We start from the raw sequence: 144,179 nt of genomic DNA on the forward strand, positions 1-144,179 counted from the left end.
TGTATTATATAGGGTGTTCGGGGTGAACTCGTGATAGAGTTGACTGTGAAAGGAGTTGAAGCTTGATGGGCTGAATGGCCTTTCTTAAGATACTTCCACTGTATGCTTATAGGATACGTTTTACTATGCCATGCATTTTTATAGAGAATATGTTTGTCTTTGCCCCTAGATCAGAATTTTCAACTTTTAAAAAAATTCTGTTATACCTCTAATTGTGCTTTAACCGGAGAAAATATGATTAGAATGTAAGACTTGCATTTTGTCGATTTACAGTTTGATAATTGTGATAGTTTCTTGGCATTGTTTCATCATTGATTAAATGTCTTGAGTTGTGTTTGTTAACCTTTAACTTTCAGTGACCATATTCTGCCTTCTCCACTGGAAAGAAAACTCTTTTCATTCAGTTAGCCCTGCTCCTGGCATAGCTTCACAATCCCTGTGAAATTCATGTTGCCTGCTGCTCTTGAGTGGTTGCACAGTCGCGTGCATCTTCTCCAATCATCTGTTTTTCAGGCTATTTGGATAAAGCTGTCTTTGGTCACGGGTTAATGGAATGTTTGCTGTACTTTCCACTCTGCAGTGGGAAAAATTAAGTCATCCCTCACTCTAATGAGCATGGAACACTGCCCCCAACCCACCCGTTTTTCCGAGTTAAAATCATGCCCCCAGTCTCTAGAGAGAGACTTGAACCTACAACCTTCTGAATCAGAGGTGAGAATTCTACCCACTGAGCCACGGCTGACTCAAAAAAAGGTTGAAAATTGTTTGTTCCCTCTTTTTAACAGGCACTGCCTTCACGAAAAAATGGCATGATCATAAATTGAATTAAAAACCATCACACTGTTGCTTACACATAATTTCACCACAACACAACAGGCATATCTCTTTTTCAGCTCTTTTCCTAAACAAACATTCCCCAAACAGGGTCTTCAGTAAGATAATACCCATTATTGTGTCTGTCATCTATTTTACTTGCATTCCGGAATAAAATAGGTGCCATTCAGTCCAGCACAATGACATTATCATTAATGTTGTCACGGAGAGTATCATGCTAAAAGGAATGGCTTACATAAACGCAAGAAAAAGTGGAAAGCTCGCAGACTGGCAGAGCTATAAAAAAACAACGAAAAGATACAAAGAAAGTAATAAGTGGTGCAAAAAGGGAACATGAGAAAAGCTTGCAAGGGATATGAAAGCTAACAACACCAGTTTTTATAAATATATCAAGAGAGAGGGGTAAAAGGAAATGCGCACACATTAAGGACAGATGCAGGTGAGACTATAATGGACAATAAGGAAAATGCAGACTCGTTAAATGAGTACTTTTGTATCTATTTGCACAGTGGAGAAAGAGGACAAAATACCAGTGGTACAAGGGAATATAATAATGCAATGGAACATAAAAATAAGTCAAGGGGACTTAATATAAGCTCTTTAAAATGGTAATGGAGAAAATTATGGGACTTAAGACAGGCAAATCTCTAGGACCTGATGGTTTCCGCCCCAGCTGGAAATAGGTGAGGAAATTACAGAGGAGATGGTCATAATTTTCCAAAGCTCTACATTGAAGAATTGTGCCTTTTAGATTAAAAAGCCACACTTTTTTTAAGAAAGGAGGGTGAGGGATGGGGGAGAAACCAAGTTACTGGAATCTACAATCAGAGACAGAGTGACTGAACACTTGAACGAGTAAGAGCTGATCAAAGAGTTGGCATGGATTTGTGAAGGGTAGGTCATGTCTGAAGAATCTATTTCAATTTTTTTTAGGAGGTTACCAGCATGGTGAATAGGGGTGTGTCTATGGGTGTTATCCATATGGATTTCCAGGGTCCTGCTAAAGAGATTATTGGCAAATATAAAAGCGCAAGGAATTGGAGGTAATCTTGTGTCATGGGTTGTGATATTGATTTTTGATAAAGTTAAGAGTTATTAGGACTGGGCCTAACCGCTGCCTGGCCTCTGTCTTCCATTTGCCAAAGGTGCACTGAGCAGAATATGGAAACGAAAGATTATGAAATACTGGGAGCAGAAATCTCCTTTGCTCAAACACAGCCTGTATAGGCAGTAGCCAGAATATCATTGGGACTCTAACTGTAATGTGCTACTTGGTTAGCTCCCAAGTACCAGGTTCTAGCACTGTACTACTAATTGTTTCGAAGAAAGGGAAGTGTTTAAAGCAGTACTGTGTTTACTTCGAGCTCCAGTAACAGCATTTGCTATGGTCACTATATAGAATTCCTCTTTATTCAGCATGGTAAGTATTAAAAATTATTTTTAATGATGATCTTTTACTGATAGTTTTTGCACTGCTGGAGAAAACAGTTTGAAAAAAAAATGTAAATGATAGTCATTAATTAGTATTTTAATTGGTTTAATAGGGAGACTCGAATGCTGCTCTTGACCATGATTTTCAAAATGCTGCTTTTTCTTCACTCCACGATGACTCTCTCCTTCTCTTTTTCTTCTTCCCCTCCTCCTCCTTCTCCTCCCACCACTCTCTCCTCCCCCAATCTCCTGCGTTCTCTGGTTCAACATTTCAATTGCACTAACCTTGTGTGGGTGTAGATGTTATGCGTGCCTGTAAAGGTAGTGGGTGGGCTGCGTCAGAGTTGGGCAGTTATCACTGAGAGTGTTTTAATTCCAATTAAACATAACGTGGGCTGAGCAATGATGTGCTAAATGGAACTACGATGTTATGCAATCCAAAATGATAAATAATATTTTATTTAGAAAATTAGTTCTACAAAAAAATATACAATCCGCATACTGTTGCATTAAAGGAGCACTCCTCTCTGTTTCTAATTGACTTTAAGGTCAAAGATCATTGGCCACTATAATTAGCTTTGCTTTGTATCCAGCTGGGTAAAACTGCTGATGACAGAAATTACAAGTAATTTGCAAGACCAAAGGATCTTTCATAGAATAATAGAACCATAGAATCATAGGATTTTACAGTACAAAAAGAGGTCATTCAGCCCACTATGGTGATGATCTTAGCATTCTAGTTACTAAGTCATTGACCAGTGGAAATAGTTTCTCCTGATTTACCTTATCCAAACCCCTCATGATTTTGAATATCTTATTTGTCCTTCTCTTTTCCTTCTTGATTCTAAAGAAATAATCCCTTGTTTCATAATCTCTCCTCATAACGAAAGCCTCTCATGCCTGGTATCAGTGAATCTCTTCTGCACCCTGTCCATGGCCTTAACATCTTTCCTAGAGCAAGGCATCCAAAACTGGACACACTGGCTTAGAAATTGGATGGTGCCACCCCCTTTTATCAGACGCAAAACTGGCGCCTAAGCATCTAATATGGCGGGAGGGGTGCGCCTCTTAATACACACTGGAAGTGTGCCCCCTGCCATGTCGGTAAAGGCAGGAAAAGTGGAGTCCAGGGCACGCATCTGAAACAGGCATTAGGCCTTCTGTGTCTTCAAATAAAGGTAGTAATGTCTGTTTGAGGCCCCCTTTGTAAAATCGCGGTTCCCTAAGTGCAGCTGGCACTGACACCTGTGACACTCCATGTGGTCTACGTGCGGCCTAACCTGCATACTTACCTGAATGTGGAGACATGAAGTACAGGAATGCTCCTCCCAGTTCCACTGCAGTGCCGATAACCGTTGCCTTCCCCCGTTTGATCGCCCCCTCCCTCTACCAATCGCTGACGCCTCTCCTTCTACGGATCGCTGTTCACCCCCCCCCCCCCCCCCCAACTCCCTCCGACCTCCTGTTGTGGTCACCCTCCCGATCACTACCCCCCCTCCCCCCACCGCCTCTCGCAGGACCTACCTGAGGGCTGGTGCCAGCAACGCAGCGGCCCAAAATTGAAATCCTCTTCACGGTCGAGCTGCCTGGGGAAGCCCAACAGGTCTCTGCTGCTCACTGGTCTCATGGAAATTAGGCCTAAGGCCAAAATTGGATGGGTCTTTGGCCTACCTCTTCCAGCACAGGGATCGTTCCCTGTGCCCAGATCACGCCAGCACAAACCAATTTCCATGTCAGTATTCTAACTGTGGCCTAGCCAATGATTTTGTAAAGGTTTAGCTTTCACTCTTTGCTTCTATACTCCATCTCCCTATTTATAAAACCTGGAATCCCATGGTTCCATGTGTTTTTTACAACAGCTTTACCAACTTATCCTCCCACTTTTACGTATCTGAACTGTAAAGCCAGGATTTTAACTCTCCCCAGGAGCCTGCACCTCCTGGCCCACAATAATTTTTTAGTTTACTCACCTTTCTGGCCCCGCATCTGTTGCTGGCCTGGAAGCCACAAAGGCTTCCCTGCGCAGGCCTCTGGTTAAAATTGCAGTTGGGTCCTGATTAAGTCATCAGAGTTCGATCTGCATATTTAAAGGAGGACCCTGCTGCTATCTGGTGGATGCCTCGCTTGGCTGCTCAAAAAGGCAGGTTAAAATTCCAACTCGCAGGAAGGCAGCAGGATCGCAGCTAGTAAGTTGCTGCGGCCATTATAACTGCCCGCCGGCCTGGTTTCCGCAGGGCGGGTGGTTAAAATTGGCCCTTGAGTTTTCTCTGCTCCTCTACTCCATGACGTTTTACTACAGCTGGGCTCCCATGGAATGTTAGTATATCATATGCCCACGGAGCGATGCTGTGGCGTCTCACCCCGCAGCGATGCTACAACTGACCCTCGCAATGTTATCTAGCCCAACCACACAAGATCTTCTAGTATCTCAGTTTTGAGTTAAATGATTTCTGTTGATCAGTAAGAAACTTTAACCATCATGGTTGCCATCATAAGTGACCATTTTAGGTCACAGATCAAAGTAACTGAAGAACAGAAAAAGCTTCACAAGGGTCCTGAGCTCTACCCAAATGAAACCAAGTTCCCCTCGTGATTAAACTGAATGCTGACCACCCCACCGATGAAGGTTTTGGGCTCACGTCCGTGATCTTCCAAAGCACAAGTGGGAAGTGGGAAATTAATCCGGTCAGGGTGTAGCAATTTTCCAACAAACCAACAAACCATTAATCAGAAAGTGAATTTGCATTCTGTACAAATTATCCACTGCATCATTATAGAAGTTCAGAAACTATTCTAACGTTAATTAATAATGTAATTGGCAGGGGAGAGAGCTGAGAGGTGCAGTGAGTTGCAACACTGACATTATCATCTTTGATCCTGGAATCTTATGGGAAATGGATGTGGGGAGGCAGGTGTTGCTGTTCTGAGATTGGAGTCGAGGCAGAGAGAGCTTTTCTCAGTTAAGCTCCTTTCAGCTTTTAATGATTTTCCCCTGATAAATTCCTAGATTTCAAACTCTTCCTAATCAGATTTCACTAGAAAATTGATAAGAGTTACTGACCTGTGTGTGATATTCGTGACTCTCGGGAGATTTGGATCTATACGCCTCTTTCAGCTCTGTGTGAGGACAGCATCTGGTGCAGTGTGTTGTGTTTTTCATTTGTTTCCCCTTCAGCGAACCAGCAAACGTGACAATTATGCAACTTTGTTCAAAATAAAACTTTTTAAAGATTTTCTGTGGTTATGCACTTTCCTTTAAAGAAAACATTTTTTTTGCCACATTTTCATTAAATTCCCTTCAACTCCAGATTTTTACCCATAAAAAGTAACTGGGGGTAGATAAAAACGAAAATCAGGAGAGATGTAAAATGACCTGCCAACTCGCTATCGCCCGTTTTACACTATTGCACAAGTCACAATCTGCCCCATTGTGTTCCTGATTTTCACCCACACTTAACTTATTTTTAAATAGAAGCTGGAAATTTTAAAGCAGATAAAAACTCAAAACAAATACTTAATAATACACATGTCTTCAGCTACGCTGGGAGTGGTTAATGCAGATACTGGGTGCAAAACTGTGAAAGTGTCCCGTAGCACTGACAATCTCTATCTTGTTGGATCCAGAATAGGCCACCAAATAATGGGAAGGAGATAGAGGAGCAAATTTGCAGGTAAATTACAGAAAGATTGAAGAACTATAGAGTAGTTAGAAATGGGGGACTTCAATTATCCTAATATAGACTGGAACAGTGTAAAGGGCAAAGAGGGAGAGGAATTCCTGAAATGTGTACAAGAGAACTTTCTTGAACAGTGTGTTTCCAGCCCAGTGAGGAAGAAAGCAATGCTGGATCTATTTCTGGGGAATGAAGTGGGACAGGTGGAGCTTGTTTCAGTGGGGGAACATTTGGGGATCAGTGATCATAATATCATTAGGTTTAGAATGTTTCTTGTTCTTTTCCAGAACTAATCAAATGTGAAAATGCTTAACTGGAGGAGGGCAAATTTCAGTAAGTTAAAAAGGGATCTTGCCCAGGTGGATTGGAATCAAAAATTGGTAGGCAAAACAGTAATTGAACTATGGGAGGCCTTCAAGGAGGAGATGGTTCAGGTACAGAGTAGACACATTCCCATGAGGGGGAAAGGAAGGGCATCCAAAGCTAGAGGTCCCTGAATGACTAAAGATTTAGAGATTAAAATGAAACAGAAAAAGGAGGCTTATGATGAATGTAAGGTTCATAATACAGTAGACAACCAAGCTGAGTACAGAAAGGAGAGAGGAAATCTAAAAAAGAAAGTAAGTGAGAATATGAGAATAGATTAGCGGCTAACATAAAAAGGAACCCAAAAGTCTTTTATAGACATATAAAGAGTAAAGGGGTAGTCAAAGGAAGGGTGGGACCAATTAGAGACAAAAAAGGAGATCTTCTTATGGAAGCAGAGAGCATGGCTGAGGTACTGAATGAATACTTCACATCAGTCTTCACTAGAGAAGATGATGCTGCCATTATAGCAGTAAAAGAGGAGGTAGTAGCGATATTGGATAGGATTAAAAATAGATAAAGAGGAGGTACTTAAAAGATTGGCCGTGCTCAAAATAGAAAAGTCACCTGGTCCAGATGGAATGCATCCGAGGTTACTGAGGGAAGTAAGGGTGGAAATTGCAGAGGCTCTGGCTACAATCTTCCATTCCTCCTTAGATGTGGGGATGGTGCCAGAGGACTGGAGGATTGTAAATGTTATACCCCTGTTCAAAAAAGGGGAGAGGGATAAACCCGGCAATTACAGGCCAGTCAGCCTATCGTCGGTGGTGGGGAAACCTTTAGAGACAATAATCCAGGACAAAATTAATTGGCACTTGGAAAAGTATGGGCTAATAAATGAAAGTCAGCATGGATCTGTTAAAGGAAAATTGTGTTTGACTAACTTGATTGAGTTCATTGATGAAGTAACGGAGAGGGTTGATGAGGGTCATGTGGTTGATGTTGCTTATATGGACTTTCAATAGGTGTTTGATAAAGTACCACATAATAGACTTGTAATTAAAATTAAAGCCCATGGGATTAATGGGGCAGTGGCAGTGTGGATACAAAATTGGCTAAAGCAGAGAGTGTTGGTGAACTGTTGTTTTTCAGACTGGAGGGAAGCATACAGTGGTGTTCCCCGGATGTTGGTATTAGGACCACTGCTCTTTTTGATGTATGTCAATGACCTGGCCTTGGGTAGAGTGGGTATAATTTCAAAGTTTGCACATGACACAAAACTTGGAAATGTAGTAAACAATGTGGAGGATAATAACAGACTTCAGGAGAACATAGACAGACTGGTGAAATGAGCAGACACATGGCAGATGAAATTTAATGCAGAGAAGTGTGAATTGATACATCTTGGTAGGAAGAATGAGGAGAGGCAATATAAACTAAATGTTACAATTTTAAAGGGGGTGCAGGAACAGAGAGACCTGGGGGTGTATACACACAAATCTTTGAAGGTGGCAGGACAAGTTGAGAAGGCTGTTTTTAAAAAAAAAGCTTATGGGATCCTGGGCTTTATTAATAGACGCACAGAGTACGAAAGCAAGGAAGTTATGCTAAACCTTTATACAACACTGGTTAGGCCTCAGCTGGAGTATTGTGTTCAATTCTGGGCACCACACTTTAGGAAGCATGTGAAGGCCTTGGAGAGGGTGCAGAAAAGATTTATTAGAGTGCTATCAGGGATGAGGGACTTCAGTTATGTGGCGAGAAGCTGGGTTGTTCTCCTTAGAACAGAGAAGGTTAAGAGGAGATTTGATAGAGATGTTCAAAATCATGAAGGGTTTTAATTGAGTAAATAAGGAGAAATTGTTTTCAGTGGCAGAAAGATCAGTAACCAGAGGACACAGATTTAAGGAGATCAGCAAAAGAGCCAGAGGCGACATGAGGAAACATTTTTTTACGCAGCGAGTTGTAATGATCTGGAATGCACTGTCTGAAAAGGTGGTGGAAGCAGATTCAATAGTAAGTTTCAAAAGGGAATTGGATAAATACATGAAAGGAAAAAATTTACAGGGCTATGGGGAAAGAGCAGGGCAATGGGACTAATTGGATAGCTTTTTCAAAGAGCCGGCACTGGGGGGTAATTTACATTTTCCCCGTGATGAGTCGCCTATCGATGGTCAACAGAACAAACTTGACAAGTCTATTATCCTTGACAAGGTACCTCTCGGTCATAAGGACCCAGCATTAACAATCTTGTGAGGTGTTTAGAGAATGTGACTATCATGGTAGAATAGCTGATGCACACTATGTCAGATGTGAGGTGTGGAGAAGTGAGGGTTGCAATAGTGGTAAGCGTGTGAGTGAGAGGAGAAGGAAGTGTGGTACAGTGATTGTAGGAGAGTGAAGGGGAGCAGGAGAGGGGAGTATTGTGAGCAGTGAGGCTGGAGGTGGTGGAAGAGTGTGCATTTCTGTGTACAGAACTGGCTCCCTGTTGCCTGCAGGCAGCATGCACATCCCCCATTAAGCGGTGCTGGCTGCCTTTAAGTGGCAACCAAGACACCTGATATCCAGCCCTCCCCAAACGGGCGTGCAGCCAATGTACAGCGCAGATAGCGCTGGTTGAACGCCTAAATCATGATAACGAGCAGGCAGAGCGAATATTACGTGCTGCCTGGGACAACACTAACGGACACATGCATTGCAAGCCCTCCCCCCCCACTTTTTTGGGGCGCAATCGAATGGCTCGGCCACTGTTTCAGAGCTTAATACTTGTTCGCTTGATTGCTCACCTTCTCATAAGGGAAATGGTGCATGGTATGGGAATAGGCAAACTAAAAAATGTGCTTGTACAACCTGACCATACAGTATTAATTTAAATTAAACACCATGTAGGAACCCTGCACCTCGGGCTTCAGTTAATGTTTTTGTTTCAATGACGTGTAAAAAGTCATTTAGTCCGCCTACTGATTCTGCAGGACTCAGAAGACTCCCACAGTGAACGCTTGTCTGTAAACAGCAATAAAGGTTCCAGTTCTTCCACTTGGTACCTTCTGTACAGATCCTACAAAGTAAAACACTCTTTTTCTCGTGACGCATTCTAACCCTAAGTGTTTGACTGCTCTTATATCCAAACATGCAACTCCCAATTGGCCGCTGGGTTTTCTAACTCTTTCCCCTCAAGCTCGATCTCTCTCCTGCTCATCCAAAACTCTGCTGCCCAGAACCTGTTCTGTTCACCTATCACCCTCGCTGATCCTCATACTTGTCCCTCACCCTCGTTCTCACTGACCTACATTGACTCCCATTCCCCAATACCTCAAATTTTAAATTCTCATCCTTGTATTTAAATCCCTTCATGGCCTCACCCCTCTTTATCTCTGTAACCTCCTCCAGCCCTACAACCGTCCCCCTGAACTCTCCTTTCCTCCGACTCTGGCTTCCTGTGCACCTCCCTCCCTTCTCCCTCCCCCCACCCCTCCCCGCTTCGCCCCATCATTGGCAGCCATGCCTTCAACTACATAGGCCCTCCTTACACTCCTCTACCTCTCTCCTCCTTTAAGACCCTCCTTAAAATCTACCTCTTTGCCCAAGCTTTTGGTCACCAATACTAATACTGGCTTTCATTGGCTTGGCATTTATATTCTTCTGATATGCCTCCCTGAAGCACCTTGGGATGTTTTTCTACATTAAAGGCAATATATAAATGCAAGTTGTTGTTGTTTTGCTGCAGTTCATTACAGTGGGGTTGATTGAGAGGCCCCTGGGGAGTGGATTGGTGGAGTCCAAGCACTCTTCATATATAAAAGCCAAGTCAGCTAAGGCCCTGAGTACTGCCAACGTTGAGAGTGTTTGAGGAAAGCAACAAGAGTGGCACAGAAACTATTCACAGCCAGGGTCTGAAAAAAAGGGAAAGCAATTAGACTTGACTGAACGGCTAAGGATGAAAACTTTCAGATGCATTCACCATGCGATGTAAAAGAGAAAATATGCATTCGCTCCTCCAGGGAATCACTACAGTTTTATCACTATCCTCATCAACATTACCCCAGACCCCCACTGTTTTGTTGAATTCAGTTCCTGCTCCAATAAAGTAGTTTTACGAAATGAAGCAACCCATTGTGAAAGCCATTAAATGCACGAAAATAAATCGATCCACTGATTTTTTTTTTATTATCTGCACCATTTCTCCACTGATAAGTTACAAAGTGAAGGACTTGCTAACCTTATCCATGACAGTGAATACTATTAAACATTTGTTGAGCTGCAGGGGATTATTATTTTTATATGTTCTCTTTTTGTACAATGTACTTTAAGTATTTGGTTGAAATTTTCAAGTTTTTTTTAATATCAGGATTCTGGGTGAGAGCTGACTGAGGTCAAAAGGCCCCACAAAGCAGTACCCCCAAAAGTGTCAATCCTGGCTCAGTGGTAGCACACTCACCTCAGAATTAGAAGATTGTGGGTTCAAAGTCCCACTCCAGGGACTTGAGCACGTACTCTTGGTTGACACTCCATTGCAATATTAAGGGAGCACTGCACTGTCGGAGGTGCTGTCTTTCAGATGAGACGTTAAATCGAGGCTCCATCTGTCCTCTCAGATGGATCTAAAAGATCTCATGACACTATTTCGAAGAAGAGTAGGGGAGTTTTCCCCGGTGTCCTGGCCAATATTTATCCCTCAACCAATACCTAAAAACGGGTTATCTGGTCATTATCACATTGCTGTTTGTAGGACCTTGCTGTGCACAAATTGGCTGTTGCATTTCCTACATTACAACAGTGCCTACACTTCAAAAATACTTCATTGGTTGTAAAGTGCTTAGGGATGTCCTGAAGCCATGAAAGGCGCAATATAACTGCAAGTCTTTCTTTCATTATTCTTACTGGGCACAAAAGCTGTGAATAACCTCTCCTTTTTGTTTAACAAACATTTTACTGATTTAAAAAAAAATACACTAAGCAGGAACAAGCCTTCATTTAAAAACAATTAACCAGGTGAAGGTGCTCCATAGTTTCCAAATTTGTTCTCAATTTTCCTCCATGGAAAGTGCTGACAGTAAAACTGCTCATTTCCTGCAACTGAGTTCACTCCATAATGCACCATGTTTCATCCTTTCTATGCATGTGTGATGTTTCAGCAGAAGGGGTGCGACACAGTCCATGAGTGGGGCAACTTCAGCCCAGGGTAAATCCGCTGCTTTCCCAGCTCTTGTGTGAACACGTGAACAGGTGCTAGAAATGTTGTTGGTTCACAAGTATACTGTTGTTTTCTTAATAGAGGGGTTAGTAGCAGAGTCCTACCCATGGATCTAGCTGTATGATCCCAGGTGCATATAATTCGACTGTGTAGCAGTACTCTAATTAACTGGCAGGGGTTCAAATGTAGCATTATACATAACCATCTCTTAAACCTTCTGATGCCAATCTTGAACCAGAATGATGAATAAACTAATTCTCATTACAGTGCTAAGAAATTGCCTATTCAAGTCTCATAAACAGAATTAAATGTGTGATACAGCAGTAACATAAAGAAAGTAAGAAGGAAAGATTTGTATTTTTTTTTCTCCTGCAGTTCTCTCTGCTGTTCACTGGCAGATGCTGACTCATCCTCAGTGAAGGTTCATCGGGCAGAGATTGCCTTCTCATCCAAGTGGGCATTGTTCGTCTGTGCCCCTGCTTTGGCGAGTGTTGATCTGTTTTTCCACAATGGGGGCCATCATACCAGAGTCTGACCATGTCCTCACTTGCAGCATTGCACCTTGGATAGTGATCAGAAGCACCCCCTCCCCCACCCCCCTTGACAATAGCGTCTATTGACTATTGCGAAAACCATAGCAACTGGGATCTTTTTATTTGTTAATGCTTTGCATCCAGGAGCAGAGAAGGGGTCATGTCCAGTTAATCATAACCTAGAGAGTGTATATACACAATCCCTTCTTTCTTCTTTCATAACCCTTTTTTAAAACTCTGATTTTGTGTAAAGGTGAATAATCCAGTTCTTGATGTTCAAGTGGTAATTACATGTCCATGAGCTCTGGCACTATCAAGAGTCTAGATGGTTTGCAGAGGTGTTATTATAGTAGTATTGGCCGTATAGGTACATGTCCAATCCTTGGCAGACTGGAATGGATGTATCCATGCCCTCAGGTAATGAGGACCGACTTGTTTGATTAAAATCTCCAAAGTAAATGATCAAGGATTCAGATATCTGCAGCCAAAGTATGAAGACAAAATAAAGGAAATTCATCCCCAGTATCCAATTACATTAAAAGCACATTTCAGCAAAAACTTGGCTACTTTATAGCATGAGTTTCCAGTACATGTTAACACTTTGTAGTTGCTCAATATTGTTGCTAAGATTCTTTTAATTAGATAGCTAATTGGTTTGGTAATGCTCAGATGAAAGAATAAATTTCTGGCATAAGGCATTTAGCTATTTGTTACTTTTAAAATAACAATAAAGAAAAGGAAGACTTTAATTTATACAGCGCCTTTCATGAGCTCAGGACATCCCAAAGTGCTTTAGAGCCAATGAAGTACTTTTGAAGTGTAGTCACTGTTGTAATGTGGGAATAGGCAGTTCAGTAAAATCTTAAGACAGTGAAGCTGCATTTATACTTTCACTGTTTTGGTTTGGATTCTGGGAGACTGGTATCTATGAGCCAGCTTCTACCTCACCACCTGTTTGCCTCCCCAACGCTTTCTCCTCCTTTAGAGACCTCCTCAAAATCCATCTCTTTTACCAAGCTTGTTGGTCGCCCCTCTTAATAGCTCTTCTCTTCGCTCATGGTCCATTTTCCATGTTTCTTCTGTGAAGTGGCTCAGGGTATTTTATTATGTTAAAGATGCTATATAAATGAAAGTTATACACCACTAAATCTGCCTCCCTCACCTCGAAAAACTGGTCTACAGGTTCTGCCACTAGGATAAGAGAGCTGAATTGAGCAGTGTGATCACTGAGAGCTGGCTCATGGACACCCGGACTCCTGGTTTCCAAAGCAAAACAGCAGCAGTATAAAAGAGGCTTCATTTCAACATCCTCTTTAAAATTGGGGAGTTTATAGCACGGACTGACTTGCAAATTCCTTTCCTCAAATTCTCTTTTTACATCCCTTTTTAACTTTTATCACCATGGTTACAGTAAAAATCCAAAGGCTCTTAAATTCTCTCATAAATAAATATCAGCTAGTTACAGTATCCAAGCTCACCCACTACTGGGCCTCTTTATGACAAGAATGTATATTGAGAATTAAACTATCAAAGACAGTTTATCTCACCTATCCAGGGCAAGCCATTCTTTTTATCTCTAGCTAGAATCATTAAGTCACTAAACCCCTCAGTAGTACTTTACAGATTCCTCTTTTCTTTTATCATTTAGGTTCTGACACTCAAAGAGATCACAGTATTTTAGTAATATAGATATCTCAAGTTTGTCTTTTGATCTCACACATTATAATGACTTATCAAAGATCTACACAAATTGGTATACGGTACAGAAAAAATAAATCTGGAATGTTACTTCAAGCTAAACCATGATAATAGGCCGCAACTGGCAAAAGGCCAATCTATGACTGATATCAAGTTCTTCTTCACACAAAAAGTGACCAACACATGCAGTTAACTTCTGGGTAGGGTGGTGGAGGCAAAAACCCGGGAAGCATGTGGATGCAACGATGGGATCTGGATGGATGAGTTCGGGTGGGCTGAATGGCCTTCATCCATATTTATCCAGTGAAGATTCCTGTCTTTTTTTTTCTGGCTCTTTCACCTGGCAGCTACATTCACAGATAAGGTAATCCCTGCCCCCTCCCTGCCTACTAACATCGAATGTTCCAGCAATACATTTCTGATAGGTTTTACGAACGTGAAGGAAAACGGCTCATTTTTGTTTTGTATTTATTTAGGCCTCCTTGTAACTCAGAAAAGTTGTCTTGAGTAGCAATTCTACAAACTTTGAATCAGACTCCACATAATTCAATTGTGGAATAATTGTAGGACATTTATTTCAATAATTTTGTAATTCAAATCCCTTTAATTGACAGAAAAGAAATAAATTCAGAAATAATTGATAGTTTTTTGGTGAAAAAGTTTGCCATTGAGGATGAAGAGTTAACATAAGACGAACGAGTATTCCACGTTGCAGCTTCCATAAATAGATCAGTTGTGACAGGCAAACAAACCATGATCGGAGCAAAGCAGATAGAAGCCACATTTTGGAGCCAACTACAATCCCTCTTTGGCTCAAAACACTCTTTTTCTTATAGATAGCTAATTCTTTAACACTGTAATTGAAGGAGATCTGTCCACAGATGTGAGGAAAGGTCAGGTTTGGTATCTGCTGGAGAAGTTCCATGGACCTGAAAAGAACTCACTAATGGGTTATGAAGGTTATCAGCTAAGTATTTTTAGCAGAGTCATCCTAATGTTCAATTATTCTATGGGGTTCCATCAGGGAGGTATGACACTAACATAAATAGGTATTTCATTATGCTCTCAGCTGATAAAAATAATTCCCTAAAGGCTGGTAGAGTTGAGAAATCTCTGTTATTCTGTAATCTCTAAATAAAATAAAAAGGTGCAGGCCTATCAAGGACCTAAGAAAACTGGATAAGCTCGTAAGCATTATACACAATCATCCATTATTTAAATCAGTAGAGATTATCATCTTTGAATGTAACAGTCCTCATTCTTTGAATTTTATCTTTCACCTAAAGACATTCTTACCCTCCATTCCTCTGGATCTTGTTTTATCTCGAGCATAAAGTGCATGTTTCTCTTTCATTAGAATGCCATGAGAGAACACGGGAGAGTTGGACATGGGTTATAAAAGAGAACATCACTTCTGCTTTTGTTTTAAATGATTAAGTAAATGTTGTTGCTTTTTTTTAAATCCAAGCTTGTTGTTAAGAAATATTAACCTTCAAAGTAAAGCAAATATGTACCCTGTCAGACAAAGAAAAGGACAGCTGCATGATTTGAGGAGCACAATTTCTTTGAGGGATAGGGAATTGTTAATATTTTCCATGAGATTTCCTGACTTTTAAAATGTGGAAAATGACATATTAGAACAAAGATAATTACACCCAAAAGCAGAAAATGTTTTCATCGACTTAAATTAAAACCTGAAAACAAATACACTGCAGAACTTGGACATCTTGTGTATTCGGGGTGTTTCCTCCCCTCATGGCTCAAATAATCCATCATTGGAGCTGTCAGGAACTGACTTAATAGATTCAGCTGCAGCCAAGTGACTTAGCTGCTGCCCTGAAGCGAAGGAGTAGTGAACCTTTCTTACTCTGAGCAGAGACACAGGCATCCAGAACCAAGCCACTGACTGACCTGTCCAGTCTGCTTCATTAGTTTTCTCAGTTACAAAACTACTACCTGTAACTTTTACTGAGAAACTGAAGCGTGCTTTACATTGTTAGGGATGTCCCACTATTGCGACATGCCTTGCAAAAGTTGGCATCATCACTCAGCAACTATGTGAGTGTGCCAGACATCACTGTCCATCACTGAGGGAAAAAAAATCTAAAAGTAAAACTGCCCACACAATAGCATAGATTGTGTGTGTGTGTGTGTGTACCATTTCAAAATTAAAATTCCATCGTGGGGGTCCGAAAGATAGTTTAAACTGACTGAGCTACGCTGAAGCCATCTGAGCCTGCAATAACATTACTGCCTTGCAATCCATTATTATCTACATGATTATACAATTTTAACACAAGCAAAAAATAATGTTATGAGTAGAGTAATAAACACACAGCTAGAGTGGCTGCCACTCCATTTAGACTATTTCTTTACATCTGTCCTTTACACTGCTGGCTGCACATTGTTTTTGGCAAAATCAACATAGAATCTTACAGCACACAAGGAGGCCATTCAGCCCATCATGCCTGTGCCAGCTCTCTGAAAGAGCTATCCAATTAATCCCACTCCCCCGCTCTTTCCCCATAGCCCTGCAATTTTTTTTTTCCTTTTCAAGTATATATCTAATTATCTTTTAAAGGTTATTGTTGAAACTGCTTCCACCACTGTTTCAGACAGGGCACTCCAGATCATAACAACTCGCTATGTAATTTTTTTTCCTCAATTGCCCTCTTGTTCTTTTGCCAGTTATCTTAAATCTGTGTCCTCAGATCACTGACCATCCTTCCAGTGGAAACAGTTTCTCCTGATTTACTCTATCAAAATTTTGAATACAATTTTCTAACATTCCCTGTAAGAATATCAAAAATGTTGCACTGCTTCCAGGAATTGCCACATGAAATTAATGATCATTAAAGGTGTGGGTAAATAAATTAAGCCTGAGTTCTCTAAACACATCAAAATTGAATCAAACTGAACTGGTACACTATAAGGTTGTTGGGGAAAAAAAGTGTGTGTTTTACACGGATGATCGATAATCCTGGTTTATACTTACTGCACTTTAAGAATACACAAGACTTAACTCAAATTGTAACACACGGTATGAGTGATTACAGGGACGTACAATGTCTGGACGGAAAAACTCTTGCTGTAAATCCCCTAATCAGTCATGGCAGGTTTTAATTTCATGAAAGTGATTAATGTGGGGGTGGACTTGCTATGGTTGGCTCCACAATTTTTCTTGTAGCTAAAACTCATACATAACCCTTACATATTATTAAACACTACCGGGGAAAAAAAAGAGATTTTAGAAAATATAAAGGTATCTGTTTTAACATAATCCCTAAGGCAGGTACAGTTTGCAAGAGAAGCAAACATCGCCTTTGTATCCAAGTGTAGGTTTGACTTTGAAATGTCAGCAATCAGATATGCAGATACTGAATCTTAAAGTATTAATTAAACTATTGATACAACCTTGCTGATTATTTTGATATTACTTTATCCTATTATACGATAAAGTCAGATCAGCTGTATTATGACTGAGATGGAAGAGTTACAGCCTTGCTACATTGGCAGTGGTTTAGGATCCAATGAATGGAATTTACTCCCAGCTGCCAAAAAAATAAAAGCAGCACAAAGGGGCATTTGTTCCTAACGGCTTGCAAGTATTGGAAATTTAAGTGACATCTGGCAGCATTCTGGAAGACCAAGTTAATGCATTCTTCGCTGCTTTGGGGAATTCTCAACAATGCAATGGTAATACAGTTGTTTTCTCTTTGATGTTCAGTAATATAATGTCTCATCCAAAAAAAAAATTGTGTAGAAAATGTAACAATTTATCCACAAAAAAGAAAGCTGGAAGCTGCGAATACAGTGTTAAGTTCTGGTTACAACATAGTGATGTTTGAAGTTCATTTAAAAAATACTGCATTTTTAAAATTATCTACCTTAGAAAATCATATCAAAAACAGCACTTTTTTTCAAATAAACTGTGGCAGTAGGACAAGGAGGTACAGGTTAAAACTAGTGAAAGGACAATTTAGGACTGACATGAGGAAATTCTTCACACAAACAGTGACCACTATGTGGGGTTAGGTAGCGGAGACAAAAATCCTTGAATGATCTAAGAAACTTTTGGATAATGTTGCGCTGGGAAACTGGAGGTCTCTCTGGATGGATCAAATACGATGAACCAAAAGGCCTTCCTTAGTCATATCAACCTTGTAATCTTTTAAATTCCATTTGTCTCAGTTGTATATCATTAGTAAAATCCCACTGTGATGTATAATTTTAGATTAGGTTAACAGAACAACTGGGTTGTTTCGAACTGGTGTAAAAGCTATGTGATTTCACAAGACTCAGACTACAGAAAATTACTGTTTTTAAAAAAAGCAATAGGACTGCGACAAAAATGAAGCCTTTTTGTCTATGATGTATCATGGAAATGTTTTCTTTATTTCTGTCATAAGTATATATTAAGTTTAAAAACCAGGTTCCTTCTCAGAAAATGGTCCGGCTTATTTTAATATTTAACCAGACATTAATGATTGGTTTCTCCATCGGGAACTTGACCCAATCTATTCAATACAAAATCTAGCATCTTGAGGGTTTTGTTTGTTTGATTGGCAGTGCTTTTTGAGTTTGATAGGAACACATTTAAATTTGCTTTGTCCCAGTAATTTAAAAAAAAATATTTCTCAGCCTCTCTTGTATAATTCAGAGGACCGTCTGAAGAAATCAGAGAGGGATGGAGGCTAGACAGGATCCTTTTCACTTTATCAGGTTGTCAGCTCTTAACAATAACAACAACTTGAATTTATATAGCGCCTTTAACGTAGTAAAAACATCTCGTGATGCTTCACAGGAGCATTATCAAACCAAATTTGAAACCAAGCCACATAAGTAGATATTAGGACTGGTGACCAAAAGCTCGGTCAAAGTGGTAGTTTTAAGGAGCGTCTTAACAGAGGAGAATGAGGTAGTGATGCGGAGAAGTCTAGGGAGGGAATTCCAGAGCCTGGGTCTTAGGCAGCTGAAGGTACGGCTGCCAATGGTAGTGATGAAACCCGAAAACTCTTTCCATTCAAATGGTTCTGGGTTTTTTTTTTGATTAGAAAAGTGGCCTGTTCCAGGTTATTAAACCAAAACTTTGCCAAAGTTTTAATCATCTCGCTTGTGTGTCAACCATTTGGCTCACACAAACATAACCTATACTAGGCTCTTAATTCCCTTCTAATGCTGCCTTAGTACTGCAAAATCATATCCTATTGTGTCATCAGCTGCATTGTTTAGCCATTGATATAAGGGTCAACGTGAGTAATTTTCACTGAACTATTTCCATTCCTTATATAAGCCTAAAAATGCATTAATTGTTTAAACTCAGACAATTGTTTGTCATTTAATTCACAAATGAAATACAAACAAACAATCTCTTAGCAACCAATACTCCCCCAATGAACAACAAACCCAAACTTATCAATTAAAAATGGCCCCTGTACTTGTAGCTCTGACAAACACATTAATCTTCTATACTGCTTTTAGATGATGCTACATTTTTTATGACATTACTATTTGCTGCTGCACCTTAATCCACAGTAACTTCTCCTCAGTTTTGTTCCTATTTTCTGACCCATTAGCAGCATAGCAGCAGGTTTTATTAAACAATACAACTAAGAATAAGTAACAAAATGTAAAACATCGGTCCTTTTAGCAATGCAAAAATAACAAAAAATTCACTCCAATTCTTTGCCAAACCCAGCAACAGCAATACACAAGGACCTAATATTTTCTGACCCATTACAATGCATGGTATAAACAGATAACATTATGAGATATATTTTTTCCCCAAATTTCTGCCCTTTTCTCCTGAATGTGATAACGTACTCTGGAGTGTGGTTCTATGAATGGTGTCAATCCTCCACTATCTTACCCAATTGGCCTTCTCCATGTATGGCTCTAGACAATGAGCCAGCAGGTTATTTGGTCATTAGAGCATCTCAACTAAGCCCAATCTTGCTCTCACCAAATGTCTACACATGAACACCTTCCAGATGGGGTCACTGAATAAACTTGAAGAGGAGGACCTATTTCTACTTCTACTTCTCTGGGACCCATAACCCAGAGACATTGATACCAATTCTAGTGCCCTATTGTTGGCCTGGCTGAGATTGGCTAGCTCAACACAAACCAGGGATTAAATCTGGGATATTTCTGGTCTGTGTGGCTTAATATCACACTGTGCATTCTATTTACATTCTGAATCACCAGGGCATCCTCTTAAAGCATAGGTAAGATATTTATTCAATAGACAGATTTGATTTCATAACCATCTAGCACATTTACCATTCATATGTTATTAAGTTGAGTTTTGGACACGTACCCTAGGCTAGGGAGGAGAAAAATCATTCAAGGTTTTTTTTCCCCCATTCCTGGCTACTTTCAGTGATCCCTGCTGACAGATGCACATGTGGATGTCGGGTGAGATCAGGATGCCCTCTGCAGTTCAATAGTTTGCTGACACCTCCTATCCAGGCTTACACATGAAGAATGGCAATTTGAGTGAGGTACTAGAAGGCTGCCAGTACCAATGGTGCCACATCTCACCAGGAGTCAGAAGGCCCCAATTTTGGACATTAGCACATGTCGGATGTGTAGTGGATGGAATGATCGCAACACCCACCCAATGTTGTCGGTCAGGCGCCCGAACCATGGTCGTCAGGCCTCATTATAAATATAAATGACCAGCTCCCCGCAGGATTCAAGGGGTTGTTTTGAGGGGGGCAAGAAATCCAGCAGGCTACCACAGAGCACAGGCCAACAGCACCATATTGGAGGAAGGGGGGGGGGGGAACAGAATTGTTGAAGGGGGGAGCAGGGAGAGCAATTATGCTTATTGTCTAGCCCAGAAAGTGCCAAGCGGTGTTCTTTTTCTTCTGGCCAGAACTGCTTCCAGCGAGCCCTCTAAGAGACGATGGCTCTGGCTGTTTCCTGCTCTGTATAGTGGGGGAGGGTTGGGCACTCGGCAGGCACACGCTGAACTTTACCAAAATGGCATCAGGGTCTTACTGTATCATAGGACCCCAATTTATACGGCAGAAAGAGGCTCCTGCCTGTTTCTGGTGCAAGGCCCGCTCAAAAATCGCAGCGGCCGGGCAGGTTTTGAGCAGGAAGTCAGCAGTGAGTCAATTCTTGCAATTTTGGTCTCACTGCTGTCTCGCTCCTGTTGAAACACACTGCAGCAGAGAGACAAAAATCGGAGCCAGTGCCTTTAGGAGAGGCAGCGAAAGAGTCAGAAAACTGGAATAGAAGCAGCTTGTTGGGGAGAGTATATGTTCGCTCATGAGAGGAAAACTGCTTTAATTGTTCATACCTCATTAATTATTCACATGTCCAACGCTGCTGTGCTTTTCTGATTTGGTGCCTCCAGCGTATAAAGTACTTTGATTTTCTGTTTCATTGCTAGGTTTTTGAGGTTGTGAAAATGATTAACAAACTCGCCACTATTTTGTGCCATTTACACAGTAACAAGGGCTATGACTATCAGCCCAGCACTGGTTCGCTATATTTACCATTACTATCCCTGTGTTGGCAAGAGAACCATCTCAGGTCTGGGCTCATAGTGAAACTATTGCAGCCCAGTGAGCACAGAGGTTAAACTATCAAGAGAAGGAACTTTGTGGCACCTGAGGGGAGAGTCACTCTGGCTGCCCAACACCATTCCAAGGTCTTGTCTGCGCCCGGGCGGCCCCGGGCAGGGACCATGCAGTGCCCACCTGGTAAGCTGGAGTCCTTCCGAGAACGGTGGGCACCGCAGGATGTTAATTGTGCAAGTGATCACAACAATGAATCACTGATTTAGTTCACATTCCATGTCTTTCAGTTTGTTTGAACCTCGGATTCGATTATTTTATTGGTGGTGCCCTCCTGGAGGGGACTGTTGTGGTACTGGTTTCTGTCCCGTGACATTGGGGTTCCCCCATGGAATGGCACTGTCCACAGAGAGATTTACGCATTTGACCCCTCTGCCCTGGGATTAAAGGATAACGTGGGTTTCGGGATTCGACTGGAGCAAGAAAACCAGGAAAAACACATTATTTTTAAAAATGTAAAGTAATGGAATCTGGAAACAGTGGGGGTAATTTTTTCAGGCAAAAGTGTAAAATGGGCAATATCAGTTCTGCCACTCCGTTATACATCTCTCCCGATATTTATTTCCATTGAAGAAAGCCATTTCCGTTGACTCCAATTGAAATGACAATCGAGAGAGATGTATAACGGCCGGCTGATCCGATATCGCCCGTTTTACACTGTTGCCCAAAGTCAAAATTATCCCCAAAGGTTCTCGATCCAACTGCTTTGTTTTTCCATTTTGCAAATGGCATTTGATACCAGAGGCTGTATTTGTAGGTCAAAAAAAATCAGCGCAATACTTCATAGTGGTTTGTCACTACAAGCAATAAAGTTCAGCTTTAAAAAAGTTGTGTAGTTGACATTTCCACGTATTTGTTTTTAAACCAAAAAAAAAATCTACGTCACCGCTAGTTTTCAGAGTTACATTGGGCATGATTTTATCTTTGAAAAACAGTTGGGTTGGGGGCGTTGCGGGGTGTGGGAGCAGTAAAAAAATTTTAAAATCTAAAACCCGCCCACTTTCGGTTTTAACGGAGGCGGGACGAGGGGCAGGAGACCAACCCGCTCTTAGGAGGTGGGTCAGTCAATAAAAGCTTTCGAGGAGGCTGCGGTCTACCATTTTGACAAGTTTTTTGTTTTTAACCCCTGGAGGCCGGGATTCCTGGGCCTTCTCCTTCACGTTATGTGAGAGGAGGCGAGAAGGCCCGAAACTTGCAGGAGGTGCAGAAGCCCTTCCCCTAAGCCCAACAAGCCTACCTGCAGTGTCCACCCCCACAATCTCTGCCCCGCCCACAATCTCCAAACCACCCCAATGATCTCCAGACCCCCCCCACGATCTCTGACCCACACGATGACCCCCGACCCCGACTCCCCTCTGATGACTGCGCTACACACCCCGTGACCACTGGCCGCCCCCCACCGATGACCCCCGATGGGAATATGGGTATATATGGACTGGGCAAATCAAATTGGCAAAGGTAGTTTGGAGGACGAGTTCATGGAATGCATTCGAGATGGTTTGCTAGAGCAATACATCATGGAACCAACCAGGGAACAAGTTATTTTGGATCATGTATTATGTAATGAGACAGGGCTAATTAGTAATTTCATAGTTACGGATTATCTAGGGAAGAGTGATCATAATATGATAGAATTTCACATTGAATGTGATAGTGACATACTTAAGTCAGAAACTAGAGTCTTAAACTTAAATAAAGCCAATTATATAGGAATGAGGGGCGAGTTGGCTACGGTAGATTGGGAAACCAAATTAAAGAGTTTGGAGGTTGTAAAGCAATGGCAAACATGTAAAGAAATATTTCAATATTTAAATACACATTCCATTGAGGAATAAAAACTCCTCAGGAAAAGTGATCCACCCGTGGCTAATTAAACAAGTTAAGGATTAGTATCAGTTTAAAAGAAGAGGTCTATAATGTTGCCAAGAAAAGTAGTAAGCCTGAGGATTTGGAGAGTTTTAGAAACCAGCAAAGGGCAACCAAAAAACTGATAAAAAGAGAGAAAATAGAATATGAAAGTAAACTAGCAAGAAATATAAAAACGGATTGTAAGAGCTTCTACAAGTATGTAAAAAGGAAGAGAGCAGCAAAAGTAAACATTGGTCCCTTCGAGGCTGAGACAGGAGAAATTATAATGGCGAATCAGGAAATGACAGATGCACTAAACAAATATTTTGTATCTGTCTTCACTGTAGAAAACACAAAAAATTACCAGAAATAGTGGTGTACCAAGACTCCAATGAGAGTGAGGAACTTAAAGTAATGAATATCAGTACAGAAAAATTACTTGAGAAACTAATAGGACTAAAAGCTGATAAATCCCCTGGACCTGATGGCCGACATCTGAGGGTTCTAAAAGAGGTGGCTTCAGAGATGGTGGATGCATTGGTTATGATCTTCCAAAATTCCTTTGATTCTAGAACAGTCCCAGCAGATTGGAAGGTAGCAAATGTGACCCCACTATTCAAGAAAGGAGGGAGAGAGAAAACAGGGAACTACAGGCCAGTTAGCCTGACATCAGTCATCTGGGAAAATGCTGGAATCCATTATCAAGGAAGTGGTAACAGGGCACTTAGAACATCATAATATGATTAGGCAGAGTCAACATGGTTTTATGAAAGGGAAATCGTGTTTGACAAATTTATTAGTTCTTTGAGGATGTAGCTAGCAGCATAGATAAAAGGGAACCAGTGGATGTAGTATATTTGGATTTTCAAAAGGCATTCGATAAGGTGCCACATAAAAGGTTGTTATGCAAGATGAGGGCTCATGGAGTTGGGGGTAACATATTAGCATGGATAAAGGATTGGTTAATGGACAGGAAGCCGAGAGTAGGAATAAACAGGTCATTTTCAGGCTATTTGGCTGTAATTAGTGGGGTGCCGCAAGGATCAGTGCTTGGGCCTCAGCTATTTACAATCTATATTAATGACTTAGATGATGGCAGATAGAGTATAGTGTGGGGAAGTGTAAGATTATTCATTTTTAGATGATGGCAGATAGAGTATAGTGTGGGGAAGTGTAAGATTATTCATTTTGGTAGGAAGAATAGAAAAACAGAATATTTTTTAAGTGGTGAGAAACTATTAAATGTTGGTGTTCAGAGAGACTTGGGTGTCCTCGTACAAGAAACACAAAACGTTAGCATGCAGGTACAGCAAGCAATTAGGAAAGCAAATGGAATGTTGGCCTTTATTGCAAGGGGGTTGTAATACAAAGGTAAGGAAGTCTTACTATTGTACAGTGCTTTGGTGAGACCTCACCAGGAGTACCGCGTACAGTTTTGGTCTCCTTATCTAAGGAAGGATATACTCGCCTTAGAGGCGGTACAGCAAAGGTTCACTACATTAATTCCTGGGATGAGAGGGCTGTGGATGCTGAGTCATTGAATATACTCAAGGCTGAGAGAGACAGATTTCTGGACTCTAGGGGAATCAAGGGATGTGGGGATTGGGCAGGAAAGTGGAGTTGAGTTCGAAGATCAGTCATGATCCGATTGAATGGCGGAGCAGGCTCGAGGGGCCATGTTGTCTACTCCTGCTCCTATTTCTTATGTTCTTATGATCACTGACCACCCCCCACCCCCCCGCCACGATCTAACACTTACCTGTTCATGTCCTCTTCTCCCAGCCTGTCAATCAGGCCAACCTGATTGGGCGGGAAACCATCAAAAAAACTTAAAAGACATCCTTATGTCAAAACCGTAATGATGACCAGGAAACCCGTACTTCCAGGTTTCCATCAGGATTTCCACCACCCCCTCGATAAAATCATGCCCCCTGAGTCTACAGGCCAGAAACAAGACAATTGGCCCAACTGGTCTAAGCCGGCATTTACGGTCCACATGAGCACGTCTACCCTATCAAATCCTTTCATTATCTTAAAGACCTCTATCAGGTCAGCCCTCAGTCTTTTTTCTAGAGAAAATTGTGTTTTAGATATCATGGTGCAGAATTAATTGATCAAAGTTCTTAATGTGTTTAACTAATTTCCCTTTTCTTTCTATTTTTTTTCTCTTTCCAAAAGTTCCACCTGATCCCTTCCCTCCTGAAGGCATTGACCTTCGTTTGAGTTACATTACCACAGGTCATGGGGGCTGTCTGGTATCTTAACCAATGGAAGGAAAATCCATTGACACTGATCTCTACATCCAAATTCATAATTTTATTAAATTCATCCTTGGGATGTGTGTGTCACTAGATGCCCTGAGAAGGTGGTGGTGAGCTGCCTTCTTGAACCACTGTAGTGGTTTGATATAACTGAATGGTTTACTAGGCCATTTCAGAGGGCAGTGAAGAGTCGACCACATTGTTGTGGGACTAGAGTCACATACAGGCCAGACCAGGTAAGGACAGTAGGTTTCCTTCCATACAGGGCATTAGTGAACCAGTTAGGATTTTACAACATTCCGACAGCTTGGTGGTCACTTTTTATTCATACCAGCTTTTATTTCCAGATTTCTTTTTAGCTGAATTCAAATTCTTAAGCTGCCACAGTGGGATTTGAACTCCTGTTCTGTCAGGATTATAGACCTAGGCCTTTGGATTACTAGTCCAGTAGCATAACCACGACATAATGTGCACACCTATTACATGATGCTCTATATCAGAAGAGCTAAATTGTAAAATGTACCCACATTTTCTTTCGTACTCCAATTTGCATAGAAATATACGACTTCCCCCTCAGGTTTAGAAAACATTTTTGTTTAATTTCACAGTGGTTTATTCCAGTCACACCTCTATTTAAAATGGATTCCACCAGATGTGAGCACAGTCTCTCTAAGTTACCTTTTAAATCAGGAACATTAAATCGGTGAATAAGTAAAGAACAGAGGTTTATGGAGACCAGCACAAGGAACAGGGTTGTGGTTCACTACAGAAGTCACAGGCTGGAAGAGGATTAAGGGATGAAAATGAAATGTGCTCTGCATCCAGCGCTCTGGAGAAACCGTGGCAACAGGACAAAACGTCCAGCTCAGTGACATTTTCACTGTTTACCAATTTCAGTTGCTCCAACGCAGTGTAAACAGATTGCTGTGCCAATGTAAACATAGGAGTGATGGCTGCTCTGCAATGTCAACAGCTTGAGATGATGTTTTTCTTGTGTTGCGAGATCTGTTTTAAAACTGCACTTTGTAATGGTGGCAGTGGCACTGGCTGCGGAGATGAAACCCAGTCAATAGTACTGTCATTGGTTTTGTGTATCAACCTGGTACGTGTATGTGCTTGTTAAAAACAGTTCAAAAAATGGCACGTGGATTGCAATGTTGAATAAGTCTGTTAAATTGAAAGGATAGCTGGCTGCCCACAATTGCTATTCAATCACAGCTCAACAAATTTTCATATTTCGGTTCTATTTTTTTAAATCTGCAAATGTTTCCGAAAGGATTTCCTCTCGACTGTACCTATTTTCCTTGTTTTTGATGCATTACTTCAACCCATCGTCCTCTGAAATATTATTTCTGCCCCATCAGTCACTCGATTGATTGAAAATATTTGAAGTACACAGACCACTGATTTTCAAGAGCATGCCATGAGGCTTGGAACCTGCTAAAAGCTGCCTCAGTGAATCAAAAAAAAAACCTGATCTATTTCCACACAGCTCAGAAAACAGCTGCATTAAAAGGTAAAGGAGTGTCTCCACAGCTGGTTCTGACTGCTTAGAATCATTTGGCACAGAAGGAGGCCATTCGGCCCATTGTGCCTGTGCCGGCTGTCTAAAAGAGATACCAATTAGTCCCACTCCCTGGCTCCTTCCCCATATTTTTCCTTTTTAAGTATTTATCCAATTCCCCTTTGAAAGTTACTATTGAATCTGCTTCCACCACACTTTCAGGCAGTGCATTCCCGATCATAACAACTCGCTGAGTTTAAAAAAAAATTCTCCTCATCTCCCTCCCTGGCTTTTTTGCCAACTATCTTAAATCTGTGTCCTCTGGTTACCGACCCTCCTGCCAGTGGAAACAGTTTCTCCCTATCCATTCTATCAAAACCCCTCATAATTTTGAACACGTCTATTAAATCTACATAACATTAATTAACTGGTAAAAATAGGATAATCGCTGCGGGAGCAAGCCTACCTATCCATGCATATAATATTAAAAAGGACACACATGTACTGTTGTGCTAATTGTAGTTTCAATCTTTGTTTTATCCAGTTAACTTGTAAAATGATTTTGAAGTGACAAGCACCATTTATTAGAATGTTTGATTATTCTGTACTAGCAAGGTGGGGTCACAGTCAGTGACATTATTCACAACCTTTTGGTTTTTTGCAAACAATCTTTGACCCTACAGTTAAGTATTTGTTACAGTAGTATTTTTGTTGAGTGAGGGTATTAAGGGATATAGAGCAGCTGTGGCTCAGTGGTAGTGCTCTCGCCTCTGTGTCCAAAGGTTGTGAGTTCAATTTCCAGTCCAGGGACTTGAGTGCAAGGTCAGTACTGAGAGAGTGCTGCAGTGCAGTATTGTATGAGATGCCATTGTTCGGATGAGACACTAAACCCCTCAGGTGGACGTAAAAGACCCCATGGTGCTATTTTGAAGAAGAGCAGGGGAGTTCTCCAAGGTGTCCTGGCCAATATTCATCCCTCAACCAACATCACTAAAATAAATGAATTGGTCATTATCACGTTGCTGTTTGTGGGAACTTGTAGATTGGCTGCCACGTTTCCTATATTCCAACAGTGACTACACTTCAAAGACATACTTCATTGGCTGTAAAGCGCTTTGTGGCATCCTGAGGTCGTGAAAGGTGCGATATAATTGCAAGTCTTTCTTTTTCTTTTTAAAGCAGGTAAGGGGAGTTGAGGTATAGATCAGCCAAGATCAAATTGAATGCCCGAGCAAGCTCGAGGGGTTGAATGGCTTACTTCTGTTTCTATCTTCCTATGTATCTCCAGTTTCAAGTCTAACTAGAATATACAGCTGTGGACCACAGTGAGCCCCAATCCAGTCTACAATTATAATTATACAGTAAGAAGATAAAATTGAGCATAAATATTCTACAATGGCAGTAAGGACATGGCAGTATTTTGGGATGTTTTTGTTTTCCCAGTGCATTGGAAGAGATAGCATTCCAGTTACACGGTATACATACAGTATGTAAAATACAACTAAATCTGACTCAAAATTGCTTCAAAATCTGCATGCCACAATGTGAAGATGGATGTCGTAATTATTGATTATCAGGATATGTACACAAAAAGACAAGCACGACACTGGGATGCTGACAGAATGGTTTGAAATTCAACAATGGTACTCTTCAAGATACAATGTATTGCCCTGACCCTGTTCAATATCTATAATTGACTCTGTTTCTAAGAAGGCTGTTGCTTAAATTGATGTCAGCATTAACATCAAACACAAGATCGACACAGGTGAGGAAAAGCATAGAAACTGAAAAGGTCTTGATCAGCTTCTTGATGTACGCTGACAACATGTCACTGATAACTGATGACCCAGAAGGGCTAAACAGACTAATCTATGCTCTTGATGAATAGCAAATCTCGAGATTTATGGTAAATGTCCTAAAAACAAAGTTGTGCTTTGTGATGGATCGTGAGCTCTTCAATAGCTAATAGAGGCAGCACGCAGTAGAAATGAAGAGCTGAAACAAGTGGATGGTTGTACTTGAGCTCTATCAGAGATGATGGCCTTCTGGATGATGAGATCACCCACACACTGAATCTTCCAACATGTTCTTTGTAAGATTGAAGAGTGTTGTCGTTTCCAAGGCTAGCAAGAACTAAAATAGATTTACCAGAATTTTGTGAAAGTACTATGCTTACACTCCTTATGCACATGTGCTAAAGTTCCCTGATTGCTCAGTGGGTAAATGTGCTCTGTGGTGTGTTATTGAGTCCCAGATTCAGTTATTTCTCTGTACTGAGTTGGCTGATCTCAACGGACATGGATCAGGGTGGGGTCAGCAAGTAGGGGTTCAGATGTTACAATCAACCTCAATAAACCTGGGCTCGAGATGGAGAAAATCGGCCAGTCGTCCTGCTCCTGACCATACCCAGTGCCTTCTGCTGGGAAGTGCACATGTGTGGACGTCAGATGGAGGTCGAATTGGGTTTCGCTGTGAGGTCAGAAATATTGACCTGTCAACACATCATAGTCCAGATTCGCATATAAAAAATGGCCTCTTGGGTGAGGTGCAGGAGGGCTACAGGCACCAATGGGGGTAATATTAAATTCAATGGAAAAGACAATGAGGCGGGGTGTAAAATGGGTGGCCGATTCACCAACACCCTTTTTTCGCTTAGTGATAAAAGTTACAATTACCCCAAGGAACTGTATCAGCAATAGCCTGCACCTTCGGTAAAAGAGAAGAGAAAATTATGCGGAAAACATGTTAAATCTTCGTCTGTGTGTATGGACCCTGTTACTGTTGTGTCACGTTGCTGCATTCAGTAAAGATACGTCCCTGTGCTACAGGATAAGCTGACGTTGTACCAGAGCTTTGATTACTATATGGTTTTCGAAACAATGAGCTCCATGTTTGCATGTGTCCCGAAATTACACCCTAGGGGCTCGATTTTCAAATCGAAGTCCAGGTGCGTTGGGAGCGGGGGAGCTAGGAAAATCAAGAAAATCCCCAGCGGGTAAGGAACCCGGCTCCAACCCGTCGACTTCCGCATCTCACACAGACGCATCTGTGTGCCCGCGTGGTTCTGGAATCCGGAAGTCCCGCCGGCAATTAAAGCCGGCAAGACGATATTTAAAGAAGCGAATAAGGTATTTTATTTGTTACATAGTAGGTAGTTAAAACGATTTTCAACTTACCTGGGCGGCTTTCCCACGGCTTCCGATTCACAACCAAGCACGAAGGGCCGGATGCAGTAAAAATAAACAAAATAAATTAAATGAGATAACATTTCACAAAGTTAAAAAATAAATAAACCTACCTTTCAAACAATCTCTCACTGCACCTCACTGCTCCAATGTCCGATGTCTCACCCATTGATGTCTCTTCTGATGTCTCGCTCCCCGATATCTCCCTCTCCGATGTCTCACCCCTGATGTCTCTTCCCTCCCCCCCCCCCATTCCGACAATGTCCCCCCCCCAATCTTTGTGTTCCCCCCAAACTATGTCCGCACCACCCTGATCTTTGTCCCTCCCCACTCTCTGTTCCAGAGCCGGATGACGTCTCACTCTCTCTCTCTCTCTCTCTTTCTCCCCCCGCCCCGGCATTTCAGCTCCTTTCGGCAGCCTACCTGTGAATCAGGCTGGTTGCCGGGCACGAAACCCGGAAACCAGATTAATGAGCATCAATTACCTCGCGATCGCGTGGGGAACGGTAAGATTTTATTATCCAGGTTTGCCACGCGCCCATTGGCTGCCCCACCCCCCGCTGCCATCCCACCGCCATTTAAAAATTGAGCCCAAGGTTGCCAGTGTGCCGTGTGAAATTCCTTTATGCTATTTTAGAGGAGATGTTAACCCCACTCGTTTTAAATGTGTTAACATCTAAAAAAAATAGCAGAAGAGAAGAATTTCAGATGAACACATTAGCCTTCAAACCCTAGTGTTCCATGGTATAATTTCAAGTCTTTGAAGTGAAGCTTGTCCTGTGCAGAACCTCAAAGGTTTTTGCTTCCACAAAAATTAACTTCTCCCTGGAATAATTTACAACTATGGATACTTGCAGCATTCAAATGTTAGGAATCATATCCTATTTTGACCCTTCCCCCAGCCTCCAATGTGGTCCACATTCAATTAACTTCAAATCCCTAATGTTATTTTGGCAAAACATTTGAGTCCCGAGGGAGGGTCTTTAGACTTGAAATGTTGACTGACTGCCTTCTGTTTCTCCACTGACTTGAGTATTTCCAGCTTTTTCAGCTTTTGAGTTCTGAGCCCAATTTGTTTTAATACTTATCCCTGTTCTTTTTTTAAAATTTATTTCCAATAGTTCTTTTTCCCAAATATCAGCATTATATGAACAAGTCGTCTGTGCATTCACTTTAACAACACAAAGAACGAGGTGGAAGATTCCTCATTGTTTCCCTTGTACAATGTCTGCAAATAGTATTACAGCGATCACACCTCCCTGCATCTCTTGTTAAAATGTATCTACAACTGCTCCCCCCACCAACCCCGCAAACACGATAGGGTTTCAACCATCTATTTCTTTCCATTTCTATGTACAGTGTTCACAGTATTCATAGAATCTTTCAGCACAGAAGGAGGCCATTCGGCCCATCGAGCCTGTGCCGGCTCTTTGAAAGAGCTATCCAATTAGACCCATTCTCCCGCTCTTTCCCCGTAGCCTTGCAATTTTTTTCTTTTTCAAGTATTTATCCAATTCCTTTTTGAAAGTTACTATTGAATCTGCTTCCACCACCCTTTCAGGCAGCGCATTCCAGAGCATAACTTGCTGCATTAAAAAATTTCTCCTCATCTCCCCTCTGATTCTTTTTCTAGTTATCTTAAACACCAGTATGTGGTCATTATGTTGTGTTATATATATATATATATAAAACCAGGGGAGAGGGGAAATCAATTTCTGTTTCAAAATCTGAACTATCTGTGTTCTGAATACTAGTTTTTGTTTGCAGATCATGATGATGTCTCATCACAAGGCCCTGCAACCAACATAAACTTTCTAGCTTTCCCTGGCAGAGGAAGTTTAAAAAAAGTGACATATTGCAACTACTTCAACCTCTTCCATATGTATTTTGTGATGTCACATGTTTAACCTATTATACAGTTTGGGTGGCATTTGCGACTTAAAAGTAACGTCCAACAGACAATGACAGATGGCCTTTTGAAAGATGACGTCTATTTTGATCCCAATCCTACTGTAGCTATTTCGAAGCACTGAAGCCAGGGTGGCTGTGGGCTGTGTTTAATGTTTTCACTTTCAGTTCTATTGAAGGCAGCAAGTTTCATAAGTTAAACAATACAAACCTGCTTGGAGTGTGTCGAGGTTCAGTTAACGGCCACTGAAACCCATCTGAAAGAAAGAGCTTGTTTTCCTGAAAGTTTAGCCATAAATTACAATCAGGGCAGAGGTTCCAGCTCTTGTGTGTGAATGAAAACAGAGGGTGTTTCCTGAAAGGGAAAAAAAAATCCTATTTCCAGCCGAGAGGGGAAAAAATGCACAGAAACTGCAACTGACAAACAGGCTCGATCTGACCAGCATGGGAATCATCAAAAGTTTTGTTTCAGTTTGTTAAATTTAGCAATGTGGCATGAAAAGGGAACGTCATGGAAATTTTCTTCTGTTCATCCTGCAGTCCTTATACGCAGGGTATTGTGAGCTTGACATTTGAAAAGCATGTCATTCAATATCATAATCAGGACGAGTTCTGGTAGTGCTGTCTTCTAATCTTGCTGGATCTGGTTTTTAATCCGTTCAACCCAGAAAGGGGTGGAGTGAGCTGTTCTCCGTTGGTCATGAATTGCGTTAGGACTGAAACTGTCTAAACCCGGCAGAGGTAATCACACAACGTAAAACTGCCCAGATGTCAGCATTGTTTTCGCTATCTAGTTTACATAGTCCAGAAGGGTACAGATCAGTGGCTGCGTTCTCCACACCAATTTCAGGCTACTGACCCTTGCCGTTCACGTTAAAAGGAAAATTGAGTTGGCAACGGCTACTACGCACAAGATTTGTATTTTTCCATTGGCTCCAAACTGGAGCAGAAAGCTCTGGGCGGATTTTTTTTTAACAAATTTGTTTTTTTTTATTCGTTCATGGGATGTGGGCGTCGCTGGCGAGGCCGGCATTTATTGCCCATCCCTAACTGCCCTTGAGAAGGTGGCGGTGAGCCGCCTTCTTGAACCGCTGCAGTCCAGTTAAACGACATCTGAATTGCATCCCCAGTTTAAAAACCTGTATTGCATAGTGAAGTTAAATTCTCATCCTTGTTTTCAAATCCCTCCATGGCCTCACCCCTCCCTATCTCTATAACCTCCTCCAGCCCTACAACCCTCCAAGACCTCTGCGTTCCTCCAATTCTGGCCTCTTGCGCATCCCTGATTTTAATCATTCCACCATTGGCAACCGTGCTTTCAGCTGCTTAGGCCCTAAGTTCTGGAATGCCCTCCCTAAACTTCTCCAACTCTCCACCTCACTCTCCTCCTTTAAGACACTCCTCAAAACCTACCTCTTTGACCAAGCTTTTGATCACCTGTCCTAATATCTCCTTATGTGGCTCGGTGTCAAATTTTGTTTGATAACACTCCTGTGAAGCGCCTTGGGACATTTTTACTAAGTTAAAGGCGCTATATAATTGCAAGTTGTTGTTGTTAAGCCATACTAATAGGTTGAATGTCAGCAAGAGTAGTAAATTTAAGTGGTTCTCGTAACAACACAAATGAGCCTTTGTATATAATCACTCACAAAGCAACATTAACATCTTAACAGAACTTTGCGGCAATGTTCTACAACTCTGTCATCTCATTTCCAGATATGCTATAGCACAGAAACAATTTATGACTTTGACATGAATGGAAACACATTCCTTAAGTATCCAAATGAACGCTTCCAGCATTTGAAGCACTTTCCCAACAGGACAGCCTTGTTTTTTCTTCACTCTGATTGCCAGTCTATGCATTAAGTCTCAGCTTCCTCATTGTTCACATGCTGGTAATTTTATGCAACTTTCCATTCTTACTGTTGCTTACCCCTTTTTCTTGTAAGTAAGGCTGGGAGTTTAGCACAAAGCCCTTAAATTAGTCCTCAACCCGTCCTTAGCAAACCCCAAATAATGTTATCACCGGGTTTGTGTGTAATGTATTTAAACCTGTTTATCCACATGGACAATTTTGTGAAAGTGGTGGAAGTGAAGAACTGCCTTTTTAGTATAAACAAAATTACTACACATAAGCATACATCTATCACACCTGCTACATCTAATGCCCATAGCAATTATTCCCCTTTAATCACTACCAGAATTTGACAAGAGTGTGTTTTTAGAGACACTTGATACAAACCAGAAACTGTTGGACTCACCAGCAATGCCTCCACTCTTTTTGTTCCAATGTGTAATAAGACCCTGAAAGCCTGTCACTCCTAGATTTATCTTGCCTCTTTACATCAAACAGATGACTGCTTAATGTCAGAAAACAGTTCCTACAAGGACAGATTGTTTCATGATATCAGGCACAATCTGCTCAATGAATAAAGCTGAGGACATTTTATTTGGATTCCCATGACATTCTTTTAACCTGCTGTCACGTTTTAATGTAGAAAAACTGCAACCATGCACTGAAATATTTTATATTTATTGTATGTATGGGGTATATTTTTACGAGTTCGAGCTGCCAACAGGGAGCCTTGATTACCAGCAGAACAAATCAAAAATTCAGGCAAGCACAGCTTGTGATTTTCAGGCCACTCACTTTACTGGTCAGAAAATCGTAGGCAGTGTTCATCTGAATTTCCAATTTGTGCTACCAGTGGGTCAGGGGTAAGAAACCGTAGTTACGAGGAGAGACCCAAGATCATAGAATCATAGAAGTTTACAACATGGAAACAGGCCCTTCAGCCCAACATGTCCACGTCGCCCAGTTTGTACCACTACGCTAGTCCAAGTTGCCTGCACTTGGCCCATATCCCTCTATACCCATCTTACCCATGTAACTGTCCAAATGCTTTTTAAAAGACAAAATTGTACCCGCCTCTACTACTGCCTCAGGCAGCTCGTTCCAGACACTCACTACCCTTTGAGTAAAAAAATTGCCCTTCTGGAACCTTTTGTATCTCTCCCCTCTCACCTTAAATCTATGCTCCCTCGTTATAGACTCCCCTACCTTTGGGAAAAGATTTTGACTATCGACCTTATCTATGCCCCTCATTATTTTATAGACTTCTATAAGATCACCCCTAAACCTCCTACTCTCCAGGGAAAAAAGTCTCAGTCTATCCAACCTCTCCCTATAAGTCAAACCATCAAGTCCCGGTAGCATCCTAGTAAATCTTTTCTGCACTCTTTCTAGTTTAATAATATCCTTTCGATAATAGGGTGACCAGAACTGTACACAGTATTCCAAGTGTGGCCTTACTAATGTCTTGTACAACTTCAACAAGACATCCCAACTCCTGCATTCAGTGTTCTGACCAATGAAACCAAGCACCCTATCAACCTGTGACTCCACTTTCAAGGAGCTATGAACCTGTACTCCTAGATCTCTTTGTTCTATAACTCTCCCCAACGCCCTACCATTAACGGAGTAGGTCCTGGCCCGATTTGATCTACCAAAATGCATCACCTCACATTTATCTAAATTAAACTCCATCTGCCATTCATCGGCCCACTGGCCCAATTTATCAAGATCCCGTTGCAATCCTGGATAACCTTCTTCACTGTCCACAATGCCACCAATCTTGGTGTCATCTGCAAACTTACTAACTATGCCTCCTAAATTCTCATCCAAATCATTAATATAAATAACAAATAACAGCGGACCCAGCACCGATCCCTGAGGCACACCGCTGGTCACAGGCCTCCAGTTTGAAAAACAACCCTCTACAACCACCCTCTGTCTTCTGTCGTCAATCCAATTTTGTATCCAATTGGCTACCTCACCTTGGATCCTGTGAGATTTAACCTTATGTAACAACCTACCATGCGGTACCTTGTCAAAGGCTTTGCTAAAGTCCATGTAGACCACATCTATCTTCTTGGTTACCCCTTCAAAAAACTCAATCAAATTTGTGAGACATGATTTTCCTCTCACAAAACCATGCTGACTGTTCCTAATCAGTCCCTGCCTCTCCAAATGCCCGTAGATCCTGTCTCTCAGAATACCCTCTAACAACTTACCCACTACAGATGTCAGGCTCACCGGTCTGTAGTTCCCAGGCTTTTCCCTGCCGCCCTTCTTAAACAAAGGCACAACATTTGCTACCCTCCAATCTTCAGGCACCTCACCTGTAGCTGTCGATGATTCAAATATCTCTGCTAGGGGACCCGCAATTTCCTCCCTGACCTCCCATAACATCCTGGGATACATTTCATCAGGTCCCGGAGATTTATCTACCTTGATGCGCGTTAAGACTTCCAGCACCTCCCTCTCTGTAATATGTACACTCCTCAAGACATCACTATTTATTTCCCCAAGTTCCCTAACATCCATGCCTTTCTCAACCGTAAATACCGATGCGAAATATGCATTTAGGATCTCACCCATCTCTTGTGGTTCCACACATAGATGACCTTGTTGATCCTTAAGAGGCCCTACTCTCTCCCTAGTTACTCTTTTGCCCTTTATGTATTTGTAGAAGCTCTTTGGATTCTCCTTTGCCTTATCTGCCAAAGCAATCTTATGTCCCCTTTTTGCCCTCCTGATTTCTCTCTTAACTCTACTCCGGCAATCTCTATACTCTTCAAGGGATCCACTTGATCCCAGCTGGCTATGCATGTCATATGCCTCCTTCTTCTTTTTGACTAGGGCCACAATCTCCCGAGTCATCCAAGGTTCCCTACTTCTACCAGCCTTGCCCTTCACTTTATAAGGAATGTGCTTACCCTGAACCCTGGTTAACACAGTTTTGAAAGCCTCCCACTTACCAGATGTCCCTTTGCCTGCCAACAGACTCTCCCAATCAACTTCTGAAAGTTCCTGTCTAATACCATCAAAATTGGCCTTTCCCCAGTTTAGAATTTTAACTTTTGGGCCAGACCTATCATTCTCCATAGCTATCTTAAAACTAATGGAATTATGATCACTGGTCCCAAAGTGATCCCTCACTAACACTTCTGTCACTTGCCCTTCCTTATTTCCCAAGAGGAGGTCAAGTTTTGCCCCCTCTCTAGTCGGGTCATCCACATACTGAATGAAAAATTCCTCCTGAATACACTCAACAAATTTCTCTCCATCCAAGCCCCTAATGCTATGGCTGTCCCAGTCAATGTTGGGAAAGTTAAAGTCCCCTACTATTACCACCCTATTTTTCTTGCAGCTGTCTGTAATCTCCTTACATATTTGCTCCTCAATTTCCCATTGACTATTTGGGGGTCTGTAGTACAATCCTATCAAAGTGATCTCTCCCTTCTTATTTTTCAGTTCTACCCATATAGACTCAGTGGGCGAACCCTCGGATATATCCCCTCTCACTACTGCCGTGATGTTCTCCCTAATCAAGAACGCAACTCCCCCTCCTCTCTTACCTCCTGCTCTATCTTTCCTATAGCATCTGTACCCTGGAACATTGAGCTGCCAGTCCTGCCCCTCCCTTAGCCATGTTTCAGTAATAGCTATAACATCCCAGTCCCATGTACCCATCCATGCCCTGAGTTCATCTGCCTTGCCCATCAGACTTCTTGCATTGAAATAAATGCAGTTTAATCTAGACTTCCCTTGGTCTTTGCCCTGCTTTCTCAGACCATCTGTCCGGTCATGTTTTGTACACTCTCCCTTACTGCCTTTTGTTTCTGTCACCACTTTACTTCCCACTGACTTCCTGCATCGGTTCCCTTCCCCCTGCCACTTTAGTTTAAACCCTCCCCAACAGCACTAGCAAACACTCGCCCTAGGACATTGGTTCCAGTCCTGCCCAGATGCAGACCGTCCAACTGGTCCCACCTCCCCCAGAACCGGTTCCAATGGCCCAGGAATTTGAATCCCTCCCTCTTGCACCATCTCTCAAGCCACGTATTCATCCTAGCTATCCTGTCATTCCTACTCTGACTAGCCCGTGGCACTGGCAGCAAACCTGAGATTACTACCTTTGAGGTCCTACTTTTTATTTTAACTCCTAACTCCCTAAATTCAGCTTGTAGGACCTCATCCTGTTTTTTACCTATATCGTTGGTACCTATATGCACCATGACAACTGGCTGTTCACCCTCCCCCTCCAGAATGTCCTGCAGCCACTCCGAGACATCCCTGACCCTTGCACCAGGGAGGCAACATACCATCCTGGAGTCTCGGTTGCGTCCGCAGAAACGCCTATCTATTCCCCTTACAATCGAGTCCCCTATCACTATAGCTCTGCCACTCTTTTTCCTGCCCTCTGTGCAGCAGAGCCAGCCACGGTGCCATGAACCTGGCCGCTGCCACCTTCCCCTGGTGAGCCATCACCCCCAACAGTATCCAAAACGGTATACCTGTTTGAGAGGGGGATGGCCACAGGGGACCCCTGCACTACCTGCCTGCACCTCTTACTCTGCCTGGTGGTCACCCATTCACTTCCTGCCTGTACTCCCTTTACCTGCGGTGTGACCAACTCGCTAAACGTGCTATCCACGAGTTTCTCTGCATCGCGGATGCTCCACAGATACTGGGACTATTTCCACTGGAGCAGAGAAGACGAAGAGGAGATTTAATTGAGGTTCTTAAAATTATGAAGAGTTTTCATACATTCAATCGGAAAAAATCTATATCCTCTGGATGGGGAGTTAGTGATGAGGGGCCATCAATTTAAAATTGCCTCTGAGAGAGTGAGGAAAGAGATGAGAAGAAATTTCTTTACACGGAGGGTTGTTAGAGTATGAAATGCTTTGCCACAGGGTATAGTTCAAGCAGAGAATGTTTCATCTTCTCAGAGAAAACTGGATACATTTTTAAAGTAATTAAAGAATCGGGTCTATGGCAGAGAGAGCAGTACAATGGGATTAGTTCCAGATTGCTGTAGCAAAGAGCCAGCACCGACAACATGGGCCGAATGGCTTTCTTCTGGGCTGGAAACTTTTATGGTTCAAGGGATTCCCCATTGGCAGTACGGACCCATAAAAGTACCCTCATTGTACTAATGTTTGTTCAATTATAAACATAGGGTGAAGATTTCCTCTGTATGATATATGTAACAAAATCATAAGCCTGTTTATCAAGAAGGGGCTCATAACTTCATTACACATAGTGCAGAGTGGAAATTTTCCCCATGCAGACTATTCAGTTGGTGGTGTAGCTCCCATAGTCATCGGTTTCCAGATCAACTCTGGAGCCAGTTAGAAATCAGTATTTTGAACAGCATATATTTTTTTCAATATACAATGGAGGAATATTTTGAATTCAATTCCTCTCTTTAGAGTTTCCTTCCCCTTCAAGGCAAACAAAACTCATCAGTTTAATTATCTAATGTTTATTATGTGGGCATTGCAATGACTTTTCTTCAAATACTGTAAAATTAACACCTTACAGCAGTGGGTTATAGCTCGATGGAATGCTTATCATCCAGAGATAAGAACATCAGCACAGCTACATATATGCTTGGCTCAAATAATCCATATATGGCCTAGAAAAATTACAGTTTTATGCAGTCACAAAATGGTGTGGAACAAATGTGCCAGGACTGAGCTTTTAAATTACTTTCTCTCTCTCTCTCTCTCTTTCTCTGGGGGAGAAATTGGCCCTCTTTGTGCCTGTTTTTTGGGTGAAAAATTAGCATTGGGGAGACCAATTTCCGGGGGCAATCTCGCATGCCCGATCTCCCCCAGAAGTGCGCAGACTGACAAATTGGAAGCCGTCGACCTCCAAATGTCCAGGGCGTCCACCAGAAACAGCGTTAGGCAGCTTGAATATTCTAACCAGACTCCTAACACCTGTTTCGGAAAATTGGTCATCAACTGGGTGGAGTATGCACTGCACATGCTCCGTTCAGTTTCTCCGGGTCTGTAGCGGCCTAACCAACGATCCTTATAGAGGTCGCTGAAGAACATCGCGAGAAAGTAAGTTTACTATTATTTCATTTGCATTTATGTGGAGCCAAGAAGAGCAGGAGTGCTCCACAACAATACTGCGAGTTGCTGCTGGCCTATGAATGCCACTCCACAACCCCCCCATCACTGTTTTCCTCTGCCCCCTCTCGGGTCATACCTGTGGGCTGGCTCAATGTCGGAGCTGGATGATTTTCCTGAGGCCCTGACCGACAAGCTACATCAGGATGTGCAATTGGCATCTGCAGTCACCTAGTGTTATGCAGATGAGGTCCGAGGCCCAATTTGCAATGAGCCTCAGGCTGGCATCTTCGAGCACGTGTTCCAGGCCAATGCCCATTTCGCACTCGTTTCCGGTGTTCAACGAATTTCTCGGCCTCTCTCGCTGTCTCTTTTTTTTTCTCTCTCTCTCTCTCCTTCTGACATACGGGATGTGGGGATGGGAGGGGACGGGAGCTTCTGAGTGTGAGATTATTCACAGATCTAACCAGAGAGCACCTTAGTAAAGGGGTATAAGAGAAAACACAAATTACTAACAGTAAATACTTTGTTTTTTATGTAAGACAAATGTTGAAAACTATAACCGTTCAAATAGAAACCTTTTTAAAAACAAAAAACATTCTTCAAGTTAAATTTTAATCTTTATTTTTGTCTGTTGATTTGAATAATTCAGGTAGACCAAAAAAATGTAGTAATTGATCTGAGTTTATATCCGTGAAATCTTTTTTTTAATGAGAGAATAGTGCAACTGAGGGTTCGTTAAAGTCAATGCAATTAAGCTCTTTTCTTTCTCTACTTATCCCTCATGAATTTGTGGAATCATTCTCAATTAGCGAGCGGAGATGCCCACTGGCAAATCCATGGGCACCAGCAGTGCCACCTCTTGGGCAGCCAGCTCGAAGGCATGTGTGAGTGAGGCAGCAAGAAAACCGTCCCTAGATGATTTCCCTCCTTCCTCCAGATGGCATGCGAAGACTGGCAAATATATGCCCTCAGCAGGGTGGCCATCTTTTACCAAGTCCAAAACTGGAAACGGTTGGGGGGTGGACAGGATAAAAGAGGTTCAGGTGGTGGGATGGACGCTTGAGTTTTGATGTTTGCTTTGCTGAAGATTAAAAATAAACTCATTGGAAAGCCTAGTAACCTAAAAAAAAACAAGTTATTCCATATCATAAGAAACAGATGTAAATAGAAAAAAAAAGTTACGTGTATTTTAACAATCACGTTTTTGGTGTTTAGTTTACATTTTAGAAATTTCCAAACTTAAAAGCAGATCTATCCCGTTCAACACCAGAATTGGCAGCCCTACTTCTCGGGGACGTTTGGAGTCAACGCTGGGATGCAACAACAACTTATGTTTATATAGTACTTTTAATGCAGCAAAATATCTGAAGGTGCTTCACAAAGGGGAAAGGGTCAGGTACCTAGAAGGAGTTGGGCGAAGGCGGCCCGAAGGCATGAGGAAGCCTTTGAGATGGCTTTTAGAAGATGGAGAGCGATGTAACAAGATGGATGAGGAGGGGCTGGGGGGGGGGTGGTTGAGAAAGAAATTCCTTACTGTAGGAACGTTAACCTGTCCCTAATGGCAGGGAGTTAGGGACGGGACATACTGTCGACATTTGGAAGAGTGGAGGGTGCAAGCTGAGATATTAGGTTGGATGAGGTTGTGACGGTGCTACAAGGCCACGGAGGGATTCAAAAGCAAGGTCAAGAAATTTGGAAATGTGTTAGGCAGGCAGATAACTAGTGGAGGTTGCTGATGACGGGTGTGAGCAGGATTTAGTGCTCAGATATGGTTTCCCCAATTAACAGATCAGGACTGCAATATTGCAGTTACCAAGATACACAGCAGCTCAGGTTGTACAGTTCTAATATTTTTAAATGGAAGGCTCCACACTGTAGATAATATGCTGTTAACATATACCCTGAAACCTCATGAGAAAATCTGTGTCCTTGAGAATTACAGAATTTAGTGAGACATCCTCCTCCCTGCCCTTATTTGTGATTTGCTGCTAAGAATTGCGTGTTTTAATATCTTGCGAAAGAATCTTTTGTGTGATTAAAATTTTTTCCACGCATATCTTTATTTTTTATTGTTATGGTAACACTGACTCTCAATGGTTATTGAGCACGGTAATAAATTTCCCTTAATGAGTTACTTGAAGTGAGCATGTCATAATTAATGGCTGCATGTTACCCAAACTGCAAATTTATACATTAAAGTTAGAAAGATAATTAGTGTAAGATTATTCATAATGTTAAACACTAAGTGAACAGTAACCGTGAGAGCATCTATTCTGATGGGCAAAGCAAGAAATAAAATTAAGATCAATCATTTTACTTTTACTGTTCCTTTACTATGGGATTCATGATATCATAGAATGGTACAGCACAGGAGATGACCATTCGGCCCATCATGCCTGTTCCAGCTCTTTGAAAACCATCCAATTAGTCCCATTCCCCTGTTCTTTCCCCATAGCCCTATAAATTTTTTCCCTTCAAATATTTATCCAATTCCCTTTTGAAAGTTACTATTGAATCTGCTTCCACCACCCTTTCAGGCAGTGCATTCCAGATCATAACAACTCGCTGCGTAAAAAAATGTTTCCTCATCTCGCCTCTGGTTCTTTTGCTGATCACCTTAAATCTGTGTCCTCTGGTTACCAACCCTTCTGCCACTGGAAACAGTTTCTCCTTATTTACTCTATCAAAACCATTCATGATTTTGAACACCTTTATCAAATCTCCCCTTAACCTTCTCTGTTCTAAGGAGAACAACCTCAGTTTCCCTCCAGTCTCTCCACATAACTGAAGTCCCTCATCCCTGATACCACTCTAATAAATCTCTTCTGCACCCTCTATAAGGCCTTGATATCCTTCCTAAAGCGTGATGCCTAGAATTGAACACAATACTACAGCTGAGGCCTCACCAGTGTTTTATAAAGGTTTAGCATAACTTCCTTGCTTTTGTACTCTGTGCATCTATTAATAAATGTAAGGAGTCTTACAACACCAGGTTATAGTCCAACAGCTTTATTTAAAATCACAAGCTTTCGTAGGCTTCCTCCTTCGTCAGGTGACGAAGGAGGAAGCCTCCGAAAGCTTGTGATTTTAAATAAAGCTGTTGGACTATAACCTGGCATTGTAAGACTCCTTACATTTGTCCACCCCAGTCCATCATCGGCATCTCCACATCATGTCTATTAATAAAGCCCAGGATCCCATAAGCTTTTTTAACAGCCTTCTCAACTTGTCCTGCCACCTTCAAAGATTTGTGTATGTACATGCCCAGGTCTCTCTCTGTTCCTGCACTCCCCTTAAAATTGTACCATTTAGTTTATATTGCCTGTCCTCATTCTTCCTGCCAAAATGTATTATTTCACACTTCTCTGCATTAAATTTCATCTGTCATGTGTCTGCCCACTTCACCAGTCTTTAGTCTGTTATTATCCTTGTTAATAAGATTGTTCCCTTCTTTCTCTCTCTCTCTACTACCTGGACATGTGTCTGTTTTAGATTGATAGAGTCTTAATAATTCAAGAGTATCTTTACAGAACTTCACTCGTTTATAAGACCCAGCTTCCTAGAAGACGTGTCTTTCCTTTTGAAACTGAACTTAATCTATTCAAAATTAAAATTCTGGCAAAACTGTCTAAATTTATAACACCTAGTTTTGGGGAGGGGTCTTTGAGCTGTAGGTGTTAAGACCAGGTTTCATTCCTAAGAATGCCACCACATCACAACCTAAAAATCTTGAAGTGTAGAATCAATGATCATTTTGTCCATCTTAAAACATCGTGATATTGTCAACTGTGCTTGGGGCTCGTAACAATCCTTTCTGTTTGGATCAGCCCCACATTTACCTCCAGGATCCAACGTGCCAGTGTGTCTCAGGTGGATTGCCAAATGTCTGAACTCTTCCATGGACAATACTTTACTCACAAAGCTTGGCCTCCTTATTGATGGTCCATCACTGGCACCATTTCAAATTCGGACTGCTTACCTACACTCCGTCCAGGACCCTATTTCTGTCATGCCGACTGACAGAACGCATTATTATTAAAACATCAGCCACTGAGTCACCACTGTGAACTTATAGGGAATTACAATTTCCAGAGCCTATTGGTGAAATCATCCCAAATCATGCAGCAGGATCTTTTAAGTTTAACAAATATTGTTTATTTACCGTAAAAAAAATTATAGGCAACATGTCATATTGTGATCATCTGGAAGCTGTAATATTACATGATAAGGTTATCTCAACATCAAAATATTACAGCATGACATCCTTACTCAACTGATGTTTGAAATCTAAAATGAAATCAAAAAACCATAGAAACTACAGCACATTCGGCTCATCGCACCTGTGCCAGTGTTAGCTCTTAAACCGTACCTGTCCACTCTAATCCTATTTCCATGCCTTTTCTCCATATCATATGGAATACAAACATCTGGGTAACTTTGTTTACCCAGGACATCAGTACAAAAAAGTGGTTGGATGCAACCTCACTTGCAATGCACCTCTGGTGGTTGATTACAGAGGGTATTAATGGCTGCAACCATTTACATATATAGAAAAAGGAGCCTTTTCAGTTTGGATAGTACTGAAGAAGCTACATTGAGAAAAGTATGCTGAGCTTTGTTATGAGCTCAGCTTTATATTCTGAGCACATGAAATACCTTGGCTGTATCGCACATTTTGACATGTAGATATGTTATGCCTGGCATTAACTTACAACACTGCCTGTCTCGAACGGTTTTTAGCTGTACATTTGTGCCTTGCGGTCAAGGTCAGAGCCATTAGTAAGAGACATCTATAAATACTCAGATACCATGACCTTCATCGATCATTGTGCTCCATCTGGCAAAAGGAAAAAAAATCATTGAAATACATCACAAAATGTGCAGCGAGCAATGCATAAGTAATGTGGGTGGTGACGTTTACCATTTAATTTCTGTCAGTCATTCGTTTCAATTTGATTTAAGAAAACGTTGCCCCATTTCTAGAAGGTGTCGCATATATTACAGCATGGGAGACTCTTATTGAAACCTATAAATGTGCAATATCACATGATGAATGGTCTCTGAAATTCGGAGGGCCCGAAGCTTTTAATGAGAACAGTATCACACTGCATCTAATTATTATCTTCTAATATATTCAAGACAAGTCATTTCCTCATTTTATTCTATCAACTAGAAAATCATATCACTGCAGTCATGCTACAATACCACAGCGATCATGTCAGGGGCACATTCAGCAAGTGTATTTTTCTTTATTTGAATCAAGACATCCGCTTAGCTTTGTTTCCTCCTTTTTTTTCCATCAATTACATTTTTAAAATCTTTTAATTCCTTCCAAATTCCTCCCCTTGTCTCCTGAAAGATTTGTGCCTTGTTGGGGTACAGGTTGCACAGGTGTTGACAGCCCTGATACCTCAGCTTAGTAGCTGTTCTTCATGAGGGAATCCAGGCAACGAGTGTTATTCAGCTACGTAAGGCACCACAGATAAACCCTATGTTGTCCTCACCTGACATTTACACATGCACTTTCCAGCAGAGAGCTGCTGTTGTGATGAGGAGCAGAAATACTGACTGAATTTCCTTCTTTAGCCCAGGGGCACAGAGTCAAACATAATATATTAAATGTTGCCTGTCTGAAGTGAACGATGTCAGCAGAGGCCAGGAATCAAACCTTAGTAATACCGCACTCAGTAAGAGAACTTTAAAATATTTCTAAAATAATGAATCACAAAATAATGGGAGTGTACTTCAAGCCAATGATATCTTCAGGAGAAACTTCTTTACTCAAGGGTGGTAAGAATGTGGAACATAGAAACATAGAAAATAGGAGCAGGAGTAGGCCATCCGGCCCTTCGAGCCTGTTCCACCATTCAATATGATCATGGCTGAACCTCTATCTCAATACCATATTCCCGCTCTCTCCCCATACCCCTTGATGCCTTTTGTGTCTAGATATCTATCTAGCTCCTTCTTAAATATATTCAGAGACTTTGCCTCCACAGCCTTCTGTGGTAGAGAATTCCATAGGTTCACCACCCTCTGAGTGAAGAAATTTCTCCTCATCTCAGTCCTAAATGTCCTACCCCGTATCCTGAGACTGTGACCCCCTCATTCTAGACCCCTCCAGACAGGGGAAACATCCCCTCTGCATCCACTCCCTAGCCCTGTCAGAATATTTTACGTTTCAATGAGATCCCCTCTCATTCTTCTAAACTCCAGTGAATACAAGCCGAGTGAATCCAATCTCTCCTCATACGACAGTCCTGCCATCCCAGGAATCAGTCTGGTGAACCTTCAGTGCACTCCCTCTATGGCAAGTATATCCTTTCTTAGGTAAGGAGATCACAACTGCACACAATACTCCAGGTGTGATCTCACCGAGGCCCTGTATAACTCCAGTAAGACATCCTTGCTCCTGTACTCAAATCCTCTTGCAATGAAGGCCAACATATGATTTGCCTTCCTAACAGCTTGCTGCACCTGCATGTTTACTTTCAGTGACTGGTGTACAAGGACACCCAGGTCCTTTTGTACATCAATATTTCCCAATCTATCACCATTTAAATAATACTTTGCCTTTCTGTTTTTCCTTCTGAAGTAGATAACTTCACATTTATCCATGTTATACTGCATCTGCCATGTATTTGCCCACTCACACAACTTGTCTAAATCACTTTGAAGCCTCTTTGCATCCTCCCCACAACTCACAATCCCACCTAGTTTTGTGTTGTCAGCAAACTTGGAAATGTTACATTTGGTTCCCTCATCCAAATCATTGATATATATTGTGAATAGCTGGGGTCCAAGCACTGATCCCTGTGGTACCCCACTAGTCACTGCCTGCCACCCCGAAAAAGACCCATTTATTCCTACTCTCTGTTTCCTGTCTATTAACCAATTTTCAATCCATGCCAGTATATTACCCCCAATCCCATGTGCTTTAATTTTGCACACTAACCTCTTATATGGGACTTTATCAAAGGCCTTCTGAAAATCCAAATACACCACATCCACTGGTTCTCCCTTATCTATTCTACCAGTTACATCCTCAAAAAACTCCAGTAGGTTTGTCAAACACTATTTCCCTTTCATAAATCCTTGTTGACTTTGTCTAATCCCATTGATATTTTCTAAATGGCCTGTTATAATAGACTCTAGCATTTTCCTTACTACTGACGTTAGGCTAACCGGTCTGTAATTCCCTGTTTTCTCTCCTTCCTTTTTTTAAATAGTGGGGTTATATTTGCCACCCTCCAATCTGCAGGAACTGTTCCATAATCGATAGAATTTTGGAAGATGACAACCAATGCATCCACTATTTCCATGGCTACCTCTTTTAGTACTCTGGGATGCAGATTATCTGGCCCTGGGGATTTATTGGCTTTCAGTCCCATTAATTTCTCCAGCACTTTTTTTACTAATATTAATTTCCTTTCATTTCTCCTTCTCACTGGACACTTGGTTCCCTAGCATTTCCGGGAAGTTATTTGTGTCCTCTTCCGTGAAGACAGAACCAAAGTATGTGTTTAATTGCTCTGCCGTTTCCTTGCTCCCTATTATAAATTCTCCCATTTCTGACTGTAAGGAACCTACATTTGTCTTCACTAATCTTTTTCTTTTTATATACTTGTAGAAGCTTTTACAGTCCCTTTTAAGTTCCTTGCAAGTTTACTCTCATACTCTATTTTTCCCCTCTTAATCAATCTCTTGATCCTTTTTTGCTGAATTCTAAACTGTTCCCAATCCTCAGGCTTGCTACTTTTTCAGGTAACTTTATATGACTCCTCTTTGGATCTAATATTATCCTTAATTTCTTTGTTAGCCATGGTTGAGCTGCTTTTCCTTTTGTGTTTTTTGCCAGAAAGGAATGTGTAACTGTTGCAATTCATGCATTCATTCCTTAAATGTTAGCCATTGCCTATCCACTGTCCTGCCTTTTAATGAAGCTCTCCAATCTATCATAGCTAACTCACTCCTCATACCTTTGTGGTTTCCTTTGTTTAGATTTAGGACCCTAGTTTCGGATTGGACTACTTCACTTTCCACCATAATGAAGAATTCTTTCATGTTATGGTCACTCTTCCCTAAAGGACCCTGCACAACATGATTATTAATTAATGGGCTACCACATGGAGTAGTTGAAGCAAATAGCATAGATGCATTTAAGGGGAAGCTAGATAAGCACATGAGGGAGAAAGGAATAGAAAGGTATCCTGATAGGGTTAGATGAAGTCGGGAGGGAGGAGGCTCGTGTGGAGCATAAACGTCGCATAGACTGTTGCTGTGCTGTGGTTTTGATGTAATTTGATGTAACTGCCCAAGCATCATTCTTGTGATGTCATCCGAGCCTCTAATATATTCCTGTGTCCTGATGCACTCCTACTTTCATTAACCTCTATTTAACGCACGTAAACAATCTTTTAAAATTAAATCTCTTGAACCTTTTGTCAAATTGAGTGTACATGAGATATAGGGGTAAATTTTAACCCCCAAGAATGGGTGATTTGCGGGTGGGTAGGAGGTTAAAATAACAGGATTTTGGAGCGGGACCGCATCCCGGCTCCAAATCGTCCACTTCTGGGTTTCACCCAGGCAGATTTGTTTGTGTGTGGAGAGCAGACGCCAGGAAGTCCCGTCCCCACTTAAAGCCAGTGGGCCGATACTTAAAAGTCAATGTACCTCATTGAGATATTTGAGGTTCTTAATTCTTTGTGTATTAGACAATTAAAATCAATTTAGCCATATGCCCGGGTTTCCCATCGCTTCTGATTCACATCAGGTGAAAGCAGGCGGGAAGGGCTGGATCCATGAGGTGAGTGCCTTTATTGCACTGCCTGTGGGCCCGGAGGAGCAGGAGTGCTTCATCCAGGCCCAACAAGCTCATCTGGCCGACAGGAACACCGCGATTGCACCCCCCCCACCACCTTGATGGTGGATCTCCCCCTCCATGGTGGACCCCCAGCTACCTCTGACTCTTCACCTGACCTCCAACGACCTCCGATCTTCTTCCCCGGCCCCCATTCTTTTTCCCGGCACCCCCGATCTTCTTCCTGGCCCCCCGCACTCCTCCCCAGCCCATGATCCCCCCCCCCCACCCCCTTCCTCCGATCCCCAGCTGCGGCCTGTCAGGACTTCTGGCCCGCCAACCAGCCAGCCTGTCAATCAGGGCGCAAAACCCAAAGTGAAATTAATGGGCGTCATTAAGGCCCCGATTGCGGCCCACCCACTTACCTTCCAGGTTTCCCACCCAAACATCTCCCCCACCCCCGCTCCCTTCCTGGCTCACAGTTAAAATTTACCCCATAGTGTGGAATATTGTAATGCGCTTTTATTGAAATAAATGAAAGAAGTTCAAATGAAATATCTTTAAGACACTCACTCATTAAATATTAATTCCTTTCATTCTGCACCAGTACACGGTGGGCAGTTAAAATGGATGGGTATATAATTGTGTGATTTGATTTGGATCATTCATTAAAGACTTATTCAAAATATTTGTAAACTTTCATTTTTTTTTTAACTCCATACTTCACTTGGGGGCATTAGTTAAATTAGATCTGTTCTGCTCCATATTAAGTTAACATGGGAAATATATTACTGCATTTGTGCTGTAGAAAAAATGTGTTTGTGTCAACAGCAACAACTTGCATTTATATAGCGCCTTTAACATAGTAAAACATCCCAAGGCACTTCACAGGAGCGTTATCAGGCACTCAGAGGTGTCACATCTCATGGTGGAAGTGCACTTTTTTGTAACACCAGAACTTTGCATACTCTGCTCCTTCCATTCGACTCGCTTCATCTCTGCTCCAGTGTACCATGAAGGAGAGGTCAAAGACTTCGTCTGGAGCAGCCAGATGCTGTTAAGCCCATTTGATTTTCATTAAAGCAACATCCTGCCTATGCCTTACTTCTCCATTGAGTATTGATGACACATAATAAATTCCTTTAATACCAACTTAAACACTTAAAGCATCTATCCCTTGATGGGTGGGGGGATTCCGTGCATATATTTATTTTCCTCCCTGGTGATTAAAATGCCTCATTGTTCAAGCTATGCCAGTTCCTCCCGGGTGCCACTCTGACTATTTGGCAAGTTGACAAGAATGCATGCCAAGGGTTCATTTAAATAATGTACTGAGTATTCATTCAGTAGTGCTTCTTGCCATCAAATAGAATAATCAAATCAGTAGCGCAAGGAATGTACACCCATGCACCTTTAAGGAATAAGATTCATCCTCAGTGTGGGACAAGATGGACATTATTCGCCTTTGTCAGCTTCCTGACCTTGCAAAGATATATGCAACATTAGCTGTAGAATTTGAGTGCCAACCAGCATTAGCAATCCAATCCTCGACCAGTTTGGGTTTAACCTCCCTCTTTAAAAGATGAGGTCTCTCGTGGTAGCTTTGATCATTTCATCCAACCTTTCTGTTTTCTGGAAATAAAAAAAAGCATAATTTTCACTTATAAATAACACCAGCTACTTTGGCACACTTGTACCAGTATTTGTCCTTCACAGAAAGATACAGAAGAAAAAATAAAAATGCCATTGAATGCACAAATCTGAACAGTTTGGTCTCTTAATAATCTACTCACAGCTCACACTACATGCACTCCTTTAGTCAGTGTTAGTCATTTTGGTATAAATTAGCAGAAATGATTTGATGGCAAACTACATAAGGAATATAGAGTTCAAATCGAAAGGTTCTCATTGCAAATAAAAAGGTCAATAACATTGCACGTGGCTGCAGTTAGCAATTGATCATTCAGGTTTCCAAATAATTCCATGGCCTCACGCCATGACACCCCAATTGGATAAATGTTACCCTTTTGCTTCATTTTGGGGTACCGTTTGTTGGAGCGATAACGGGAAATACTGTCGGGCGCAGATGCAATCTGCCACACATTGTTTCCAATCATATCCATTCCCCCTTTGAGGTTACATGGGAAGGAACATAGGAAGAGGAGTAGGCCATTCAGCCACTCGAGCCTGTTCCGCCATTCAATTAGATCTTAACTCCACCTACCCGCCTTGGTTCCGTAACCGAACCTCGTGAGATGGAGATCAGGAGAAACAGAGGGGCAGTCACCTAAGGCCCGAGTGGAAGTAGTCTGCCTGCCTTCTCCAGTGTGGATGGTGCATGGGAGCTTCAAGGAGGGAAAATAAGAGAAAATATCTAAGAAAACAAGGGACCTTACCCAATGTTAATTGTATCCATATGATTTATATCAATTAGTGTTAATTGTATTCCGGTGGTGCATATCAATTGGGGACTCTCTTGTATTCATTTATATGAGAGCTTACCTAGGGTGTGGAGTGGGAATGCGGATCTCTGTGAATAAAGGATTGGAAGCAACTGAAGACCAGGCTCTAGTATTCTATTCTTCACCACCTGGCTATCCAATTTTATTACACCCAAGTTTTAAAAAAAGGATTATCTTTCTCATAACTCACATATCCAGTGCCGATGTATTATTCTGTAAATCGTAATTCAGTGATTTAAATAAGAATCCAGCTATTAATCACTAACAAAACACAGTTTTGCGATCACTTCTGATTGGGTGAAAATTGTGCACAAGCTGAAGGCACCGATGATGTTTACATTTATTTCTGTGCCTAATGTTTAGTAGTTATCTCCCATCTTCTTTCCTGTCATCGCTTTTACTGAAGCATCATACAGTGGTATAGCTTTGCACCTGCTAGCAGATCTCCAGTACCTTGCCTAAGCAGCTTATAATGGTTCAGTTTTCTTCCAACCCTTTTGTCTTTTGCTGACAGCAAAAAAGATTGTTTCTATAAAGAGATCAAGTCTCCTATAAACCGAAAACTGTATCCTTGTACATGTTATGGATGAGGGTGCATGCCTTGGATTAATAATTACACCTGATTGCAGTATTGAATTCTGGAGATCATATAGGACTCCTTCCTCTTTCAAAAAGCAGAAAATGCCACAATGCGAGACCAATGTGTACAGGTTAAAATGAATAGTCAGATTTATCTACAGATTGAAATAATACATAGAAGCAATAAGACACAGTAAGATACTCAGAGTACTAAAATAAAACATAGAATCAATCCGCAAGGCGTTAAAGTACTCTTTATAGAACATATTCCCTACACAGTGTGACAAGCAACAGGACTTCTGAATGAGATTTAAAGGGCTGCAGCACCTATTTAAAAAGTAGAATCTTTATTGCAATCTAACATTTCAGATAGAAAGTCAAAGGAAATTAAAATTGGGTGAGTTGTAAAACGGTTGTTTGATCCAATCCCATCAGTTTCCTGCCAGGTGTGATGGTTAAAATTATCCCCCAAACCTGGAAAAAACTTTCAAAACTGAAGCAAATAGCCCAGGTAATGTAACTCACTGGTACCTGGTAGCAAGTAGGGCAAAGTACGCATGTCAAAAAATGTTTCCTCATACCCCGTTATACATTCACTCCTTCCCTGTGCAAGCACTCAGCTTGCCTTTGAAAACTTATTGTGCATGTCCTTACTGCAGCAGGGTATCAATTCTGGTTGCAACTTATTACTAAATTGTTGACACTCTGACATAATAGAAGGGCTTTACTGAAAGATCCTAATAAAACCTAACTGCATCATACATCATGCCTGTTCATGTACTCTCACACACAATGGACTGCAGCATGCTCCTGACACTCCCAACAGCTCAACAGTTTTTCTACTTGCAGGACAAGATGGCACATAACAGACCGGAACTGAAGAAGGGTCCTGCAACGTTAAGCTCTGAGGCCTTCAAGGAGGCCATTTTGGAAATCCTAATAATTGGGAATTAATGAGTGGGGCAGGGTTGAAGCCAGAGACTTCCCCAAGGTGAGAGCTAGTACTATCCTGCTTATGTTCTTCTCTGCCTACTCAGTCATTCACTCACTGTCACCCCAGCATAAACTCATACAACACCAGGGCACAGAGTATGTTGCCATGTGAGTAATATCAAGGGATGTTATGCAGCCAGTATTCTAACATATCCTCATCTGTTTCTATTGGCATCCCTTAAGTACCAGCCATTGCTCTGAGTCACTATGAAGAAGCATGCACTCTCCGGTACCCAGCATCAATTACTCCAGATGTCACAAATGCCATTGTAGGTACATCACCCCAATGAAGTTAGATAGTGAGTTTGAAGAGGAAACATCTGTTGATGCTCTGAGCATGAATGAGCAGGAACAAGTGCAGATGGCAGTGGAAAAACAGGGAGGTAATGCCCGAAGGGTGACCTCACATCCTTTACAGCTGCAGAGGCCAGGAATTCTGACCTCAAGAGACCTGCTTATAAAAGAAGATTGTTATCGGAGTACAGTCATCTACTGGAATAATATGAGGCTATCCCACACCCTCTGCAATGTGCAGCAACGTGTATGGAGGAATCCACTAGCTGAATCAGTGTAGGGTAGTGTAGGAAGGCTCGTCAGTACTGAAATCCACCACGAAACATATGATAACTCCATAGGCATTTGCAGCAGAGCTCCCAGTGGCAAAGATCCTTGAGCACAGTATCTAGACTGACACTTCAGTGCAGTACTGAGGGAGTACTACACTGTTGGAGGTGCCGTCTTTTGGATGAGACATTAAACCAAGGCCATTTCATTCTGCTTAAGTGAACATAACAGAACCCATGACACTCTTTAAAGAAGAGCCAGAAGTTCTTCCAGCATCCCAGCCAACATTCTTCCCTCAACCAGCACCACCAAAAACAGATTACCATTGATTTGCTATTGTGGAACCTCAACTGTGTGCAAAATTGGCTGTCATGTTTGCCTACTGAACACCAGTGACTGCACTTCAAAAGTAATCCATTGATTATAAAGCACTTTGGCACATCCCGAGGACATGAAAGATGTTATATAAAAGCAAGTTCTTTCTTTCTTTCTGCAAATGTATCTGTACATTGCAGATTGACTGATGTTTCAGCACAGAAGAACCCAAAGGCATATTTATTGAGGGCAGTTGTGATCTTGACTGCCATTGGCAGAGCCGTGCCTATAGTTGAGATTATCTACAGGCCAGTTTACAGCAGATGACACAACTCCGTCACTGCCTCTCTGGTGAACCTTAGCCTTTGAAAGCAGTTTTCTTCTGACAGTCCCAAGTGGCTGTACCTGGGTTCATAAACACTGTGTCTCTGGATAATGGTGAGTACAGGGAGACTGTGCAGCTAAGCCTCCTTGCTATCCCTTCAATCATCCTCTTCTTCACCCTCAAAAACCTTGGGTTTAGACAAAATGCGAGTGCAGTTATCAAAATACAAATAGTTCAACTTTAGGGAAGTACTTCCTGAAAGATTGGAACACGACTGGCATTTAACACCCACATTCCATTGGCCGGATTAGTGTACTGCATGGATCAAGCATTGAGTTGTAAAATTACAAGTTGATTTGCATGAAATTGAATATGTTAATTAAGGTTTCACACTATTTATGTCGAGCATTGTGCCCCCCCTGTTCAAGGCCCCCTGGAAGATTATGCAATGCATGAGTGGAGCAAGGAGTTGGTGATATTTGCCCCTCCATTTCCTAGTCATGGCTCTGTTGGTAGCACTCATGCCTTTGGGTCAGAAGGTCGTGGGTTCATGTCCCACTCTAGAGATTTAGTACGTAATCCAGGACGACACTCCAGTTCAGTGCTAAGAGTGTGCTGCACTGTCAGAGGTACTGTCTTTTGGATGAGACGTTAAATCAAGGCCCCATCTCCCCTCTCAGATGGACGGAAAAGATCCCACAGTACTATGTCGAAGAAGAGCAGGGGAGTTCTCCCCGGTGTCCTGGCCAATATTTATCCCTCAACCAACATCACTAAAAAAACAGAATATCTGGTCATATGTCTCATTGCTATTTGTGGGAGCTTGCTGTATGCAAATTGGCTGTTGCATTTCCTATGTTACAACAATTACTACACTTCAAAAGTACTTCATTGGCTATAAAGCATTTTGGGACACATGAGGTCGTGAAAAGCATTATACAAAGATGTCATTGTTTCTTTAGTCTTGCATGCCTGAAACCCACCAACAGGAACTGTCATATGGGGTAGAAAATCAAGCCTATGAGATTATTTCAATGTAATTTCTTGCTCTCATTCATTATTGTCTATTTATGGTTATACTGGTTAAGAGGGGTAGAAGAGATAGGGAATAAAGAGGGTATTACAGACTTTGATCCTATCCCATGATAGTTTAGCCTGGAGGAATGTTCCAGTCCCATACAGAACAGCACAAATAACTACGATTCTCAGCAAGGAAAAAAAAATTCATGGAAATCCAAGTGGCAAAGTAAATGATTACATGGCAGTTTCACCAGAGGAATAAGAAACAGATGATGAGCTGCAATTGGAATGGAGAGAAAAGCGAGTGATGTATTGAAAGGAATTACTTCATTGCTGCCATTCAGTTTCCCCTTAACATTGCTAAAATTGCCAATTTAATTGAAGTTTGTGGAGTCCTTTAATGAAAAGGAAATTACATAATTTCTAGTTCTGGCACAATCTATCTTTAGGCAAATTGATTTTATAGCTGCCTTGGATCATGTCATTGTTTTGAGAAAATTATCATCATTTTTGGAAAGTAGCCTGCAGGAAAAACAACAACATGTCTAAATGTGGTAGCTGTTATGTTCTGTGCAGAAGGTTGGCTAGTTCCAATAATTATCCTTCAGCTTTTTTTTAAATTTTCTCCCTTCCTCTTCAGATGTTGACAACTAGTGACATTTTCACAGATGCTGACAGCCTTGCATCACCAAATGTGTGACTCGTTGCAGCTTTATGAATGAGGCTGGATGGTAAGTGCAGGCAGGACATCTGAAGTATTGTCTACAGTTTTGGTCTCCTTATCTAAGGGAGGACATACTGGCCTTTGAGAGGGTGCAACGAAGGTTCACTGAATTGATTCCTGGGATAAGAGGGTTGTCCTATGAAGTGAGATTGAGTAGAATGGGCCTATATTCTCTAGAGTTTAGAAGAATAAGAGGTGATCGCATTGAAATGTATAAAATTCTTAGAGGGCATGACATGGCAGATGCTGAGAGGCTGTTTCCCCTGGCTGGAGAGTCTAGAAATAGGGATCACAGTCTCTAGATAAGAGGTCGGCCATTTAGGACCGAGATGAGGAAAATTTCTTCACTCAGAGGGTTGTGAATCTTTGAACTTCTCCATCCCTGGATACTCAGTCGTTGAGTATATTCAAGATTGAGATTGATAGATTTTTGGACACTAAGGGAATCAAGGGATATGGGGATAGGGTGGGAAAGTGGATTTGAGGTAGAAGATCAGCCATGATCTTATTGAATGGCGCAGCAGGCTCGAGGGGCCGTATGGCCTATTCCGGCTCCTATTTCTTATGTTCTAAAAGCACCTTTCAACAAAGGGCAATCATGAACAAGAATGCTGGCTGAAATTTTTCCCCTTCCCTGCGTGGGAGCACTGAGTCCATTTGAAGCATCCCAATTGCTGGCTGACTGAGATCAGTTAACTCAGTACCGCCTGGGAATCAAACCTAGGATTTTCCTGATCAGTATGGCTCAACAATGCATTTGCTCAAAAAGCCTAGATTAAAAAATAGTCACTGCACTTCAAATTATAATTCACTGCGTGAAGCATTTTGAGATGTTTCAATGTATACGATATTATATAAATACAAGTATTATTATTTATAAAAGGCGATTGGGGAGCCCAATTATCCTTCAGTTAACAGATACGTCCTTGTGAAGGTGATATATGTATATGAGCCATTATTACACCTGAGTAGGTTAAGGTCTGCTTTGGCAAGTAAGGCAGAGGTGAGTGTGCGTAGTGAGAGTAAATGGACTGAAATGAGGGGTAAGTCTTCTGCGCTTGGGACAATCAAGGAGTTTTTGTCTTGCTATTGTTATACAATGAATATGAAATAAAAGTAATGATTATATTAGGTAAGGTGAGGGTGAGGAAGGATTTGCATTTATATATCACCTTTCACATCCTTAGGACATCCCAAAGCACTTCACAGCCAATAAAGTACTTTTTGAAGTGTAGTCACTTGTAATGTAGGCAAATATGGCAGCCAATTCGTACAGCAATGAGATAAATGATCAGTTAGTCTCTTCTTAGTGATGTTGGATGAGGGATAAATGTCAGGGCAACTCCCCTGCTCTTCCTTGAATAGTGCCATAAGCTTTGGTTTAAGGTTTACATCTGAAAGAAGGCATCTCTAACCTGTGTAGCACCCCCTCAGTACTGCACTGATGTGCTCAAGTACCTGGAGTGGGGCTTGAACCTACAACCTTCTGACAGAGGTATGATTGCTACCCCTGAGCCAAGGCTGACTCATAGATGAGGGCACCACTTGAGCAATCCTTATCTCCAGGAAAGTATAATAGACTGTTTTGTATCCAATTGTGCTGGGGATTTGGTGTTACTTTGGAGAGCAAATTAGATTTGAAAATACCAATGTTTTAATTTTAATTTCATAAAGAATTTCATTGACAATGTAATTACATTCTAACTCCAGGGTATGTGAGAACAATGTAATACAGTCCGAGTAATGTGTTTCTTTTATTTTGACCATTTTGTTATTTTCTAGATGCCAGAGAGAACCATCATTTCTATTCTCCCCATTCTAGCCATTAAAAAACTACTAATGAGCAAAAACAAGGAAAGAGAAATAAAATCTTCCTATTCTGATGCTACCTGATATGTTGCAGCCTGTGGTGGAACCTTTATGACTCTCATGTGAATAGTCAGATGAAACAACCTATCTATAAAACACTGTCAATTGTAATTAAATGACAAGAGCAGTGAGTAATATAATGAATGGTGTTATTTTCCTACTGGAGTTTAGTTCCTTTTCAACATTACTGAAACTCTGGAGATAACTCTTGGCTCCCACTGGTGTTCTATAAATACACACAAACATCTCTTTGTCTTACTCTTTCCCCCCAATTTTCTCTCCTGAGGGCATTGACTCTTGTTTATGATTCAACAGACACCGGCAGCTGTCCAAACCTAGCCCACTTACTTATTCTTCATGCCTGGGCTTAGGGAATGCTAGCAAGATGTCCCACCATGGGGGGGAAGGGGAGAGGGGACGCAAAGCCAAGTCCTAACCTGATGTGCAATCCACATGCTTTCCAGCTGGGGTCATTAGGTAGCAATGAGGAGCAGGAACCCGGGCAGACTTTTTTTTTCCACCCTCCCTAATCCAGAGACATAGAGGCTACTTGTAGTACCCAAAGTGCCATCTCATCTGCATTCATCTAGTTCAGCACAGACTGGCAATGGCAACTGGTACCTTCCTAATATGTATGGCTCATCATTGCCGCAGACAATGAGACAATTAGGCAGGGGAGGACAGGTCTTCGTCCTGAAGAAACGGCCGCAGGGATTTCCTTTGGGGGCAGGGAGGTGTTACCTATGTCTGTCCCCTTCCCGCCCGACTCATGAAAAGAAGCTGAGATAAGCTGGATCATGTCACCCATTGGAATTGCCTCTGATCCTGCTTCCTGTGCCCCCAACATATTGGACACTGAACCAGTCGGCCTTGCAAGTAATCTTTGTTTTAGAAGAATTTTTTTAAATGCTCCTGTGATTGGTTAGTATGTTGCTTTTTCAGATCCCTGGGTTTCTTATTGAATATGTTAGGGGCTCTAGCTCACAGTCCCAGTATCAGGGAGTTTGGCAAGAGGGATGTTGGCGGGGAGGGTTATTTGGGTGGAAGATTCCTTTGCAGTAACAAGATGCAGAAATTTCCAGGCCAGGGATTGTAGTCACAGTATTGGGGGGAGGGGGTGGGGGTGGGGGGTAGTCAAGGCACGGGATTGAAGCGCAGGAGCTGGATCACTCAGGAGCCTGGAGAGAAGGATAGTGTGTAGCAGAACTAGAGCATTCAGAGGAGGGCTGGGAGTGGCCATGCAGAGTGTATAAAATACTTGGAATGAGAATTAATGGTGGGAGGAGATTGGGGAACTATCATGGCAACAAGAAAAAAGGCTGAGCCCATTTTTCCAACAAGCTGAATTGGTGTCATGTGTTTGGTATGGATTATTGACGGGACCTGATTGGTCTGTGGTGGTACATAACAACACCAATATGACTGGGTACGGTAGAGTAGTGGTTATGTTACTGGACTAATAATCCAGAGAATGTGAGTTTAAATCCCACCTTGGCAGTTTGAGAATTTGAGTTTATAAAATCTGGTAGTCAAAAGTTGGTATCAGTGACCGTGAAGGAGTTGGATTGTCATAAAAACTCAACTGGTTCACTGATGTCCTTTAGGGAAGGAAACCTGCTGTCCTTACCCAGTCTGCCTATATGTGACTTCAGTCTCATACCAACATGGTTGACTCTCAACTGCCCTCTGAAGTGGCCTAACAACCTCAGTTGTATCAAAAACCGCATCAAAGAATTCACACTACAGAAGTTCAAGGAGACGGTTCACTACCCTCTTCTCAGGGCAATTAGGAATGGGCAATAAATGCCGATCTTGCCAGTAACGCCACATCCTGAGAATGAAATTTTAAAAAAGATTTTATTAATATAAAGGACTTTGAGGGTATCATCGTGCTTCAACCAATCAGATGTCCTACGACAGTGCCATAACACCATGAGCTATGATTGGCTGTTTTACTATTGCAAAATTCACCGTTGGAAATACCGTAGTTGTGTATCTGTAATTATATAGTAGCCTGCTGACAATTTTAACATGTTCTGATTGGGTATTGCTTAGTCTGTGAATGGAATACTTTGTGATCCAATGCTGCAGCCCTGATATGGGTAGGTCAGACACAGGTCACAGTAATTCAGGATGCTTCAGCTTCTGTATATGAAATGATGAATCAGTTCCTGAAAGAACATTGAGAGATAATATATTAATAGCAACAACCGAGACAAACCACACTGTCTCTCACATCATTGATTCAGTAGTGGTCCTATTTGCGTGTTAAGTAATGCAGAGTGAAGTTCCACTGCAATATTCGAAGTGCGTTTCAAGTTCTCATTAAAAATAACATTTTGTTATATACTGGATTTATGCTGAGTTTATTAACCCTGAGACTGTTGGTTGGTGTCCTTGGGCCAACTGGTTTTATTTCTTTTCAGCTCATTAACCGTGACACTCAAAAGAAAAACACTACTGCAGTGAAAAAGCTGCTCAAACTACATTGGGAATAGGTTCTTTGCACTTTTTTTGGAACTTTTTTTGCTTAGTTTTTGTCCCGTGCTCTCCTGAAGACATTGCCACATGCTAGGACATGTTTCCACTGATTCCATTCACTCTCCTGTACTTTGCCCATGAGCCCAGACAGTGTCAGCTTCCCTGATGACTGGGCAAGTTTACCCAAAGACTAGTTGAGCCAAAAGTGACTCTAACGCCATTGCATGTGTGCAATCTTGTGCCTGCATAGTTGGTGCAAAATCACATTTACGAGTATGCCAGTGTGGCCAATACGTCCCCCATGTGTTGGGGAAATGTCCATACAAAGTAGCCATGCTGAAAGTCCACTGCTGACATGTACAAGTGGACTTTGACACCAAATGCTGCCAGCAGGAGTTGCTGGGCACCTTCTGTCAAAGTCAATGGCGGAACCCACACTCCAAAAGGATTTTCGTAGCTCTGATGCAAAGAACATTGGGTTACATGGCACTCTTGCCATCAGGGCCAACCCTGTAGGATAAAGGGAGTATTATTGACTCTTATATCACCTCAAAATGTAGTGGGACGTTGACTTCACTTCCATGATTTCCCTATATGTCAGATTTCCAATCTCAGCCACTGCCATATAAAGAAGAATTGAGTGGGGGGGAAAACTGAAGGCCTTTGTCAACTTGGTTGTTCCTAGTATCTTCAGATGGCAGTTACAGAAAGGAATTTACAAGGGCCCTGGAATAGGTTGCCATGCAGCTTCTTGGTGGAAATGCCACGTAAAATGGAGGAAGGGGGAGACATTTCCTTTGGGAAAGAAAGAAATTCAATAATGGTGCTAAAAATAAAAAAAAGACCTCATTGGTCTGTCACATTTATGCAATGCTGATTCCTAATTAAAAAATGGCTAAATATGGATTATCAAACATAAAATCAAGAGTATGAAATAAAAATATACACTAATGTGGGATTGGAGCTGTATTATAATGATACCATTGCTCCAGAACTAGCCACGCCTCTAGCCAAACTGTTCCAGTACAACTACAACACTGGCATCTACCCGACAATGTTGGAAATTGCCCAGGTATGTCCTGCCCACAAAAAGCAGGACAAGTCCAATCTGGCCAATTACCGCCCCATCAGTCTACTCTCAATCATCAGCAAAGTGATGGAAGGTGTCGTCGACAGTGCTATCAAGTGGCATTAACTCACCAATAACCTGCTCTCCGATGCTCAGTTTGGATTCCGCCAGGACCACTCGGCTCCAGACCTCATTACAGCCTTGGTCCAAACATGGACAAAAAAGCTGAATTCCAGAGATGAGGTGAGAGTGACTGCCCTTGACATCAAGACAGTATTTGACCAAATATGGCACCAAGGAGCCCTAGTAAAATTGAAGTCAATGGGAATCAGGGGGAAAACTCTCCAGTGGCTGGAGTCATACCTAGCACCAAGGAAGATAGTAGTGGTTGTTGGAGGCCAATCATCTCAGCCCCAGGGCATTGCTGCAGGAGTTCCTCAGGGCAGTGTCCGAGGCACAACCATCTTCAGCTGCTTCATGAATGACCTTCCCTCTATCATAAGGTCAGAAATGGGGATGTTCGCAACTCTTCAGATAATGAAGCAGTCCGTGCCCGCATGCAGCAAGACCTGGTAACAATATCCAGGCTTGGGCTGATAAGTGGCAAATAACATTCGTGCCAGACAAGTGCCAGGCAATGACCATCTCCAACAAGAGAGAGTCTAACCATCTCCTCTTGACATTCAACAGCATTACCATCGCCGAATCCCCCCATCATCAACATCCTGGGGGTCACCATTGACCAGAAACCTTACTGGACCCACCACATAAATAGTGTGGCTACAAGAGCAGGTCAGAGGCTGGGTATTCTTCAGCGAGTGACTCAACACCTGACTCCCCAAAACCTTTCCATCGTCTACAAGGCACAAGTCAGGAGTGTGATGGAATACTCTCCACTTGCCTGGATGAGTGCAGCTCCAACAACACTCAAGAAGCTCGATACCATCCAGGATAAAGCAGCCAGCTTGATTGGCACCCCATCCACCACCCTAAACATTCACTCCCTTCACCACTGGCACACAGTGGCTGCAGTGTGTACCATCCACAGGATGCACAGCAGCAACTCACAAAGGCTTCTTCGACAGCACCTCCCAAACCCGCGACCTCTGCCACCTAGAAGGACAAGGGCAGCAGGCACATGGGAACAACACCACCTGCACGTTCCCCTCCAAGTCACACACCATCCTGACTTGGAAATATCTCGCCGTTCCTTCATCGTCGCTGGGTCAAAATCCTGGAACTCCCTTCCTCACAGCACTGTGGGAGAACCTTCACCAAACTACAGCGGTTCAAGAAGGCGGCTCACCACCACCTTCTCAAGGGCAATTAGGGATGGGCAATAAATGCTTGCCTTGCCAGTGAAGCCCACATCCCATGAACGAATATATAAAAAAATATTCAGTCTGCTAGGCAAATGCACAATACCTTAACCCTAATGCAGTGATTAAGAAAGAGTATGCATCAAACTAAAAATAAAACAAAGATTAAAAAATCTTTAAATAAGACAAAGATTAAAAAAGATTAACAAAGAAAATGAATTGGAGTGACATCAAGTTCAGTGAAATGAGAGTTTCAAAAATAACACAAAAATTCTATAAAGAAATTAAATGATTAGCTCAGAGGTATTCACATGTTAATGCAACCTTAGGAAGGCTAATTACAGGGTTATTGATGCCCAGCTTTGGTGTGAAACTGTGGAGAGCTGAAATGCTTCAACACAGGAATAAAATTACAGCATTAAAAAGACTGCATTATGATTTAAGTGAATAGGAAGGAATTGGCGCTTGAAAGTCTAATGCGCATTTATGTTGCATGACCACTTCACTGGTTCAGCAATGTTGCCTCAAGGTGCTTTTACATTTATCACTTTCGTAGTTGAGATGGAGGGAGATCGACATCTGTGTGCCAGAGAAAGAATATGTGTCCGCTAATCTGTTGTCAGGACAAGGGATCCGTCTTTAGCAATGTAAATGTGGAGAGCTGGTGTACAGCCATCACTCTCCCAGGATCCAAAATAAAGAAACACTAAACGTACAAGTGTAAAGTGCACTGTTTATGCAACATCATTCTAAACCTACGTTGAGTATGGTGCTATTACTGGAACATTGATAATGATTATCATTAATACCGTTAGTCTGACAGTTTTAAGCAGCAAAACATTATACCGTGATTTTGTCATATAGATGTTTTTTTATATATATATTAATGACTTGGTCTTGGGTGTACAGGGCACAATTTCAAAATTTGCAGACGACACAATACTTGGAAGTGTAGTAAACAGTGAGGAGGATAATAATAGACTTGAAGAGGACATAGACAGGCTGGTGGAATGGGCGGACACATGGCAGATGAAATTTAACGCAGAGAAGTGCAAAGTGATACATTTTGGCAGGAAGAACGAGGAGAGGCAATATAAACTAAATGGTACAATTCTAAAGAGGGTGCAGGAACAGAGAGACCTGGGGGTATATGTGCACAAATCTTTGAAGGTGGCAGGTGGTTGAGAAAGCGGTTAAAAAAGCATAAGGGATCCTGGGCTTTATAAATAGAGGCATAGAGTACAAAAGCAAGGAAGCTATGTTGAACCTTTATAAAACTCTGGTTCGGCTCCAACTGGAGTATTGTGTCCAATTCTGGGCACTGCACTTTAGGAAGGATGTGAAGGCCTTCGAGAGGGTGCAGAAAAGATTTACTAGAATGGTTCCAGGAATGAAGGACTTCATATACGTGGTTAGACTGGAGAAGCTGGGATTGTTCTCTTTAGAACAGAGAAGGTTAAAAGGAGATTTGATAGCAGTGTTCAAAATCATGAAGAGTTTAGATAAAGTAAATAAAGAGAAACTGTTCCCATTGGCAGAAGGGTCAAGGACCAGAGAACACAGATTTAAGGTGATTGGCAAAAGAACCAAAGGTGACGTGAGGAAAATCTTTTTCACGCAGCGAATTGTTATGATCTGGAATACGCTGCCTGAAAGGGTGGTGGTGGAAACAAATTCAATTGTGGCTTTCAAAAAGGAATTGGATAAGTACTTGACGGGAAACAAATTGCAGGGGAAAGAGCAGGCGAATGGAACTAACTGGATTGCTTTTACAAGGAGCTAGCACAGGCTCAATGGGCCAAATGGCCACCTCCTGTGCTGTAACCGTTCTATGATTCTATGTGTTGTGGACTTTGGACCGAGTGATCCATCTCAGAAGCAAACAATGCCATTGTCAACTAATATATTCCCAAAGTAGATTAAGTTTGTAAAATCCAATCTCAATAGCAACTGTGCAACAGGATAAATCCTCCCTTCCACTTGTAACTCACTACATTTCTTAAATGGAAAATATTAAGTATAAAATCTATGTTGTAATTTTGGTTCTTGAGCAGAAAGCTGACACCAGTAGTTGAACCAAGTAAATCATTGGCCTGCTCTGCTCCGAGCTCATTATGCCTTCATTCTCTGTGAGTCATTTATCGATTTCAATCTGCTAAAAGCTACTTTGGATACTCAGGCATTCATCAAGACCTGGAATATTTTTAAAGCAGGAGTAAGTGTGTTGGACTATACCAAAGAGGGACTGGAAATAATGAAGGTGATATCAATTATTCATTTATATTTGTAATGTAATTTGTACTCTGCCTTTGTCCTGCTTCCTGTTTTCTTCCCAGAGTCCTGACAATTCAAAATTTCCTTTCTTAGTTTCTTTTTCATTATTGTTCTTTTTCTTAATTCAAAGCCACATTTTCCAGCATCGCTCCGACTTTCCTTTCCCTATTTACATTGCTCCCTGAGCCCATTCCGGCATGAACGATCACCCTTCAGGGGTAGATTAGATGCCAGGAGAGTTTGGAGGGATAAGCCTAGAAATTGTTGGTGCATTATTCAGGAGTAAACTATGGGTTACTAAAAGTTTTTGAGCATTAATAAAGCAATTTTGCTGCTTTCAGTCCATGGCCTGACATGTGAGTTATATCTCCCACACATTTGTGCCAGCCAATGAAAAAAGAGAAGTAGTAGACCTCTAAATCAGCTGCGAACTATAATTAGGAGGCGGTTAAGCACCTGAAATAGCACAAGTTCACTCAGCCAGATTGCTGTAGAATTGGGTGTTACAGAGCAAGGGAAGCCAGTTTTACAGGACTGGCGTTGCAAGCTCCATTCCAAAAGCATCAGGAAGAGGAGGTGCAAAATTATTGGACTGATGGCAACCATCCCAAAAGACCTGGTGCACCAGGCATGAGAGGAGATGGCTGAAAGCACATGTCGGCCACCACAGTCCTAGACGTGGCTGAGTCAAATGCAGGGCCTTCATAATACACAGCTCAAGGAGCTCTCAGTGAAACCCTGAAGCCAGCCAGCATACATAATCCTCCTTCCACTAGGGAATTGCTTGGAATATTTGCGAAGCATATTGACATCTCTCAATTTACTCAACACATTTTATGCACTAAATGTGTACATTATGCTGAGAATGTGATTGTTTTTTAATGGTATCTCAGGCACTTACCTAAATGTACCTTGTATTAATGCAGTGTGCATCAGGTTTCCAGGCTACACTAATGTTTCAGCAACTACTTCATCATTTTCACTGTCTCCCTCCTGCATTGGTGTACCTTCTAGATTCTGCCTTTCTTCCTCCACTGTTAGGCCTGTTAGCAAAGCAACATTAGGGAACATGCAACATATGACAATGATCCAGGATACCCTGTGGGGGCTGAACTGTAATGTGCTTCCCCCGATATGCCCAGACATTGAAATCACTACTTCAGGATATCAGTGGTATGCTCAATAATGATCCCGGTGGTTGTGTGGTCCTCATTGTATTGGCACTGAGGTTCTGCCTGTGGCTGCCATGATGATATCATTAGTCAGGGCTGAAGAACCATTCTTCTTTCATGATTGGCAGTGATAAATGATCCTCCCAGCTGCCAGGGAACTGAGCATCGGCCTGTATGATTCTGTTCTGTTGCTTGCAGACCAGGCAGACATTGAGAGAGCATAACCCTTTCTGTCCATGCAGCCCATAACATTATGGATTTGGACTCAAATGGCTACAAGTGTGTAATCAATCAATCACCTCTTGTAGTCCTGGAAAGTCAGCAGTGTGATAGAATTATGCAGCCATCTTATGCTGCTGCTGTTTAGTGACAAATATTACAAAGGCGTTGGCTCTGCTTAATAAACATTAGTCATCTGTGTGATGCATCTGTGAGTAGCGAATGCGGTGATCCTGCAAATATCCCCTGTGTGAATCTGGAAGGAATCATAGAATCATCCAGCACAGAAGGAGGCCTGTCTGTAGAAAGAGCTATCCAATTAGTCCCACTCCCTGTTCTTTCATTGCAGAGGTTGTCAGGCGGCCTTTCCATAGAAGTTGATACAGCTCTGCCATTGCCACCTGGTAAACCTTGCCCCCGCCCCTCCTCCACCACCTCCCCAAGTTGCTGTGTCTGGGGCAGTAAACATGATGGGTAGCACGATAGCGGAGCAAGGTAGTACAGATTTGATGCTAACTTGCATCTCTGCCAGCCCTTCACTGCTTTTGCTCATTCAAGTTGAATGCCAGAGCAGATGTTCTGGAATATAGTTTGTCCCCCAGGTCATCCCCAATTATGCCGCCATTATTAACATTAACTGAGCTGAATCATGCCTTGTGTGTGTTGACACGCAGACATCTCACTCATGGCCATCAATGTGGAACACTGAGGAGACCAATTATGCAATGTACATTATGACACACTCCTACATTACTGCTACATTACCTTGAATTACAGTAAGCCTTTACGCCGATTGTAATCTTTAGGCCATAGTGTTAATTAGGCAGGAGATTACAGGCAGACACCTATATCCTGAGAATGTCTTCACTGGGGCTTCACTGTCATTGCGGTTAAAGAAAACACAAGGTCAAGACATCTGAAACTCGCATTTACTCAGTTTGATTTAAGACTACAAGCCACCTGTAAGGGTAATCCATGGGCGGTCAGATTATATATGGCTTAAGTCAGGAACATAACTAATGTGTGTTTTAATAGACTTTGCTTTCTGTTTTCTACATTTTAAGAAACAAATATTTGCGTTCCTAGGTCATTGTGACCTCTCAAAGCAGTTCACAGTAAACTGCTTTAAAGTAAAATGCAGTGACTGTTGTTATGTAGGCAAACACACCACATTTTGGGCCAGTAACATTGCACAAATAGCAATCAGATAAAAGACAAGTTAATCCTAATATAGACTGGGATAGTAATGGTGTGAAGAGCAAAGAGTGGTTGAAATTTCTGAAGTGAGTTCAGGAGAATTTTCTTGATCAGTATGTTTCCGGAAGGAGGCATTGCTGGATCTGGTTCTGGGGAATGAGGTGGGTCAAGTGGAGCAAGTGTCAGTGGAGGAACATTTAGGGAACAGTGATCATAGTGTCATAAGGTTTAGATTAGTTATGGAAAAGGACCAGGAGCAATCTGGAGTAAAAATACTTAATTGGAGGAGGGCCAATTATAGTGGGTTGAGAACGGATCTGGCCCGGGTAAATTCAAATCAAAGATTGACAGGCAAAACTATAATCGAACGATGGGTGGCGTTTAAAGAGGAGATGGTTTGGGTACAGTCTAGATACATTCCCACAAGGGGGAAAGGTAGGACAACCAAAGCCAGAGCTCCCTGGGTGGTGAAAGAGATAGAGAGTAAGATGAAGCAGAAAAAGGGGGTGTATGACGGATGTCAGGTTGATAATACTAATGAGAACCAGGCTGAATATAGAAAGTACCGAGGAGAAGTGAAAAACAAATAAGAGGGGCAAAGAGGGAGTATGAGAATAGATTGGCGGCCAACACAAAAAGGAATCCAAAAGTCTTCTTTAGGCATATAAATAGTAAATGGTATTAAGAGGAGGGGTGGGGCTGATTAGGGTCCAAAAAGGAGATCTACGCATGGAGGCAGAGGGCATGGCTGAGGTACTAAATGAGTACTTTGCATTTGTCTTTACCAAGGAAGAAAATGCCGCCAAAGTCACAGTAAAAGAGGAGGTAGTTGAGATACTGGATGAGCTAAAAATTGATAAAGGTGAGATACTAGAAAGGCTGGCTGTACTTAAAGTAGATAAGTCACCCGGTCCGGATGGGATGCATCCTAGGTTGCTGAGGAAAGTAAGGGTGGAAATTGCAGAGGCGCTGGCCATAATCTTCCAATCCTCCTTAGATATGGATATTTTTGATGAGGTAACAGAAAGGGTTGATGAGGACAATACGGTTGATGTGGTGTATATGGACTTTCAAAAGGCGTTTGATAAAGTGCCACATAATAGGCTTGTCAGCAAAATTGAAGCCCATGGAATAAAAGGGACGAAATTGGCTAAGTGACAGGAAACAGAGAGTAGTGGTGAATGGTTGTTTATCGGATTGGAGGAGGGTATACAGTGGTGTTCTCCAGGGGTTGGTACTCAGACCACTGCTTTTTTTGATATATATTAATGACTTGGTCTTGGGAATTCTAAACAATTTTACAATACTAAGTTATAGTCCAACGATTTTTATTTGAAATCTACAAGCTTTCGGAGGCTTCCTCCTTCCTCAGGTAAATGTCAGGAGCTCCTTGAAGCCTACGCATTTATACATCATAGAACAATACATGGTGTTTACAGACTAACATCCGGAAGGCAGAGAAAGCCAGCAAATGACCCATTATATTAAAAACAGATAGCTTTTGTTCGCTGGTGGAGTAACGTGTAGCGTGACATGAACCCAAGATCCCGGTTGAGGCCGTCCTCATGGGTGCAGAACTTGGCTATCAACGCAAAATCGTCGAGCAGAAATTGATAGCCAAGTTCCGCACCCATGAGGACGGCCTCAACCGGGATCTTGGGTTCATGTCACGCTACACGTTACCCCACCAGCGAACAAAAGCTATCTGTTTTTAATATAATGGGTCATTTGCTGGCTTTCTCTGCCTTCCGGATGTTTCTGCCTCTCTCTCTCTCTGTTTTTTTTTCCTGTTTGTTTTTTTGTTGAATGTGTATTCGGGGGTTCTGTAGGTGACACCTCTCTGTCTGAACACGGTGATTGCCTTGGCAACGGGCAGTTGCAGGGGCAGTCTGTAAACACCATGTATTGTTCTATGATGTATAAATGCGTAGGCTTCAAGGAGCTCCTGACATTTACCTGAGGAAGGAGGATGCCTCCGAAAGCTTGTAGATTTCAAATAAAAATCATTGGACTATAACTTGGTGTTGCAAAATTGTTTACAATTGTCAACCCCAGTCCATCACCGGCATCTCCACATCTTGGCCTTGGGAGTACAGGGCACAATTTCAAAATTTGCGGATTACACAAAACTTAGAAGTGTAGTAAACAGTGAGGAGGATAGTGATAGACTTCAAGAGGACATTGACAGACTGGTGGATTTGGCGGACACATGGCAGATGAAATTTAATGCAGAGAAGTGCGAAGTGATACATTTTGGCAGGAAGAACGAGGAGAGGCAATGTAAACTAAATGGTACAGTTCTAAAGGGGATGCAGGAACAGAGAGATCTGGAGGTAAATGTGCACAAATCTTTGAAGGCGGCAGGAAAGGTTGTGAAAGCCGTTAAAAAAGCCTACGGGATCCTGGGCTTTAATAATAGAGGCACGGAGTACAAAAGCAGGGAAGTTATGTTGAACCTTTATAAAACACCGGTTCGGCCACAACCGGAGTATTGTGTCCAATCCTAGGCACTGCACTTTGGGAAGGATGTGAAGGCCTTAGAGAGGGTGCAGAAAAGATTTACTAGAAAGGTTGAGGGATGAGGGACTTCAGTTACATGGATAGACTGGAGAAGCTGGGGTTGTTCTCCTTAGAGCAGAGAAGGTTAAGAGGAGGTTTGATAGATGTGTTCAAAATCATGAAGGATTTCGATAAAGTAAATAAAGAGAAACTGTTCCCATTGGCGAAAGGGTCGAGAACCAGAGGACACAGATTTAAGGTGATTGGCAAAAGAACCAAAGGCGACATAAGGAAAAACTTTTTTTACGCAGCGAGTAGTTATGAACTGGAATGCACTATCTGAAAGGGTGGTGGAAGCAGATTCAATCTTGACTTTCAGAAAGGAATTGGATAAATACTTGAAGGGAAAAAATTTGCAGGACTACAGAGAAAGAGCGGGCGAATGGGACTTACTGGATTGCTCTTACAAAGTGCTGGCACGGGCTCGATGGGCCAAATGGCCTCCTTCTATGCTGTAACCATTCTATGATTCTAATCTTTCTTTTGGTGGTATTGATTAAGGAAGGAATGTTAGCCTGGATATCAGAAGAACTCCCTGCTCTTCTGTGAGTAGTGCTGTTGGATCTTTAATGTCCATCTGAAGAGGTATACAGGGCCTCGTTTCAACATCTCATCCAAAAGATTGTTTTAGTCACTTTTGCAAGTTGAAACAAACTGTGGCAGATAGCAGGTGTACAATTGCCATAAACAGACCACAAGGTAAATTCACCGATCAAACAATCCCAGATGTGAATCATGTTTTTATGGGAGAGCAGTTCAGACATAGGGCTACAACATTGTAGTATCAAATCTCCAACCTGCGCTGCTTTTGAGCACAATTTCCCACTAGGAGCGCGGAATCGGTGAATTTACCCTCACATTACTGTGGAAAGTTTCCTAAGCAGGTATATTCAAAAGTACCTCAATAAATTACAAAAGAAAATCAATTTTTAATCTTTTTCTTCAATTCTGGCTGGATTGTTTTCTTAATGTAAAAAAAACTAGTCAGTAAGTACGAACCTATCTTTTGTTGGCTTTTTCCCAAACACCACAATCAGTATCTTACTTTGGTCACTTCATCATGGTCTGAGTGACATTTTCTGTGGAAAATCTCACTCCAGTTCCTCAATTTACCGATCATTTGCCCCGTGTTGTGATATCCAATCCTTGATAACAATTGTGAGAGATGAATGTCAGGCATTACCAGAAGAGAGTTTTTGGAAAGCCACAGTATGACGTTTGCAAGGGGTTGATTCTTCAATCACCTGGCACATCTTGCCTCATAAAAATTTCATAAATGCCATAAATTATTTAAATTTGAATTTGTTATTTGAATAGTATTTTAATGTGATTGTTGCTGGTCTCCACCTTGCCCTTCTTAGCATTATTTGAGTCTAATTTATGATACAGTGCCATACAATATACATGGTTTTAAATTTCAATGTGATTATTAAATAGCTGTTTATTTCATTCCTTTTTTTGTCATTTTAATGAATAAACGTCATATTTATTTGCAATGTCTCTGTTACTTTAGTTATGTGTCTTAATGCAAATTTCTGTTTGTGCCCTGTTCTGTTCAATGCAAATTGTGCCACTGTTCTTTGGTTTAATTTGTTCCCATGTAAATGACCTGGCATGGCAGCTTTTCACCATTCATTCCACTTTCTACGACAGTGTACTTAAGTGCGCTATTGCTCAGGAAACATTTTAGGCATGAAACGCATGAAGTGCACCAATGGCAGGAATCCAACATAGCCAAAGGTCCAGTTTGCATTCTTCGAAGAAGCTCACCAAAGTGGGAGCTTTCTTCATGTCAGTGAAAATGGTCCGATTTGTTCGGAATGTCCTGAATGTATCGTTGCCCAGAATTAAATAAATGTTCCCCAATCCTTACAGGGGTTTGCAGGCGGAGTCATTCCATTCCATAAGATGACTAAATTTGGAAACTACAAGCAGGGCTTCCAGATCCTCATTGGTCTTTTACTGAAAGTTTTCTATGTGCTTCTGTGGAGCCCTGAAATGGTGCCTGTGTTTTGTCACAGATGTAAACACAGCCAAAAATGGTATGGAAACACAATAGCTGGAATGCTATAATATTAAATACAGTCTGTTAGGTCTCTCAAGTGGTTATTCGGTTAATTTACAACAGTTAAAAGTAAATGTAAAATTGATAAAAGTCCAATATTGTAAAATACGCAACATTAATTTCTGATAAAATACTGTTTAACACACACCTGATTAGAAATGAAAAAAAGTCTAGATTGTTTAAGCCAAGTAATAATAAATACCAGTAAATAATTGCGACACGATGGAAACAGTTATAAAAATCAGTAAACAATGGAAAATTCTACTGAATATTTCAGTGCTATCATTCTGTTTATTCATTAAATGATTTCACTGAATATAAATCATGAAAGGGCTCACTGTAAAGCTGTATGTGTATGACAGGCCTAACCTCAAGGCTTGGCAGGATACGGACCCGGGAGTCGGAATTTACCTCACTTTGGCGAGAGGTTTCCCTGCCTCTTCTCCAAATCTCACCATTCAGCAGCAGCTCAAGGCAGAGAAAGCACAGAGGAGGTAAGCCCTATGTGTTTTACCAGCAATGTTGCTCCAATTCCAATCACAGGTGCCACAAAATGCAACATTATAATGCAGCACTTTTACAGTTGCTAAATTTGTGATATCACTGTGAATTGTCCACTTGCAGCTACAATAGCTCCCACTGAACAACCTTTCATACCAAATAGCAGTGGCCATCTTGGTATTGGTTACTGTGGCAGCCATTTTGAAAACCAGATGGAAAACAGTAATTCTGTCTATTTGCACCTTCTTTTCCTGTCAGACAATTCCCCATTTAAAACAGGAATCTTTGGTGATTTGGGACGGCAAGATAATCGGGCAACAGACAGAGCAAAAAAAACTACAGCAAGCTTAGCAGTGTAAAACTGGTCTTTAATGCTAAGTCATACAAATGTTAACCTTTCAGTTCCATGCTTCGTCAATATGTACCAAAACAAGTGGATCTTTCTCTGTGAGGGAGTGTGGCAATATCATGGTATGTATACATTTAAAGGCATAATCTGTCTTACTCCATGACAATATATTGTTATTTTGGATTTTTAATAAGAGCTGTTTAGTTCCAGATCTGTCAACAAGTTCGTCATTTTATTGTTTTAGCTCATTGGAAGGAACAGGCTTGCTGAGGACAGCACCACTGCTGCACTCATCCAAGGTTCCCAGCTACATATTTATAAATTCCAGAAGCAGGGAATTTCCTTTTTGTGTATTGATGAGGGGGTGGGGGGGAGCGACCAGTGGGGGAAGAAGGTTAATTTTTATGTCACAGGACTGGTCCTAAAAGATGATTAAATGCAGCACAAAGTATGAAAAAACACTTAACTGAAGAAAAATCCTTGCATTTTTTCCTAATTCCTGTGTTGAGATTCTGAAGAGGTCCAACTGGTTATAAACATTTGAAAGAAAATTTGCCCTTCTGTTCGAAAATATTTATCAATTCAGAGCTTTTTGGCAAAGCATGTACTGTCTAATGAAACATCGTAAACAGTATGGAGGAGGGTACTTCTGGTAATGGTGTAAAATTTGCTCATAACACTAAGCTACATGCCCAGGTCTCCATGGTGATTGATAGCATTCGATGAAATCTAGATAGAGTAAGCCCCATAAGCTAAGGAACGGCAGATTGACTTTCAATATGGATAAATGTACTGTAGCAGAAGGCGTCAAACATATAGGCCCCGATATTTGCTGGGGGAGGGGGGGGGGAGGGAGTGGTGGTGGGGGGAGGGTCGTAGCAGCTGGGAAACCCGGAAATGCGGGTAACCTGGAGGTTCTGCCGAATTTAGCGGCAGGACCACACTTAAATGTTTTTTCTCCGTTTCCTGGCCGGCAGCCAGCCAGATTGAGAGGTTGGCTGCCTGCTGAGTGGGTAGGCCGCAGCCAGGGAGCTGAGAGGAGGGAGGGAAAGATTGTGGAGGCCGATGGGGGGAGATCAGAAAGGCGGGGTGGAGGGTCGGGGGAGAGATCCAAATGGCCCAGAGTGGTGGGGAGATCGGAAAGGCTATGGGGAGATTGGAAAAGGCCGGGGGAGGTCAGGGGGAGATCGGATAGGCCAGGGGAAGATCAGAGGTCGTGGGGGAGATCAGAAAGACCTTAGGGAGATCGGTAAGGCAGGGGGCGAGATCATAAAGGTCAAAGGGAGATTGGAAAGCCCGGGTGGGGGGAGGGGGAGATCAGTTCATGGGGAGAGAGGCAGATCGCGGTGGGGGGGGGGGGGGGGAGGTGGGTCGGCCAAACTCAGGGAGGGAAGCAAATTTGCTTGGTGGTCCGGGGGGATGCACTCCTGCTCCTCCTGCCCCACAAGCAGTGGTGGAAAGACATTTACCTGCTGGATCTGGCTGTTCTCAACTCCTCCAGCTTCCAGGTTTCCCACGCGCTGGAAAACTCAGCCCCCAGGCGTTAAGTCTAATAGCCTGCTAAAATTTGGGGCACGCAGCCTCATTAAAATATTTAAATGACGGACCCACCTCCGGAGAGCAGATTGCTCATGAGCCCCACCAACCCATCTCCGTTAAAACCGGATGTAGGCGCATTGGAGGCAGGTTGAGGTCAGGTTTCCCATTTTTGAAATTTTAACACCCTCCCGCCCCTCTCTTGCACATCTTTCTTTTTGAGTAGATGCCTGTGTCATAGCTGTACTGGAACTGCTTGACTAGGGGAGTAGCTAACTCTGATGCACAGGTTTACAGCAAAATAATGGATGTTGACAGGGCCCAAAGCCTTTGCTGCATCCAATACAGTCTTAGTGTCATGTAGAGTGAACTGAATTGGCTGTCACTGGTGTCTATGATGGTCAGTATCTTGTGAGGTGGCCAATTAGGATTGTCCACTTGGCATTTTGGCTGAAGACGCTTGAAAATGTTTCAGCCTTATCTCTTGCACTCACGTTCTGGTTCCACCATGGTTGAGGATGGTGATGTTTATGGAGCCCTCTTTTCTGGTTGTTCACCACCATTTGCGACTGAGTGGTTTTTTTTATTCGTTCATGGGATGTGGACGTCGCTGGGGAGGCCAGCATTTATTGCCCATCCCTAATTGCCCTTGAGAAGGTGATGATGAGCTGCCTTCTTGAACCGCTGCAGTCTGTGTGGTGAAGGTTCTCCCACAGTGCTACTAGGAAGGGAGTTCCAGGATTTTGACCCAGCGACGATGAAGGAACGGCGATATATTTCCAAGTCGGGATGGTGTGTGACTTGGAGAGGAATGTGCAGGTGGTGTTGTTCCCATGTGCCTGCTGCTGTTGTCCTTCCAGGTGGTAGAGGTCGCGGGTTTGGGAGGTGCTGTCGAAGAAGCTGCAGTGCATCCTGTGGATGGTACACACTGCAGCCACAGTGCGCCGGTGATGGGAGTGAATGTTTAAGGTGGTGGATTGGGTGCCAATCAAGCGGGCTGCTTTGTCCTGGATGGTGTCGAGCTTCTTGAGTGTTGGGTGAAGCTGCACTCATCCAGGCAAGTGGAGAGTATCCATCACACTCCTGACTTGTGCCTTGTAGACGGTGGAAAGGCTTTGAGGAGTCAGGAGGTGAGTCACTTGCCGCAGAACACCCAGCCTCTGACCTGCTCTTGTAGCCACAATATTTATGTGGCTGGTCCAGTTAAGTTTCTGATCAATGGTGACCCCCCAGGATGTTGATGGTGGGGGATTCGGTGATGGTAATGCCGTTGAATATCAAAGGGAGATAGTTAGACTCTCTCTTGTTGGAGATAGTCATTGCCTGGCACTTGCATGGCGCAAATGTTACTTGCCACTTATCAGCCCAAACCTGGATGTTGTCCAGGTCTTGCTGTACGCGGGCACGAGCTGCTTCATTATCTGAGGGGTTGCAAATGGAACTGAACACTGTGCAATCATCAGCGAACATCCCCATTTCTGACCACATGATGGAGGGGAGGTCATTGATGAAGTAGCTGAAGATGGTTGGGCCCAGGATACTGCCCTGAGGAACTCCTGCAGCAATGTCCTGGGGCTGAGATGATTGGCCTCCAACAACCACTACCATCTTCCTTTGTGCTAGGTATGACTCCAGCCACTGGAGAGTTTTCCCCCTGATTCCCATTGTTTTCAATTTTACTAGGACTCCTTCGTGCCAAATGCTGTCTTGACGTCAAGGGCAGTCACTCTTACCTCACCTCTGGAATTCAGCTCTTTTGTCCATGTTTGGACCAACGCTGTGATGAGGTCTGGAGCCGAGTGGTCCTGGTGGAACCCAAACTGAGCATCGGTGACCAGGTTATTGGTGAGTAAGTGCCGCTTGATAGCACTGTTGACGACACCTTCCATCACTTTGCTAATGATTGAGAGTAGACTGATGGGGCGGTAATTGGCCGGATTGGATTTGTCCTGCTTTTTGTGGACAGGACATACCTGGGCAATTTTCCACTTTGTCGGGTAGATGCCAGTGTTGTAGCTGTACTGGAACAGTTTCGCTAGAGGCGCGGGCTAGTTCTGGAGCACAAGTCTTCAGCACCACAGCCGGGATGCTGTCAGGGCCCATAGCCTTTGCTGTATCCAGTGCACTCAGCTGTTTCTTGATATCACATGGAGTGAATCAAATTGGCTGAAGACTGGCTTCTGTGATGGTGGGGATATCGGGAGGAGGCCTGGATGGATCATCCACTCGGCACTTCTGGCTGAAGATGGTTGCAAATGCTTCAGCCTTGTCTTTTGCGCTCACGTGCTGGACTCCGCCATCATTGAGGATGGGGATGTTTGCAGAGCCTCCTGCTCCCGTTTGTTGTTTAATTGTCCACCACCATTCACGACTGGATGTGGCAGGACTGCAGAGCTTTGATCTGATCCGTTGGTTGTCGAATCGCTTAGCTCTGTCTATAGCTTGTTGCTTCTACTGTTTAGCATGCATGTAGTCTTGAGCTGTAGCTTCACCCAGGTTGGCATCTCATTTTTAGGTACCCCTGTTGCTGCTCCTGGCATGCTCTTCTACACTCCTCATTGAACCAGGGTTGATCCCCTGGCTTGTTGGTAATGGTAGAGTGAGGGATATGCCGGGCCATGAAGTTACAGACTGTGCTGGAATACAATAGTGTGGTAGGGCTACAGAGCCTTACTGTGATCTGGGACCACTTAGCTCTGTCTATAGCCTGCTGCTTTTGGTGTTTGCATGCACATATGTATAGAAGCTCCACCAGGTTAGTGCCTCATTCTAAGATATGCCTGTCGCTGCTCCTGGTTTGCCTTTCTATACTCATTGAACCAGGGTTGGTCTCTTGGTTTAATGATGTTCAAAGAGCGAGGGTTATGCTGTTCCATGAGGTTACACATTGTGGTGCTATATAGAATCATAGAATCATAGAAGTTTACAACATGGAAACAGGCCCTTCGGCCCAACATGTCCATGTCGCCCAGTTTATACCACTAAGCTAGTCCCAATTGCCTGCACTTGGCCCATATCCCTCTATACCCATCTTACCCATGTAACTGTCCAAATGCTTTTTAAAAGACAAAATTGTACCCGCCTCTACTACTGCCTCTGGCAGCTCGTTTCAGACACTCACCACCCTTTGAGTGAAAAAATTGCCCCTCTGGACCCTTTTGTATCTCTCCCCTCTCACCTTAAATCTATGCCCCCTCGTTATAGACTCCCCTACCTTTGGGAAAAGATTTTGACTATCTACCTTATCTATGCCCCTCATTATTTTATAGACTTCTATAAGATCACCCCTAAACCTCCTACTCTCCAGGGAAAAAAGTCTCAGTCTATCCAACCTCTCCCTATAAGTCAAACCATCAAGTCCAGGTAGCATCCTAGTAAATCTTTTCTGCACTCTTTCTAGTTTAATAATATCCTTTCTATAATAGGGTGACCAGAACTGTACACAGTATTCCAAGTGTGGCCTTACTAATGTCTTGTACAACTTCAACAAGACATCCCAACTCCTGTATTCAATGTTCTGACCAATGAAACCAAGCATGCTGAATGCCTTCTTCACCACCCTATCCACCTGTGACTCCACTTTCAAGGAGCTATGAACCTGTACTCCTAGATCTCTTTGTTCTATAACTCTCCCCAACGCCCTACCATTAACGGAGTAGGTCCTGGCTCGATTCGATCTACCAAAATGCATCACCTCACATTTACCTAAATTAAACTCCATCTGCCATTCATCGGCCCACTGGCCCAATTTATCAAGATCCCGTTGCAATCCTGGATCACCTTCTTCACTGTCCACAATGCCACCAATCTTGGTGTCATCTGCAAACTTGCTAACCATACCTCCTAAATTCTCATCCAAATCATTAATATAAATAACAAATAACAGCGGACCCAGCACCGATCCCTGAGGCACACCGCTGGTCACAGGCCTCCAGTTTGAAAAACAACCCTCTACAACCACCCTCTGTCTTCTGTCGTCAATCCAATTTTGTATCCAATTGGCTACCTCACCTTGGATCCCGTGAGATTTAACCTTATGTAACAACCTACCATGCGGTAACTTGTCAAAGGCTTTGCTAAAGTCCATGTAGACCACATCTACTGCACAGCCCTCATCTATCTTCTTGGTTGCCCCTTCAAAAAACTCAATCAAATTCGTGAGACATGATTTTCCACTCACAAAACCATGCTGACTGTTCCTAATCAGTCCCTGCCTCTCCAAATGCCCGTAGATCCTGTCTCTCAGAATACCCTCTAACAACTTACCCACTACAGATGTCAGGCTCACCGGTCTGTAGTTCCCAGGCTTTTCCCTGCCGCCCTTCTTAAACAAAGGCACAACATTTGCTACCCTCCAATCTTCAGGCACCTCACCTGTAGCTGTCGATGATTCAAATATCTCTGCTGGGGACCCGCAATTTCCTCCCTAACCTCCCATAACATCCTGGGATACATTTCATCAGGTCCCGGAGATTTATCTACCTTGATGCACGTTAAGACTTCCAGCACCTCCCTCTCTGTAATATGTACACTCCTCAAGACATCACTATTTATTTCCCCAAGTTCCCTAACATCCATGCCTTTCTCAACCGTAAATACCGATGTGAAATATTCATTTAGGATCTCACCCATCTCTTGTGGTTCCGCACATAGATGACCTTGTTGATCCTTAAGAGGCCCTACTCTCTCCCTAGTTACTCTTTTGCCCTTTATGTATTTGTAGAAGCTCTTTGGATTCTCCTTTGCCTTATCTGCCAAAGCAATCTTATGTCCCCTTTTTGCCCTCCTGATTTCTCTCTTAACTCTACTCCGGCAATCACTATACTCTTCAAGGGATCCACTTGATCCCAGCTGCCTATGCATGTCATATGCCTCCTTCTTCTTTTTGACGAGGGCCACAATCTCCCGAGTCATCCAAGGTTCCCTACTTCTATCAGCCTTGCCCTTCACTTTATAAGGAATGTGCTTACCCTGAACCCATGTTAACACACTTTTGAAAGCCTCCCACTTATCAGACGTCCCTTTGCCTGCCAACAGACTCTCCCAATCAACTTCTGAAAGTTCCTGTCTAATACCATCAAAATTGGCCTTTCCCCAGTTTACAATTTTAACTTTTGGGCCAGACCTATCATTCTCCATAGCTATCTTAAAACTAATGGAATTATGATCACTGGTCCCAAAGTGATCCCTCACTAACACTTCTGTCACTTGCCCTTCCTTATTTCCCAAGAGGAGGTCAAGTTTTGCCCCCTCTCTAGTCGGGTCATCCACATACTGAATGAAAAATTCCTCCTGAATACACTCAACAAATTTCTCTCCATCCAAGCCCCTAATGCTATGGCTGTCCCAGTCAATGTTGGGAAAGTTAAAGTCCCCTACTATTACCACCCTATTTTTCTTGCAGCTGTCTGTAATCTCCTTACATATTTGCTCCTCAATTTCCCATTGACTATTTGGGGGTCTGTAGTACAATCCTATCAAAGTGATCTCTCCCTTCTTATGTTTCAGTTCTACCCATATAGACTCAGTGGGCGAACCCTCGGATATATCCCCTCTCACTACTGCCGTGATGTTCTCCCTAATCAAGAACGCAACTCCCCCTCCTCTCTTACCTCCTGCTCTATCTTTCCTATAGCATCTGTACCCTGGAACATTGAGCTGCCAGTCCTGCCCCTCCCTTAGCCATGTTTCAGTAATAGCTATAACATCCCAGTCCCATGTACCCATCCATGCCCTGAGTTCATCTGCCTTGCCCATCAGACTTCTTGCATTGAAATAAATGCAGTTTAATCTAGACTTCCCTTGGTCTTTGCCCTGCTTTCTCAGACCATCTGTCCGGTCATGTTTCGTACACTCTCCCTTACTGCCTTTTGTTTCTGTCACCACTTTACTTCCCACTGACTTCCTGCATCGGTTCCCATCCCCCTGCTACATTAGTTTAAACCCTCCCCAACAGCACTAGCAAACACTCGCCCTAGGACATTGGTTCCAGTCCTGCCCAGATGCAGACCGTCCAATTTGTACTGATCCCACCTCCCCCAGAACCGGTTCCAATGGCCCAGGAATTTGAATCCCTCCCTCTTGCACCATCTCTCAAGCCACGTATTCATCCTAGCTATCCTGTCATTCCTACTCTGACTAGCCCGTGGCACTGGTAGCAATCCTGAGATTACTACCTTTGAGGTCCTACTTTTTAGTTTAACTCCTAACTCCCTAAATTCAGCTTGTAGGACCTCATCCTGTTTTTTACCTATATCGTTGGTACCTATATGCACCATGACAACTGGCTGTTCACCCTCCCCCTCCAGAATGTCCTGCAGCCGCTCCGAGACATCCCTGACCCTTGCACCAGGGAGGCAACATACCATCCTGGAGTCTCGGTTGCGTCCGCAGAAACGCCTGTCTATTCCCCTTACAATCGAGTCCCCTATCACTATAGCTCTGCTATAAAACCTCATACATGACCAGTAGGTCACTTCCTTTGTTGGTTCCTTCATCTCCTGACCGAGGCACAGTCTGGCAGCTATGTCTTTCAGTACTCCGTCAGCTTAGTCACTGGTGATACTACGGAGCCACTCTTAGTGGCTGTTGCTTGACAAATCTGTGATACAGCTCTCCCACTTGTGAACCAGCTGCCAGGATTTCGAGAGGATGAATTTGCAGAGTCAGCTGGGCTGAGATTGCCTTAATCATATCCTGATATGATGCCTGGGTTTTGCCAATAAGTCCATCCAGTTTTCTTCTGAACATTTTAGTGGTTGTTTATAACTGAGTGGCTTGCTTGGCCACTTCAGAGGACATTAAGTGTTGACTACATTTCCAGCTTGTGATCCAAGACTCGTTGACTTTTGAGATCATTTCTGCCCATTTCAGAAAATGAGCTGAGGTGACAAACAACGTCTTTAGCGGGAAAAAAATCCTCATTGGTGTTTGTGCCCACATTGTGATGGTACAGTCATTGATAGCACCTCTTGTATCATTTTAACGGTGTGTGTGATAATGTGACCCGGTGTGTTTTGCTGGCACTCCGATGCACTTGGCAAACTGTACAGACATAAAATAGTATACTTGCACTGCAGCATAATGGTAGCAAAAACACACATAGAAACCACTCCATTAATATCACTACAAATGACTAATTTAAAATCAGGCTTATAATACCATAAACCATAGAAGAGTACTTTTTTGATAAATGAGGGATTTCAAAGTAATTCAGCAATCAAGTAATAAAGGGATATATGGTATATAAGTCCTAAAGTACAGTTGTTTGGTACATCGAGCAGGCATAAATTGAAGCAGTCAGAGATATCTATTCAAGCAAAGGGCAGACCACTTCCAAACTACACTATTCAAGTATAGGTACAACTAGAGAGGGTATGGATTAGGACACATCTCCCCTGCTGCAAATCTTGGAATTGCCTCTGACATCTTCCTCCAACACTAGATATCAAGCTGTACCTCTGTCCTAATTCATAGTATCATAGTAGGTACAGCACAGGAGGGGAGGCCATTTGGCCCATTGAGCCTGTGCCGGCTCTTTGAAAGAGTTATCCAATTAGTCCCATTCCCCTGCTCTTTCCCCACAGCTCTGTAATTTTTTTCCCTTCAACTTCTTATCCAATTCCCTTTTGAAAGTTACTATTGAATCTGCTTCCACCACCTTTTCAGGCAGTGCATTCCAGATCATTACAACTCGCTGCGTAAAAAAATGTTTCCTCATGTCGCCTCTGGCTCTTTTGCCGATCACCTTAAATCTGTGTCGTTTGATTACCGACCATTCTGCCACTGGAAACAGTTTCACCATATTTATTCTGTCAAAACCCTTCATGATTTTGAACTCCTCTATTAAATCTCCCCTTAACCTTCTCTGTTCTCAGGAGAACATAGAGTCATAGAGTCATAGAGTTATACAGCACGGATAGAGGCCCTTCGGCCCATCGTGTCCGCGCCGGCCATCAAGCCCTGTCTCCTCTAATCCCATATTCCAGCATTTGGTCCGTAGCCTTGTATGCTATGGCATTTCAAGTGCTCATCCAAATGCTTCTTGAATGTTGTGAGGGTTCCTGCCTCCACAACCCTTTCAGGCAGTGAGTTCCAGACTCCAACCACCCTCTGGGTGAAAAAGTTCTTTCTCAAATCCCCTCTAAACCTCCCGCCTTTTACCTTGAATCTATGTCCCCTTGTTATAGAACCCTCAACGAAGGGAAAAAGCTCCTTAGTATCCATCCTATCTGTGCCCCTCATAATTTTGTACACCTCAATCATGTCCCCCCTCAGCCTCCTCTGCTCCAAGGAAAACAAACCCAATCTTCCTAGTCTCTCTTCATAGCTGAAGCGCTCCAGCCCTGGTAACATCCTGGTGAATCTCCTCTGCACCCTCTCCAAAGCGATCACATCCTTCCTGTAGTGTGGCGACCAGAACTGCACACAGTACTCCAGCTGTGGCCTAACCCCAGCTTCTCCATTCTCTCTACATAACTGAAATCCCTCATCCCTGGTATCGTTCTAGTAAATCTATTCTCCACCCTCTCAGGCCTTGGCATCTTTCCTGAAGCGTGGTGCCCAGAATTGAACACAATACTCCAGCTGCGGCCTAACCAATGTTTTTTAAAGGCTTAGCATAACTTCCTTGCTTTTGTACTCTATGCCTCTATTAATAAAGCCCAAAATCCCATAAGCTTTTTTTTAGAAACAGCCTTCTTAACTTGTTCTGCCACCTTCAAAGATTTGTGTACATGCACGCCCAGGTCTCTCTGTTCCTGCGCTTCCTTTAAAATTGTATCATATAGTTTATATTACCTCTCTTCATTCTTCCTACCAAAATGTATCACTTCACACTTCTCTGCATTAAATTTCATCTGTCATGTGTCTGCCCATTTCACCAGTCTGTCTATGTCTTCCTTCAGCCGGTTACTATCCTCCACATTGTTCACTACATTTCCGAGTTTCGTGTCATGTGCAAACTTTGAAATTATACCCTCTATACTCAAGTCCAGGTCATTGATATGTATCAAAAAGAGCAGTGGACCTAATGCTGACCCTTGGGGAACACCACTATAGATTTTCCTCCAGTCTGAAAAACAACTGTTCACCACTATTCTCTACTTTCCATCCCTTAACCAATTTTGTATCCACACTGCCACTGTCCCTTTAAACACATGGGCTTTAATTTTGCTAACAAGTCTATTATGTGGTACTTTATCAACTGCCTTTTGAAAGTCCATATACGCAACATCAACCGCACTACCCTCATCAACCATCTTTGTCACTGCATCAAAGAACTCAATCAAGTTAGTCAAACATGATTTTCCTTTAACAAATCCATGCTGACTTACATTTATTAGCCTATACTTTTCCAAGTGCCAATTGATTTTGTCCCGGATTATTGTCTGTAAAAATTTCCCCACCACCGACGTTAGGCTGACTGGCCTGTAATTGTCGGATTTATCCCTCCTCCCTTTTTTGAACAGGGTGTAACATTTGCAATCCTCCAGGCCTCTGACACCATTGTCATATCTAAGGAGTATTGGAAGATTGTGGCCAGAGCCTCTGCAATTTCCACCCTTACTTCCCTCAGTAACCTAGGATGCATCCCATCTGGACCAGATGACTTTGAGTGCTGCCAATATTTTAAGTACCTCCTCTTTATCTATTTTTATCCTATCCAACAATGCAGTATTCTCTTCTGTAGTGAAGACGGATTTGATGTACTCATTTAGTACCTCAGCTATGCCCTCGGCCTCCACAAGAAGAGCCCCTTTTTTGTCCCTAATCGGTCTCACCCTTCCTTTGACTACCCTTTTACTATTTATATATTTATAAAAGACTTTTGTGTTCCCTTTTATGTTAGCCGCTAATCTATTCTCATACTCTCTCTTTGCCCCTCTTATTTCCTTTTTTAGATCTCCCCTGCACTTTCTGTATTCAGTCTGGTTCTCTACTGTATTATGAACCTTACATTCATCATAAGCCTCCTTTTTCAGTTTCATTTTAATCTCTATATCTTTAGTCATCCAGGGAGCTCTAGCTTTGGATGCCCTTCCTTTGCCCCTTGTTGGGATGTGTCTACTCTGTACCCGAACCATCTCCTCCTTGAAGGCCTCCCATAGTTCAATTACAGTGTTGCCTTCCAATTTTTGATTCCAATCCACCTGGGCAAGATCCCTTTTTAACTCGGAAATTAGCCGTCCTCCAGTTAAGCATTTTCACATTTGATTGCTCCTTGTCCTTTTCCAGAACTATTCTAAACCTAATGATATTATGATCGCTGTCCCCTAAATGCTCCCCCACTAAAACATGGTCCACATGCCACACTTCATTTCCTAGAACTAGATCCAGCAATGCTTCCTTCCTCATTGGGCTGGAAACACACTGTTCAAGAAAGTTCTCTTGTACACATTTCGGAATTCCTCCCCCTCTTTGCCCTTTACATTGTTACTGCCCCAGTCTATATTGGGATCATTGAAGTTCCCCATTATCACTACTCTATAATTCTTGCATCTTTCTGTAATTTGCCTGAAAATTTGCTCCTCTGTCTCCTTCCCATTATTTGGTAGCCTATAGCATACACCCAGTAGTATAATAGCTTCTCTATCGTTCATGAACCCTAACCAAATAGATACTGTCTTTCACCCCTCAATTACATCATACCTTTCCAGTGTGATTAAAGTTTCTTTGAACAATATTGCCACCCCCCACACCTTTCTTTCTTTCCCTATCTTCCTTGAATACCTTGTAACCAAGAATATTCAGTACCCAATCCTCCCCTTCTTTGAGCCTGGTCTCTATTTTTGCCACTATATCATAGTCCCATGTGGCGACTTGAGCCTGCAGCTCACCAACTTTGTTTAGCACACTACATGCATTTACACACATGCACTCTAAACTCATCTTAGTTGCCTCGCATTTGCCCTCTCTCTGATCCCTCCTATTTCTGAAATATTCTTTACTCTGGTGCTATTTGTCCCTCCCAGTCCTCTGTGCACCTTGTTTCTCCTCTCTAATGTTTCATTCTGGTGTCCACCCCCCTGCAAAATCAGTTTAAACCCTCCTCCACAGCACTAGTTAACCTTTAGTTAATTGTTGGGATATCTCACTTTTCCCTCTGAGTCAGAGGTTGCAGATTGATGCTCCACTCCAGAGACTTCAGCGTATAATTCAGGCCATCACTTCAGTGCAGTGCTGAGGGAGTGCTGCACTGTTGGAGGTGCTCTTTACTGCATGAGACGTTAAACCAAAACCCCATCAACTTATTCAGGTGGATATAAAAGATCCCATGGTACTCTTTGAGGAAGAGCAGGAGAGTTCTGGCCAATATTCCATCCTCAACTAACGGCATCAAATTAGATTATCTGGTCATGTATCTCATTTGCTGTTTGTGGGACCTTGCTGTGTGCCAATTGGCTGATGTGTTTGCCTATATAATAACCATGACTACACTTCAATTGTAATTCATTGGCTGTGAAGTGCTTTGGGACATCCTGAGGATATGAAAAGCGTTGTATAAATTCAAGTTCTTTCTTTCTTTACCCAATTTTAGCAGCAAAATGCTGTTGGGCTAACCGCATGGACTGCACCTGAAATTTCTGATTTCGAATTCCAGTGTTTTTTACTTGCTTTTTCTCACTGTCCAGTGACAAAAAAGAAAGGCAAGGCTACGGAAATCAGGCAATCCCAGCATCCATAGTACAACTGCAATAGTTGGGAGGTATGCTTCAAACCTTTAAATATATGTATAGTCCATTAGACAATATGAAACTCTTTCGCATATGGTAATAACTATCAGGCTTTATGATAAACTTTCAATTTTAAAATGCTTTCCCAGCACTGAAGCACAGTTCCTATTAGCTACTAAAAGGCAGAGTAATATAAAAGCACTTAATGTGCGAGGCCACATATCACACTTTGAATCTCTTGATAATTGTTAGGGAAGGGTTTTAACACTTCTCATTTTAGAAGAGCCCTTATGATTTCAAAATGATTGCCCCAGATAGCCCTTACCCTGGGGCACTCTCTCATCATATGCATCAAGGTTCCACATCTCTTATCACATCACTAACATGTTTTATTTTGTCAGGTTCTCCGTATGATTGATTTGAAATATGGTTAAGTAAAGTCTATTAAAATTTTGATTTGGATCAATCTCAACCTTGCTTTCCTAATGCAAGACTAATCAATTTACGTGTACTTTTCCACCTGTCCGCATGCAGATCAATATCAATTCTTTGCCCTATCTTTATACATGAGTTTTCTTCAGCATGAAAGATTTGTAGATTAATGAAACAATATGCTCACCCATCTGATTAACTTCTAACAGTCTTTGTAGTTCCGTCGCCATCAACGAATAAGTTCAACAGCAACCCAAAGCTGCTGTCATGGCAGCTTTTCTACTAGAAATGCATAAAGGCTCTGTGTTGCCTCATTTGGGTGTGTTCAAGAAAATTCAGGATGTCCCAGGAACTATGCCAGAGAATCCCCATTAAAGAGCTGCCATCTTGGTCACTAGTAAAATTATACGCGCTTCTGCCTGAAATTTTCCAATGCATTTTTTACAAGATATTAAATTTGTAGTGCCAGATGTGTTTGGCAATGCGATGATGTCATTGTATCTGATTGCTTCATTGTGTCCTTATCTATTGATAAACATGGTAAAATATTTTGCAGGCGCTTTAATTTTTTGCTGATTCAACAGCTTAAATTTTCTTTCAACCAACAAAATCTCTGGCTATAGCTATAGGTGCTGGTGGATATTCTGGCCATAGTTCAGCTGTAGACTTGGAGGCTGAAGGATGTCTGATAACACGCTGGACCAGTTGGAAGCTTTCATTAACTGGACAGCTTCTTTGTTGAAATCTGTGGGAAGCATGTGCGTTTTGAAAGCTGCAAAGGAAATTCCATTCTCGTGGGGTTAACTGTATGAAATAATAAGTTGCGAGGTGATTCTAAATCAGTTTGCCATATAACTACCACTAAAGATTTATTGCAGCGTTCAGTCAGCTAGAAGAACTCAACTTATTTAAAGGAAATGCTGGGGTTGGCAGTTATTGAAATGTCATAATAGCTTTCTACTAAATATTGTCATTAAAATAAATCATGCATGTTCAGTGGGTCATTCCTTTTCTTTCATATTAAAAAGAAGTCCTGTTTTTCAATGAGGCTTATTACATATACCTTTAGAGACTGCCACTATTGTTCTGCAGAATGATCTTACCTTTCTGCTGCCCGTCTCCTAACTCACACCAAGTCCTGCTCACCCATCACCTCTGCTTGCTGACCTATATTGGCTTCGATTTCCTTTGTTCCACCATTGGCGGCCATGCCTTCAGCTGCCTAGGCCCTAAGCTCTCAAATTGCCTTCCTAAACCACTCTGCCTCTCAACCTCTCTCCTCCTTTAAGTCGCTCCTTAAAACACACCTCTTTGACCAAGCTTTTGGTCACCTGTCCTAATATCTCTTCATGTGGCTTGTTGTCAAATTTTGTCTGATAACTCTCCTGTGAAGCGCCTTGGGACGCTTCACTATGTTAAAGGTGCTATATAAATGCAAGTTGTTGTTGTTGTCCTGCAACTTGAAAATCAAATTCTGTTGTGAAACCCCACTGCAAAATTGGCTTTCTTTTGTCTTTTGTCTCCCTTATCTGGTTGAGCTGAAGAGTCAGGAATCTTAGCAAACACTTCTCAGAATACAGATCCTGCATATCATTTCGTCAATTGAGTATAATGCAACAAGCACGGGTCATCGACCTGAAACATTAACTCTATTTCTTTCTCCACGGTTGCTGCCTGACTTGTTGAGTATTTCCAGCATTTTCTGTTTTTATTTCAGATTTCCAACATCCGCGGTATTTTGCTTTTGAAGTAGTAATTCCTTCTGGCCATTTCCACTCCACGAATAGGCTTTTAAATCCATGGGCTGTCTCTTTGAGAAAGCAATTAGTTCATTTGAATGCTTTAGACTTCATTCATTTTCAAATGCTCTGTTAGAAAGAGGTGAAAAGTGTTGGTTGGTGTACAAAGATCATCTCAGTCAGGCTGTGTAAAAGCATTAGAAGGACAAAAAGTGGAAAACAAATGGGAGCAACTGGCAGTTAACTTGACAGGGCCCGTTGACTCTGTTCAGCCAAAAGACTAACCCAATTGAATCCCAATATCATGACATTGTGTGAGGCGGAAAGAAAGCAACTAAATAAGATGATGGATAACTACAAAAGCTAAATATTCTTGTGATCAGTGAAATGAGTTAGATAGATAGTGAAAAGATTTGAAATTACTGGTTCTCTACAATGGGCAGAAACATTGATGGAAATTGGGCAGGTGTCAATCTGTTATTGAAACCAGCAAAAGTTTTGTTGAGTGCAACTTCACCGAAAGAGGAATCCAGCAGTTCATTTAATTCCAAGGAACTGCTTTAGACAGGCTATAATTGAATGTTTACATCCACAAACACTTCGTTAGATGAAAATGGTGACACTTCATGAATATTTGGCAACACATAATGAACAATTTCATGCTGCCTGACAGAAAGCTAATCGTGGGAAATTTCAATGTGAAGGTGGGAGTAAATACATCTGGATGTGAAAGAAGTTAGATCACATGGTATAAGGAAATAAACAAGAATGGGGACCTTTGCTGAGGTTTGAATGGTGAGGATGTTCTGTCATTGAGATATTGATAAGTTAACAATTGGCTTTTGAGGATTCATGTATTATAAAATGTAACTGGTCATTTTATCCCTCAGCTGGTGACATATTAAAGAGGCAGGCCTACAAATTCCTTGGAGATGTGATCCTGTCAGTTATGTGTCGGGAGGGCTGCTTTCAACATTTTTTTTAAAAATCCCCCTTGATCTTCAAGGCCTAAACAAGAAGTAGCATCTGGTGCCACAGCACACTCAAATACCAACTATGGGCACTGACTGGCATAAAACATCAGGTTATCAAGAACGTTAGCTTTGAAACTGTCACCTGAAGCACACCACATATGGACAACACACCACAATACTGGATGTGATCCTCAACTCTAAGTATGAAATGACAAAGAATTTCTTTGAATGCTGGGTCACAAATATTGCAGCATTAAAAATACAGGACCAGATTTTGACAATCAAGTACTTTGGAGAAAATATGGGACTAGCCTAATTTTTAAGGTCATGTAAGGAGGGCATCAGAGGTAAGAGCTGACATCTGTTGTGGTTGTACTGAGGTGATTTATCTGATGATCAAATCATTACTCCAAGGGGCAGCGATTCACCTTCCTGCAGTTTGTTCCTACTGCCTGCTGATAATTCTATTTGTCGTTAAATGTTTTCTGCCGCTGAGTTCACCTGTTTGAATTTGGTGGGACTGGCGTTTTGAAAATGTCTGTTCTCAGTGCTGCTCCCTCTTTGGTGGATTTGGGGTGTAACTACTTTACAGTAATCTGTGGTGGTCTCAACATTCATTTTTTTTTGTTCATTCATGGAATGTGGGCATCATTGGCAAGGCCAGCATTTATTGCCCATCCCTAATTGCTCTTGAGACGGTGGTGGTGAGCCGCCTTCTTGAACCGCTGCAGTCTGTGTGGTGAAGGTTCTCCCATAGTGCTGTTACGTAGGGAGTTCCAGGATTTTGACCCAGTGACGATGAAGGAACGGCGATATATTTCCAAGTCAGGATGGTGTGTGACTTGCAGGAGAACGTGCAGATGGTGATGTTGCCATGCACCTGCTGCCCTTATCCTTCTAGGTGGTAGAGGTCACGGGTTTGGGAGGTGCTGTCGAAGAAGCCTTGGTGAGTTGCTGGAGTGCATCTTGTAGATGGTACACACTGCAGCCAAGGAGCGCCGGTGGTGAAGGAAGTGAATGTTTAAGGTGGTGGATGGGGTGCCAATTAAGCGGGCTACTTTGTCCTGGATGGTATCGAGCTTCTTGAGTGTTGTTGGAGCTGCACTCATTCTGGTAAGTGGAGAGTATTCCATCACACTCTTGACTTGTGCCTTGTAGATGGTGGAAAGGCATTGGGGTGTCAGGAGGTGAGTCACTCGCCGCAGAATACCCAGCCTCTGATCTGGTCTTGTAGCCACAGTATTTATATGGATGGTCCACTTTAGTTTCTGTTCAATAGTGACCCCAGAATGTTGATGGTGGGGGATGTTAATGCCGTTGAATGTCAAAGGGAGGTGGTTAGACTCTCCCTTGTTTAAGATGGTCATTGCCTGGCACTTGTCTGGGGCCACTAAACAGCCCAAGCCTGGAAGTTGTCCAGGCTTTGCTGCATGCAGGCACAGACTGCTTCATTATCTGAGGGGTTGCAAATGGAACTGAACATTGTGCAATCATCAGCGTACATCCCCATTTCTGACCTTATGATGGAGGAAGGTCATTGATGAAGCAGCTGAAGATGGTTGGGCCAAGGACACTGCCCTGAGGAATTCCTGCAGCAATGTCCTGGGGCTGAGATGATTGGCCTCCAACAACCACTATCATCTTCCTTTGTGCTAAGTATGACTCCAGCCACTGGAGAGTTTTCCCCCTGATTCCCATTGACTTATGTTTTACTCCGGCTTCTTGATGCCACACTCGGTCAAATGCTGCCTTGATGTCAAAGGCAGTCACTCTCACCTCATCTCTGGAGTTCAGCTCTTTTGTCCATGTTTGGACCAAGGCTGTAATGAGGTGTGGAATCGAGTGGTCCTGGCGGAACCCAAACTGAGCATCGGTGAGCAGGTTATTGGTGAGTAAGTGCTGCTTGATAGCACTGTCGACGACACCTTCCATCACTTTGCTGATGATTGAGAGTAGATTGATGGGGCAGTAATTGGCCGGATTGGATTTGTCCTGCTTTTTGCGGACAGGACATACCTGGGCAATTTTCCACTTTGTCGGGTAGATGCCAATGTTGTAGCTGTACTGGAACAGTTTGGCTAGAGACGTGGCTAGTTCTGGAGCACAAGTCTTCAGCACTACAGCCGAGATGTTGTCAGGGCTCATTGCCTTTGCTATATCCAGTGCACTCAGCCATTTCTTGATAACATGTGGAGTGAATCGAATTGGCTGAAGACTGGCTTCTGTGATGTGGGGATATTGGGAGGAGGCAGAGATGAATCATCCACTCGACACTTCTGGCTGAAGATGGTTGCAAACGCTTTAGACTTATCTTTTGCGCTCACGTGCTGGGCTCTGCCATCTTTGAAGATGGGGATGTTCACGGAGCCTCCTCCTCCCATTAGTTGTTTAATTGTCCACCACCATTCACAACTGGATGTTGCAGGACTGCAGAGCTTTGATCTGATCCATTGGTTATGGGATTGCTTAGCTCTGTCTAACATTTGTTGCTGGACATCCCCTTTTCCCACCGTGCCTTTGCTGATAGTCAGTGGCTGATTACACTGTAAGCAATTTTGCGTGTGAAACTCTTTGATATATTTTTTTTAATGTTCTCACATCCCCTCCCCTGCTGAAGGCCGCCTTTAATCCTCACTAGGATACAGTTCCATAGATGCCAGATAGCCTCAAGGATTGAACTAGTCTAAATGGCTCAGCTATTCACTGCTTTATGCAGCTGAGCTATCATGGATGCCTTGTTTTAGTTTTAATATAATAACACAACTACAAGTAAGAAACTTATTTGTTGCACAGAGAGCACTAGATCAAACTGTTAAGTACAAGGGAAGTTTTCCTCCACCATTTGTAGCTGAATCGTAAATATGTTTTTTATAAACACCTTTACAATTTTGCTTAAATGATGCACTGAGGAAGTCTTCACCCTGACTTTTGTAACATTTAATTGCCATGAATTCTTCTTGTAATAAATATTTTAAGCCCATGATTTATTCATTGCGTCTTGTATTCTATGCTGTTAGTTTGTGTTGCATAGCGACTTGAATATTCCCTCAGAATGGTAGAACTGTCCAGGCGTACAGTACAATAATTTATAACTTCCAAATCTATTTTAACTGTCGCCATTCTGTGGCGAGTCTCGTCTATCCATGCACAAAGAAATCATTATTTCTAAAGGGAAAATCACCACATGGATATGTTATGACAGGAAACATTCTATATTAACTGTAAGGAGGGGAGGCCCATAACTAAGCATGAGGACAGAATAAACAAAATTGCTTGAATGCTTCAATGAGATTCTGAATCATCCAGCCTCCAACAATCTAATTCTAAATACACAAACAGCCAGTGTAATATCTTGGAGACTTGCAAGCAAGGCAACCTACAGAGGAAGAGATGGCAAGTGGAATACGCAGTCTGGGGAATAATAAAGTAGCAGGAATTCATAACTGCAAAGGCGTTGGAGTTAACAGTTCATTTAACATTGAGAATGTTATCTAAAACTGCCAAGAGGGTATAGGAACATAGGAACAGGAGTAGGCCATTCAGCCCGTCGAGCCTGCTCCACCATTCAATTTGATCATACCTGGTGTGTATGCCAACTCCATTTATCCACATTAGCTTCATATCCCATAATACTCTTACCCAACATAAGTCTATCGATCTCAGACTTGAAAGCTCCAATTGTCCCAGCGTCCACAGCCATTTGAAGGAGAGAATTCCAGATTTCTACTAACCTTTGTGTTAAAATTGCTTCCTGATTTCCCTCCTAAATGGCCTAGTTCTAATTTCAAGATTATGTCCCCTCATTCTAGATTCCCCCATCAAGAGGAAATAGTTTCTCTGTATCTACCCTATCGAATTCTTTTAACATTTTAAACACCTCGATCAGATTACACCTCAATCTTCTATACTCAAGAAGTTAGTATGGCTAACAAGGGAACATAATTGCTGAAGAAAGGGTATCTTAAGAACTTAGCAGAGCTGGCAATGGGTTGCCTTACACCTTGTTCCAAAGCAGCACATTTATATTGTGGCCTGAAACTTCCACTGACCTTGGAGAGGGGCAGGAAGTACAACAGGGCAGGACTTCCACCTACTGCTTCCCATGGCCCCATCAGGGGACAGAGTCATTTAAATATTCCGAACAGGAAGCCCACGCCTGTAGACACAAAACTGACGCACCTATCCCAATGAGGAGATGGAACTTGGATTGGCGCCAAGGAGGAGGCACAGACATCTGAGTAGAGCTGCGGAAGGAATCCCAATGATTTTTTTTATTTCTCCCTTCAGGAGAAGGGGGGCCAGCCATGGAAAGGTAATTGATCTCAATCCCCGTGGGATCAATTGCCTGTGTATATCTTTTCCTGGGGCCTGAGTAACATCGCCCATCTACACCCGTGCCTCAGCTCACCTGCTGCTGAAACCCTCATCCATGCTTTTGTTACCTCTAGACTTGACTATTCCAATGCTCTCCTGACTGGTCACCCATCATCCACCCACCATAAACTTGAGCTCATCCAAAACTCTGCTGCCCATATCCTAATCATACCAAGTCCCATTCACCCATCACCCCTGTGTTTGCTGACCTACATTGGCTCCCGGTCCGGCAATGCCTCGATTTTAAAATTCTCACCCTTGTTTTCAAATTCCTTCGATGTCCTTGCCCCTCTCTATCTCTGTAACCTCCTCCAGCCCTACAACCTTCCAAGATCTCTGCACTCCTCTAATTCTTGCCTCTTGTGCATCCCTGATTTTAATCACTCCGCCATTGGCAGCCAAGCCTTCAGCTGCCTAGGCCCTAAGCTCTGGAATTCCCCCCCTCTTTACCTCTCTCTACTTCCTTAAGATGCTCCTTAAAACCTATCTCTTTGACCAAGCTTTTGGTCACCTGTCCTAATATTTCCTTATGTGGTTCGGTGTAAAAATTTTGTTTGATAATGCTCCTGTGAAGCATCCTGGGACGTTTTACTACATTAAAGGCGCTATATAAATGCAAGTTGTTGTTGTTAAGACTCAGAACTTGCTCGCAGCAGTCCTGCTGGCCTGTCAGGTGGTGAGCTGGGCGGAGTTATCACGGAAGCCCAGGAAAGTTGGGGTGGAGACTCGGTGGATCTGGGTTCCTCCACAAATAGCGCCCCTCCCCCCAGGGGCAGAATTCAACCCCCTTTAGGGATGGAATTTCTACCCTAATATTTATAAACACAGTCTACTCCTCTCAATTCAGAAAGGTTGCTTAATTTGAATTATCTGTTGATTCAAAGAAAAATGTCTCCATTGCTGTCTTATTAAAATATTTAATTTGAACCACTGGATAATTTAAATTATTTTCTGAACAAAAACTGACATCGAATTAGCAGGAGTAAACTGTTTAATTAAAATAAAATATAGTAAGGCAACTTTCCTCTTACTGCGCATGAGCATAAAGGATTGCCTGAATGTAGTGCATAGAAGAAATTGAGGTAGGTGGGATCACATGCCGGGTGAGGTTAATGGAAAGTAAAATTGGACAGCCGATCTGACCCCGTCAGTTTGCTGCTGACTGGGTTAGGTTAAAATTACTCCTTGATGATGGAGAAGTGGAAGAAGGATCAAGGCAGCTGAGACAAGAGTCAAAATATTGTAGAATTAATGTGGACAACACTTTAGGAAGGATGTCAAGGCCTTGGAAAGGGTGCAGGGGATATTTACTAGATTGGTGCCAGGGATGAGGGACTTCCTTCGAGTGGAGTGAATAGAGAAGCTGAGATTGTTCTCTGTAGAGCAGAGAAGATTAAGGGGAGATTGAATACAGTTGTTCAAAATTATATGGGGTTTCAATGGAGTAAACAGGGAGAAACTGTTTCCATTGGCAGGAGAGTTGGTAACCAGAAGACTCAGATTTAAGGTAATTGGTTAAAGAACCAAGGGGAGATGAGGAGACATTTTTTATGCAGCCAGTTGTTATGATCTGGAATGAACTGGCTGAAAGGGTGTTGAAAGCAGATTCAACAGTAACTTTAAAAAAGGAATTGGGTAAATACTTGAAGGGAAGAAAATTGCAAGGCTATGGGGAAAGAGCAGGGGAGTGGGGCTAATTGGATAGCTCTTTCAAAGAGCCGGTACTGGCATGTTGGGCCGAATGGCCTCCTCCTGTGCTGTATGATTCTATGAAAATATTTCTCAGAAAGAAAAGGAGATCAAGGTGCAGCCCCTAATGGGATATTTACCACAAATTGAGTAACATTTGCACCGGATGGAAGATTAAAAAGAATTTCTAAACGAAGTGATGGAGTTACAGCAATAACTTATGCTAGTCTTTAAAATAGCAAAATGTCCCAAAGCGCTTCACATGGGGAAAGTGTGTGGCGAGAGGGGAGTGGGAGGGGAGTGATCAGGTAAGCATTGCCAGGAGGGCAGAGAAGTTGACAGGAAGGGGTGGAGATGAAACTAGGTTTTAAATGAGGTCTTTCGAAACTCAACATAGATTGAAAACTAATGATAGCGGAGGGTAGGCTGGAGACCACTGCTTGTCTGATGAAGATCTTAAGCATGAGTAGGTTAATCACATGAAATTCTCTGCTTGTTTAATTAATATTCTCATGTTAAATATATTGAAAACTCAGAATTTTGTTTTAGTAAAGAAAAAGATAAACTGTAAAAGTTCAAGTGAGAGAAGACACATTTTTTGTAAAGATTTAAAACAAACAGATGCTACAACTTTAATCATGCAAACTGATTGTCTACAAGTGCACTCTCTGGTTGGCCATACTGTAAAATCCCTTTCATTTAATTTATAAACCAACAAGAATCCAGCAGTTATATTTTTCTCTAATTATCCTGACCTTGAACCTTGAAGTCTCTCTTAGCGTTAATGAACTGCCTGAGTACCTCCTTCTTGGTTTGTACCCTTATCTGTAGCTCCCAGTTGTGATACTCAGCTGCCGAAAGCCTGAAGTCTCTCCGAGCATCCATTTTCCTGTGCATTTAGAAAGTTTAAGTAGGATTAATTCATGACAGCCTTAATGGTAGTGGACTCATTAAAATTTTAGATCTCACCTGATGTTTTTCATTGCAGAAGCTTAGCTGCTTAATTTAAATTATATTATTGGTTTATTAAAATATGATTTGCTTCTGTCTTGTTCCCTTTTGCAGCTTTTTAAGCTGTGGATTTCTTCATTACCTCAGTGCTGGACTATGTCAATCAGTAGGAGATGTATTTTCAAAGATAATGTAAGCCTGTGTGCAAATATTATCTGCTCCTCCCACCTATTAAAGATAGAGCACTGTGCCGTCATAAAGCAATATCTCTTGTATTCCGGCCAAGAACTATTCAAACTTATCTGTAGAAGCAGGGCAACTTTGAATATCAATTGTGATTGAGATTCAAGCCTGGGCTCTCAAAGCAATATTACATTTTTAATGAAGAAACATATTTTCTGGTTAAGTGCAATGATTTTAGAACATAAGAAACATGGAACTTGATAAGTCCACTTGGCCCGTCAAGCTCACTCCCTTCCATAGATCATGTGTGATATACCCTTTCATGGACTCTACCCAACTTAATCTCCTCAGGAAAATGTTCTGCATAGTTTTACCCTGAGCTCCAAGGGTAAACAAGCAAAATTCCAGAATATCAATCAACCCCCACATCTCTACAGTTTAAACTGCTCAAATACTTTCCACAGTTAGCACTTCCTTGCTCCCACCAACACACAAACCATCGTATTCCAAGCAGAATTTAATTAAGTCAGAAGCATGCAGCACAGGCAAAGTGCACCTCCCCTTTAAGAGGGGCAGGCTGTCTTTAAACATCGGCGTGAGTAGCTGATGTAAATGAGGTTTGAAAATGGTTTGTGCGTCTTGCCACATCATCAAGTGGGCGCAGCAGACTCCATGCCCCCTTCATGCCCATTTACGGCCCAGAGTGAAAATCTCCCCCAACTTCTCCATTCAGAGGGTGGTGGGTATATGGAATCAGCCTACCCTTGGAGGCAGTGGAAGTGGAGGAAGTTATAAATCTCAAGAGGTTGATGGATTTTTTTTTCAGTGAAGAGCATGAGAGATAAAGTGGGGTTGGGATCAGTTAAGTGCATACAGTGATGTACCATGTGTAACCCTGGTCTCCTGGACCTTGTTTGATTGTCTTAGGGAATTAGGGAGGAATTTCCCAGAGTTTTGTTTCTGAAATTGACCGTAAGTTTTTTGCCACTCCCAGGAGCTACTGTTACTGTTGATTGAGGAAGGTAGTGCCCAAGGTTGGGATGGGACAAGCATTGATGGGCATGATGGACTATTCACTTCCTTCCTTTTGTATCTTCATCTCACTGTTAAAACATGTGAATTGGATCCCAAGAACTGATCATCAAAGATGGTCAAGTTAATCAGCTTACAAGTAACTGTCCATGCTTTGAAATGAAAACCATGCCTTAAATAAAGGTAATAATCGTAATACTGGATTTAAAAGTGCATTGATTGAATCTAACTAAAGCTAGTGGAATGTTTTTGGATGTGTAGGGCTAATCTTCTTTCCAATACAAAGCATGTTTGATCGCACCAACTTCATGCTGGGGTCATCATGATTCACTGGGCAGAGGATAGCAGTAACAGTGGACCATTAGATCCAGTCCATGTAAAAATTGGCCTCTGTGAAATGCATAGATCAGGATAATAACTTAAAAGCAGTTTTCCAGATGGATTACTTTGTTTGGACTATCTCTCCTCAGCTCTGTCACCTTTTTGTGATCTTATATTTAATTGCTTCATCTGTATATTCTATTAATAAGCGTGTGACGAATTCAAAAATTAAAACAGAAAATGCTGGAAACACTTAGCAGGCCAGGCAGCATCTGTGGCGAGAGAAACAGAGTTAATGTTTCAGGTCAAAGACCCTTCATCAGAACTGCAAGGTCATCGTCCTAAAACGTTAGCTCTGTTTCTCTCCACACAGGTGCCTGAGTGTTTCCAGCATTTTCTCTTTTTATTTCAGATATCCAGCATCCACAGTAATTTGTTTGTTTTAATGTGATGAATTCAGCTGGGTTACTTACTTGGGTGTACGACTCCACAATTTTTAAAGAGTTAAACCTGAATTTGATACTCTTGTTAGTCTGCGCAAATATAATTTTGCCTGCCTCTAATTATTTCAATCCTGCGCAAACTCTGCCCTACCAATTATACACCCAGGCTCAGGGTGTGTCTAGAATCAATTCAGATGAAATTAAAGAATGAGTGTCTCATAAATAATATTCAGAGTAACAGAATTAAAATAGCATAATGCACCCATAAATTAGTAAAATATATATTTTGCTGCATGGCCCACTTTATTGGCAGCAGCAATTTTCCATGTGGCCATGTTTTATTTACTATGACGGACTGTAGCAAGCATATTTTAAACTGGGACACAACTGTGTTTAGAAATTTATAGCTTCAATTAAAGGTACAGTCTAGGAGTGAAGTCAAGCTGAGAGCAGCTCAATGAGACCAAGTTCCATTTAAAATTAAGTATTTCCACTTTCCCATTTTCTCTCCCTCTTCTCTTCAAGGCACCGGCTCAGGCTGAAATATGATTCCAGCACCTCGCCCAAGACGGTCGTTTATCATGCATGAGCATAGGCAGTGAGGTGGCAGGATATTTTATCATGGGTGGCACCACAGCCAAGCCTGATCATGTCCTTACATGATGTTCATACACACTCACTTTACAGCAGAGGTCACTACATAATGATCAGTAACAGGAAGGCTGGCTGATGCAGACCCCTGCAGCCTGCTGCAACAGGACCTGCGGCCTCCTGGACCAGGAGGCCGTGCTGTGCCAGTGGCTGTCAAAGTCACCACAGCCCTTAATTTCTTTTCCACTGGCTCCTTCAGTCTATAATAGGGGTCCCACATATCCCAGTCTGCAGTACACAGATGCATTAGGCAGGTGACTGATGCCAGAATTAATCAGTAAGTCACCTTCCCCATTGACCACAACAATCAACACGAGAGAGCTCGGGATTGCAGCAGTGGTTGGCTTCCCTCGCGTTCTGGGCGTCATTGACTGCAGGCATGTTGCTATCAGAAACCAAATCGCCAACCGACAGCCTTCGTGAATTGGAAAGGCTACCACTTCATTAATGCCCAGACAGCTGTCATGATGCATTTATTCTGCTCCAATCTACCATTTCCCCATTATTTGACTTTTCCAGGAACATGGCTGGGGGTTCAAGAAATAACCCCTACATACAGGGCTCATGACACCCCTCCCCAACATCACCACCCCTCAGCAACACAAATATAATCAAAGCCAGAGGACCCCTGGGATCATTATTGAGTACACCATACGGCTGCTAAAGCAAAGGTTCAGGCATCTGGACAGGTCTAGGGAATCCTTACAATATGCCCCACAAAGAGTTTCCCACATCATAGTGGTGTGCGCCATGCACAGCCTATGCACACAGAGGGGCCTGCATTTGGAGGGGGCACAGCAACAGCAGCACGAGGAGGAAGACGAGGAAGCAGCAGAAGACGGAGGGCCACCTCAACGCCTTGCAGCAAGAGATATGAGGGATGAGTTAATTGCTCAACAATTCCATGCATTATGTGCTGTCTTGTCCTGTAGAGAGGGTAAGAGTTAGTGAGTGGCTGTTAAAAAGATAAATGGACTGTCAGAGCTTGTGCATATTGTGCATGTGCTGAGAGTTGGAGAAGAAGCAAGATGGAATGAATGTAAAGCCAAGTAGGTGGAATGTGAAGTGAGGAAGGAATACCGGGAGGAGATGGTGGTTGTGCAAGTGCTAGGATGTAAGAAGATAATGCTGTTAATGTGTGATATGAAAATGGCAAAGGAAGAAGTGTTTGGAATGAGAAATAGAGGTGTTGCAATGTGACCTTGTGATTGTATATTGAAGGATGTGATGGAGGAATGGGAATTGTTGTGAGTGGGGGGTGAGAGGGGTGGAATGAGTGTTATCTGGTGTTGTTGAGAGAGCTGGAGAGATGAAGAGCTGTACTCTCCTTTGCTGCTCTTGTGAGGTCACTGCACCTCTTCCTACACTGAACCCAGGTCCTGGGAGTGATGTTGCTGGCGCTGACCCTATCAGCCACCTCTGTCCAGGCCTGCTGAATAATGGCCCTGGAGATGCTCCTGCAGATTGGTATCCCAACCCCCTGCCAAGTTTAAACTAACTTGGCAGGGGGATGGGATACAGAGTGGAGCTACAATAGGGGGTGATGTGCAGCCAAATATAGAGAAAAAAACAAGTCAGCTTGGAAGACAGGGCAAATATGTGAGGGCAAGGCTGGATGGCATCTATCTTAATGCAAGGAGTCTTGCGAATAAGGTGGATGAACTGAAGGTGTTGATAAACACATGGGAGTATGATATTGTTGCTGTCACAGAGACATGGTTGAGGGAGGGGCAAGACTGGCAGCTCAATATTCCGGGGTACAGAATATTCAGGCGAGACAGAGGCGGAGGTATAAGAGGAGGGGGGGTCGCAATATTAATTAAAGAATCAATTACTGCCATAAGGAGGGATGATATGTTAGCAGGTTCCTCTAATGAGGCCATATGGGTGGAGCTTAAAAACAAAAAGGGGGCAAGCACTTTGATGGGATTGTACTATAGGCCCCCAAACAGTCAGGGGGAGATAGAGGAACAGATATGTAGGCAAATCTCAGAAAATTGTGCAAATAATAGGGTAATAATAGTGGGGGATTTCAACTTCCCCAATATTAACTGGGATACTCAGAGTGTAAAAGGCTTAGAGGGTACAAAATTCTTAACGTGCATCCAGGAGAGCTTTTTGAGCCAGCATGTAGAAAGTCCTACAAGAGAGGGGGCGGTACTGGACCTAATTCTAGGGAATGTGGCCGGCCAAGTGGAAGAAGTGCTAGTAGGTGAGCACTTTGGTGACAATGACCATAATTCGGTGAGATTTAAGGTGGTCATGGAAAAGGATAGGGAGGGGCCGGAAATAAAGGTTCTAAATTGGGGGAAGGCCGATTTTAATAGGATAAGGCAGGATCTGGCCAAAATGGACTGAGATCAGCTGCTTGTAGGAAAATCCGCATCGGAGCAATGGGAGTCTTTCAGAAGGGAGATTGAGACCATACAATGGCAACATGTTCCCGTAAAGGTCAAGGGTGGTTCCAAGAACTCCAGGGAACCTTGGATGTCAGGGGATATACGAGAATGGATTAGGAAAAAAAGGAGGGCTTTTGGCAGATACAAAAGGCTAAAGACGGAGGAAGCCCTAGAGGAGTACAAAAAGTGCAGGGGGATACTTAAAAAAGAAATTAGGAGATCAAGGAGGGGCCATGAAATAACACTGGCGAGCAAAATAAAGGAAAATCCTAAGATGTTTTATAAGTATATTAAGGGTAAGAGGATGACTTGGGAAAAAATAGGGCCCATTAGGGACAAAAATGGCAATCTGTGTGTGAATTTTTTGCATCTGTTTTCACTATGGAGAAGGACGATGTAGACATAGAAATACAGCAGGGGGACTGTGATATACTCGAACATATTAACATCGAGCGGGAGGAGGTATTGGCGGTTTTAGCACGCCTAAAAATGGATAAATCCCCAGGCCCGGACGAAATGTATCCCAGGCTACTGTGTGAGGCAAAGGAGGAGATTGCGGGGGCTCTAACACATATATTCAGAACCTCTCTGGCCACAGGAGATGTGCCAGAGGACTGGAGAACCGCTAATGTAGTACCATTATTCAAGAAGGGGAGTAGGGAAAAACCGGGGAACTACAGGCCAGTGAGCCTAACATCAGTGGTAGGAAAATTATTGGAAAAAATTCTGAAGGACAAAATTAGTCTCCACTTGGAGAAGCAAGGATTAATCAGGAATAGTCAACATGGCTTTGTCAAGGGAAGATCATGTCTGACTAATTTGATTGAATTTTTTGAGGGGGTGACTAGGCGTGTGGATGAGGGTAACGCAGTGGATGTGGTATACATGGATTTCAGTAAGGCCTTCGATAAAGTCCCCCACAGGAGACTGGTCAAGAAGGTACGAGCCCATGGAATCCAGGGTGCCTTGGCACTTTGGATACAAAACTGGCTTAGTGGCAGAAGGCAGAGGGTGATGGTCGAAGGTTGTTTTTGTGACTGGAAGCCTGTGGCCAGTGGGGTACCACAGGGATCGGTGCTGGGTCCCTTGCTGTTTGTGGTCTACATTAATGACTTGGATATGAATGTAAAAGGTATGATCAGTAAGTTCGCTGATGATACAAAAATTGGTAGGGTGGTAAATAGCGAGGAGGATAGCCTCAGTCTGCAGGACGATATAGATGGGTTGGTCAGATGGGCGGAACAGTGGCAAATGGAATTTAACCCGGAAAAGTGCGAGGTGATGCACTTTGGAGGGACTAACAAGGCAAGGGAATACACAATGAATGGGAGGACCCTAGGCAAGACAGAGGGTCAGAGGGATCTTGGTGTGCAAGTTCACAGATCCCTGAAGGCGGCGGAACAGGTAGATAAGGTGGTAAAGAAGGCATATGGGATACTTGCCTTTATTAGCCGAGGCATAGAATATAAGAGCAAGGAGGTTATGATGGAGCTGTATAAAACACTGGTTAGGCCACAGCTGGAGTACTGTGTGCAGTTCTGGTCGCCACACTACAGGAAGGATGTGATCGCTTTGGAGAGGGTGCAGAGGAGATTCACCAGGATGTTACCAGGGCTGGAGCGCTTCAGCTATGAAGAGAGACTGGGAAGATTGGGTTTGTTTTCCTTGGAGCAGAGGAGGCTGAGGGGGGACATGATTGAGGTGTACAAAATTATGAGGGGCACAGATAGGATGGATACTAAGGAGCTTTTTCCCTTCGTTGAGGGTTCTATAACAAGGGGACATAGATTCAAGGTAAAAGGCGGGAGGTTTAGAGGGGATTTGAGAAAGAACTTTTTCACCCAGAGGGTGGTTGGAGTCTGGAACTCACTGCCTGAAAGGGTTGTGGAGGCAGGAACCCTCACAACATTCAAGAAGCATTTGGATGAGCACTTGAAATGCCATAGCATACAAGGCTATGGACCAAATGCTGGAATATGGGATTAGAGTAGACAGGGCTTGATGGCCGGCGCGGACACGATGGGCCGAAGGGCCTCTATCCGTGCTGTATAACTCTATGACTCTATGACTCTAGATGCTGGGGAACAATCCCTCCCTCCTTTCCCCAACCTCCTCCACAAGGATATCCAGGGAGGCATCAGAAATCCTGGAGCAGCCCTCAGATTCAGATTCCCCCCCTGGAGCAGTATGCAAACAAATTCTGGCTTCAGGGAATGCAACTTCACTTTACGAGGTGCATGCCTGCTTTAAATGGACCTCGGGAGGCCTGCCAGGAATTGCATGGAGGAAGTGGGTGGACTGCCCGTTTCCCGACCAGATCAGTGGGTGGCCTGTCAATTGTATAAAAATGTGAGTTAAAATCGCCCGAGCCTCACACTGGTGACGGCTTCCCCCTCACCCTGCTCCTCGTTCGCCTGATTCATGCTCTGATTTAAAATCGGGGCTGAATAATTTCACCTGTTCTGCTCACTAAGGTGAAATATTAGCACTGGATTCAGGGAGATAAAGGTTTCATTATTTGTCGTAAATGTTTTAATGAATCAAGTCTAACTTTGCTTTAATTCTCATGCTTGAATTATTTGAGTGCGTTGTTGTTTCCTTTTGTGGTAAGATAGTCGTGTGTGTGTGTGTGTCTGTGAACGCATGCTCACTAAACTCTACCTTCGGTTTTCCTTGAAGACTGAATGTTTGTTCGAAATGGCTCAAGAAGGAACACTGACTCGCAGCTTTCAGTAATCCAAGCAACACTGTTGGAGTACCAAATTGAGGCAGTCCTACTAGGCGGTGTATAACATACAGGGCTCTTCATTCCATTATAATTTTGCTTTAGAACTGCAAATTAATTCCCTTATCAATTATGGAGCCTTGTTATTTCCCAGCAGTCCACTTTCCATTAAATTTCAGAAATCTTAACGGTGATTGCATCACAGATTTAATCTTTTAATGAAGACATCGTGACACTTCAGATGAATGGCACTGTAACACCCCACTCTAAAACTGCAAAACAAACTGTTCAAAAAAAACTGCTGTACATGTTTTAAAAAGAATGGTTAGGTAGAAATGATTGCCTTTGGGTTCACAGAACAGTATTATCAATGAGATGGTTTCCTTGTAGTCACTCCCACCCACTCATTGTTCTCCATATTATGCCCTCTGAATCATGCAGTGTTATTCAGCACTGTTGACTTCATAAGAACATTTCATGTCTTTCTTCAATGTCATTTCAGCTCTACTTTTAAAGGGGCTGTGTCATTTTGAAAAGAAAATGTTTGAAAAACCTTTCATTGTTCTGGGAGAGAGAAGCACAATAAATGTGTTGGGTTATTTACTGTATGATGGCGCATGCGCAGGTAACATCATGATCTGTTTCTTTTTAAATTTATCCTCGGGTTATGTGCGTCGCTGACAAGGTCGGCATTTATTGCCCACTGCTAGTTGCCCTTGAAAAGGTGGTGATGGACCTTCTTCTTGAACCACTACAGTCCGTGTGGTGAAGTGCTGTTAGGTAGGGAGTTCCAGGATTTTGACCCAGCAACGATGAAGGAATGGTGATATATGTTCAAATCGGGATGGTGTGTGACTTAGAGGGGAACTTGGAAGTGATGGTGTTCCCACATGCACTTGCTGCCCTTGTCCTCCAGGTGGTGGAGGTCACGGGTTTGGGAGTTGCTGTCGAAGAAGCCTTGGTGAGTTGCTGCAGTACATCCTGTAGATAGTACACACTGCAGCCATGGTGCTGCAGTAATGGAGGAAATGGATGTTTAAGGTGATGGATGGGCTGCCGATCAAGCGGACTGCTTTGTCTTGGATGGTGTCGAGCTTCGTGAGTGTTGTTGCAGCTATCCCCATCCAGGCAAGTGGAGAGCATTCTATCACCTCCTGACTTGTACCTTGTGGGTGGTGGAAAGGCTTTGGGGAGTCAGGAGGTGAGCCACTCACTGCAGAAAACCCAGCCTCTGACCTGCTCTAGTAGCCATGACATTTATTTACCAGTTGAGTTTCTGGTCAATGGCAACCCCCAGGGTGGGGGATTCGGCAATGGTATACATCACAGGCTTGTGTGCTTAACAGACCATTCTTCAATTCTTCACATTTTTTCACGAAGAATGCATCCTTTAATTGACAGTACCGATGATTTTGTTTTATTGACACTGCATAAAGAAATGCTAAATGATGGTTTGAGCGATATTCACAATCCATTTAAACTTTGCTCTCATGTTTCATGATATCTTCTGAACAATCAGTCACAGTTTTACTAGTCACTCCCAATCATCCATACATCCACCTATAGTGGTGGGTGCATAAGGAAGTTTATTGCGGGTTTAGTAAAGGTGTAACAGCACCAGTAATCGCTCTGATGAATGGTGGCAGGGATTATCTGAATAGATAATCAAGACATGATAGTTGTAAGATCTACAAGAGGCATTATTAACAATGTCAGCGACACTTATGAATGAAAGTCATACCAAATTGAAAATTGAAATTTCAATTAAAAATGAGTATCTTTCCTGTTTTTTCAAACAGAGGAAAATATAGCCCTTTGCGGTAAGAGGGCAGATTTATGTTGTTAACACCAAGACTGTGCTTTCAATTTGCTGCTAACAGGAGTGTGGGAGTGGAAGTTAGATTTTCTCTTCCATATGTAATCACTCGTTCCAAGGTAACTGTTGATTTAACTATATTAAAAAAAGTTTCCTAATTGTACACTAAAAATTCAACTGAAAACAAAGCAATTTAACTTATTTAGACAAGCATTACAAGAGGATTGAGCAGAGTATAGCCTGCTATAATGGGCTCAGTAAAGTTCAATGACAAGATGCATTTATTTATAGGCAATCAGTAAACACATCCTTAGTGGCTAAAATACCCAGTGAACGAAAAAAAGAAAGATTTGCATTTATATAGCGCTATTCATGACCTCAGGGCATTGCAAAGCACTTTACACCAATGAAATGCAATCACTGTAACGTAGTATACACGGCAGCCATTTTGCGCACAGCAAGGTCCCACAATCATGACCAGACAGTGATGTTGCTTGAGGGATAAATATTGGCCAGAACACTGAGGAGAACTCCCTTGCTCTTCTTTGAATTGGTGCCATGGGTCCTTTTACATCCACTTGAGAGGACAGATAGGGCCTCGGTTTAACGTCTCATCTGAATGACGGCTGCACTCCCTCAGTACTGCACTGGAGTGTCAGCCTAGATTTTGCACTCGAGTCTCTGGAGTGGGACTTGAACTCACAACCTTCTGACTCAGAGGCGAGAGTGCGACCGTTGAGACACCCATTTTGGATGAAGTCTTTAGTGGGTGATAAACGTTCACATGTTTTCCTCTTTTTTTCAAAATGTCACCCCGTTTCCCTCCTTCATTGCTGAAGGAACTGAGTCATGGTAGAGTGTGGCTGCACTAGGGCCAACAGCCCACCTGGCTGAAGTAGCTGTTCTTCATGTGTGAGCTTAATTAGTGAGTATCAGCAGGCTGTTCAATCACAACCCAAGCCCAACCCTGTCCTCACCCAATGTCTCTTTTCAGCACAGTTCACTGTATAATGATCCGGAGCTGGAAGACTGACTTTTATTCCCTATAGCTCAGGAGTGCTGGTGGTGATTAATTAAGACAGCTAACTGAATTTTTTAACAATATCCTGATATGGATCATTTATCCCTCAACCCCTGATGTTAGTCTATTTTTTGTTTTGCTCGGTTTTATGTTTCAAAAGGGTGCAGCTTCTCTTTTCTCAGCCCTTCTATTTGCTAAATTTGTATTTCTAATTTTAGAGGCTTATATTAGAGAGACAATTTCTTAATTATTGTTTACTACATCGGGGGGCAGTTAACTGTGACACGGTGTTGTGACATGGGTTATTTTGGTTCCTAATTTGAGGCTTGGTTTGGACAAAACCAGATTTCAGAGTATTGGATTGTTAAGGGCTCACAAAATGTGTCTGAACTTCATCAGTTTAAACGTGAATAGAATTTCTCAGATAATAGCCTGCGGTATATCAGTGCTGTGCATCATGCAGTGGCAGGAAGTAGGTTTGTGCCTGTGATTCCCCACGCAATAAGTTCTTGATCTCAGCCACGCATTGGGGAGACACCAAACAGAACAAAGCATAGTTTAAATGTAATTTTGTGTTTTTCCAAGAACTAAGTTTGTATGGTAAATAGCTTAAGTTGGATCATACTTTGTTCGGGAAGGTAGTCAATAATTCTGTCCAATACAAAGGGCCCGAATTTAGCAGGCCTGCGGGTTCCCAGCGGGTGGTCCTCCGGGAGCGTGGTCAACACGCTCGGCGAAATTAGTGGGTTGCCCACGCGATCGTAGCAGGCAACCCACTAATAGGAATCAATTACCTGCTCCTCCGGGGTCCACGGCGCTGGCCTGCGCGTCGGTCGGGCTGCGCATGCGCAGTACGATCTGTCAGCTGGAGGCTCTCTAGTTAAAGGGGCAGTCCTCCACTGACAGATGCTGCAACCAATGGGACAAATTGCAGCATGGAGCAGCCCAGGGGGAAGGCTGCTCCCAGTTTAATGATGCCTCACCCCAGGTATCATCAGATGGGGTGAGGAGAAGGGGGAGGACAGAGATCTTCCACCCGGCGGGCGGGAGGAAGCGGCCTGCCTCTGCCACCAAGAAGGCCTGGCTCGAGGTGGCAGAGGGGGTCACCTGCGCCACCAACATATCGCCCACCTGCATACAGTGCAGGAGGCGCTGCAATGACCTAAGTAGGTCAGCCAAAGTGAGAACACGAAGTCTTTCCCCTACACTCCGTCTGCCACAACACTGCCCCCACCCCACATCTCCTTCGGCACCGCCAACACTATTCTGTCACATCACCCCTCATACCCACTCAAACCCCATCCTCATCTTACCTCCACCTACTCACCTCGCCAGTACTCACCCTGCCACTAACACGCAACCCAATCCACATACAATCTCATTGCTCCATCCCATACTCACCCTCTCGTGCATCTCCCTCACGGCCAGCCTCACTCAACCTGCCACCACCTGTGCTGCAGCCACAGGGCATGCATCACATATGTGCAGTAGGCAGCGTAAGGCAAACGTCTCGTCAGCATGAAGGGGGTGCACAAGGGTGTCTGAGGGTTTGTCATGGGTGTTACCCATATTGAATTTCAGAGCAACAAACAGCACACATTATATTGACACCACCACTGCCATGTCTCCGCGAATCCTGTCCGTTGTGTCCAATAATGCCCACTCCTGGGTATCACTATGAGGACCCACCACTGAGGCCACCCATCGTGTTACTGCAGAGTAGGTGCAGGTGTATTTGCAGGGCTCGTCCGCGCAGACGACTGAGAGACATCGGCGGTGTAGCCGGCTGCACCCTGGAAGGATGCGGAGGAGAAGGTGTGGAGGGCAGTGGTGACTTTGACAGCGACAGGTAAGCAGTTGGTGCTGGGGCCAGCCAGGAGCAGCTCGGCATGAAAGATGCTGCAGATCTCCACGACTACATGTCGAGCGAATCTGCGCCTCCCTGTGCACTGCTGCTCGGAGAGGTCCGGGGAGCTGCGCCTCGGTCTGTGGACCCTGTGGCGAGGGTAGTGCCCTCTGCGACGCGTCTCTCTCTGCGGTAGCCCTCCCTCCTGCTGTGCAGGTGGGCGTGCAACAAAACCGTGTTGGGGGGATCCACGTCTCTGCGGCGGATGGCGTGGACTGCGAGGCTGCTGGTGCTGGTCATGCTCTTCGTCCTCCGAGGGTCTCCACACACCACCCAACTGGCAGGTGTTGGTCTGAGGGGTTGTGCAGGATAGGTGTGTGGTTCCTCGGACTGGGGCTGCGGTTTCGTGTCGGTCTGTCCTCTGGCTTGGCGGGGGGTGGTGGAGGGCAGGGGTTGCCCTATGTGACGCGGTGGCCTCCTGCGTGGCTGAGGGCTCTCCCCCGTGGAGCGCACCTTGGCACCTGCCACAGGCTGCTGGCTGCAACACGCCTGGTTGGAGGGAGACTGTTTCCCCCAGTGTGGGAAACTCACTGCCTTGAACCGAAAATCCCACACTTCCTCTTTTGACAGCTGCTTCAGCTCATTAACTGACCACAACGAGCAAGGTAAGTACTCTCAAGTGGAACCCCGCTGGCTTTAATTGCCTGCGGGATTCCCACCAGCGGGGCTTGCGCGCGCAGCCCCGCACGTCAGCGCGGTCCCCGGAAGTGGCCGGGATTTCGTCGCGATCCGGTCACGTGACCGGATATCGGGATTTTCGGGGCCGCCCCGCTGGGAACCCGCCGGAAACACGATCCTAAAATCGAGCCCAAAGAGTCAGCATAAAATAATTATATTTTGTAAGATGCTGCATTCTGAAAAATATTATGCCTTGAGGTTATAAAGGCTCAGTATATTACTGCCAAAATACTGCTCGAGGGTAGATAATATGGTATTGGTGTCTTTGTGGTCCTAGCTGCTTGCTCTTTATGCTTGTTACAAAAGTGACCTTTGACTTGTACCACACTTAATCTTTGATACTGCAGCACAGTAAATAATGTAGTGTTGGGTAGATTTTGTCTCTGACTGTTACCCACTAAAGATACATCCCTCCTGAAGTTCCTCAGGTGTGGGAAGGCACTACTCTGGTGAATGGCCTGAGGGAGCGTGAAGGGAGCGATCCTCAATTTGTTATTCTGCCCCATTTACGTTGTAATAAAAATTCTGATCGGGGTTGGGAGCAAGTCTTCTCTACACCCACCCCCCCACACACACACACACACCCCCACACATCCCCACATTAACAGACAGCTTTGGGAACATGTGCGAGAGTATTCCTGAACTACCCTGGGAATTCTACTCAGTACATCATGTAATATTTTAGTTTTATTGCAATTGGCTTCAAGCTGGTATGAACAGATTTTTGATCATGCTCCTACAAGGACTAATTGGAGGTAAATGAAGAGCTGTTTCATCCTTTTTTAGATGGTACCTTAAGGAGTAATTAATGCATGAAGCAGATTTGGTTAAAATGTTGGGGACTGAATTTCAAAATTATTTAGAATTAAATGATCTTTGTGAAATGTCAGCAACTTTATTATGAGAGATGGAGAGGACCTACCTTCACAGGAGGATAATAGTTTATTTGTCTCAATAGAAAAAGAAATGCCAGTCAAGAGGTGCTCAATTTGAGTATGCGATTGAATAATTGGAACATACGTTTATGCAAAAAGCTATTAAGTCAGTCAAAGAAATTGAAAAAAAATGAATTGAATTATTTAGTGACAGAGGAATTAGAATTTGCATGTAAAAGACTGAGAGTTCAAGTCTTTGATTGTGGAGACGAAACAGGGAAATTGTTAGTACATCAAATCCAGAAAAGGTCAACCATATAATAGCTTCAATACACAAACCAATCTATTTCCATAGTGTATTTTATAAACGCCTTTTTTAGAGAGAATGCAGCAATCTCTCTCTTGCTCTTTCTCTTTCTTTCTCCCTCTCGCCCACTCTCTGTCCTTGAAATGTTGGACCAGTCAATCAATTTTCCATTTGTACCGAAGAAAGGCGCAAGACAGCTACCCATTGTTTCCTCTTCTTTTTGTTCTCACTCTAATGCTTTTTACTGGCAAAAAAACTTACTCACTTCTATTTTAGAGAAGGCATATTGCTGACATTGTCCACAAGATCTTACTAGGGCTCTGAAATTACATTGTGGGATACTAACGTGTTCTGCCTCATCTGAAATTCTTCTCTCCAGTATTTTAGCAGGCAATGTTAACCCATTTAAAATAAAGAGGTTAACACCTCCACCAACATAGTGGAAAGAGCAATTTTAGATGGACCCGTTAAGCAATTGTATGCTAGTGTCCCACAGTATATTTTTCTTTGTATCTGTTGTTGGAATGTGGGTGACACTGGCAAGGCAATATTTATCATCCATCCTTACTTGCCCTCAGGGCATTAAGAGTCAATCGGTTAGTGTGGGACTGGAATCACATTTAGGCCAGACTGGATACGGGTGGCAGGTTCCCTTCCCGGAGGACATTAGTGAACCAGTTGGGTTTTTATGACGGCTCTCATAGTCATTTCTGGTGCCATTCAGATTTATTGAACTCAATTCCACAACTTGCCATAGTGGGATTTGAATTGACAACCTCTGGATTGCTAGCCCAGTACCATAATTATTAGGCCATTATATCCCTCAGGTACTACATCTCAATAATATTTTGTTATTTATGTCCTACCCTGACAGATTGCTTCAAGATCTCTTGGCGATGGTGAATGAACTCAGGATGATTTTCTGTTGGTGAGTAAAAAACTGGAGAAAGCCGTATAAGTCATATCCATGTTTTGCTTTCCTTGAGTATTGATATCTCCCGTTGTGTTAGCTTAAGGAGGGCCTAAAATGTTTAAGTATTACTGTAATTATGAGCTGCAGCAGAAGAGAATCTGAGTCTGTTATTGTAAAGCCTGAAAGTAGATTGCCAGAAATATCAATCATTGCTATTGAGCCATTGGAGAAAAAATAAACTGAATTAAAATTAAGTTAGACTTAGAATAAGTAACATTTCTGTGGTTTAACCTCACTGTTGAAGTAACTTCATTGGCTAAGATGTAAATTTATAACATTTCTTTTGGATCGATGAAGAGTGAAATTAGGAAAACAACAGGTAACTAGGGCTGAAGGAGACGTTGGATTCCAGAACATGCTGTGCTCATCTCTGAGCTTTTCAAATTTAGTCATTTATTATTATGATTCAAATCTCCTTTTAGGATTAACTGAGTTGGCTAGAAATTGAAAACATCACAGCAGGTAATATACATTTGGTTCTTTACTATGGGAGAACTCGAATTTTGAGACTGCGCCACAAGCTTTGCATCCAGCACCTAAATTGTTCGAACATGAATGCACTGCCCTCTGCTAAGTAGAGCAGAGTGCTGTAATTAAAGTAAACAAACAACCTGTTATTTGGATCAGACAGAAGGCCAAGCATACAAGTTTGTCTGATTTGTATGGGGGAGGGTTGTTACTTTCCATCAACTTGAACAGAAATGTGGCTTCCTGGAGTTTTCAACGCACCAGTTCTACTGTTAATCTATCTATAGTATATTTGTTTTTAAACCTTATGTCTGTGTGCACTTCCTGTCAACTTTTTCAATTACAAATTCCTATGTCCATGTTTATAATGAGAACTGCATATGTAAACTTGTCAAACTGTAATTGTACCCTCCTGCCAGGGGAGGTGTTGAAGGTTTATTATCCATAATCTACTGCTCCGTGTGAGAGTCTGAAAATGTTAACACAAAAAAAGCAATTACGACAATGAAAGATTTTTTTTTGTTGTGAGGACCTCAAGCCTTATGACATGTTGCCTGTGTACACTTTTGGCATAGTTTTCGAACATTTTTCAGACTGATCTTTGGTGGCAACACAGTGGAACCATCCTAAAAGTCCTTACTTGTCACATTTAATCATACACTGGGCAAACGTAGCCAGGAACTCTGAGTGTTGAGGAATGTAACGCATGGAACTGATTACACTTACAAGATTTTTTTAACTGTGTGCATATTTTAATTTTAATGGGAAAAAACTATATGAATTTCATTATCTTGTTAACAAGTCTGTTTGATTAGAATGCGAGCTTGAAGACTTGGGGGAAACCAGGGTAGCTTTGCAGTGAGTAGGAGGACATGCTTAGTCAGAAAAATCTTACTAAGTGTAGGCATATCATGATAATGCAGTGAATCGCAACACTGGTATTACAGGGAATAGGAATATGTCTTTTGACAATGTAGATGGAAGTCCTTTGTGTAGAAATTTATGTGATTGCCTTGGAAACAGTTATTTAAAAAAGAAACTGTTATTGGAGAAAATGCATTGAACATTATAGGAATATATTTAAATTACATTCACCAACAAGCACAGACTATGCAAATTGATTGGATCACAGTATGATCCAATCTGACATTGACCATCAGTACCTTGTTAAAACACTGTTATACCCACTGAGAATAGTGCTTTGAGAGTGTATCCCTGCGTCTGAATGGAAAGGCCTGAGGTGCACCTAATATTGGACTTCAAGCCTCATTATCATTGAACCGGCGAGCTGCAGACATCTAATGGGCGTCCCCAGGCAGCTCGTCGGAGAAGAGGCCCCGAAGATCGAGCTGCTGCGTTGCCACCAGCGGCCCTCAGATAGGTCCTTAAAGGGGACCAGGAAGGGGGGCGATCAGGGGAGGGGGCAACTGGGAAGGGGGACGATCAGGAGGGAAGGTAGCAGTGATCAGGAGTGAGGGTGGCGGCGTGAGTTTAATCCAAGCTTCACCTCAGATAGGAATGATCTCGAAATCTGTTAAACAACGCAGTAAAGGGTCCATCTCAGTTCATAATTTCCATTCAATTATTTTGTCTATTTTTAAGAGAACTTTTTACACGTTTGCATTTTTGTGATCACACGGGGGTTAAATTATTGCCTTCTGTATTGTTTATGTTTTCAAATGGTGCCACATTTACATTGTTTATATTCTTTGTGTGTCAGCCTTGGCTCAGTGGCACCACTCTTGTTTCTGAGTTAATGCAGTTCTTACATTTGAATTTCTGAATACAGGTGCAGGCAATCCAGAAAATTCTGGATCCGTTGCCATGGGTTGTTGAGGAACCTTTCCATGGCTCACTTCATGCCCTAACAGCTGTGGTTAAGTCGCCAAAAGTTAACTCTGTCCTGCATGCAGAAGCCAGAATCCCTGGCATTGATAATGTATGGTAAAGAGTTCCACAGGCAGTGAAACGAAGAAGCAGTACATGAAGCTTGACTACTGGTATTCTGTATTTACTGTTCAGGTTAGTGCAGATCACTAAAGTACAGCTGCAGAGCTCTTATATTTCTGGCACAATCAATGGAGGCCTATCTTCGGTGTTGCTAACTCTTGTGATGATTATCTCACAGAGGGTTGAAAGCTCGATCATATCTCTGCACTTTTGTAGATGATAGAGTAGGGCATCCTCACCAAATCCATTAGTCTTAGTGATTCTAGATTGCACTGCGCACGCAAATAATGGCTTTTCTCTGCAGGCTGTCAAGCAAAGCTGCAGTATTTCATCATTGGGTGAATACAAGTTTTGTCGAATAGTCATGTTGCTGTCAGCGGTTTCTTCGGAACTCCACCTCTTCCACAAACTATTCCATCCTCTTTGTCACATGTTTGCCTCACCATGGCTTGAATGTGATTACAAAAACAAAGGAGCTTCTGAGGTTTCAATTGTTTTGTAGTCTAGAGGAATCTAGGGGCTTCATCCGACCTGTTCTGCATCTTAACTGGGAATACTCAAAACCGCCAGTGTCTACAAACAGGAATACAGAACCATCTTCAATAAAATGTCTCTCAGTACCTTGCAATAAAATTATAAACTGTACCATGTCCTGTAATTTCATTGACGTGACAGTTTGAATGTTGCCCTAACCCTGCTGCATTATTCAAAGTTAATGATATGGTGATGATTGAATTATGCAGCTGTGTTTCTTCCATAGTCACCTCTACCACAAGAAGCTTAGAATAATCAGCAGTATGAGAAAGTCAGAACTTACTGACTTGTAATATCTTAAAAAGTTAGAATGTTGGCCGAAGCCATCTAATTGAAAGGTGTAACATGCTCGAAGGGCTGAATGGCCTACTCCTGTACCTATATCCCTAAGCCAGGTCATGGGATCATCAGGAAGCAATGTCATGGAATAAATAGCATGAGAAGAAAAGGTTTAAGGTAAGGTAACATTGTGCAATATTCTCTCCCACCAAATACCGAACTCTTATCACACAATTGAGTATGATAGTGTAGTGGTGATGGATTCGAAATCCTGAGGTGTAAGTTCAAATCGAACCATGGTAAATTATATAATTGAATTCAATAAATCTAATCATTTGGGGGCAAGTAGAAATGACCAGGAAAGCTCTAGGAATCATTAACATCTGGTTCACTAAAATCGCTCAATTGTAACACAGATGCTTGAAGAAGAAGACCCACCACCACCTTTTCAGATGCATCGAGAGATGGCTAATAAATAAACAGCCATGCAACTACAGTCACATATAGGCTTATTTGTGATAATGTTTGAGTCACAAATAGTAATACAAAAAATCCCCAGTCTGTCCTTGCCCAAAGGTCTGGACTCCATCCCAAATTTCAGGGTCAGGGTCATTTGCATAACTACTGGTCGGACCTATAACTAAATTGTTACATTCCGATCACAAATATTACAACTTAATTCTCTTTTTCCTACTGACCACGGTGCTAAATCGTTTGGTAAAGTAATTAACACCAACATCAAAGATGATGGCAGTGTTCACGGCCTGAAACCTTAGCCTGACTCATTTTCATAAAAAAAACATCCAAACTGCTAGGAGTCCTTGCTCTCCAGTTTTCAGTGCTGAAAGAAAAAAAGCAGATGCTTATCACAACAATCTCCTGAGTGTATCTGCCAGCTGCTTCTCATTGTCAGCACCTTGAGTGGCTGTGTATTATTTTACAAAGATTAAATAGTTTGGGGGAAATTTGTCTTTCACAACAGCCATCTGCCACACACCCACAGCTATTCATAAACTTCCAACACCATCTCAGACGAAGCCTTCAATCGCTGATGCAGTGTCTTTTAAATCATTAGGTTACCTTCCAATTCCAAAAGAGCTTTCACTGATCATTATTTTTTCAGACACACAATTTAGATGAAGGATAACAGTCATTAAATATGTAAATGTTGGTTACAACTCTGGGTCTGTGTTTTGTGCATTAGTAATATTGAAAATAGTGTTTACAGACGTCACAATAAAAGATGATAGTGTGTCGAGGCACACTAGTGTTAGATCATTCTACTCGCTACCCAGGAGGTTATAAGTTGAAATCCCATTTTAACCTGTCATTCCAAATTACCTGCTTTATTGGATTTATTCTGGCACATTTTTATGTTGATGCAAAAACACTTCATTTCAGGAAGTGCCGTTGCACCTGATGGTAGGAGTCATGTGATTTGTGTCAGCTGGTGAAAGCAGTCATGTGATTGTTGGTAATCATTCATAATATAGAATCCTACAGCACAGAAGGAGGCCATTCAGGCCCATTGTGCCTGTGCTGGCTCTTTGAAAGAGATATCCAATTAGTCCCAATGCCCTGCTCTTTCCCCATAGTCCTGCAATCTTTTCCTTTTCAAGTATTTATCCAATCCCCTTTTGAAAGTTACTACTGAATCTGCTTCCACCACCCTTTCAGGCAGTGCATTCCCGATCATAACAATTCGCTGCGTAAAAAGATTTCTCCTCATCTCCCCTCTGGTTCTTTTGCCAATTACCTTAAATCTGTGTCCTCTGGTTACCTATCCTCCTGCCAGTGGATAGCTCTTTCAAAAAGCCAGCACAGGCACAATGGGCCAAATGGCCTTCTTCTGTGCTCTATGATTCTATATTATGAATGATTATCAACAACAACAAATTGCATCTATATAGCGCCTTTAATGTCGTAACACATCCCAAGGCAAATCACAGGAGTGTTATCAAACAAAATTTGACACCGAGCCACATAAGGAGATATTAGGGCTTGGTCAAAGAGGTAGGTTTTAAGGAGCGTCTTAAAGGAGGAGAGAAAGGTAGAGAGGCAGAGAGGTTTAGGGAGGGAATTCCAGAGCTTAGGGCCTAAGCAGCTGAAGGCCCGGTTGCCAATGGTGGAGCGATTAAAATCGGGGATGTGCAAGAGGCAAGAATTGGAGGAGCTCAGAGACCTTAGAGGGTTGTTCGGCTGGAGGAGGTTACAGAGATAGGGAGGGGCAAGGCCATGGAGGGATTTGAAAAGGATATGAATTTTACATAATTTTGAATACCTTCCAAGTCCACAGTAAAAATGATAATGCAGACTGGAAAAAGAATGAATCAAGCAACCATTGGAAGGGGCTTAATTTTCTTTGGTGGCAAACTGTTCCAGTACAGCTACAACACTGGCATCCACCCGACAATGTGGAAAATTGCCCAGGTATGTCCTGTCCACAAAAAGCAGGACAAATCCAATCCGGCCAATTACCGCCCCATCAGTCTACTCTCAATCATCAGCAAAGTGATGGAAGGTGTCGTCGACAGTGCTATCAAGCGGCACTTACTCACCAATAACCTGCTCACCGATGCTCAGTTTGGGTTCCGCCAGGACCACTCGGCTCCAGACCTCATTACAGCCTTGGTCCAAACATGGACAAAAGAGCTGAATTCCAGAGGTGAGGTGAGAGTGACTGCCCTTGACATCAAGGCAGCATTTGACCGAGTGTGGCACCAAGGAGCCCTGGTAAAATTGAAGTCAATGGGAATCAGGGGGAAAACTCTCCAGTGGCTGGAGTCATACCTAGCACAAAGGAAGATGGTAGTGGTTGTTGGAGGCCAATCATCTCAGCCCCAGGGCATTGCTGCAGGAGTTCCTCAGGGCAGTGTCCTAGGCCCAACCATCTTCAGCTGCTTCATCAATGACCTTCCCTCCATCATAAGGTCAGAAATGGGGATGTTCGCTGATGACTGCACAGTGTTCAGTTCCATTCGCAACCCCTCAGATAATGAAGCAGTCCGAGCCTGCATGCAGCAAGACCTGGTAACAACATCCAGGCTTGGGCTCATAAGTGGCAAGTAACATTCGCGCCAGATAAGTGCCAGGCAATGACCATCTCCAACAAGAGAGAGTCTAACCACCTCCCCTTGACATTCAACGGCATTACCATCGCCGAATCCCCCACCATCAACATCCTGGGAGTCACCATTGACCAGAAACTTAACTGGACCAGCCATATAAATACTGTGGCTACGAGAGCAGGTCAGAGGCTGGGTATTCTGCGGCGAGTGACTCACCTCCTGACTCCCCAAAGCCTTTCCACCATCTACAAGGCACAAGTCAGGAGTGTGATGGAATACTCTCCACTTGCCTGGATGAGTGCAGCTCCAACAACACTCAAGAAGCTCGACACCATCCAAGATAAAGCAGCCCGCTTGATTGGCACCCCATCCACCACCCTAAACATTCACTCCCTTCACCACTGGCGCACTGTGGCTGCAGTGTGCACCATCCACAGGATGCACTGCAGCAACTCGCCAAGGCTTCTTCGACAGCACCTCCCAAACCCGCGACCTCTACCACCTAGAAGGACAAGGGCAGCAAGCGCATGGGAACAACACCACCTGCACGTTCCCCTCCAAGTCACACACCATCCCGACTTGGAAATATATCGCCGTTCCTTCATTGTCGCTGGGTCAAAATCCTGGAACTCCCTTCCTAACAGCACTGTGGGAGAACCGTCACCACACGGACTGCAGCGGTTCAAGAAGGCGGCTCACCACCACCTTCTCGAGGGCAATTAGGGATGGGCAATAAATGCCGGCCTTGCCAGCGACGCCCACATCCTGTGAACGAATAAAAAAAAACAAAAAAAAACTGGTTAATGCTTTCATGTGGAACTCCTTTGTGTGCTATGGTAATGGAATCGTAAACCTGTTAATTTTTAAACGGGTTCATTTAATGACCGCATTAAAATAGCAGCAAAAGAATTTGATGCAAATCTATTAACCAAGCCACTACCGGAGGAATTAAATCTCCAAGTGTTTAAAGTGGCAATTTTTTTTCTTTTTCTTTGCCAATGTATGGTAGAGAAAAAGAGAAAACTCTGCAAATATACAGTGTGCAGTCAGCATCTGAAAGAGAAAGATAGGTTACTGTTTCAGATGGGATACTTTGTCAGAACTGGTGATGACTGCTGTGGGGTTCCTGGTTTTTTCAACATCCAATAAGCCTCAATCTTACCAGTTGCCCTTGTAGTATCTTGGTGGAACTCTAGGTTTTTTCAGATGAATGAGCTAAGACGGCCTTCCTAATGCATTCTTTATCTTGTGATTTTGTGATCATCTCGATATGAGTGCCAACTGTCCCAGAGATGTGAAACATGTTCCACATCACTGAATAAGACATCACTTTTAGCACATCAGTGCTGCCAGACTGAATAAGAAAAAAAGAGTGCAAGGTGAATTGAACATGAAATCATAAGCAGTGGCTTACAAAACAATCCCACCGGTAATACCTGTGATGGTCATGAGCTGTAAGATGAGTGGGATAAATCACTGCTGAGCAATGTTTGTACTGTAGGCATTACTTGCATTGATATTTCACAGCAGTGAAAATGAAAATTATTTTACACTGCAAAATACCTTCTCACAAAAACAAAGGGAAACGAATCAGACTCCAAGTCATGACCTTGCTGTGATGATTCAGGCTGATTCCCAATACTTTTAAAGTCGTGGTCCACACAAAACTCAGCTTCTATGGCCAAACCCAAACTCCCTGTGATGAAAACTTGCCATAATGCACAAAGTATTAAGAAGTAAGCCTGCCAAGGGTGAATAATGAACTCTTTTTCCATTGGCATCTACACTGGAAATAGTATGGGTCACTGCCCCTCCCCAACAACTCCCGACTGCTCCTAAACTGCCATAAAATAACGTGCTAACAGCCCACATGGATCAGGCTGAAAACTACTAATTAATGTTTACCAAGAGACGGAAATAAAAACAGAAGCAAAATGAATCAATCAGCAGAATGAAACAGTAATAGAAAATTTAATTTTTCACCAGTGATTTAAAACTGTTCCAAAACAATAAACGCTAAGCACTTTTGCGTTACGCTGCAATAACATTCATAACGTAGACCATGTATCCTTAATGAACGTGAGAAAGAATTCATAGAGTCCCTAAAGTCTCCAGCCTGTATAGTGATAGAGTGAGAAGAAACCTCTTCTTTCCTATGAAGTCCAAACTATCATATAGTTCTAGACTTTCCAGCCAGGGGAAACAACCTCTCAGCATCTACCCTGTTATCAATTAGAATTGCATTTACATAGTACCTTTCATGACCTCAAGACGCCCTAAAGCATTTCAAAGTCAATGAAATATTTTTGAAGTGTAGTCACTGTTGTAGCAAACACGGTAGTCAAAGGGTACATAGTAAGGTCCCACAAACAGCAATGAGATAAATGACTTGATAATCATTTTTATAGTGATGTTGAAGGATAAATGTTGACCAGGACATTGGAAGAATTCCCCTGCTTGTCTTTGCAGAGTGCCATCGAATTCACCTGAGAAGGCACATGGGGCCTTGGTCCCAAAAATAGCGCCTCCAACAGTGCAGCACTCCCTCATTACTACACTGTCGTGTCAGCCTAGATTATGTGCACTAGTCTCTGGAGTGGGGCCTGAACCTGCAACCTTCTGACTCTGAGGCTAGAACATAAGAACATAAGAAATAGGAGCAGGAGTAAGCCATACGGCCCCTCGAGCCTGCTCCGCCATTCAATCAGATCATGGCTGATCGTCGACCTCAACTCCACTTTCCTGCCCGATCCTCGTATCCCTTGATTCCCCTAGAGTCCAAAAATCTATCTATTTCAGCCTTGAACATATTCAATGACTCAGCACCCACAGCCCTCTGGGGTAGAGAATTCCAACGATCACAACCCTCTGAGTGAAGAAATTTCTCCTCATCTCAGTCTTAAATGGCTGACTCCGTATCCTGGGACTATGCCCCCTAGTTCTAGACTTTCCAGCCAGGGGAAACAACCTCTCAGCATCTACCCTGTCAAGCCCCCTCAGAATCTTATATGTTTCAATGCGATCACCTCTCATTCTTCTAAACTCCAGCGAATATAGACCCATTCTACTCAACCTCTCCTCATTGGACAACCTCTCATCCCAGGAATTAATCTAGTGAACCTTCAATGCACCGCCTCTAAGGCAAGTATATCCTTCCTTAGATAAGGAGACCAAAACTGTACACAGTACTCCAGGTGAGGTCTCACCAAAGCCCTGTACAATTGTAGTAAGACTTCCTTGCTCTTGTACTCCAACCCCCTTGCAATAAAGGCCAACATGCCATTTGCTTTCCTAATTGCTTGCTTTACCTGTTTGCTAAGTTTCTGTGTTTCTTGTACGAGGACACCCAGTCTCTCTGAACACCAACATTTAATAGTTTCTTACCATTTAAAAAATATTCTGTTTTTCTATTCTTCCTATCAAAGTGAATAACCTCACATTTCCCCACATTATACTCCATCTGCCACCTTCTTGCCCACTCACTTAACCTGTCTCTATCCCTTTGCAGACTCTTTGTGTCCTCCTCACAGCTTACTTTCCCACCTAGCTTTGTATCATCAGCAAACTTGGATACATTGCACTCGTTCCCTTCATCTAAGTCATTAATATAGATTGTAAATAGCCGAGGCCCAGCACTGATCCTTGCGGCACCCCACTAGTTACAGCCTGCCAACCTTAAAATTACCCATTTATCCCTACTCTCTGTTTTCCGTCCATTAACCAATCCCCTATCCATATATAATCCATGCTAATATATTGCCCCCAACTCCATGAGCCCTTATCTTGCATAACAACCTTTTATGTGGCACCTTATCAAATGCCTTTTGAAAATCCAAATATATTACATCCACTGGTTCCCCTTTATCTACGCTGCTAGTTACATCCTCAAAAACTCTAATAAATTTGTCAAACGCGGTTTCCCTTTCATAAAACCATGCTGACTCCGCCTAATCATATTATGATGTTCTAAATGCCCTGTTACCACTTCCTTAATAATAGATTCCAGCATTTTCCCGACGACTAATGTCAGATTAGCTGGCCTGTAGTTCCCTGTTTTCTCTCTCCCTCCTTTCTTGAATAGCGGGGTTACATTTGCTACCTTCCAATCCACTGGGACTGTTCTAGAATCTAGGGAATTTTGGAAGATCATAACCAATTCATCCGCTATCCCTGCAGCCGCCTCTTTTAGAACCCTCGGATACAGGCCATCAGGTCCGGGGATTTATTGGCTTTTAGTCCTATTAGTTTCTCAAGTACTTTTTCTCTACTGATATTAATTAATTAAGTTCCTCACTCTCATTAGCCCCTTGGTTCCCCACTATTTCTAGTATGCTTTTTGTGTCTTCTACTGTGAAGACAGATGCAAAATATTTGTTTAACACATCTGCCATTTCCTGATTCCCCATTATAATTTCTCCTGTCTCAGTCGCTAAGGGACCAACATTTACTTTTGCTACTCTCTTCCTTTTTACATAATTGTAAAAGCTCTTACAATCTGTTTTTATTTTTCTTGCTAGTTTACTTTCATATTCTATTTTCTCCCTTTTATTAATTTTTTGGACGTCCTTTGCTGGTTTCTAAATTTCTCCCAATCCTCAGGCTTACTAATCTTCTTGGCAACACTATAGGCCTCTTCTTTTAATCTAATACTATCCTTAACTTCTTTAGTTAGCCACAAATGGATCACTTTTCCCATGGAGTTTGTATTTCTCAATGGAATGTGTATTTTTTGAGAATATTGAAATATTTCTTTGAATGTTTGCGATTGCATATCAACCATCATACCCTTTAACCTAATTTCCTAATCTGCCTTAGCCAACTCGCCCCTCATAGATATGTAATTGGCTTTATTTAAGTTTAAAACACTAGTTGCTGACTTAAGTACGTCACTCTCAAACTCAATGTGAAATTCTATCATATTATGATCACTCTTCCCCAGAGGATCCTTTACTATGAGATTACCAATTAACCCTGTCTCATTACACAAGACAAGATCTAAAATAGCCTGTTCTCTGGTTGGTTCCATGATATATTGTTCTAGGAAACTGTCTCAAATGCATTTCATGAATTCGTCCTCCAGACGACCTTTGCCAATTTGATTTGCCCAGTCTATATGAAGGTTAAACTCCCCCACGCTTACTGCATTACCTTTGTTACAAGCTCCTATTATTTCATGATTAATACTCTGTCCAATGGTATAGCTACTATTAGGCGGCTTATAAATTACTCCCACCAGAGTTAGAGCATTACCACTGAGCCAAGGCTGACACCTTGATCAGAAATTACCCACTGTAACCGTTTCTTGCAGTGACAGATCCGTCTATGAAGTCAAACTTCAATGATATTCAGATGGTTGCTCAGATAGCTGACTCAAGCAATTCAGCCGCCCAAGCAGAACTGCAAATCTGGTAAGTAGAGCCCCGGTGAGACAGGTACCAGAATTAATGTCCCTTCAATTGCTAATGCAACAAACTATGAGTATAGATAGTTGATAATCCAGTGGTCAATATTAATTATCTCTATCATACAGATGGACTTGGTATCTACAGTTATTTGTTAGGCAATACAACCAGCTTGGTGTTAAACAACATACAATAACAACAATAATAACTTGTATTTATGTAGAACCTTTAACGTAGAAAAACGTCCCAAGGTGATTCACGGAGGCATAATCAAGAAAATAGAAGCTGATTCGAAGAAGGAGATGTTAGGAGGGGTGACCAAAAGCTTGGTCAAAGAAGTGAGTTCAGAGGAGAATCTTAAAGGGGGAGAGGGAAGTGGAGATTTTAAAATTCACATCCTCGTGTTCAAATCCCTCCATGGCCTCGCCCCTCCCTATCTCTGTAACCTTCTCCAACCCTACGACCCACCAAGAACTCTGTGTTCCTCAAACTCTGGCCTCTTGTGCATCACCCACTCCCTTTGCCTCACCATTGGCGGCCGTGCGATTCAGCTGTCTAGGAACTAAGCTCTGGAATTCCCTCCCCAAACCTCTCCACCTCTCTCTGCTCCTTTAAGAGGGTCCTTAAAACCTACCTCTCTAACCAAGCTTTAAGTCACCCTTCCTAATATCGCCTTCTTATGCCCGGTATCAGTTATTATCCGATTGCACTCCTGGGAAGCAGCTTGGGATGTTTTACAACCTTAAAGACTCTATATAAATGTAAGTTGTTGTTGTTGAGAGGCAGAGGTGTTTAGGGAGGGAATGTCAAAGCACGAGAGTTAGTGGCTGAGAACATGGTCACCAATGGTGGAGTGAAGGTGGGGGGTGCACAAGATGCCTGATCAGAGCAGCAGAAGAGGGGGGTGGGGTTGTAGGTACATCAGCAGATGGGGTGAGGTAGGAACAGAGGCAGGTGATGTTACAAGGTGAAAATAGACATGGGGAGGGGAATTTAACCCCCGACACGATGGGCAGGAGAGGTTTGGGAAACCCGGCAGCTGAAGGGAGGCAGGAGCTGCCAAATATAGCAGGTAAGTGCTTTCTCAGCACTGCTTATGGGCCCGGAGGAGCCCCCTCAAGCAAACCTGCTGCGATCTCTCCCTCCCCGCAATCGGCCGACTCCGCCCCCTGCCCCCACCACGCAATCTCTCCCCCTGTGAATTCTCCCCTCCATGATCTCTCCTCCTCGTGATGTCTCCCCCCGCCATCTCTGCCTCCCGCAATGACTTCCCCTGTGATGTCGTCCCCCCCCCCACCGCCACAATTTTCGGCCTGATGTCTCCCCCTGCCATCTCTCCCCCTGTGATGTCTCTCCCCGCTCCCCCACCCCCCACCTCCACCACCCCGCCTTCCCGGTATTTCCAGGTTTCCCAGCCGCTGACATGCACCCCCGTTCCCTCCCCACCTCCCCGTAAATATCAAGGCCAGAGTCCGAAGCTCAACTCAGGACACAAACAGTCTGGTTCAGCCCAAGACGTTGGCTGGGCGGAGGGATAGAATCAATGGCAAAGGTGAAGAGTTTGTGCTGGGGGCTGAAGACAATGGCTTTGTTCTTCCCCGGATATTGTGGCTCATCTAAGACTAGATGTTGGGCAAGCAGTCTGATAACACAGCTGCAGTGGAGGGATCAAGAATGGTGGTGGAGAGGTAGAGCTGGGTATCATCGACATACGTGTGGAAGCTGATCCCTTGTTTTCAGATGATGCCGCCATAGGGCAACATGTACATGAGGATAAGGAGGCATACATCCTTGGGGGGATTGGTGCAAGGGCTGGAAGAACAGTTTAGATGGAATGGGGTCCAGGGAGCAGAAGGTGAGTCTCAGGAACAAAATCAGCTCAGAGGATACATGGGGGGAGATGGGAAAGAAACCAGAGAGAGATGGGGTTAGGGGCTAACAGGTGGGAAACGGAGGCAGCTGAATGGATGGTCCGCTATCTAGGCAACAAAGAGGTTCATGACATCCTCACACTTGTTGTTAGAGGTGAGGGTGGAGGAGGCAGGGAAGAGGGGTTTAAGGAGGCAGTTGGCAGTGGAGAAAGGATACAGGGGATTTCTTTGCTTTTCACAACTATCCTAGATTCCAATAGCCCAATAGAGCTTGATGGAGTCTAGCCAGAGCTGGTGCTGGATGGTTAAGCCATATGCATATACATTGCTTAAACAGTCAAACCATGTCCCGATGGGGAACTGCCGACATGCAATGAACATAAACTGGGAGGTGTCATTTCCTTTTGAAGTGAGCACCTGCATAGTAGACAGGTTTGTGTATTTCCTACCTTCCTCCATACAGACGACTCTCTCAGAAAGCAGACACAGAAGACAATTTAAAACATTTTATAATATTGTCAAGCTATAAAATATATATAATGGCCCAGAATTTACTCCTAAAATAACGCCGATGTTAACAGCGCTCAACGGCGATTTGACAGCTTTGAATTAAAGGGCCATCGCACGCTGCAATCAGAGAAATCACTGAAAAATCGCAAACTTGCTCATCCGTCCAGCTGGAAAGTAACTAATTACGCCACCAAACAGGTACGCTTAAAAATACCAGGTCTAAACTAAATTTTAAAAGCACGGTTAGTCTTAATGACTAAAAATTAAATTTTAAAAATGTGGAGTCTCATATTACTCCTTATTTTAATAATTTTTGGTCATTAAAAAATGTAATTAAAAAATTAAAATTTTAGTTTTTGTTACTTTTCCTTTCTGTCCCTTTAATTTAATTCAATTATTTCTTTGGCGTTTTATAAAAAACATTAAAATTTTTATTTACAATGACTTCCAGAATACTAACTTTAAATGAATGAAGTCTGCTTGCCTGCTTGTGGGCCTGACTGCTCCAGACAGATACATAGAAACGTAGAAAATAGGAGCAGGAGTAGGCCATTCGGCCCTTCGAGCCTGCTCCGCCATTCAATATGATCATGGCTGATCCTCGATCTCAATACCATATTCCCGCTCTCTCCCCATAGCCCTTGATGCCTTTTGTATCTAGAAATCTATCGAGCTCCTTCTTAAATATATTTAGTGACTTGGCCTCCACAGCCTTCTGTGGTAGAGAATTCCAAAGGTTCACCACCCTCTGAGTGAAGAAATTTCTCCTCATCTCAGTCCTAAATGTCCTACCCCGTATCCTGAGACTGTGACCCCTCGTTCTGGACTCCCCAGGCAGGGGAAACATCCTCCCTGTATCCAGTCTGTCTAGCCCTGTCAGAATTTTATTTGTTTCAATGAGATCCCCTCTCCTTCTTCTAAACTCAAGTGAATACAGGCCGAGTCGACCCAATCTCTCCTCATACGACAGTCCTGCCATCCCAGGAATCAGTCTGGTGAATCTTTGCTGCACTCCCTCTAAGGCAAGTATATCCTTTCTCAGGTAAGGAGACCAAAACTTCACACAATACTCCAGGTGTGGTCTCACCAAGGCCCTGTATAACTTGGGCACGTCTTCTATTCTCACAGACTGTACCATGCGCATCAGTTTACGCTGTTCAGAGGCTAAGTTGATAGCGCACAAATTTTTTAAAGTTCAAAATCAAGCAAGTTGATGCCACAGAGCCTGCTGTAAGTACATTCGTTAATTTAATTTGCAGGAGCTGCGGCAAGCGTTGCCATGCGGCTCTGCGCAAGTCCTGTCCATTGAATTTACTTATGTAGCTTGCATTTCCTGGTTCTCACTCTGCATGGCTTGTTAAGGATGTTTCAATCTGATTAGTGGAGGGGACAGACAGTTCCTTGCCCCGCTCACACAGCTCACAGATGCCTGGCAGAGGACGCTGCACTTTCTTCGGCTCCCCATTGCACCAAGTTGGCGCCCAAAAGGCGATGGATAGTTTGTGGGTAAGTTTAAATCTAACGAGTGGTGAGTGCTGTTCGTTCGCTGCTCAGCGCAAAATCTGGGCCAATATGGAGGCCTTAGAATTAGACCTCATTGGTCCCCCATAAAACAGAAGCAACAAGGGCCAATTTCGGGGACCAATGTCCCACAGCCAAAGATATCCGACCCGATATTGGGTTGGGCAATTTTTCAGGTGCCCTGGCGACTGGCTAAAACAGGCATCAGGCCCCTTATATATGTAAATGAGGGGCCTAATGCCTTCGGCAGTCACTGTGGCCTAAGCTGTGGCCACCACCAAAAGGTAAGTTTTTTTAAATCAATTTTTTTTTTAATGTTCCTGTGAAGCCAGGAGGAGCAGGCGTGTTCCCCTCGCCTCCACATTATCCCGATCAGCCCATCCCTGTTGCTGCTTCGTCCCTCCTCGGACTTACCTTCCGGTCGCTGCCGACAGGGCAAGCAGTCCGAAATTCATCTTCTTAAAATGGGTGAGCTGCCTCTGAAAGCACGACATGCTCCAACAGTTTGCCCAGATAATGTTAACGAGGCCCAAGGCCCAATTTGGAGCCGGCCTCCAGCCTCCCGGCTGGGGTGCGCATCGTCTGCACGCCACTGGTTATGAGCCCGAAAACCTGTTTCCAGGCCAGCGATTCTTATGATCTGATATAGGACAGACCTCCTATTTATTGCACCTGTATCAATCACAACGACTGTCAAAACAACTCTCCATCCACTGAGTAGAGTCATCAGCAAGGTCACTGATTCACAGACTTCATCTCATTTTTTTTAACTGCAACAAAGCAAATAAAATATTGCACCTGTTTCAGTGAATTACATCTGGGTTTCTATATGAAAAAAACCAATAATCTATTCGCAAGTGAGGTAATCGTCAATTATAAATCTTTCATTTGATATCAAGCATCACTATCAGTGATATTTTCTATTATATTTGGCCATTATTAATGATTAGTCTAGGAATCTTTTTCTCGAACTTTATATTTTTTGGATGAATGGATGAGGAGTGTCAGTGATGGGGATTGTAACACTCTTTCAATTCTGGCACCCAGTGTTTGAATCAAGCAATCAGATACCAAATAATGCTCTCTCTGCTCTCCTCCAGCAATATGGCTTAACCACAACTGTAAATGACCACATCCTGCTCAAACCAGTGAACTTTTAAAAATTCCCACATTCATCCATCCCTGTTTTTCCTACATCAACCCCCTTGAAATGACATTTGTAGGCGATTCTGTGCTGGGAACAAGCTCCAGGCTATAAACTGGGTTCATAGAATCATAGAAGTTACAACATGGAAACAGGCCCTTCGGCCCAACATGTCCATGTCGCCCAGTTTATACCACTAAGCTAGTCCCAATTGCCTGCACTTGGCCCATATCCCTCGATACCCATCTTCCCCATGTAACTGTCCAAATGCTTTTTAAAAGACAAAATTGTACCCGCCTCTACTACTGCCTCTGGCAGCTCGTTCCAGACACTCACCACCCTTTGAGTGAAAAAATTGCCCCTCTGGATCCTTTTGTATCTCTCCCCTCTCACCTTAAATCTGTGCCCCCTCGTTATAGACTCCCCTACCTTTGGGAAAAGATTTTGACTATCGACCTTATCTATGCCCCTCATTATTTTATAGACTTCTATAAGATCACCCCTTAACCTCCTACTCTCCAGGGAATAAAGTCCCAGTCTGTCTAACCTCTCCCTGTAAGTCAAACCATCAAGTCCCGGTAGCATCCTAGTAAATCTTTTCTGCACTCTTTCTAGTTTAATAATATCCTTTCTATAATAGGGTGACCAGAACTGTACACAGTACTCCAAGTGTGGCCTCACCAATGCCCTGTACAACTTCAACAAGACATCCCAACTCCTGCATTCAATGTTCTGACCAATGAAACCAAGCATGCTGAATGCCTTCTTCACCACCCTATCCACCTGTGACTCCACTTTCAAGGAGCTATGAATCTGTACTCCTAGATCTCTTTGTTCTATAACTCTCCCCAACGCCCTACCATTAACGGAGTAGGTCCTGGCCCGATTCGATCTACCAAAATGCATCACCTCACATTTATCTAAATTAAACTCCATCTGCCATTCATCGGCCCACTGGCCCAATTTATCAAGATCCCGTTGCAATCCTAGATAACCTTCTTCACTGTCCACAATGCCACCAATCTTGGTGTCATCTGCAAACTTACTAACCATGCCTCCTAAATTCTCATCCAAATCATTAATATAAATAACAAATAACAGCGGACCCAGCACCGATCCCTGAGGCACACCGCTGGACACAGGCATCCAGTTTGAAAAACAACCCTCGACAACCACCCTCTGTCTTCTGTCGTCAAGCCAATTTTGTATCCAATTGGCTACCTCACCTTGGATCCCATGAGATTTAACCTTATGTAACAACCTACCATGCGGTACCTTGTCAAATGCTTTGCTGAAGTCCATGTAGACCACGTCTACTGCACAGCCCTCATCTATCTTCTTGGTTACCCCTTCAAAAAACTCAATCAAATTCGTGAGACATGATTTTCCTCTCACAAAACCATGCTGACTGTTCCTAATTAGTCCCTGCCTCTCCAAATGCCTGTAGATTCTGTCCCTCAGAATACCCTCTAACAACTTACCCACTACAGATGTCAGGCTCACTGGTCTGTAGTTCCCAGGCTTTTCCCTGCCGCCCTTCTTAAACAAAGGCACAACATTTGCTACCCTCCAATCTTCAGGCACCTCACCTGTAGCGGTGGATGATTCAAATATCTCTGCTAGGGGACCCGCAATTTCCTCCCTAACCTCCCATAACGTCCTGGGATACATTTCATCAGGTCCCGGAGATTTATCTACCTTGATGCGCGTTAAGACTTCCAGCACCTCCCTCTCTGTAATATGTACACTCCTCAAGACATCACTATTTATTTCCCCAAGTTCCCTAACATCCATGCCTTTCTCAACCGTAAATACCGATGTGAAATATTCATTCAGGATCTCACCCATCTCTTGTGGTTCCGCACATAGATGACCTTGTTGATCCTTAAGAGGCCCTACTCTCTCCCTAGTTACCCTTTTGCCCTTTATGTATTTGTAGAAGCTCTTTGGATTCACCTTTGCCTGATCTGCCAAAGCAATCTCATATCCCCTTTTTGCCCTCCTGATTTCTCTCTTAACTCTACTCCGGCAATCTCTATACTCTTCAAGGGATCCACTTGATCCCAGCTGCCTATGCATGTCATATGCCTCCTTCTTATTTTTGACTAGTGCCTCAATCTCCCGAGTCATCCAAGGTTCCCTACTTCTACCAGCCTTGCCCTTCACTTTATAAGGAATGTGCTTACACTGAACCCTGGTTAACACACTTTTGAAAGCCTCCCACTTACCAGACGTCCCTTTGCCTGCCAACAGACTCTCCCAATCAACTTCTGAAAGTTCCTGTCTAATACCATCACAATTGGCCTTTCCCCAATTTAGAATTTTAACTTTTGGGCCAGACCTATCCTTCTCCATAGCTATCTTAAAACTAATGGAATTATGATCACTGGTCCCAAAGTGATCCCTCACTAACACTTCTGTCACCTGCCCTTCCTTATTTCCCAAGAGGAGGTCAAGTTTTGCCCCCTCTCTAGTCGGGCCATCCACATACTGAATGAGAAATTCCTCCTGAATACACTCAACAAATTTCTCTCCATCCAAGCCCCTAATGCTATGGCTGTCCCAGTCAATGTTGGGAAAGTTAAAGTCCCCTACTATTACCACCCTATTTTTCTTGCAGCTGTCTGTAATCTCCTTACATATTTGCTCCTCAATTTCCCGTTGACTATTTGGGGGTCTGTAGTACAATCCTATCAAAGTGATCTCTCCCTTCTTATTTTTCAGTTCTACCCATATGGACTCAGTGGGCGAACCCTCGGATATATCCCCTCTCACTACTGCCGCGATGTTCTCCCTAATCAAGAACGCAACTCCCCCTCCTCTCTTACCTCCTGCTCTATCTTTCCTATAGCATCTGTACCCTGGAACATTGAGCTGCCAGTCCTGCCCCTCCCTTAGCCATGTTTCAGTAATAGCTATAACATCCCAGTCCCATGTACCCATCCATGCCCTGAGTTCATCTGCCTTGCCCATCAGACTTCTTGCATTGAAATAAATGCAGTTTAATCTAGTCTTCCCTTGGTCTTTGCCCTGCTTTCTCAGACCATCTGTCCGGTCATGTTCTGTACACTCTCCCTTACTGCCTTTTGTTTCTGTCACCACTTTATTTCCCACTGACTTCCTGCATCGGTTCCCATCCCCCTGCCACATTAGTTTAAACCCTCCCCAACAGCACTAGCAAACACTCCCCCTAGGACATTGGTTCCAGTCCTGCCCAGATGCAGACCGTCCAATTGGTACTGGTCCCACCTCCCCCAGAACCGGTTCCAATGGCCCAGGAATTTGAATCCCTCCCTCTTGCACCATCTCTCAAGCCACGTATTCATCTTAGCTATCCTGTCATTCCTACTCTGACTTGCCCGTGGCACTGGTAGCAATCCTGAGATTACTACCTTTGAGGTCCTACTCTTTAGTTTAACTCCTAACTCCCTAAATTCAGCTTGTAGGACCTCATCCTGTTTTTTACCTATATCGTTGGTGCCTATATGCACCACGACAACTGGCTGTTCACCCTCCCCCTCCAGAATGTCCTGCAGCCGCTCCGAGACATCCTTGACCCTTGCACCAGGGAGGCAACACACCATCCTGGAGTCTCGGTTGCGTCCGCAGAAACGCCTGTCTATTCCCCTTACAATCGAGTCCCCTATCACTATAGCTCTGCCACTCTTTTTCCTGCCCTCCTGTGCAGCAGAGCCAGCCACGGTGCCATGAACCTGGCCACTGCCACCTTCCCCTGGTGAGCCATCTCCGCCAACAGTATCCAAAACGGTATACCTGTTTTGGAGGGAGATGACCGCAGGGGACCCCTGCACTGCCTTCCTACTCTTCCTCTGTCTGTTGGTCACCCATTCACTATCTCCCTCAGTAATTTTTATCTGCGGTGTGACCAACTCACTGAACGTGCTATCCACGACTTTCTCAGCATCGCGGATGCTCCAAAGTGAGTCCATCCGCAGCTCCAGAGCCGTCAAGCGGTCAAACAATAGCTGCAGCTGGACACACTTCCCGCAGGTGAAGGAATCAGGGATACAGGAAGGAGCCCTGAATTCCCACATCCCACAAGAGGAACATGACACGGCGCTGGGATCTCCTGCCATGACTTAACCCTTAAATTAGCTTAAGAACAACTACAATGTCAAGAGAAAAAAAAAGGAAAGAAAAACTACTTACCACTCCCTTTAAGGAGTTTACTCCTTTAAATTGTTCTCAATTTAGAGAATGTTAACTACACTAGGGACCTTGATTCACTAAAAAATAAACGCTACTTCCTATAAGACCTGCAGACCTTCCCTTTCCTTTTACTTCAGTTACTGTCGATAAGTAGAAATACTCACCTGAACCTACTCACCAATCAGGTGCCTCCCCTGTGTCGCGTCCCGATCTGATTCCTGACGTCACTTCGAACTCGGTCGCAGCTCCGCTCGGCTCCTCTCAGCTGTTCTCAGCGCTCTGAAATCCCGCCTTTTATCGGACGCTCCCTCCGCTCGGCTCCTCTCAGCTGTTCTCAGCGCTCTGAAATCCCGCCTTTTATCGGACGCTCCCTCCGCTCGGCTCGGCTCCTCTCAGCTGTTCTCAGCGCTCTGAAATCCCGCCTTTTATCGGACGCTCCCTCCGCTCGGCTCGGCTCCTCTCAGCTGTTCTCAGCGCTCTGAAATCCCGCCTTTTATCGGACGCTCCCTCCGCTCGGCTCGGCTCCTCTCAGCTTTGGGTTGAGAATCTCCGAACTCTGTTCACTCAGACCCTTTACACCTGACAGTCAGAAGAGATATTCAACCCATCAATGTTGGGCTGGATTGAATCCAGGTCCCAATTTGTTACGTCCCCCCACCCAAACTGCCATGGTAACAATGTGGCTGTCACCATCAGTACCCCCCTCTTGACCTCCCCCTTGCTCCTCTGACATCTTTTCTTTGTGTCTGGGGGGTTCGGTAGTGTTATGGTTATGTTACTGGATCAGTAATCTAGAGGTCCGGACTAATAATTCAGAGAATGTGAGTTCAAACGCCCAACCATGGCAGTTTGAGAATTTTAATTCAGTTTTAAAAATCTGGAAATAATAAAAGCTGTTATTTGTCCTCAAAGCTGTCGGAATGTTGTAAAAGCCCACTTGGTTCACTGATGTCCTTTAGGGAAGGAATCCTGACATCCTTACCTGGTCTGGTCTGTATATAACTCCAGTCCCACACCAACGTGGGACTGCCCTCTGAATGTTGCTCAGTTAAAGAAGAAGGCCCACCACCACCTTCTCAGGGCAACTAGGGGTGGGCAATAAATGCTGGCCTTGCCAGAAATGCCCAAATTCCAAAATGAAAAATAACATTTGACAGCCTCACCCTTTTCAATCCCTGATTGCTGACATTTCCAAAAGTTCTTTTTACTTAGGCACCTCCTCCTTCAAAGATACCATAAACCCAATCTTTAAAAAGCCCACTCTTTTCCTCTTCCTCCTCTCGCAACAATTACCTCTTATCTAACCTTGCTTTAGGAAGAATAATCCCATCCTTCCTCTCTAAAGAACTGAAGTGCAACATTACCTCCCAGCTCTGCTCTCCCAAAACTCCCTGTTCAAATTACTTTGGTCAGGATCCAGCCTGCCCAAGCACCAGTACTTCCCTGGTCAAAGTCATTACTGTAACCAAGGCACATTATTGCTCCTTCTTTTTCTTGAAATTTCTGCACGATTTGACGCAGTAATCCGTTTTCCTCCAACTCCCCTCCTCCATGCTCCATCTCCACAGGGTTACCCTCATGTGATTCCAGTCCCACTTGCATCAACATAGCTAGTTCATCTTCAGTAATAGCTTCTCCCCACACCACCTCATGGGCACCACTTGGATACCACAAGACCCCATCCTTCTCCCCCTTATTTTCCTCATTTTCATGTTGATCTGATGGTATGAGCAATAGGCACATCTTTCTGTTTCCATATGTATGTTGATGTCATGTAGCTCTCACCAAAAATTAATTAGATAGTGCCTAACCTGTTTCAACCAGGTGATTTGTATATTCTGAGACCTGGCAGGTAACACCTGTCTGTCTGCACACTGATTGCCTTGGCAACGGGCAGTTGAAAAAACTGTCTGTTATCACCAAGCATTGTTCTGTGAATTATAAATGCGACTTCATTTCGAGGATTTCATTTCCACATCGTTCACCTGAGGAAGGAGGTAGCCTCCGAAAGCTTGTGAATTTAAAATAAAATTGCTGGACTATAACTTGGTGTTGTAAAATTGTTTACAATGTTTCAACCAGAGCATACCTTCAAACCCAATATCCTAACCATCAGCCAAAATCAGTCACTTCCACCTTGGCTTCTATCTAACTCCCACTACTATCTCTAGACTCAACTTTCCAATTCCCTCCTTCATGGTTCTCCAAATTCCACCCTCCACAAACTTCAACTTGTCAAAACTCTTCGATCCACATCCTGCCATACGGTCGGGTGGAAATTCGGGCATGCCTTGGGCACAGGGTGGGGGGGAGTTCTTTCCCTGTGCCTGACTGGTGAGGCCCAAGATACCCCCAATATTGGACCTCGGAACTCATTTTAATCAAGTTAGCGTGGCATGAAGAGTCAGTGAAGATCAGGCTGCTGCTAGCATTGGACAGGTCGCCAGGATTTTCCTGAGTGCACTCAGGGAAAATCAATCTTGCAGTGGGGTCCTCAAACAGATGTTGGGCCCTTATTTGCACATGTAAAGGGCCTAATGCCTGTTTTAAGCGTGGGCAATGCACAACGTTTTTTTGCACCCCAATATGCCGGGTGATGCACGTCTGGCCAGAAATGTGCACGCGTTTCCTGCCACCATGTTGGGGGCTTAGTAGGCCCGTTAGTGCCTGAAAAACAGGCGCTGCTTGGCCGTATCTATAGGCCAGTACGTCTTGTTCATCCAAAAACCCAGTTCTTCAAAGAATCAAATCAGAATCCTCATCTAAAACTCCATCCATGACCTCTCCACAACCTACCTCTGAAAATTTCTCCAGCTAACATCCCATCCCATACCCTTAGGTCCTCTAACCTTGGGCTCCTGTGCAACCCCTCAGTCCTCCATTCCACTATCGATGATAGAGCCTTCATCCATCTTGGCCCTACTCTTACCCTTTCACCCTCCTACCCCGCTCCCCACCATTAAAAGCCTATTACACCATGCTTTTGGTCACCTCGCTCAATGTGACAAAAATTAAGCATTTTTGTCTTTGTTTGATTATTTATTGGATTCTTTATTGCTGGATACAAAACATACAGAGCTGTAGTTAGGTACAGAGTGGATTTTTGAACCGGATAGAACTTAGATTACGATTGGGTGATTATTTGCACCTCAAGGCAAGGCAGAGGCATGGATATTTCTATAAACCCTTGGTATACATGGTTTGATTGTTCACATTGCAGCTGATTGTCAACCTCTCCAGGAGGTAATTCAAAATATTTGACACAGGTCAATAAATCAAGCCATCACGCTTAATTTCAAACATCCTAGGTGATTGACATGCTGGGGCAGTTCTTTTAATTAACTGTGCCTGGCTGAAGACGTGAGTTGGATCTGTGAGAAGGGCAGGGCCAATGAATCTTTGTAGTCCCTTTGACAAACAGCTCTGTGGCCAGGAGTTTCTGATTGTGGGCTCAGCTCATGAGTCAATCAGTCTAATGCCAGCAGAAAGGCTGAGCTAAATCTGGCTTCATGGTAAGAGTTCACCATAGACAAAAGTCAGTGACTGTGTTTTATGGATCAATTTTATGTGAGAGATAGTGCAGGACAAACGTTATTGTTGTTTTGACTTTTTAAGGAGAATGGTAAGGGTTGTAACATCGGTAAATATACAGTTTGTACCGAGTACTGTTCATTTACCTGTTTAACGTTAAACAAATTTGTCTGTCAGTTTATAACCTGAGCTTTGGTCTGATAGACCCATGTACCAAAGATGAGGAGATCATGTGCTGGCATGTGGTATTTTCCATTAATCTGGAATAGAGTGGCTAGGGTTCTCTGTTCAATCCCTGGGTGTGGCTACATTTTCCTAGCAGATAAAAACTCACTTTGGTTTCTTGGAGGTGCAAGTCCATTTACAGCATTGGTCATTGATGCTAAACCCAAGTTGTATATCTAGTGTAAAAATCCAAAAATGTAACATCTATCTGTTCAAACCAGCTTTCAGTCACTTCTCCTAAATCTCTCACTACTGTTTACCATCTGTTGTCTCCATTTGCAAAGCACTCTGGGATGTTTTCTGCACTAAAGGCGCTAAATAAATGCAAGTTGTTGCTGCAGTTGTAATACACAGCGTTGCCCCGTTTACCTGTAAATCCGTTTCTAAATAAGTATTAAACTGAAGATAATCAGCAACCAAGTTTAGTTGTGCTATTGTGTAATTGCAGAAATGTACAAAGCAAAGAGACATTTTCACTTAAATAAGCAAAAATATACACTCTGTAATCGTCCACAGAGGGATACGTTGTGTAATAGTTGAACTGACCCAGCATTCGGTCCACACTTAACCTTTTTAAATGTGTAAACGCGAAGTGCATTGCAGGATTCTCAACATAAGAAAGTTCACGTAATGTTAAAATATGTAAAAATTATGCAAAAGATCGTGAACAGTTGTTACAAATTGCATATTTTTGGGTTCCCTGTATAAAACACCACCGCCTGTAGCATTACCAAAGGGGGTGAGTGGGATCTTCTTTTATTTATTTTACTTCTTTTGATGCAGTAAGAACAGAAAGAATTATTTAGATGATGCTCTGGGAATATCACCACCGATTTATGCAACGTTAGACTAATTTGAAATTCTGCAATTTAACACTACACTTTTAAAAAAACAACTGAAGATCGGGCAAGATTGGGATAAACTTCAAAATGATTTTGGTGGCAGAGAGTGAGGTGGCATTTTGATGTATCCATGCTTGGTGTGCCCATATCTGGCATATCCATGTTGGTGTGTCCATGTTTGGTGTACCCTTGTCTGGCATGACCATGTTGGTGTGTCCATATTTAATGTACCTATGTCTGGCATATCCATGTTGCTGTATCTATGTTGAGTGTAACAATTTCTGATATATCCATGTTGCTTTATCTATGTTGAGTGTAATAATTTCTGGTATATCCTTGGTGCTGTATCTAAGTTGAGTGTAACAATTTCTGGTTTATCCCTATTTGGCGTATCCATGTCTGTGTACCCATGACATCGGGGAATCACCTTCATCACTTTCCCTGTGGAAGGATGCATCAGCTGGACAAAGTGCAAAGCTTTTACAGGGTGGCAGGGTTCCCTCAAATACAGAGTATCGTAGATCGTGCCATGTGAGCTTCCAGGCTCCACAAATGATCTTCAAAGCCTACATGAACATAATGTTCAGGGGTTGTATATGACCACAAAATAGCATTACACACAACAATGACTGTTATCCAGAAAACAACTTTGATGCTTTCATTATATGGCAGCCCACAGTGGCTTCATTTTTTGAAGAAGAAACACTGGAAATGGTTAGGGATAACCTCTGTAACCATGGTTGCTGAGAAACCCAGCAACAAAGAGGAGTACTGTAGGTTGGACGACTGGGGATCTATTTTCCGTTCCTCGGCCGCTACCTCACTTACCGTTGCCTTCCTAGTAATACCAAAAAACCCATTCCTCATTAGCAGCAAAGTACAAGTTTACATGGATGACTACAGTGCAGTGACCATGCAGCTTTCACCTGTGGAGGGTGGCCTTAAACCACATAAGGGCACTCTCCTTTGATGTGCATCCTGTATCAGGACCTCCAACTCTTGAGTTTCAGCGGGAGTTGTCTACATGTCTCGGTTGTGCCATTGTGAATTAATCCACTTTTCTGCCAATTTCCCCTTTCATGGTAAGCTGCAGGCATTACCGATTTACTAATTTTACCACCCCTTCCCCAACTCCCAATTGTGGCACAGGCCAAGCTCACTGGGTAAACGCTTTCCATGTGGCAACAACCTATTCAAGTTAGGAGACATGATTCTGGTTGCAAAATAAGGCCCAGCCCATTCAACAGGGAAAGTGAAGAAGGTGCTCTCTGAGCTGCCAATATAGGTGAGCCTGACCCACGGGTCAGCTCAGTCCCATTTTTGCCATTTTCACAAAATCAGGCTTCAGTGCCTTCAGAAAAAGGGGAGAGCACCAAACTTTAACATCTTGGTCCAATTTTGTTAAAATAAAATCTCTTCCTGATACAAGCTTCTTCCTGTCACACGGTGCACAATCAAGTAACAAAAGTAGTGGACTCGAATGGCAGTGGGTAGCGAGGATTAGGAGAAAATTAACTGCAGCAATGGAAAAATACAAAATTTAATTGGAATACTTGTGTATATTAATAAATGGCCAGGAGTGTGCTCAGGGTGAAAATCTGTCATGGTTTGGATGAAGAGTGTGAGAGTTATGGCATCTGAACCACTCGAATTTGGTGCATGCTTTCAATCTACACAACATTTAATGGTGCAGAGAGTTTCACCCACCAAAAATACATATCAGGAAATCAGGTATGTGCTTCTAGAGATGTTCTGATGATCATGGAGTGTGTGCCTGAATTCCCAAACTGTGAGTCTGGTGGGTGAGACCCTACAACAGGACTGCAGTTTTGTAAAATTTAGCCTTTAGTGTCAGTTTGGCTCATCTGGTTTTATAAATAGGAGCACACAGTGTACAAGTGTAAAGAAGCAATGATCAATTTGTACAAGACAATAGTTAGGCCACAGTTAGAGTACAGTATGCAGTTTTGGGCGCCCCATTATAGGAAGGACATTAAAGTCATGGGGAGCGTTCAGCGTTATGAGGAGAGACCTCAGATAGTGGGATTATTTCCATTGAAGTGCAGAAGGCTAAGAGGAGATTTAATTGAGGTTTTTTAAAACGATGAAGGTTTTTGAAATGGTGAAAAAGAAAAGATTATTTCCTCTGGTTGGCGAGACAGTGACGAGGGGTCATCAATTTAAAATTGTCACTAAGACAGTGAGGAGGGAGGTTAGGAGAAATTTCTTTACACAGAGGATTGTTTGTATATGGAATGCTTTGCTACAGGGAATAGTCGAGGCAAAGCCCATTGCAACTCAAAGGGAAAAGGGGCTAAATATTTGAAGCAGAGGAAGATGCAGTGCTATGGAGAGAGTGCAGGGCAGTGGGATTAGTTTTGGATTGCTCTAGCAAAGAATTGTCACAGGCATGATGGGCTATAAACTTCCATGGATCAGAAGGTTGTAGATTCAAGCCCTTCTTTAAGACTTGCGCTCAAAATCTAGCCTGATACTTCAGTATAATACTGAGGGAGTGCTGCATTGTCGGAGGTGCCGTCCTTTGGATGGGTTGCTAAACCAAGGGCCCCTTCTGCCTGTTCCAATGGCTGTCACAGATTTTAAAGATTCTGTTGCACTATTCAAAAAAAGCAGGGACTACTCTAGTGATCAATGCATGAAATAGAATTCTGGGTAGAATAGAAGAGCAAAAACCTCTGATTCATTTAAGAACTGAAGGATACTTCTAGAAATATGCCATCCTCATCTATATCTGTCTCATGGTCTTTCATCTTATTACATAGAACATACAGCACAGAAACAGGCCATTCAGCCCAACAAGACCATGCCGCTGTTTATGCTCCACACGAGCCTCCTCTCTCCCTACTCCATCTAACTCTATCAGCATATCCTTCTATTCCTTTCTCCTCATGTGTTTATCTAGCTTCCCCTTAAACATATCTATGCTGGTCACCTCAACTACTCCTTGTGGTAGGGAGTTCCACGTTCTAAGCACTCTCTGGTTAAAGAAGTTTCTCCTGAATTCTCTATTGGATTTATTAGTGACTATCTTATATTTATGGCCCTTAGTTCTGGTCTGCCCCTCAAGTGGAAACATCTTAACTACGTCTACCCTATCAAATCCTTTCATAATCTTAAAGACTTCTATCAGGCCACCTCTCAGACTTTTCTTTTCTAGAGAAATGAACCCAAGCCTGCTCAATCTTCCCTGAAAGGTATAACCTCTCAGTTCTGATATATCATTTTTATAAAATGGAGACCAGAACTGTTCACAGTACTCCAAGTGTAGTCTAACCAAAGTTCTATACAAGTTTAACATAACTTCTCTGCTTTTCAATTCTCTCTCTCTAGAAATGAACCCCAGTGCTAATTTTATGGCTGTTTGTGGGATTTTGCCATATGTACAAACTGACTATTGTGTTTGACTATTGTATTGCATGTGAAGTAATTTGAGATGTTTCTAAGAGATGGGACAAGGCAATCTACCAATGCAAGTCTTTGTTTCTTTTAAAAATCAGATTATAAATCCAGCATGAGTCACAGTGGTAAAAGGGCACTGCAAGTTGACTCACTTGGTCAGAGTGGGGAATTGACAGCTTAACTTTCAACTGATTTTCATCGAATTAATATGTCTGCATGTATCATGTAGAATAATACTTGTATGTTTATTTTTAATTTGTTCTTGGAAGGTGGGTGATGTAAGCAAGGCTACAATTTTGCCAATCCTTAGTGGCCCTGAGGCCACATAGAGTCAATCACATAGTGTGGGATGGGGTCACGTGTAGGCTAGAACAGGTGGCTTTCAGGTTTCTGGTGCTAGTCAATAAATTCAATTTCACAACATGCTCTGGTGATATTTGAACTCATTTTATGCTCTAAGTTGCTTGACTAATGCCATAACCACCACATTATTGCAGCCAATGTGCTGAGGTAATGGTCCACCTCAAGGTTTAGATGGTTTGAGCTTCATTCACATCCTTCTTCAAAAAAAGCTCAGTTGCCATCATATGTGAAAGTGACATCAGCAGCAGGGCAGACTTTAGTCTTTGGTATTCTTTTATGGCATTCTTCACTCATTAACAGAGGTTGAGATAGAGGTTGGTATTGAGATACAGGATCAGCCATGACCATATTGAACGGCGAAGCAGGCTCGAAGGGCCGAATGGCCTATTCCTGCTCCTATTTTCTATGTTTCTGTGTAACAGAGAGGGTTGATGAGGGCGATGCAGTTGATGTTGTGTATGTGGACTTTAAAAAGGCGTTTGATAAAAGTGCCACATAATAGGCTTGTCAGCAAAATTGAAGCCCATGGAATAAAAGGAACAGTGGCAGCACGGATACGAAATTTACTAAATGACAGGAAACAGAGAGTAGTGGTGAACGGTTGTTTTTCAGACTGGAGGAAGGTATACAGTGGTGTTCCCCAGGGGTCGGTACTAGGACCACTGCTTTTTTTGATATATATTAATGACTTGGTCTTGGCTGTACAGCGCACAATTTCAAAATTTGCAGATGACACAAAACTTGGAAGAGTAGTTAGCAGTGAAGAGGACAGTGATAGACTTCAAGAGGACATAGACAGGCTGATGGAATGGGCGGACACATGGCAGATGAAATTTAATGCAGAGAAGTGCAAAGTGATACATTTTGGCAGGAAGAACAAGGAGAGGCAATATAAACTAAATGGTACAATTCTAAAGAGGGTGCAGGAACAGAGAGACCTGAGGGTATATGTGCACAAATCTTTGAAGGCGGCAGGACAGGTTAAGAAAGCGGTTAAAAAAGCATATGGGATCCTGAGCTTTATAAATAGAGGTATAGAGTACAAAAGCAGGGAAGATATGTTGAACCTTTAGAAACACTGGTTCGGTCACAGCTGGAGTATTGTGTCTAATTCTTGGCATCGCACTTTAGGAAGGATGTGAAGGCCTTAGAGAGGATGCAGAAAAGATTTACTAAAATGGTTCCAGGGATGAGGCACTTCAGTTACGTGGATAGACTGGAGAAGCAGGGGCTGTTCTCCTTGGAGCAGAGAAGGTTGAGAGGAGATTTGATAGAAATATTTAAAATCATGACAGGTTTAGATAAAGTAAATAAAGAGAAACTGTTCCCATTGGCGGAAGGGTCAAGAACCAGAGGACACAGATTTAAGGTGATTGGCAAAAGTACCAAAGGCGACATGAGAAAAATCTTATTACACAGTGAATAGTTATGATCTGGAATGCGCTGCCTGAAAGGGTGGTGGATGCAGATTCAGTCATGGCTTTCAAAAAGAAATTGGATAAATATTTGAAGAGAATAAATTTGCAGGGCTACAGGGAAAGAGCAGGGAAATGGGACTAATTGGATTGCTCTTACAAAGAGCCGACATGGGCTCGATGGGCCAAATGGCCACCTTCTGCACTGTAACAATTCTATGATTCTATGATTAAGCTCAGTGGTTAAATGCACCACGTAATGTGATAGGGAATTGACGCACCAGGAAAGCCTCAGATGAGATTATTAATTGGTGCCATCTTCACACGGGGAATGAGGACACTAGAGTGGGTTTCAGTGCACTGAGGACAGGAAGGGGAAAATCAGACAGTTTTTTGCCCCTTGTTGCTATCCAGTGATGTGCTGGAAGGTGTGTGGATGTTGTGTGAGGACGGGATACGGGTTCCTCCCAACGGTTGAAAAGCCTTGGATACCCGGTCTAAACTCACTCATGAGATATGGTCATTTGGGTGAGATAGGAAGGCTGCCAGTGCCCATGGAACTGTACCTTAGCATGAAACAAAGGGCGCTAAATTTGGTCGAGTAGCACCCATTGTTTCAGCGCTACATGGCCTCGCTGACATCCAAGATGGCATCTTGGATGAGCACGCACGTTTCCAGCGTGATGTGTGCTGGACGCCATCTTGCGCAAATACCAAACGCTGGAAGCATGTCAAGTAGGGAGAAAATACATGCAAGCATTGTGCATCGCTGATGTAAAGTGATAGACACCATTTTGGACCTTAACGCTCAACTCAATGTACAATCGTAACCCCAAACATCTGAACGTGTCTTACAGTGCCTGGAGGACCCCCTACCAGCGCTATTTAAAGGGGCCATGCAGGTGTTGCAGGTTAGTTGCTGGATTATTGCTTCTGGCTGCTGGTGGAGTAGGAAGTGTTTTTTGAAGCTCCCTATTCTTACTGAGAGTTCCCAGACTACATTTGAGAGTGGTTTGGCAGGTACTGCCTTCCGGTTCGGAAAGTTACAACTGTGGTTGAACAACATTCCTGCCAACCATGGGCGGTCTGCTAGGGCTCCCGCTGGGCAGTGAGCATGACTGGGAGCATGCAGAGAGGCCACTCACAGCAGGTCAAGCTTCAAGGAGACGGAGGACGAGGAGGTGCAGGGCACTGAGCAGGAGGCCTTACCAAATGAGGGCCTTCTGGGACCAATTCTCTTACTTTAACATGACCGAGGAGGATTGCATCCCACGCCTGAGGTTCACCAAGGAAGCCGTGACCGAGATCTGGTGCGGCCACAACTGCAGCCTCAGAGCAGGGCAAGGACAGCATTGCCTGTGGCCGTGAAAGTCACTGCGGCGCTGAATTTCTACGGCTCAGGAGCATTTCATGCCTCTGCTGGCGACATGTGCAACATCTCGCAGTATGCAGTGCACTGCTGCATAAGGGAGGTCACAGACGCACTGTACCTCATGAGAAACAGGTTCATCACCTTCCCTCTCCACAGAGACAAGCAGGACGAGCAAGCATGGGGGTTCGCTCACATTGCTGGCTTCCCCATGGTGCAGGGTGCCATTAACTACAAGCATATTGCCCTGCTTGCCGTGCATATCATCTCAGCCGTCTTTGTCAACCGAAAGGGCTTCCACTCCCTCAACATGCAGCTGGTGTGCGACCACATGCATCGAATCATGGAGGTCGATGCCTGCTACCCTGGGAGCAGTCACGACACCTTCGTCATACGACAGTCCAACGTGCCAGCTATCTTTTCACCCGACTTGGCAAGTCAAAGGCTGGCTACTGGGCGACAAGGGCTATCCCCTCACATGTGGCTCATGACACCGATCAGGAACCCACATACACGTGCACAGCAGGCCTATAATGAGAGCCATGCTGCCACATGCAACATCGTGGAGCACACTATAGGCCTCCTCAAACAACGCTTCCGCTACCTGGACCGGTCTGGAGGAGCCCTGCAGTACTCCCCTG

Source organism: Heptranchias perlo, chromosome 27 (assembly GCF_035084215.1).
Source record: "Heptranchias perlo isolate sHepPer1 chromosome 27, sHepPer1.hap1, whole genome shotgun sequence".
Taxonomy (NCBI): domain Eukaryota; kingdom Metazoa; phylum Chordata; class Chondrichthyes; order Hexanchiformes; family Hexanchidae; genus Heptranchias; species Heptranchias perlo.